Source organism: Phasianus colchicus, chromosome 3, assembly GCF_987193195.1.
Source record: "Phasianus colchicus chromosome 3, bPhaCol1.hap1.1, whole genome shotgun sequence".
Classification (NCBI taxonomy): Eukaryota; Metazoa; Chordata; class Aves; order Galliformes; family Phasianidae; genus Phasianus; species Phasianus colchicus.
In genome coordinates this window covers 55,934,863-56,071,433 of record NC_143438.1, presented here as the reverse complement: position 1 = coordinate 56,071,433, position 136,571 = coordinate 55,934,863, and the positions used below count along the sequence as shown (strand labels likewise).

Genomic DNA, 136,571 nt, shown 5'->3' with positions numbered 1-136,571 from the left:
CTTTGTACTTACGCACAGTTGCAGGATTTGTATTCAAGTCTGTAGAAATATCAGATATTAAATATACTACTACTTAATGCATGCGAGTTGGGGAGGGAAATGTGCTGAATAGTTTTAGTCCTTTCATTTATCACTACTCTTCTGTGATAAGAGCTGAGGATTAACTCAATGTTTACTAGAACATGTTACATAAGAGAACAATGCAAAACACTGTATGCAAAACAAGATTTGTAGTGTAGGCGTTTGTGATACAATATCACACAGTTTCCAGTAACAGAGCTACACAGAAAATTAATGAATGCTGATTAATTTTTCATTTTCTAACATCATTCTCCAAACACCAGTTTTGGCTTCCCAAGTAAATAATAACAGCTGTTAGTCTGTCTGGGAGCCCAGTTGGCTTGGATGGGATTGTTAGATGCCAAAATAAAGAGTACGTTTTGTTCCCAGTGATCTTGGGTCTTTTCTTTGCTCTTTGCCAGTTGCTAATAGGGCAAACGCTGAAAATGTTCAATGATTTGGGATCTAATACAATGCTATGTTTCAATTGTGTTTTTCTAGCAAGAAGAGAGATAATTTCTTCCCTCTGCTCTAAGATCTCTGATAAGTTATTCTCTTAAAATGCAGGAGCAGAGTTTAATTGTAAACAGTTTCATGGAAAAAGAAGCATTTTAGTGGAATTCCTCTGAAAAAAAAATTACATAGATGTTGCAATATATTTACTCAAAATGCGCTTCAAATTAAGGCTATATCAATATTAATCAATTTGACTAAGTCAGCTTTGGTAGTTCACTTACACTGTCTCCCACAAGGTCGATTAGATTCATCTAGCCAAGTATCCAACACAGCTGGCTCCTCAGTGCCATAGTCTTTCCCTCTAGTTGAGCTACAGGATATGATGTGGAATGAAAATAAAGGTAGTTAATATAGGAATTTTCAGTGAAATTGAACTTCCATTTCTTCAGTCACCCATGGATTTCCCTCATCACATTCTGAGAGAGTGAATTGATCAAATTACATAGCTGAATCTCAAGCGGTGAAAAAAATGAGGTGAAAATCAGCAGATTGAAAATAAGGTACCAGAACCGACTCTGTTCTTCCATCTAGGATTTCCCATTCCTCAAAACTTCAGATGCCAAATTGTGCTCTGACTTCTAAGTACAGCAATTTGCTTGTTTCTTTCAATGACAAGGCTAGAGTGAGCTGCTTCCCAACATGATCCTTGCTCCTGTCCTACTGTCTTATTTATATATGGCGAACTGGAAGAGGAAGTTAATGGCTGATAATTAAACCTCTCGTGGAAAAAGAGCTATTTTTAACCCGTCTCTTTTCCCTGTTTAACACACCATTCCACAATCCATTGTAGTTGTGAAGCTGAAGCAGTGATACTGGAGCAGTAGCTGATATGGCTTTTCAAAGCAATGTAAATCTAAACATATGACCTTTTTTTTTTTCCTGTCATGATGATCTGGGTACAAGTGCTTGTGAGGCTGCTTAACCTTTCTGAAACTGTCCTTGAGGGCTGTGAGCTATTTAATAAGATGTTATTGTGAAAGTTACAAGTGCAAATTGCTTCATCATTTCTTATCCCAGTAGAAGCAACCAGCATAAACGATCCCCTCATCTAAGCGTTTGGAAATCACATAAAATGTTCCACATAATTATCAAAAATTTCCCAGGTATCTGTTCCCTTACTCTACTTCTACCCACACTTCTCATACACAACCTTCTTTTCTGGAAAAAAAAAAAAAAAAAAAGGAAAAAGAGAAAAAAAGACATCTCAATAGTTTGCTTTCCATATCTTTAGTAAAACAGATGTTAATATTGTTGACATTGGTTTCTCTACAAAGCAGGTTTTTGGGCAAATATTATGGTTGAATATATATTGTTCCACCCTAAATTTACAGAAACAAATAATAACCCCATGAGATGTTTTTAATGCCCTAGTTTTCTGTTGCTTGATACAATATTTTTCCTTTGCTTAGTTTTGGCAGCTTGTCTGTAGGTTTTGTTTTTCCTACTGTTTGATACAATTATTGAAATGTCTCTAAGACTGCATATTTCAAACCACCAGCAAGATCCTGGCACCAAGTAAAAGATGGAAAAAGAAGCTAAGCTAGTTTTCCTTTCTGCTTCTACTAACTTGAAGATATACAATCCCCACAAGCTCACCGGACATATCAGTAGACACCCAGAAAACATATGAATGTGTCACTAGTTAGCTCATTGTTATGACAACATATTTCTTATTAAAAAATGTAGAAGCTCTTACACAAATAAATGCTGAAGTACTTTTCTGCTATAGAAATTATTTCCGATTAGAAATGGACAAGATACGGTTCTCTCTTCAGCAATCTTATGCAATTCCAAAAGATCTTTCATCTGTTTTTCTGCTGTAAAATTTCAATTTAGAATGTTACAAATTCTGCCATCACCAATACAATCATAACAATTAAAACCTTCATTTGAGAACACTGGAGGGCTGCGGAAGATTTTCATATTTTTTTCTACTTCTTATCAAGAACTATTATACAGGTTACACAGTACTGAAAGAATATTTAATTTCAGACAGCAAATCCTACAGAATGAGCAAAGTAGTTATGTGGTTTTAAAAGTAACCTGGAAATTCAATTTTTAGGAAGCAGGAAGATCACTATTTTTCTAGCCTTCAGTGTGGACAGCTGCAGAGGGTACACTGGTGTAGGGAACTGTTAGGTCATAGCTTGAACTGGTGATTGAGCAACTGGTGAAGGGGTGTGGATGGCCCAGAAGCACAGGCAAATTGTTTGTACCTGTGCTCCCCAGGTGACCAGAAGGGGTGGACACAGGGTGGAGCCACACTGGGCTCACATAAGGGCCAGCCACTGAGGAGAGAGTATTTTTTGAGCCCAGGCTGCTCCCTGAGAGGAGATGCTGTAGGGCCAGAGAGCATCCTTCACCAGGTGGGTGAGTATTACTCTTTATTTTTCTGTATATGATTGGTCCTCTGCTATGGTAACTTTATAGATGAGCTGGAGGGAGAGTGTGTAGATAGGCGTATGTTAAGACTGATGAAAAATTAACTGGATTAGAAGGCTCAAAATATAGTTTTTGGCTTGCAGCCCAGTTGTGGCTTGTGACAAATTCCTTCCCCCAGAATTTTGGAGTAGACAAAGTGGATCTCCATTTATGACCTGAATGATGGGATATATAGAGTGAGCTTGCAGGCAATACCAAATTGGAGGGAGCAGGCAATACACTGGCAGAAGCATCTGCCAGCCAGAGGAACTCTGTCAGTCTTAAGGGACAGGCTAGGAGAAGTCTTGGGAAGGTCAGTAATGTGAAAAGAGAGTTTGAACTTGTGGGATGAAATAATCACATGTGGCAGTAAAAGCTGGGCTCTGGCTGACTGCAGCAGCACTAGAGAAACTACCCTGTGATTCTGGCTGAGAACAAGTTAGGTGAGGTTACAGTGCCCTTGCGTTACTGACATAAGTGCATCAGCAAGAGTCTATTGAAAGGTCAAGAGAAGTGATGATTCCCTTCTAGTAAGCATTTCAGAGTGAGTTTGACCTATCGTGTCCCCTTCTGGGCCCTATTACTTTCCAGTGTGAAAGAAAGATCAAGAAACTGGAGGACATTCAGTAGAAAGGCTCTGAGGTGGTTAGGGGGCTGTAGTATAAAATATGAGGAGAGACTAGAGAAGGTGACTTAGCTCAGCATGGAGAAGAGGAGACTAATAGTGGAGGAAAAAAGCTCTGTAGACCCCTTTCATGTGTAAAAGTAGGCTATGAAAGACTTACTCAAGCTTCTCTGCAAGGTCTATACAATGAGAAACAAAAAGAACAAGCTACAGCAGGGGAAATTTTGGCTGTTTAAAATAAATATCAAAACTAGAATGGTTAAGCTCTGAGGCATACTGACTGAAGATATTTTGAAATCCATTCTTGAAGGCTTCAGGCGTTGACAGGACAAGGCCTTGAGCAATGTTGTATAACACTAAAATGGATCCTGTAAGAGGTAGGCTAGGGGTCCCACTTTTTGGTCTCCTGAAGTCCCCTCTAATCTATGTTATTCTGTAATTCTATGATCAATTTAAGCAGAGACAATTTCTGCTTTATCCCAGGAGAGTAATAAATGGCTACACACAGTCAAACTGATAAGGTCAATGAAAGCAATTAGAGCTTCTTAGAACTACCGAAAATGGATTCAATGCTGCTTTCAGCTAAGGTATGACTTAACTACTTGTTGCCAATCATTGACAAGTGACATGTTTTGGCAGTGTTGATTTATCAGTTAAATATATCAATCACAGAAGTGATACTTGTTCAGTTTGAGTGATACTTGCCTGAGCATCTGTATCATTCCTTTAGGCGTGCCTTACTACTAACCTACATACTATGCTTGTAGCTGGTCTATCTCAGACTTAAGCAGTTTTGTGCATGGGAAATGCACACCAAATGTTTGAAATGGGCTGCTTGTGCATTTCCATATCTTGTGAACCTTCCAGCTTCTGAAAATTTTAATAAGACAGAGAAAAGAGAGGAGTGCAGGAATGTTATCTCAGAATTGATCCTCAGTTCATTTAACTGAAAGGAATCAGCTTTTGTTGTCATACTATGGTAGGAATGTGTTGTCAGACACAAACAGCTCTTTGTACTATAAAGACAACTGATACTGCTATTCTGTCATCAGTAAATTACTCCACTCATTCATATGTTCTTTATTGAGAATCATTTAAGAAATTTAAGGTAGTTACATTGATTTGCATTGGCTGTAGTCCATCCTTCAAATAGAATAATCGCATCTTTAATATGATATAGAACAATTTTTGCATGGTCTCAGATTTTCTTAATACATAAAACCAGAGTTTGATTTCTAGTAATTATTGGCTCATAAATTTCATTATGCTGTATCACAGTAGTAGTACTGCTAATTGGGGTAGTGACTAATATCCTGGGACAAGGAGAGAAATCAAGTCTCTGCTGATACTCTTCGTACTGACCTTACAAAGACTCATCCATTACTTCTGGTAGAGAAAATAAAAGACCAAGAATGGCAGATGAAGTCACTCTAAACAGCTTCAAACATGTGAAACAAACTTGAATTAATCTTGCCCGGTATTCTGAGTTGGTATTTTGTATAGAGTAGAATACAAGTATGACAAATTCTGGCAAAGCAGACTTCATCACTTCTGCACTCATATGAAGACCACAAGGCACAACAGTTTGATGAGGAACAAAGTAGTTTATCACTGCTGTGAAGAACAAACGTATTAAGGATGCTTTTAATACGTTCTGTCCCTTGCCACTACATGAATTCATACTGAATGCAAACTGAGCATTGTGTTAATAAGAAAATCTACCTTAATTCTGCTGTTATCAGCAGAAGAACAAATGTTTGCCGCAGTGAACATACAGTTAAGGAATTTCCTTTTTCCTCTTCCAGTTGCAGAATCATAACACCAAGGTGATAGGAATTACACTTAAAACTCAAGCCCAGAAACAAACATCAGTATTTTTCTGTAGGAATTACTTAAGTAGCATTTACAGCAGAATTTGCCTAACTAAAAAGAGGATATAAATTCTCTAGACAGTGTACTGGGAAGAGATTACTAATCAAGAAAGTCCCCACGGGCAATGTACTGAGCTGAAGGGATGGCTAAACAAGCCAAAAAAAAAAGCAATGTCAAGCAGAAATCCGATCTTATTCTTGATCTAAACATTTACCTGCTTCTCTGAGATCGAATTCACAGCACTATTTTCCTTCTGCACTTAGATGTGTGAAATGTTTCTTTGAATGTCCTCCACTTATTTCTTAAAAACAACATTGTTGGCAAAAAATAAATTAAAAAAAAAGCTAGGCATTTCAATTGTATTTATTTGCCAAAGTTAAGTGTTGAATCTAAGCAGCAAGCAACTTGTGCTTTGTAGTCTTCGGGCATTAGCTCGTCAAGGTAATGACCCACAGAGATGCTGGTGATATTCATTTTGCTGGATTGTGTCTGGGCTGTCCATCAGGGGGAAAAAAGAAACTAACAACAGTGGAAGGGATTCAAGAACAAGCAGTAGAAAATGACAGCAAAAAGATCTTTTATTTTTCTTCCCCATTTTCAGTGAAGTGTTAGTAGAAATCCCTGAAGCATGTAGGCAGACATCTTTGAAACCTTTGGTGTTAAGTGAAAGTTTTAACCATTTCATGAGAGCCCTTTATCTTCTATAGAGTCTCCAAGGATTACCCCTGCTATTATGAAAGTGTAATATGCAGAAAGTGAAGTAGCCCTTCAGAAAAGCTGTGCTGACAGATAAAGCAGATGTCATATTTTGATGTGCTGAAACCTGGTGTGTGTCCTTTTTAGGATGCCCCCTTGAACGTGATGGTGCCCGATGTCAAACAACAGAAGTGGGTTCTGCTTGGTCTAACACCTAGGCTCACAGACCCCACACTGTGGGGTTGGTGCTCCTCACATCCCCTTGCCACCTTTTCTTGGTAAACTTGATTTCAATTTCAGTTTGACATTCCATGTAATTGTTAATGTTTTCAGTTTTTCATTGGTATGAAAGGTTTAGAGGGAACTATTTCATAAGACTAACTGCTAATGAAAAAGCCATGTGTTCATTCACCCAGGTAGAATGTCTACCAGGATGGGCAGGTTGAAAATAAAGAATTTTCATGATTCCAACAAGTTCTCAAGAACTATTTGTATTTTTGTAAAATAGCCCATCTTATTTCCTCCTGAATACTTGAGATCATTTTTGGTTCGAATTCTTTTACTATATCTACTAAAACAGGCTTTATGAATATACCTCATGCTAAAATGTGGTATCCAAATTCTATTTCTGAATCTGAAGATACCAGGATAACCTTTTTACTCATTTCCTTCTAGGAAAGGCAGAATTTTGTTACAGAATTCAAATAATACACAGGAAATACACTTCTACATTTTGACAAACTTTGTCCCTTTTCTGTCTAATGAAGGACTCGAGAAGTCTATAGAAACTTGTTTTTCCTCTTTTTTTTTTTTTTTTCCCCCCCCCATATGGAATGTGCTTTCAGTTTTGTTTTTGCACTACAAAAAATTGTGTCTGTACTGTGAATATGCAAGAATGCTTTGGTCTTTTTTGACTTTTCAGGCTCTGTGAGCTGTACGTGCTCCAAGGGTACTTCCTTTCCTGATAGATTTCTCTATCTGGTGAAAATGAATAAAGAGCACCCACCACACCCATTTTTGTAACTGTTGGAAGTTGTAATTGGTGATTAGTTCTGTTAAGGAAAAGTAAACAAGTATGAGACATCACCAAAAAATGAAGCTTTTAAAAATAATTAAACAAACAGATAAATTTTAAGGAACCCTTGTAAATTTGCAGTATTTTCTATTAAAATTTCAATATTGTTGTGGTATGTTTTGGATGTAAGACTATCACTTTTTGATAAGACCAGAAATCATACCTCCAGTTTCTCCTTTGCAGGCTAAATCCATCATCTGCCTGAATTTCAGAGCAAGTGTTCTGACATTGGACCTGGCCAATTCTCTGCCATCAAACTTCTGAAGTACATTTTGTTTTTTGGTGTCAATTGTATGTTTGCAACAAAGATTGTTAATGAAACATATGCTTCTGAAAACGTATTTTCTCCAGTTGACAGAAGGCATCAAGATTTCTATACTAGGACTGGTAGGCTATTCCAACCATCAAAAATGCAGTGCTCTGGAGTCCATTTCTATGCACTTATGTAACTTCACAATTTTTTTTTGTGAACAGTTTATTTCTTTTCTTCCCTTTGACACATGAATGTTTTGCCACTTTGTTGGCTGCTTTTTTTTAACTACTGACTGGTTTTATTTTGCTCCTCCGCAGAGGCTCACAGGAATCTACTTTTACTCACCTATTATCACTTGCTTTACTGCTGGTAACAGGAATTTGCCAATGGAAATATCTTAAGAGAGAGACTACAGAGATTTGCTGTATGTTAATTCATAAATGAAGTACCTATTTTAATCTAGCTTTCCAAGTCTTTTATGGTGAGACTGTCATTAAGGCAAATATTAAGTTTTCTTTCCTTACATACACAATGGAACATTGATGAAAAACTACAAGACAAGAACTTAAAAGCAGATCTCTTACTAGCATAGGCTCACTCTACTCAAAAGCTGTGTCTTTCATAAATACCCCAGAGTTTAAGCAAAAACTCTACTGTCAGTGTAGAATTCAGACTCAGGATAACATTACACCATATGTGACAGGTGAAGGCTAAGCTTCTGTAGGTTCTGTAATAGAAACATCTGTACTGCAAAGTATCTAACTCATAAATATTATCAGTGGCTTATCAACAGTGATAACACAGTCTTACTGAGTATATTTCCTGCAATGTTCTACTTTAAAAAGAGTTTTGTTGCAATCTTTCGCTGTCATCTAGTGTCCAAAGAAACTTTCTGCAAGCTTTGGGTGTTTACACAGAAGAACGAAATGCTATTTTTTCCTAACTTAATTTTTCCCAAACACAAGCAAGAAAACAAAATCAAACTCCCAATAATCCCCAGATTAATTCCTGAACTTATATCTAAAATTTTAATATATTCTTCTCTCTCTATAGTTAATCAGATAGGAAATAATCTATGCAGCTAAACATGTTTGGCCAGTGAGGAAATAAGAAATGGAGAAGAAACCCACAACTTTGAAAAATGATAGTATTGCAAATAATGGTTGAAGGAACAGATACTGCGGGTCCCATTTGTACCTGAGCTTGAAGGGAAACAGAAGAATGCAGGCTAGAAAAATGCACCATCAGAATGTCTCAATACAATCAAGCAGGAGAAATAAGTGAATGTAGTGGGGAAAAATATTAAGGCATTGCTGAAAATCAAAGGAAAAAATTAATAACAAACAACTGCAAGCTCATATAAAACCCCTGTTTTTACTTTAAATTTAAACTTAAATACTTTGCCACAACCGCGTGATCAAATTCAGGTTTCATTTCACAACACTCATATAGACAGAAGATACTCCGAGAAAAGTGGGGGTTGTGCTTACTTATCCATAAGGAAATAGGATTAAAATAAGCTTCAGTACCCTGAGATGTCATTAATGTATTTAGCTCCTTTGGAATTAGCCTCCAGTTATGGCACCAGACTGTAAAATGACAGACTTAACTCGGGGCATTCAAAAACAGGATATCTATTCTTGAATGTAAGGTTGCTGCCAAATGTATATTGCCTATTTACTTCGTAAATATAGTGAAATATATTATAGTTAAATAACCTCTAGTGACATAAGGGTAATTAATTAACAAAAAACATATTAATAAAAGGCAGATGGAAGAAAAAGTAAGAATTTGCCCTTTAAAAAAAAAAAAACCTTTTATGTATGCAAATATGCAATAATCTTAATTATGCTATTTTATAACCTTGCAAGGATATAAAGTTATTAAAATAAACTTTTGATCTTTACAAATCAGATTCAAGTCACTTCAGAATGCAAAATAAATCAGCATCTTACATTTGATCTAAACTAGAGTGAATAAATGTAGCAATGACTTAAACGTTTATGATGAGCAAATCCATATGAGGACAAGCAGTTGAATAACACGGCTGCAATATTCTCACTTGAGGCAATCTCAGTGTCCATAAAACTTAAAAGTTAAAAAAAAAAAAAAAAAAGTTTCTTAAGGACTTACTTTAAAGTATTTATTTGGAAGTTAGTGCAAGCAAAAATAAACTTGCTGTTCTTGGATAACACAGATACACATCTTCAGCAGGTAAGGGAAATAAAAGCTTCAACCTGCTCAACAGCACTTTTCTCAACCTTTAAGCACTCTTCCTGAATTTATCAAGATGTAAATAACCAGCAGTGTTTTCCAGTTTTTAGTCAGGAAAAAAAAAAAAAAAGTGAGAAAAACTCACTGTCAATCTCTTTTGATATGTGGCTTACAGTAATGAATGATAATGTTTCAATTATAGATTTCTGGCTAATGAATAAGATGAATATAAAAGACTATAAATCTTGCCATGCCCTTCAGAGAGGTCCATATGGTAAATGCAAGCAACATTTGGAAGCTGACAAAATCTGTGTGCCTTATTTATTGCCCTTACTGAGTAACTAGTGAAATTCAAATTGCTTGGAGTTATGAAAGTGTTTTAATGCATTTTCTATAAAGAAAACAAGTAATTCTATAAATCTGAACAGCAATTTATTTGCTCTAAAATACTATGCCAGAGATATCTATCCCATCTAAAATACTGCTTTTAAGAAAAGAAATTGTTCAAAGACTTTTTTCATTATGAAATTGTTATTTTTGATCTTTGAATTTAGTAATTTTGAAGTGGAACACAACCCTGGAACCACGCAATACAGCCTTAGACTTTTGTGAAATTAAGTCTCTGTGTATCTAGATAAATTATAGTAAATTATCTATGTATTGGTAGTAAAACATTTGAGGTAATGCTATATTAGACTTCTGAACTGCTACTTTTTTTTTTGTTAGAATATTAGAAATATTAAAGGATAGGTCCCTTTGCATATAGTAAATGACTTTCTGGCAAGTTTGTACTCACTGGATTGTAAAAGAAACAAAAGATAAAAGTCTTTCCTGAAGCGCTGCCTGAGCAGCATTCTACATGCTAGACACAACTTGGTAGTAATTCCTAATATCTATCTTCAGTGAAAAATACTAAAACAGAAAATAAATCCTTGCTAGATTAGATAGTGGAACAATAACTATGAACCAACTAAGAAATATAAAAAAACATGTAGGGCTAACAAGCAGGTTGTTAGACCACTGTGTTGGTTTTAATGTATACATTCCTTGGGATTGCTGCTCTATTTCCTAAGAATATATATATAATTAAAAAATTCAAAAAAGGAAGCATGAAAGCATACAAAACCATGCATAGAGAGGGAATTTGATTCCCAAATATACTCCACAATTTGTTCGTTTAAAGCTCTCCAGCTCTCAGAGTGAAACCTTGCTTTCAGCTAGAAAAAAAAATATGTGAAGACTAACAATGTCCCCTAGTGTTGCTTTTTCAGAAGTACAGTATAGTGTTGCCACCAATAAACCACAGTATCCATGAAATAGGTAATTCTAGACTGTATTATTCAAGTGAGAGGCTAATGTACTTCATACTGTTGCTGGCTATGCATTCTATAGACCTTCTGTAGGGAAAGGACTGAGCAGCAGTGCTTTAAGACAAACTTCATGCAACGATAATGCTGTTACTATGCCTACACAAATACTCCTGTTGCATATTGTCTTCAACAACCATGAGCCTGAACAGAATAAACTTAGAAACACAGACATGGTTAGAACAAGACGTAAATCAATTGCTCATTTGGGTCTGAGAAGAACGCAACACTTTTCTTTGGTAACACAACAGGTGTACCAAGAATCGCTGGCCTAAGCCCTATAGTTCAGACCCTGCTTTTGGAGCTGTGCACATATTTGATAAGTGTGATCAATTTATTTCTGCTAAATATCGAAAATACCTATCGCTTTAGAGTAATAAGAAAAAAATGTCTGTATGGACAGCAGGATGGCTTAAAAATATGAACATAACCAGTGCATCTCACGAGAGGACTCCAGAGGACTTCATAAATACAGCTAGAGAGTCATCACTAAATAATCTCACCAGGTTCTTCCAGGGTTTGGTGTGGTCAACTGGCACTGAGGAGTGCAGTGTGTCTCTCACACTAATTCCGCTTATGGATCTGGCTTGCTCTTGCTTGTGTCTCACTTTTCTTCTTCTCTCTTTCTAATTACGTTAAGCACACTGCTGAGCTTACTCCTTACATCTGTAAGAGTTTTCTGTGATTTCCTTTAATTGCCTTCATTTAATTGTTACTTCCTGTGTCAACACAGATGTACTTGTTTTTTCAGAGTATGCCTGAGCAATACTCCAGCCACTCTATACCTGCAATTTGAGATTATTTTAATTGTAATGTTATCATTAGGAAAAAAGTAACCATAAAGCTTATGGTTAAAAGTTCTCCCCCTCTGTCTTTCAAAAATACTCTCTTCTAAGCAAGCTGGAAGAAACACCTTCTTCTGCAGACAAATCTAAATTAACTAATTCATGAAGTTAAATTTATGGCTCTTTAGTGACCACCAGCAATGTTTGTCTCACATTCAGAATGGGTGTACTTTGGTCAGATAAGAGGATATATGTAAACCTACTGCATCCTTTCACCTAAGTTTCCAAAGGTAAAACTAATGAGCAGAACTGACCTGAAAAGGTAAGTTCAAAGATAAATGTGAATGAAACAGAGTGTTCTTTCAGTGGGTTTATAAAGCAGAACAGAATCCCCAACTCCATAATCTAGTGAAAGCTAGCATTAAGAACCTATCCAGATTCAATACTTATATGAAATAAAGAGTTAAAAATTAAACAGCTGCAAGAACAAAGATAACCAGTGTCATGTGTCAGCTCAAAAGGAAAGGGAAATAGATAACAGCAAAGTGACCTGGAAGTAACAAAACATCAGAAAGTGGAAAGCTGAAGTGCATAGCCAGTCGAGGCAGACGTCAATTGCTCTTTTTTTCCCCAAATCCACAGATAATACTCAGCTTACAACAAGCTGATGAATATTTAATGACATAAAAGTTCTTTACTAATAATTATGGAAGTTACTACAGCCTTGCTATGGATTAATAATTTGAGTGAGTAAATCCAGGTATCTTGGAGATATGTGCTATGCAAAAAGCAGGAAAACTTCAGAAGACTAAAATGTAGAATTCTAATGCTAAGGCAATGTTTGAAATGACAAATGAATAAAACTAGTTAATCTGTAGGTTGATGTGACACCTACACCACAGTTTTCATCAAAATGCTACAGCTCAGTTCAGTTAAGACATCAGAATCAAACACCACCACTGATCCTTCTCTGAAGGCTTCCGTGAAAATGGTGCCAAACCAGTAAGACTTCATTGACGCAGGTCATGTATTTGATGAAACAACAGACATACTACTTGCAGAAACTTGTACCTTCACAGTTGAATCATGAACATGCAAAACACTGTGCACAAATCTCATTTTGCATGTATGCATAAAAAGAGCAAAAACCCAAACCAGTCTTCAAGAAAAGAATCGTATTCACAATTTTGATGGTGGTTAGATTACACTTTTAGCATATTTTTCTTATTCTCCTACAGAGCAAATTCCAAAGCTGCAAAGCTCTGAAAGAGGATTCTGCCAGAACCCACGCCTGATCTCATCAATGAATATAAAAAACCTCCTAAGAATGAGTAATGAATGCAAGTGCACTTGGAATAGTCAGATTTTTTTAAAGCGATTTAAAACTTAGTTTAAATTAGTGTACTCCTACAGAATAATTTAAATGGGTAATTAAGAACGTTTGATAGGTACAGCCTCTTTTGGAGATGCAGAGAATAATCTTTCCATTAACTGAGGTCAATGACTAATTCATTGAATTGAGACTCTGAGAGCTAGAAGAAAATGATCGTTTTGTTTCCACTTCATTCAGGAATAAAAACGAAGAAAAAGCAGTGAATGCTACAGCTTGCCAGAGCAAGGGAGAAAAGTAAATTCGATATGTTAATATCGAAGTATTTTCTTTTCACAATCTATCTTCATATAGGCACAAAGTGAGTAGTATATATTTAGCTTAAGGATTCTATTAATTTAAATATAATTAATAAAATGTTTTAAAGGAAGAGTTTCTGCATCTTAAATTTCAAGTTTGTGTTAATAGAAAGCTTGTGGGTGGATGGACTTTGTAGACCAATATAAAAGGGGATATGATTTTTTTATTTTTTATTTTTTTTAACAAAAAAGAAAAAAAGAAAGGAAAAAACCCAAGTTCCTAAATTGCTGACTTAGATCATATGTAATTATACTTTTTCTAGCTTTTGAAAAGATAGACCACACATTAAACTCTAAATATGGAAGGAATGGATATAGTCCACAAGTGTACAAGTCTGTCTCAGGGCAGTCTCTGATGACAGATCTTGCTGCAGGTAGTGTGCTGGGAGCTTGGTTGACTTATGGCCTGGGTTCCCAGATGGGTACACCACAAAATTCTGTTTCAGGTCAATTCTGTCTTATGAACCTCCTTTTCTGTGCTGTTCCAGGAGATACAGTGAGAAGTAAGGCTCACTGCAAGGGCTGCGATAGCTACAGCCTCACAGGTAAGCCTACACCCCTTAGCTTACAAATTATTTCTTTATTGTTACTGATCCAGGACAACAACTGATACAAATCATGTAAGGATTTGAACTGAAAGACCATTAAGTCTTTTGAACACTGTTCTGAAATGTGGACAGCATATCCTCAGCCTGTAAAATGAAAAGAGGTGTCTCACACATTAAAAACAACAACAAAAGCAAACAAACAAAACCACCCAGTTTTCTAGGAACATGGGCCAAATGAACTCCTGGTATAATTTCTTCAATCCAAGTATCTGCTTATATAAACTTCCTTGTTAATAGGAATTAGGCAACATTTAAAACTATAAATGTATAATGTAAATGTGACTTAAGCACTTATATATATGTGTGCATAAAGCTGCTACACGTTAAAAAAAAAAAAAAAAAAAAAAGTCAGTTCTATTCACAATAACATGAAATACTTAGTAATGCTAATACAACAGTGTCTTTATATAATTGCATATAGTGTTACTGTTGTTCTTTTAGTGCATTACTTGCTCGGCCTTGCTGAGTTCAGAATCCCCTGTGTGTTGTGAAGAGGTGGTGGGAAAGTTCAGTTGTTACATTACACATAAAATGAACTACATAGTATTTTTATGTGATTATTCGGACAGCCTGTGTACCTTTCAGTGCTACTCTTTTTGACCACTTCTGAAAGTACATCCATTCTGACTATTTCATCTGAGTTTTAAATGTTATTTGCGTATTTCTTCTTGGAATCAAAACCTGATCTCATGACCTAGATGCTAAATTGAAGTTAATTATTCCCTCATGCACAAACCTTGGGCAATAAACTCAAAAAATCAAGTTACTCACTTATGAATTCAAAATGTCTGTAGAGAGAAATAGAGAAACATACTGGGAAGAGTCATATGATGTTCAAATTACTGGTTAGGAATGATCCATAAAAGGGCCAGAGGGAGTGGCATGCTTTCAAAAATGGCATCAGCTGCTCCTGAGTCACTGACCATTCAAAAACAAATTACTGAGAGCTTATGGACCAGTCAGTGCTCTGGTAAAAAGCTAGTGACCAATCTGGATTTGGTCACCAGACCTCCCTCTGGTGCTGTGGTACTGTGCCTCTAGTCCACAGTGACAGAGCTCCCAGCTCACCTGCCCTTGTAGAGCAGCCCATTCATTTTGCTTCCCAACTACAGCTACACAAACACAAGGTTGAGGAAATGGATCCCTTGATATACTCAATGTAGCACCCCAAATTAAAAGCACATAGTGAGAACCTCCTTCAAACTTCTCGTCTATTTTACAGAATGTGAAAAAAAATGCATAGGTGACTGTATATGTTGAAAGAACAATAACCTAAATATGGCACAGCACTTTGAAAAGTGAAGAATTATCTCCTTTCTTTTGATATATCCTGGAGCAAAATAATATTCATAAAATATTTCTTTTCAGGGCAGACGTACTAGATACAATGTTAAACTTTTGTTTGTTTTTGTTCAGACAGGCTCAGAAAAAAGCCCTGTAATTAGTTGCTTGACACAAAGTCTCTTGGATCACTTTAAGAGGAAGCAGCATAATGAAATGTTACAAGACCAAGCCAGATCGACCTGCTCTGCTGGCAGCTCTTTGCTGACTCCTGTTCCTCCTTCAGTCCTTCCTGAACTGTGCTGAAATCAAGCTGTCCTGTACATGCTGCCCAAGACCAAACAGTGCCTCAGAGCCCAGAGCCTTCCTTAATGCAATTGCTGAAAGCCTGAATTGCAGAGGTTTTCATAGAACTACCAGGCCTAGTGGCACTGCAGCCTGTGGTAGAATACCTACTATCATCTTCTCTTACTGATGTGCAACAGGTCACCTCAGCACTATCTCCTTGGCCAGACAACTTTAATGAGGCTCCCTGGTACTTCAACTGCCTGGAAGGAGGTTGTGGCAAGGTGGGGGACAGACTCTTCTTCCAGGTAACAATGACAGAATGAAAGGGAACAGGCTTAAATAGTAAAAGGAGAGGTTCTTAGGAAAAATTTCTTCTCAGAAAGAGTGGTGAGACACACACGGGCTGCCCAGGGCATGGTGGGGTTACTGTCCTTGGAGGTGTTCAGGAAACATGGAGATATGGCACTGAGGGACATGGTTAGTGGGCATGGTGGTGGTGGGTTGATGGTTGAACTAGAAAATCTTGGAGATCTTTTCCAACTTTAATGATTCTATACATTTCAAAGTTGTTTTTTAACTCTGGTTTGTCCCCACTTACAGTATGGACAGTGCTTGTTTTGTGAAGCTTTTCATGTTACAGATCACCCCATTGCACTTAAAGACTTTATGAAGGGGAAGAACATTTTAGGAGATACAGAAAGCAGAAGTTAACATCTGTAGAACTGGAGCTTGACCATTGGAACTAAATTAAATTAAATCTGCCTCGAACTGCTGTTAGAAACTTGTATGGTATTTCCCATTAAAATCGGTCTGCTCCTCTCAGTACCATTGCTTCTCAACTCCATTCACTGCTGTACTCTGAGATGACAACAGCATCTTTCAGAATGTGGGTAACTACACCATGCTTCCCAACAGGATGCAGGAGCCAGAGAGTGCTCATCTATGAAGTGCTCATCTATCTGGTGCCACAAGGCACCTGGTGACACTGAGGCCTTGTTGCTTTCAACATCCCACAGCAGCAATGTTTTCCAAGCACAAACACCTGCCTGCACAGGATGTGGGTGCTCAGAGCTGCCTGTAACAGGACAGGCAGATAGGCAGCTCTTCAAACCAACAGCAGGAACTTCCAAGGGCTTCTGTGAAAGCCAGAAACCTTCCCAGCTTTTGAGAAAGGGTAACTTATAAGCTGAAGAACTAAAAGCAAAAGAAATTAGGTGAAGGGCTATGCGTGTGAGAGAAAATCTCAAGACTAACTTTGTATATAGACAAACTAGTTATTGTACTACATACACTTGTCCTGCAAGTTGAAAATGAGGTGCCATGTGCTCCCCTCTGCATTCCTCTTATTTGTTTGCCTCATAGGCTGGCCGCAGGATTGCACTTTGAATTCTGCTGTGCCATGACCTGCTGCTTATAGTGCATGGAAGAGGTGCCCAACCTTTTGGCTTGCTTGGGCCACGCTGAGTGAACAGAAATTGTCTTGGGACACAAACACAAAGGTTGCTCCAAAAGTAATGCCTCTGTGTTTCCATGGAACTGCAACTGATTCAAAGAGCACAATAGCATTATTTGATAGAGCAAATTCTCAGCTACAAAATGCTTTTTCAACATAGTCACTACCATTAGCTATGCATTTTCACCAGTGAACAGGAGCCTGCATGCTGCACTCATAAAAATCTGCACAGTGGACGCCATTGCTGTCACTCCTGCTGAAACACACCATCCACCATCTCACTGTGCTCACATCCACTGTTTCATCTCCATAAATGTTCACAAGTGTTGATGAATGTCAGAGGCTGCTGTTTTTTCCGCATGGAGGAATTCAGTCCCACACCTTTGCTTCATCTGCCAGTGCTTCTATGTCAGATGCCATTTTGTCAGAGTGCTCCTCCGCTACCATCTGTCACACAGCAACATGTAATGGACTGTTGGTGGGAAGATTCAACCTGTACTGCCATACCACCAGCATCTGCCTCTGACACTGTGGGCCAAGAAAATAAAACAGCAGGCATTACTTTTGCAGCAGCCCTCATAGTCCACTATAGTTCATGTATATAGGTAACAAAACTTATTTTAATCTTTAACATTTTTTATTAAAACAAACAACAACAACAAAAAAGACTAATCTAAACACAGAACTAGTGGGATATGTGACCCTGTTGTTGTGAAACTACCACATCAGTCAAGTTTAATGGCAGTGGCTGCAGTTTTTAGTGAGCTCTCAAGGTGCTTGTCAGAGATTTTAGATGAAATTTTGCTCCTCCTGTACTTCATCCTTGAAAACTTGTTCACAAATGTGTGTGATGACATGAATAACATATGATTGTGAAGCAAGGATTCTTTTTCTCTGGTAAGAGGGCTTATAAACGTAAAGAGACATGGTCAGATTTTTAAGTAGAATATCTGATTGCAACTCTATATGCTACATTAGGAAATTCCATGTAATGTACTTATGTCAACTGAAGTTGCAAATATACCCCCAAAAAGATGATTTTTTGGCAGCCTTGAAACCTGTTCTCAAATTCCTTTATCAAAACTGAAAGCAAGGCTGCACAGCGTTTGCTGTTCACAGGGCTGCGCTTAGCCGATGAATGCGTAAAATTATTAGCTATAACTTGAGCTGGCACTGCACTGTGCCCTCCCTGTGCCCCAGTTCCAGCTCAGACAGCGTTAATAGTGCGCTGACTTTTGGCTGTTGCAGGACTGTGTGTGTGTCTTCCCGGGGCCGGGCCGCATTGCCTGCTGTATGGCAAAGCAGAGGCCGCGGTCTGACCCAGACACGTGTTGCACTTTAAGGAAATACTGTGCCATCCGGAGTTCAGAGCGAACCTTCCTCACACCTCTCTAATCTGCTCTCACGTGGCTAAAACTCTATGAGGAAGCCTAAAGTAAAAGAGAAACCCGAAAGCAACGCGTGCAAAGTTCATTTTCGCTTTCTCAGGACAGGCACGAGAGGCAGAATTACAGAGCAGTCTCACGACCGGCTGCGTCAAAGCCCCTCCGAGCCCCCAGGGGCCTCAGCGCTTCCCTACGACCCCCGCGGGGAGGCAGCGCCAGGTCAGCGAGGTGAGCACAGCCTTCAGCTAGCGAAGAGTTGGTCCGGACGGGACCAACCCGCGATGGAGAGAGCTAAACGCGGACGGGCCGTGGGCACCCCTCACCCTCCCACAGCCCGGGAAACAGCTTTCGCCAGCACCGCGAGGCGCCACGGCCGCCGCTTCCGCCCCACGGTTCCTCCTCCGGGCCGCCCTCTCCCGGCATGCGCCGGGCCGGAAGCTGCTGACGACAATAACAAACATCGGCGGCGGCTGCGCCTGGGCTCCCGGACCCGCTCTCTCCGGCCGGCCCCGCGCCGCCCGCCCCTCCCTGCCCTCGCCGTCCGCCCGAGCGCAGCGCCCGCCGAGGCGGCCCGCGCTCCCGCCGCGCCGCGGGGCCTGGCCGCGCCGGTAGGGGGGCTCCGCCGCCGCAGGATGCGCGGGGCCGCCGCCGGACCCTCGGGTGAGTGGCGCCGGGGGGAGGCGAGGGCCCCTCCGCGGCCCCGCTGCGCCTCCTGCCCGCCCGCCGCGGGCGCGGGGAGTCCGGCGGGGGGCTGCCGGCGGGGCTCCTTTACTGGGGATATCGCGAGGGGCGGCGGTTCAGGGCTTGGCCGCGGGGTGGGCGGCGGAGCGTTGGGGGCCGGGGGTGGAGCGCGGCCCGGCGCTGGTTGCGGCCCCGGGGCGGCGGGGGAACCCGCGGGGCGGCGGCGCCCGGCAGGCTGCGGGCGGGCCGGGGCGCTCCCTGCCCGCGGTCCGCTGCCAGGGGAGGGCTGCGCGGCGAAGTTACTCCGGGGAATGACTCAGCCCGTGCTTTCGGCCGGGCGCAGCGTGCGGCAGCGCCGTGTTGGCCGGTGCGCTGCCGCCGTTTCCAGTGCTTACTTATCGCTGCTCCCGAGGAAGCGTGTGCCGAGCTTTCCCCCGTTGTTTTCTCGTTACTGCTTGTGAGCGCGCTGTCAGGCGGCTCTGCGGGGCTGAGCTGCTGCTCGTCCTCAGTGCCCCCGGAGTTGTGAGTGACTGCTGGCTGAGGGTAAAGGGGCGTGTGGGACAGCTGCAGGGACAGATCCTTGTGACGCCTCATCTTTATCTAGAGATTAAAACGATAAATTGTGCCTAAAACCAAAATACTGAGAAACAACCTCCAAGTGTTAGTTTGTTTTTTTTTTTTTTCCCTCCGTAAGCTGTAATGATCTCTTATTTATTTATTGAGGAAAGACTTTTTGTCTGAAGAAGGATGTTCTATCAATGAGCCATTTGATGAGTTCACATTGAAAGTTTCACCTTTGCCTCATTATGGGAGGGAAGGAGGAGGTCACGTGTTGTTTCTGCCCCTATGTAAATGTGTGAAGTAGTTGGCATGGCAGCCTTCAGGGAAGATGCTCTTGAAATTGGTTGGTTCACTGCGCAGGAGAAGATATCTCACCTCTGTTGGAAAGATAATGCAGGGGCAGCTCCCAGTTGAGGTTCATGTTGTTGGGCAGTATTTTTAGGATGCTAGGTACAAAAAGTACTTCAATAAAGGAAACATTGATATGTTTAAGTTGTAAACTTCTTAAAAAAAAAAAAGAGCAAAAGCCTAAAACAGTCTAGCACCTTGGATGCTTTTAGAAGATAAAGCAAATGAACAAAGAACTGTGTTATCTATTTCCACATAAGCTATAGTGCCAAGGAAAGCATACAAGAAAGAAATGAGACATGTTACTCACTAAGTTTAGTTTAAATAAAACTCTGCAGAGGCCATCTAAAGCTCAGAATGGTTTTATTTTATTATACTGGGAGTAGTGAAGAAAAAAATAACTTACAAATGTGGGGTAAGGGCCTTCAGCTATGCCAGTTATAGATCCAAAAATACAAGCAGGAACTTCGGGATAATGCATTAGTAAGTGTAGTGTAATGCATTAGTGTAAGGTAGACTTAACTGCAATTTGGACGTGTATTACCATTGTGCAGTTTGTGTACTTTTTTGGTTTTCTGTTTTTTTTTTTTTTCTTTGTAAGCAAAACCAAGTTGTGCTGTAGTCTGTTGACCCAGCCTTCTGCTTGACACAGATTTGGGTTAGTAGTCTCTGGGATCCTACTCATGGGGCTGGCTCTGTCCCCATGTCATGTTACTACATTTATAATTAGAAGCATACGAGGCAGACTTGCATTTACTGGAGAAAAGGACATTGATTATTTTGTGGTCTTTTGTGGTGTCTGGTTAGACGTTGCTTGTCTCTGCGTGAGATCTGAATGCAGCTAAGATTATGTACAGTTCCAGGAGACTTAAGGTGAAAAATATAGTTTCTAAACCATGCGTAAACCTGCAGTTTCAATTATTGTGATTAAATAGGGTAGGTCTATATGGAAGGAGAGGAATAGCGTGTGTATTCTTCTGCTCCTTTTGATAAGACGGTGACAGAGTGGGATTGTTTAACAGAAATCTTCACTATCTTAAACTGTAGTGTTGGTGGTTGTCAGTGTGATCCTTAGACCCTTGTTTTTAATCTAGCAGGTAGTTTGAGTAGAAGGCTGACTTAGAACAGTGTGAAGATCTAGAGATTTTTTTGTTGCACGGAGTGGATTTGCTTGTATATTACAGTCAAGTGAAACAAGTCAAAATGAAAAACTGTTGTCTGAGGTGGGTGCTGTGAGCCATAGCATGCATACCCGGCTGTCATCTGAGCTACTCCAGAGCCATTTGGACACTGTCCCAGCTGTCATGCCTCTCCTACATGTGTATTGCACAAGAGCAGTTGTGCTCCTGATGCTGGGTTCACAGCTACGTGATATTACTTGAGGAATTTCTGAAGAGGAAAGTGAAATGGTAGAAAGGTGAAATTCTTCAAAAAATTGCCAACTTTGCTCTAGACCATAAACTATTGATATTCTCAGCAGTAGTGATCAGTGAAGTAGCAAACACTTGGCTATAAGAAGCATGCTTATAATAATATTGTGTACCACCTGATTGAATGCACTGATACCAAACAGGCAAAAAAAGTATCACTAATATGGAAATTACTAACCTAGCTGCTAGAGTTAGTGTGCATTTTGTAGCTGATTTGTCAGAGTAATGGTTTGGGTAAACATTTTGAAAGACTCTCATGTGGTCTCTTAGTCATAAAAATGATTGATGATTGAGAAGTCACTGACAGTAACTTATTTTATGAACTAGTAAAGGATTCTGTGGCTATTGTGAAAGTCACTTGTCTATGAATTAACTTCTATTTCAGATATACTTTTAATTTAGTTTTGAGTTCAGTTGAAAGGAAAGTTGGAAGACGTTGGGTGTTTCCCTCTGTGAGAAGAACTGGTCGTAGATTCAGCAATGCTTTATAAAGCCAGTGGTATTTTAATGCATCTAAGTTGTTAATAATAAATAATATCTAAATCTGAATTCTTGGCGGTTGTTGATAGAAATATCAAAACAGATTTATTGATTTAAAATTTTCACTCAGATTCAGATGGGGCTGATCGCTGTTGACTGACCAGGAGAACTACCGGCTGTCAGGAAAATTCTTGCTTATCTTCTGTCTGCCTACAGGTGTGTATTTTCCAGTAGGGTTCTGAGCTCAAACTGTGTACTCAGGCAGTGGTGATTGCTAGTGCAGCTTTTTATGTGCGTCCAAGATGTTGACATTTTCTTCTGGGAACTGATTTTGCAGCCAGGCCTGCTGCCTTTGTCACATCAAGGTGAAGCGATTACTGTGTTCTATATATAATCTATAGTAGTTGCTGTATCTAGAAAATCAGCTGTTGAAGAAAGGGGTAGCCTGCTTTCTGTATGAAATGATTTGCTGCTCTGCGATTGGCATTTTTCTCCAATCTTCATTGGTTACCTGTTGATCGAAAAAATAAAATGCCAAACCACTTAGGGTTTGACTTGGGTTTCAGATGTTCCTGATTTGTTTTGCTGTGTTATACTGTGTTCTGACTACAGGGCTCTTTTTTTTATTTCCTTGCTATGAAATAACTCATATTTTCTTACCTCCAAAGGGTTTTTTTTTCCCAATGGTATTTTTACATTTTTAGGATATTAAGAAAGTTTTGTTAGCGTTTGGGAAATAGTATGTTCAGCATTAAAATTGCCTGATTTTTTTTTTTTATTTGAACAGAGTGTCTGTATGATAGTCACAGTATAGCAATCTTCATTATTACGCTTGGTGATGTGCTTGAAAGGCTAGCATTGTGCTTCAGTTTGAACAGGTTGAAGGCAATCACAGAATCAGAGAGTCATAGATGTATATGCAGTGTGTATTTTTGAGGTAGAACGTGGCACTGGAGAAGTAATTGAAAGGCAAGTTTTACTTCCATTGCAAATTCAAAAAATCATACCTCTCAGCAAAACAGTCAGTTCTAAATGGCACTTTTGAGATCTGATGTCTGTGAACATTTGAGTTAGCTGCTCAAATTTGGATTGTGCACATGTTCTCTTTCGTATATGATGGAACTTATCTGCCATGTTTTTTGTATGAAAGAGTATGTTTGCACTACGTTCTGTCAAATAAGCTCTTATGTCTGTTATGGATGTTGCAGATATGGCTGCAGCAATTTCCATTCTTTTAACATCTTCTGATACTTCAGGGATTACAAATGTCAGTACTTTATCTCACATTCTGTTTTGGCTTCATTCATGCCTACTATTTATGCTGATATGTCAAAAGTGTAGGTATTTGAATCCTTATTTGGTGTAGTTGTGTCTGGACTAGGCAGTTTATACTGATAAAATGGTGCTTTTAGTGATAGTTTTAGTTCTATCCTCCAGAATGTATATTTCTATTAAATTCAGATGAAATGGAGGTTCTTATGTAAGAATATATTGTGTAACTGGACTAGCAGCTCTTTTCAAATATATTTTGCTTATGTTAGATTGCAGGCATTCTGCTTGTAAACTCCAGATGACTTATTTGTCTATTCTAATTTAAAATACTTTGTATAGATACTTGTATTGCCTACTGATTGGGTTTGCACTAAGTTCCTTTCAGTAACATTTCTTTAAACAAAAAATAAGAATATCATTTAAAAATTCTCACATCCCAGTCAGAGCAAAAGAGGGGGTGGAGTGTGTAAATTTGCCTTTACTTATGTCATGTGAAAGACTCGAAGGCAAAATACCAATAAGCTGAACAAAGCATGTGTAATACAACAAAGCAATTTCACATGAATGTTCTGACTGCAAAGACCACAATTGGGGTTAAATAAGGTAGAGGTGTAATTGTAGTGTATAAACCTTGTGGGTGGGGGGGTTGGTTTTTCTTTTTTAATCTCTGAGATTGTCTATTTCTTAAGTTGGTAATGTTCCACAGAGGGATTTATTAATGTGCTTTGTTAGCTGCTTTAAACTGTCAAAGATTTATGCAGGAAAAGCAAAGAAGGCCTGTTGAAAGCTACTAAACACTTTCTAGAGGTATTATGTTTTTCATGCCCATCTTGCAGTTTTTGTCATTTCTCAATACATTGCTATTATCTTTTAGATTTGTCAGTAGAGGCCTGAAGGTTATTTTTAATTTTGTAAAATGCAAATAGCTGATGTGCCAAAATTCTAGTTGTGATTTTTTTTTTGAATGTGTTTGTAGGGAAGATGAGATTTATGTCAGTTCTGCACGTAACTGGTTCTTTGCTTGTCTGTTTCATGTAGTTGTACTTTTATAAAGAATTTGATAAATAGGAGGAGGTTTATAGGTGAAACACTAACTATGAGGAAAAAGGTTTGAAACAAGTTTGGAAACTGCTGATTATTTGAACACTTTACCAAGACTGTGGTTGATTCCTTTACTGCTGAAAACTTTAATGTTATTCTAAACATTTACCATCTATAAGAATTTAATTCATGCCTGATGTTGGCATGTGTAGTTAGGAATTTGAGTGATGCCTTTTGAAAATTTTCACTTCTCTTCTTGAGTGATAATGCTGACTTGGTTGGTTACCTCCTGTATCCATCAGCTTTTTTCCTGCCCTTAGCTCTGGAATAATAGTTTGAAGGGCTGTGTGGCAGACAGCAGTCCTAGAAAGAGTTCTAAGTAGTTCCAGCAAAGTAATTCAGTTTACAGCATATAACTGGAAAGTTGTGCAGCTGGAAACTGGTGCAGGGAGAGGATCAGGACAACTGACTGAGGAAGGGAATTCATAAGGCTGGTGCTCAGGCTGTCATCAGTGTTTTCAATCGTGGTCTTGGTTAGCCAGAGAGAGAGTTAGTGAAGGAGAAGCATCAATGCTGACTTGTCTGATCTTGATCTAAGAAGGAAAGGAATGCTTGCTGACTGTTTCTTGCAGAATTGTTTGCAAACACGGTAAGATTTTACATGCTAATTATTTTTCAAAAGTTCATTTCTATAGGGGAAACCTTCCCGCTCGTATGAAGTTAGTAACTTGAATAAAACCACCTGAAGCTCTACGTACTGAAGAGCACCATTTTTCTTGAAGTGCTAATGACCATAATGTGAGAGAGATAGGTAGTCTGCATTTGCTTTTGAAATGGCAAAATTATACATTTAAAAAAAGAAAAAAACTGACTCAACCTTCAGTTAATTTTTGTCCAATACACGGTTTTAAACAGCTATAGAAAGACATTCCACCAGTTAACAAACTACTACAAAAAAAAGTGCGCCTACAAACTGTAAGCTAGTTCCTAGCAATAAAGATGTCAGAAAACCTTGGCTTGTTTTCTGACTTGTACTTGTTAACCAAGATGCAGAAACTTCACTTTCTGACAGATAAGAGATGTGAGGTTTGGGGTTTTGCAAAAACTAGTAAACTCCTCTCCCCTCCCCCCTCTTTTTAAAAAAAAAAAACTGTTGGAGGGGAAAAAATTGTCTGATTCATATGTGGATTGTATTTTGGCAGTACCTCAAATACTGTGAACAGAATAATATAAATAGATGCTAACTCTCAGAACTGAAGTTTTATAATTATAAATGTATGGAGTCATGACATAATGTCTAATAATATGCTTGTTACCTCATAAACTTGTTTGGAACTATTTATTTCCTAGAATTCATAAGTTCTGTCTGAACTTGCAAGAAGCTACACTGTTTTGGACTACATCAGTTTTAAAGCTGTTCCTTAATACAGCGTTTTCATACCTGCCCAAATGTTGCTTTTAATCTTTTGCTCTTCCACCATTGATGCTGAGGATCTGTGAAGGTATCACTCCACCTATACTGCTGAATAGGGAGAACGTAGCTTCCACGTAATTCAGAGTTGCTCCCGCATTCATGTGGTGTAAATTACATTTCCTGAGAAGTTAAGGATGAAGTTGATGTTTTGCAAAATGCCTAATACAAAACAAAAAAACAAAAACCCCAACAACAAAAAAAACCCCAACTCTCGAAAACCAAAAAGAAAAAGAAGGAAACCTGTGTCATAATTTTGAGTTTTGAAATTCCTCTTTAGTGAATTGGGAAGTAGGGACTTTGGCACATTTCCTGATTGCTGTGCAGAATTGCAGTGTCTTTCCTGTTTTAAGAGCATAAGAGACTTGCTTGACTGACCAGTTGGTGAGTTTGAGAACAGCTAACAATGCAGTGACTGCTGGAGATGCTTTATTTAACTGCTTCTGTGCCTGTGTACATCTCAGTGCTGTATAAATAAAGCTACAGGTGACACCTTGCAGATACTGGGGTTTGGCAGCCTTACATGAAGATGGCACTGAGCAAGGTTTTAATGCTTGTAAGGTGGTGATGGGAGATAGGATTGTCTCTTACAGTAAAGTGCATTTTGTCCATTAGATATGGCTTGCTTAAAAGTTTTTGGAGGGATGAACAATGAATTTTTTTTCTGAATCCTGTTCAGAACAGGCTCTGCTGGTGTTCACCACGTAGCTCAATGAACCTTATCCTGGGCTATATCAAAATAATGTAACAAGCAGGTTGAGGGAGGTGGTTGTCCTCTTCTACTCAGCTCTTATAAGGCTCCACCCTGCAGTACTGTGCTCAACTCTGGGTACCCTAGCACAGGAGGGTCATGAAACTGTTGTCACCTCTGGACTTGAACTAACAAGAATGATCAGATGTCTATAGCACATCCTTAAAGAGAAGCTGAGGTAGATGAGCTTCTTCAGCCTGGAGAAGGACTAGGCTCCAGGGAGACCTCAGTGTGGCCTTTCAGGACCCAAAAGGGGCCTAGAAGAAACCTGAAGGAGGGAATCTGTGTGAGGGAATGTAGTGATGGGACAAGGGATAATGGCTTTAAATGGAAATAGAGTTGATTTAGTTTAGATCTTAGAAGTAAAATCTTCTCTATGAGGGTGGTGAGGCATTGGCACAGGCTGTCAGGAAGCTGTGGATGCCCTATACCTAAAAGTGTTCAGGGCCAGATTGGATGAGGCTGTGGGCCCTGATTTAGTGGGTAGAAACCTTGCTTATAATAGGGGCATTGAAACTGAGTGGTTTTTAAGGTCCTTTCCAACCCAAAGCATTCTATGATATGTTAATCTAAGTATGTTTTAAGGAGTGTTTTCTTTGACCAGTCAGTTGTCCAGATAAGGGTATGCATTTTCATTGTGTTGTGGGTTTTTTTTTAAATTAATTAATTTATTTATTGAAACTAAGCTGTTTGCGCTACTAAAAGCAGCGGTAGAGAATGTGTGCTGTCACTGTGAGGATGTCTTGTCTGTTCTAGGTGATCATAGTGGCCCTTTGCAAAATGAAGATGCTTCTGATTAGAAGCATTAGTAGCAGTATTGAATAAAGCTCCTTGGAGTCTGCTTTTAAATATCACTTTACATGCAGTTGTTTATTTCCTCAAGTTCAGTCTTAGTCTCTATTCCTTTTCCTTTGCTATTAGGAAGAGTGCTGTAAAATCCTTTACTTGAGAAGTGAGGTGTGGAAGTTAGACAAAGAGATCATTTTTAGAAGGGCACCTGAAAAAGCAAAGGAAGTAGAGACAGAATACAGATTTGCTGAAGAAGGTAGATTCAACTGGAAGGAACATCATGTGCTAGTCAAGTTCGTTGGTCTATTACAGAGTTGCCTAAGTTGAAGTGAAATAGGAAGTCCTGCTTAGAGGAAAGGAAAAAAGAAATCACAGGAATTGCAGTGGTTCAAAGGCAAAAATAAAGTTTTGCTGCATGGAAATAAAAGGCAGCTTGATAAAACAATAATGTGTCCCAAGGTTGTTTTTTTTTCGTCTGTAAAAGTAGTAAAGGCCTGCTCTCCTTGAGGGGAGGTGTATTCCAAATGAGATAACTCGGTGAGTGAGAAATAGCACACAAGGTTTTTTTGTTGTTGTCTTTATAGCATGTGATGGACTTGCCAGACTTTGCCTTGGATGAATTACCCTTTTGGCAGGTAGGATTTCTATCTACATTCATCTACTGTGAGAAATTGGACTCATGTAATCGCAGGTAATATTTCTGATTCATATTGGAAGCAATATCTATTATTACTGGCAATGTAGCCTTAGCAGGTCCTCAGTAAGAGAACTTTCCCTTATTAGCATTGTGCAGGTGATGTTCCTAAACAGCTATGTGAATGCCTGCTAATTAATGATGTGGAATTGTGAGCTTCTGAATGAATAGTGTGGTACTGCCTTGCTTGACTACTTAAGCTAGTTCTGTCTGTATTTAGAACTGTATTTCTTTCAACCTGGAGATATGTGGGGGTGGTGTGGGAAGGAAGGAGTTCGGACTTCTTGGTCTTCTCTGATCTCAGAGATGAAGCACTGATGAGTACAGCACTTTGCAGATATGAAGTAATGCTTCCCCAGGCACTAAAAACAAGGTACCCTTTACTGCTGATGTGTTTCTGTAAAAGGAATGCAAAACCCTTGGGATTAAAGAGAAGCAATGACTTTGTCATAGTTTAGTTTAAATTCTAGTTAAATTAAAATGTTTTGATAACTCAGGTTGTTAAAATTTGGTTCATAACGCCCCTTTAAGCACAAGCAGTGTAGATAAACATTGATTTTTGTCTTTGTCCTGCCCTGAATGTAGATTTTATTGTTTTGAGTTTGTAAAGTTGGAAAGAATTGTACTGTGAAGCAGTGGAACAGTCAGAATTGGGTATTAGAGTAGGGATTCTGCACTTAATGGCATAAATGGATGGCTAATGTAGCTATAGGATTGTTTATGGAGTGCTGTGAAACTCATGACGTCTGTGGTGTTTTTGCAAAAAGGAAAGGTCTGTAAACAGACGTTCATTTCCTTTTACAGATGTAGGAACAATGAATGTTTTCTGAACTAAATAAGCTGCATTTCAAAATTTCTGAACAACGTGCATTGAAAGTATTGATCAACACAGACTTAAAAAGTTGCCAGTTGTTTCAGAGTTTATATTGTGTAGGACAGTCTTGTAAGGTGAAGCAGATGTAGTTCTATTGCAATGTAAACACAATGTAGAGCAATGAAATAAATGTTACGTTGTCAGCATAACATATTCGTGGCTGTTTTTGGTATTAGATAATACAACAAAATACACATTTGAATTAGTTCTTGAAGGTTTTACTACCACCTTTGCTTTTGTCACCTCATTCTTTTTCTTATATTCATTTCTACCATCTTTTGTCTGTTCTGGGAGTTGCTACAGCAATTTCTGTTTCTAAATTTTCAACATTTAGTGATGTTGCTGATAATTACTGGCTGTTAATCATATAGCTCTCTATAATTTGAAAGATAACGTATGCTATAGACATAATGTTGCAGGACAGTTTCCAATTATGCAGTTAGCCTCTTTGTCTTTGGTAGTTAAGTTCTTTACTATGAGAGTGGTGAGGTGTTGGAACAGGTGTTGGAACAATCTCTCTGCCCAGAGAGATTGTGAATGCCCCATCCCTAGAGATGTTCAAGGCCAGATTGGATGGGGCCCTGGGCAGCCTGGTCTAGTATTAAATGTGGAGGTTGGTGGCCCTGCATGTGGCATGGGAGTTGGAGTTTCATGATCCTTGAGGTCCCTTCCAACCCAGGCCGTTCTGTGATTCTGTGGTTGTCAAATGTTGTAATTTTTCGACTTCTATTAAAAAAGATGTAAATAATTTCAGCAGTGAAGCACTAAAAAGCTTGAAACTTGTTATACTGTGTCACAGTATTACAGAAAAGATTGTGGAATTCTCTTAACTGCCTATTGAAATAATGCAAAGAGTAATAAAATGTGTTTGTGGATATATATTCTGTTGAAACTTGAGGTTGTTGACTTTCACCCTAGGCTTAAGTGAAAAACTTTTGCTACTGCTGAATTATATTCTTGAATTCTGGGAGTAAACTCAAAAAGCAGTGGGATGTATAGCTGACGGCTTGAATTGGTCTACTTTAACCTGACTTCTCAAAGAAAAGAGACTTAGACAACTGTGAATGAATTGAATGCATCTCCTCCATTAAGTAATCTTGGGTTTTGTTGGACATGGTCAGCCAGGCATTGTCCAGAAGAAAGAAGGGTAGCAGGAGCTCTCAACATTAGTTTTCTTAAAGAGCTCTGAAAGCAGGCAGCTGAGCTTAGTAGTGTCCTCAGCAGGATGGTTCCTGCTGGAGGGAGGACTACAGCCTGCCTTCAGTAGGCAACAGGGAATGTGCAGGGGAACTCAGCTTTCAAAGCATATGTTCTTTAAAACTTTGCTTTACCTCTGATTCTGGAAAGTACTTAGTGAAATTTGTAACAGCCTTCTGAGTGGGTAAGCTCTATTTTATTTATTTTTTCTTTTCTAAATAGTAACCTAACAGTGACAGCGTGGGGAAGATTTAGGTTAGGTGATAGGTGGAAATTCTTTACTTGAAGGGCAGTAAGGTGCTGGCACAGCTGCCTGGAGAAGCTGTGGGTGCCTTATCTCTGGGGGTACTCAAGGCCAAGTTGGATGGGGCCCAGGGCAGCCCTATCCATAGCAGCGGATTTTAACTGGATGATCTTTAAGGTCCCTTCCAAACCTATGCCGTTCTGTTCTTTGAGTGCACAGATTTGTCCTGCCAGTCAGTGTAGCCCAGTTCCCCAGTACTGATTGCTAACTTGTTTGTTGAGTGATAGAAGCAATGCTTGATTTCTAACTTTTCAGTTGTCTCAAAGGAATTAGAACGATAGCAATTATAGTACTGGGGGCCACCTTTGTGGTAGTAGTTTCTTACAATTTGTGGTAATGTCCATTACTTCAATCTAAAGCAAATATTGGTAGATATACTTTGTCCAGATACAATTACTGCCAATGGCCAAAACAGGGACACTTCAATTAGTAGTTTTCCAATAGTGATTCTTAAACATGCTGTTTTTCCTTTTTATTGCGCCTTTGCTTCTGAGTAGGTGATGTACGTGTCTTTTGAATAGATGGAAAGAAGGATGCTCAGGAGGGAGGAAGATAACTTGAAAGCTCAGATAACTAGCTGCTGACAAAGTGCCATCTGTTCCATGCGTGTAAAATACAGTTGTGTATTTTTCTCCTTGTTCATAATGTTTGCAAATTTGGGACGAAGAGAGTTTATTTTTGATTTACCCTTAGTCATGGGTTGTGTAAAATGAGTTACATGTTCTAATGTTTTTTTGGGCTTCAGCAATCCTATTTTTAGTGATGGATTATCACCCTTTATAGCGCCCGATCATCTTCTCAGAAAGCTTTCTAGGGCATTAGTGGGGTAGAAATAGTATTTGTTGCAATTCAGAATTTGAACGTGCAGTTTGCTGACTGCTGTTGTGGCAGTTGCACTCAGTGGGTTACTGAGCCCAATTGCCTGCCGCTGCTTTCCCTGCCAAGGGCTCCTTCTCCTTCAGTGCTGTTATCTGACTGATAACAGTTAAAATGAGCTAACTTAGCTTTAAAAGACTGCTGATCTCGCTCAGTTTGGTTGTAGTTGTAACAGCAGTTCTGGGAGAGAGAGCCTCTGGTGAGGATGCCACTGACAAGCAACCGCATCTGGTAACATCTTCAGTTTATAAGAATAACAACAAAAAGAAAAATAAATAATGAATGTTTTGCAAATAGGTGACTGGCTTAACAAGGTTACCTAAAGAAAAGGAGTGTTTATTCCTGAAGGTGCCTGTCTGTAAGGTAGAACTGTTGATTACACAGCATAGCATGCATGCCATTTTACTCTGATTTCCCTTAGATCAATTGTGTTTGTGGCTTTCTGTTTTACTGTTAGCTTCATGTAAGAATTCTGCGCTGGTTCTGAAAAAGTAATTTCAGCCAATGGAAAGTCAGGCAACTCTTTTCAGTGAACTAACTCTCTTGTATGCACTTTAAAATGTTATAGCTATTTTAAATGCAATTTATGTGGGAAAAGACTCGTGTGTAGCAGTTCTGAGTGGACTTGTGACTAGAAGGCATTGTTAATAAATTAAAAGAATACCACTTTTTTTTTTTTTAAGCATTGTCATACATATATTTCAGTGTTAGTTGCAGCAGTAGCCATAAAATCCTGATATTTTAATGATACCTGTAGTTACATTCTGTATATTTTCTTTATAGATCTTCTCTGGTTTTGAACAGCCATGCTACTCGGTTGCCAAAATCAAGTACAGCAAATGCACATTTATTCTCTTGTATTTGAAGAAGGTGATAGCTTCGTGTAGCGCCTGAAGGTAACTTTTGCTTTACTTAAAGTTGGAAAGTCTGGGACTGCTGATGCACACATGACAGATGCTGCCATAAAATATTTGATCTTCTTTCAGTGCTTTAAATGGTTAGCTGTGGTGTTAAAAATGGGATGGATTGATGAAAATTTCTTTCTGTACATGAACGGAATGAGGTTTCTGGACAGATTATCTATTAAATACCACTGGATTTTGCAAAGTATTTCTTATATGTAAACTGAATATAATGCAGTTATTTGACTAAGTGGGAAAGAGGTGTTCCCTGCTGCTTGTTTTAACATTCTATTTAACGTGTCTGTTTCTAATTTTACATGGAACATAGTCACAAATAATGCCTGGGTGAAAATAAGTTTCTCTGTACTTTTAAGTCTCATTTATTATATAGCTTAGAGCATAAAATTAATAATGAATTACTGCTGGTTTGTTCTTGAGGTTTGGGAGTTTTTGTCTGTTCAGTAAATTTCTCTATGGAGGTAATTTTTTTTATTTGACATGGTTCTCCTTCCAATATGATGTTCTTTCTTGATAATATGCATGTCTCTGCTGGGTTATGTGCTACAATTAATGCTTGAAAAATGTGAGTATTCATGGAGGAAAACTAAGGACTTTCTGGAATTGTTCATCTGATAGAACTACCTTCCTAGCCCTGCACATGTCAATAGTGGTTTTGTTATTTTCCTTTATGGTTTATGAGGCTTTTTATTCTGTAGACAAAGATAAATGTGAATTCAAGCTCATCTTAGAATAATACAATTAGCTGTGTAGATCTTGTACATGTTCTTTTCTTATTTCAGGGAAAGGGGCATCTTGTACTTCCTGTGAAGTAATTTAATGCAAAAAGTCATTTCTATAATGGTAGAGAAATATAGCTGAGGCTAAAACTTCTACCTTAGCGTTTCATAACTCTTTTACATTAAAAAAAAAAAAAAAAGGCAGTGCATTAGTGATTGCAGTGATACTGTACTTTTGCAGCCACTCCATTAGCGCATAAGAAATTATTCACAAATTTAAGAGTTTCTGTAGAGTAGAAGAGAAGAAGGTGCAGAAGTATGAAGCCTTTCAAAGACAAAATAACATACCTAACAAAGCAATTAAATGTTTTCTTCTGATGTGTACACTGGAAAAAGTGCTTATAGTCATTCATGTAGAAATTTGTGGGGCACAGGAATAAAAATATTCTGAGATGCACTGTCTTTTTTGATCACTGCATAGTGGCTAGTAGTAACTAAAGCTATAGAGTTAACTAGTGCTGAAAACAGAAAAATCAGTAGATTTATTGATTGCATCTGTCTGTAGTTAACTAATCGTTTTTAAAAACTACTTTTCTGGGGGTTTGATGTTTCCTTTTATATGAGTGGAAAAACAACACCTGGGATAATAACCAGTAACAAGGCTTTGTTGCTGTACATTGGGGAATGAGTACTTAGAGCATAGCCATTTTGCTATTTGTAAAGAGCAGAAAAGGTAACTAGAAATAACTTTATCAGGGGATTTAAAAATGTATTTTATAACTAGAAAAAGCCAGATAATGATCTGGGATGTTGCCCCTCTTCAGCTGAAAGTTGTCCTCCTCTCCCCTCTTTGTCCATCCCCACTGTAACTTTCCATGTGTTCCTCTAGCCCATTCACAAATCAGAAGGCTTCCTGTGCCCATGGTTCTTGTAGGAGAAGCATCTGTGTGTTTAGTAACAAAGAACTGGAATATGAAAGGCACCGTATTCACCCTCTATATAGCTAAAAGCTGTATAGTACATACTTCTTATAACTCCTATGTGAAACTGATGCTTTTTTTTTTTTTACAGTTCCTAAATGATTTTAGCAGTGGAAGTGATAAACTTCAGAAACCTAAAGAAATCATCATGAAGCTATATGTATTTCTGGTCAACACTGGAACTACCCTTACCTTCGACACAGAGCTTGCTGTACAAAAGTAAGAAAGTAGAGCGATTACTTTTTTTCGGAAAATCTGTCAGAATTACATCTGGTCTTCTGTGATCTTTTGCTGAGTAGCATTTTTGTTTTACTAATTGACATCATAAAATTACACATTGTTTTTCTACTCACAGTATTTTTCATGTTCTGAATAAAATGTGTGTTCTGTATAGATTGTGTAGACTGAATGCTGAAAAACAAGCATGTAGGTTTCTGTCTTATGCTCAAGGTGGTAAAACTTGGTTCTGTCATATAAGACTCTAATGTGTTTTACATTCTGTATGTAAAACATGATCTTCCTAACTGCCAACTGCTTGAAACAGGAGCAGTAGTTTAGATTCCCAGTGAAGTCCCAACAACTTGACAATTACTGTTTTTTTTCCACTGCACAGTGAAAGCATCTTGCAATCTTAATAATGTTTTATAAAGACCTAAATGTACTAGGTTTACTGAAAAATGTTCCCCTGTTTCAGAATACTGGTCTAGTACAGTAAATCTTGTATAACATCATAACTCATATACTTGGTGCCAACCTTCCATGCTGTTTTCCTATTCTGTCAGTGGTGAATGACTAGCAGGTAACGGATGTGTATGCTGAGATGCTGCCTAGACAGTGCTGCTTAAAAGGTTTCCATGGAAGTGCTAAGGTCCACTGTTTCCTTACTCCTGAATTTCTGTTTGTGATTTTCATGACTCAGCAATTGAATTGGGATTTTAAAACTTTGGAGTAGAAGGGCCTTAACAGTATACGTAGAGTGATTTATGTTTGTTTGTTTGTTCTGATAGCCTGCTGAGGATATTACTGAGAATGAGATAAAATATTTCACCTTAGCCATTTTGGATCTACTGGGTCATGAAACTTGTGAAGGGACTAGAATATAAGACGTGATGAGTGTCTGAGGGAATTGGGGTTGCTTAGCCTGCAGGAAAAGAAACTGAGGGGAGACATCATTACTCTCTACAACTACTTTTAAGGAGACTGCAGTGGGGAAGGTATCAGTCCATTTTCTCATGTTGCAAGCAATAGGATATAAGGAAATCACCTCAAGTTGCACCAGGGGAAGTTTAAATTGGAAACCAGGAGAGGGTAGATAGGCTTTGGAATGGGCTGTCCAGAGTGGTGATGGTAGATTTGCCATCCTTGGAGATATTGAAGAGATGTGTGATTTTTCCAATTGATTTTATGATTTACAGATATGTCAGTACTTCTGTGTGTTCTCTGGTATGTTGAGACGTTCTGTCCTAAATTACAGTAAGGTACAGCATCTGAACTGCCAGACAGGGTATCTAATGGCATGACATGAGCTGACTTTTCACTCAATCTAATAGTTTTTTGAAGAAAAATGGATGGACGAGACAAAATAAAGTCTGTTCAGTTGATCAGTTTAACTTCTTGTTCTCTTTGCCTATAGAGAATTGCTTTTTTTTAGCAAGGCTACCTTTTTCTTGGATTCTTTGACTATCTCTGTATGTGGATATGTTAAGCAATTTTCCTAAGGAACATGGAAATGATATGTGGGTGTTTGTTTTAGCTCGTGTGGTGTTTGTAGTGAATTAACTTTGTCATATTAAATCATAATCATATTAAATCATAATAATTTTGGATAACTCATCTTAATTTTTCAAATACAACATAGCCAGTAACATTTTTATGCTACCTGATAGCATTATGTCAAAATCCCTGATGCTTATGTTGGTGGTTTACTCGATACTCTTAAGCTTTTCAGTACCTTTACACAGTGTTACAGTTTTGGTCAGCTACTGTATCATATTAGTAATTTCTTTGTTATTTTTCTGTTTACCTGTATAAACACAATCTAGAATTGCCTAAAGCAGCAGTGTCATAAAGGTGTCATTACCTGAAATTAAAGCTGCTACGGGAGTGAAAGAAAGCAGGGATGACGGTTTATTGATCTACTATTTGCACAGTAAAAGAATCTTTAATGTTTATATGTGTTTGTTGTATATATACTGACTATTGAACTCCTTGTCGTTTGAGCATTATACTGTGCTTCATGCACAGTAAATCAGAGTTGATGAGATGAAATTTTGCCTACGCAATGCATAACAAAGTATTAAGTACTCTTGTAATTTCTTTAGAGTTTGAGTAAGGCAGCTGTGCATTTGTAAGGTAGACATTAAGAGAACATAATATGATTTTAAAGGTGTTATTCTAAATGTTTGATTTAATTCAGAATTTCAGCATGCAGTCAGGTCTTATTGGAAGAAGGTTGCTGATGATATACCAGTACTGTACAGGCTCTATTGCTTTAGCTGATAGCTTATTAGATGGATATCTAGAATGCAGCACATTACAGCCCTTATAAAACGTAAAGATATTTCATTGTGCAGAATAAAAATGTAAGGGTTTTTTGGAAAGTCCTCCCTTGAAACAGAAGTTGCCTTCTTTATATTACAGGAATCTGTGAAATTAAGAGACACGTGTTGATGTTATCTTCTTGCCCCTGTTTTTTCTAGCGTGGCTGATCTGAAACATGCAATACAAGCAAAGTATAAGATTGCCATTCAGCACCAGGTATTGGTTGTCAATGGAGGAGAATGTATGGCTCCAGACAGAAGAGTGTGTAGTTACAGTGCTGGAACAGTAAGTGCACACTGCATTCATAATCTAAACAGTCCTTTAAAGAAGAAGGAAAAAAGTATTCTACTAAAGGATTTTCAAGTATTTTTTCTTCAGTTTACTGCATTCCTTTACTTTGAGAAACTTTTTTTTTAATGTGTACAGCTTATAAATGTAGAATGTTCTGAAAACATGTTACTCGTATGATGGAATAATTGGTGATTGAACAGTGTATTGCCTTTACTTAATACTTGGTTTCACTTTCTTTCTGAGTGTAGGACACCAACCCAATTTTCTTATTCAACAAAGAAATGATTTTGTGCGAGCGTCCACCAGCCATCCCCAAAACCACGTTTTCAGCAGAGAATGAGATGGAATTGAAAGTGGAAGAATCTCTCATGATGCCTGCAGTTTTTCATACAGTGGCATCACGAACACAGCTTGCTGTGGTAAGTAAACTCTTAGTGTACTTGAACAACAAAGAACAATAACCTTTTTGTATATCAGATTGGTAGCTTGATACAAACTCTGAAATAGTTTGTTCAGACAGCAGTGAAAATAGCATGGTGTATTCTTCAAAGCCTTTGTCTTTAAGATTCAAGGTAGGTACTAAAACATGCTAGCTTCTTCAGCATCTTCAAAGCTTCTTTCAAAAGCAAATGTAATACAGCTTAATGGATGCGTGTGTTTTCAGTGCTTGCAAAATAAAAGCAATCTGGTTTTTCTTGGGCTCCTGCCCTAACGCTTTGCCTTATTTTCAGTGTCTTTAGTCTGCTTCAATCTGAAAGAAGAGAAGTTAGTTTGGAAATGCTGTTAATCCAGGTAGAAAATTTGTGGTGTAAGTTTTCAAACTGCCTTTCTAACCTTCTGTTTCATTTTATGCATCTAAAAACTGGTGAGGAATTCATAAAACTAAACTTCCTTTTTCCAAAATGCGTTCAGATCTTTTCTTACTGAGTAGTCACTTCTAGTTGCATAGAAAGTAAACCCAGAATTCCGTGTTTATTATTGCCATATAACTCTGATAAGGAGAGACTGATGCCCTGATACAAGGGCAGTAAGGTACTGTGTATGCACTACGAACAGCTGCATGTTCAAGAATGTGGCAAAACATATTCAGTAGCTGAATTGATTGATTTTTGCTGATAGTATCCTTACTTTTCAAATTTGGCATTCCAAATTTACTGTTTCTGCTAAGTCTAAGGATTATTTAAACTTCCAGCTGCTGGGACTGGGGGAATGATTATGTTAGCGCAAACTGAATAGTTGTATATGGTTTTAGCATATTGGTTTGGTAATAGTTTCAGTAGCAACTTCAATGTAGTCCAAAAGAATATCAAACTTGAAGTCACTGTTCTTTTTTTTCTGATTTCATACAGCTGAATTCAGAGGAAAGTGTCAAGTCATGCACATAGTACAAAAGTTTTGTGTTTTTTTCTTTTTTTTTTTGCCTTGGCCTGTCAGGAATGGAGGAAGGGGAAAGTCAACCTAAATAATCTAACACTGACTTTTTGTCTGATTTAAGGCAAGGATTGAGTCCCGTAAACACTCTCTTCTCTGTTACCTGTTGACAATTCTTGCTGACTTAGTAAATAGGACCTTGAGTAATTAGGATTCTATGAATCATATGACTCTCATACTGAGAAGAGTAGTAATGTGAATTCATCTAGGAGTAGGAGGATTTACATCTGCACTACTTACTTGAGGAGTGTGAGAATTGTGTTTTTTTTTCCAGCAGCTGAGACTGAAAATGTTCTAAAACTGTTTTTTTTGTGAGGTGTTAATTACTTTTATAAAGTCGTCTTAAGACAAGTATCTGTTAAATGTTTAACATATTGATGGATTTGATAGAAAAAAGTGTTACATTCTTCACAAATGTGCTTTACTTGGTGTAATGGAAGTGAAAGGTGATGTTACCATCTCTCATTTCTCACTGTTGATATTTTCTCTACTTCTTTTACTCCATCTCTGAAGGGGAAAAACTAAAGTGGCAGTTACGTAATCTGGAAAATTTTTAACTTCAATTTTGGCCCACTGAAGTTAGTGTACACTGGTAAATTGATTTAATTATTTTGGATTAAACTTTTTGTATTCCAGGAATTGATTTTTAGTTTTGGTTTTTTTTTTTTCATAAGGGCACTTCTACTTAAAGTTGAAAAGAATTATTAATGCTTCTTTCTCTTCTGCTTCAATTATGAAGGTTATATTAATATGCAGAACAAGCAAGTTCACTGCGGTATTTCTGTGTTCAAGTAGTTCTTCATATCTTAACTTGTTCTAGTGGCATGCCTTCTGTAAGGGAAGCACGTATTTCAGAAATAATCTCCAAGCCTATGTGTGAAGTATAGATTTTATTGGCTAACTGAAGCTATAGCATTTAGCTTAAGACAATAAAATTTATCTGGTGATTGATCGTGAGCTGATTTCCACAAAGTAAAGAAATCTTTCCATGCTTGGTGGCATCTATTAATTTTTTTTTGATGAGGGGGATAATGATAATATTTGGAAGGTTCTTAGTTCTATTGTAGTAGAATTGAGTTATTCTAGCATGCACATTAATTTTCTGAAAAATTGTCTTCTGTCCTATTCTTTTGAAGAAAAAAAAAAAAGAAGACTGAATAGATAGTTTTATTCTTAAATCTGTTGTGCCTTTATACTGTCAGTTAATTTTATCTAGTATTTGAAATATTTCAAAATCATAGGCTCTGTATTTGGCTGTGAAAGTGCACTGGGTACGGTACTTTTCTAGGAGTTCAGGGGAATAAGAAAGCCATTCTGCCTGACAGAAGATGAGAAAATAGGCTCTTCTAACTTAAGATGTACTGGAGTGTGAAAATGCCATAAAGGAGTATTGCAGTGTTATACTCCACTGATCTGTCTTGTTGCCTGCTTGAAACATATTGAGCAGTAATTCAGAAGAAACTGAGAGAAGGCTATGAATGTGATGAGGAAATTGATCTTCTTTAAAGTTCTTTGTAAGTGTGTGATTTGGGAGAAAGAGGAAACATGGGAATTCTTCTCACAATTGATTAAGATAAAGGGAGAGAAGGGAGGCTCTGAACCATCATAGTTGTGAGAATGATGTGTACAGTATACTTAGAGTGGTTTTGGATGCTAGACTTAAAATAAAATGAAAAATCTGTGGTATAAAGATTCAAGGTTTGCCTTATTGTAGAGAGAGGGATTTTCTATGTTACCAGAAAAGCAGAATTGCAGTAGTAAATAGTGTTTTTGCCTGTTGTAATTATTCAGGGAATCTAACTAATGATAATTTACTTATAGTAGTTATTAATTACACTGATATTTTGCATAAGGAAAATAGACGTTCCAATCTAAATTATTCCTTGTAATACAAAATCTTATTTTGTCAAGAATGAGACATTGATTTAAAAGTAGTGGAGAATATTTTATAGCTGCCAATTTAATTTTTATTTGGAATATGTTCTGTTCATAAGACAAGCAGTAACATTTTAAAATCAGACTTGATAAGTAAATGTAGTAGTAAAAACTGCTTAGAAGTTGGCTTTCGACTTACTTTCCAGAACTTCCTTTAGCTTGTGGCCTACTTCTAATTTAATAATAGGCAAAACTTGTTTTCCTGTATGGAAGGTTGTGTTTGTTTTGGAGTGATGGCTTTTGTTTTCATTTTGGTTCTCCCTCATTTTAAATCTATTTGAAAACTATTGAAATCATTTTTTCAGCATCTGCGAGTTGTACTGTGCTGTAAAACTATGTCAGAGGGTTTTTTCATCCTTACTTTGAGCTTTATTTATACTGTAGAGAATATACACAGATTTACATTCTGTTCTTTACTATGTATATACTGGTAAGTAGTCTTTTACAATTTTAATTTGCAAAACCAAGTAGTTCCACTTTCTCTTTTAACAAAGTATTTTTCATAATTTTTTTTGTTCACATCATTTATTGCCTAAAATCTTATTTTATATCTTTCCTTCGTTATATGGGCAACTATAACTGACCAGCATGGATTTTAGATTTTGCTGTAGCTAACTGTGCATTTTTTGTTGCGAGTTTCTGATATCCTTAGTTAATGTTTCAGCTTAAACAAAAGTTGTCTTCTAGGTAACAGGGGAGGCACAGTTCTTCTCCTGTCTTACAGGAAGTTAAATCTTTTGAGTTGTGTGATTAGTCATTCTCTGTGGATTACTTTAGGAACATAGGTACAACAAAATAGTTATAGTTGGAATTATTGATGAAAAAAGAGTCTTTTAAGATACCAAAGTAAATTTTGCTACTTCGTGGGTTTTTTTCTTCCATTTCATCAATTCAGAAGCATGGGGATTTAAAAAAAAAAAAAAAGGCAAAACTGTATCAGTTTTCAGTAATTTTTCAGTAATATCCATGGAAGATTTTTGTTTGCATTTTTCTTTCTTTTTCCTACATGTGTAAGGCATTGTCAGCTAAATAGCTTGACTGCTTTTATGGTTTGAACGAACCAAATTAATTCCACTTACAAGTATAGTTTTTTTTCATGAGCAGGGAACCTAAAATGTCTTTGTGAAATGCTTGCATTTTCATATCTTTTTTTCCCATATGGTATAGAGATACATTAAAGCAGCTATTATTTTTCCTTTATTTTCTTTGTTTAATAACCAATTTTTTTTTAACTTCTATGTAGCTTATTTTAGATCTTTATATCTCTCAAACAATACCTCCCAATCTTCCACTTTGCTTAAATCAAGTTTATTATCACCTGTTTCTTTTTCCACTGTTTTCCGTGATTATCATACCAATTACGATATAATAAATTATTTTATTTTTGCTTTTGTTAATTTGATACTTATACAGATGTCTAGGTTCTTGTGTTGTCTCTTTTTTTTTTTTTCATGGTTATCTGACTCTGTGGAATTCATAGTATAAAAGAAGCTTTAGAGAAGCTGCATCAGTTACCATAATTTGTTCCTTTACCGTTTAAACTGCCATTCTTTTGTCCAATATGGCAGCGCATTGGCTTATTAACCTTTTAAATTTTTTTTGTCAGATAATCTTAGTGTTTTTAACATCTACTGTTTGGCATTTAAATCACAGTTAAAGCAGGTATTCCCATTTCCTGCACAAGCATCTTACTCATAGGACAAGTTAGAATGGTTTTAAACTAAGAGAAGGAAGATTTAGGTTAATTACTAGGAGGCAGTTTTTCACACAGAGGGTGGTGACACACTGGAACAGGTTGCCCAAGGAGGTTGTGGATGCCCCATCCCTGGAGGCATTCAAGGCCAGGCTGGATGTGGCTCTGGGCAGCCTGGTCTTGGTGACCCTGCACATAGAAGGGGGGTTGAAACTAGGTGATCTTTGAGGTCCATTTCAACCCAGGCTATTCTATGATGTTGGTTTCTCTTTGGCTAAAAAAATTGCTGGACAGCATGTCTTTCTTGCAGCTAGTCTAGTTTCTCACTTCCAGTTCAGCAGTTTTGGCCTTGAGCTCTGTAGTATGTGGACAATGAGATGCACAGAGTTCTTTCAGAGGTTACAAACTCAGAAGCGCAGGAGATGACAACTTGTTCTCTATGCAGTGCTTTGTGCAATAAACTGTGCTCTATGAATGTTTTCTAATCTTTCGATCTTTTAACACCAGTGCTAAAAACTTTGTAGCTCAGCTTTTACAACGTTATTTAATTTAGTTCTTTTTAAGTAATTTAACTGAAATTTCCACGTTATTTGTCCAAGACAAAGGTTATTGGAAACTTGAACTTTCTGCTAGGAGATACGTTTCACATCTGATCTGACACTGTTGCTGTCGTCATCAAACTGTCAATTCCAGTCAGTTTTTTATCTTACAGATGAGAGTGAGAAACTGTGTGGTTGTTTCATTTTGTTACCTAAAACTGTGACTGTAGTCATAGCACCTACATCATTCTTGGTTCAGTTCCAAATGCTTTGTAACTCTTACTGAAGAAATACAAGTGTGCTTGAAAGCTATGTAGCTCTATTTAAATAAATACTCTCTTGTCTTGACTAGGAAGCTACTGTGACATCCAATGGAAAAGAATTACTTTAAAATTTTGTTCTGGAAGGTATTGTAAAGGTTGTAACATCTGTGTGATTTAATTGTTCTTATTCCTTCCTTTTGGCTAAAAGGTCTAATAGCCACAAATATTTCTAGCTCCTCCACAGAGGTCCAGACTTATTGTAACTTAGATTATTGATCAGTCTGACCATCTTTTAATATAATTGAGCTGGGTGTGGTTAAAATAAAAGAGCTTTTATGGATTAGATGAGTTTTGGTTGGCCTTTGTGACCAAGCTGTTTGATAAATCACCAGTAAGGAGGAAAAAAAAAAAAAAAGAAGGCTTGAGTAACTTGGAATCAAGCTGGTAGAAGTTACTGCTTGCCTTGTACCCTGCTTTATTTCACTGGCTGTGTGTGTTACATCAGCTTGTCGTATCCTTTTCAGTGCTAAATGGTCACTTGACTTCTTGCAGCCTGCTTTTAGGATTACTGCCAAGAGCTAGTGAAAAAAGGACTAAGAAAAAGTCACTAAGCTATGAATAGCTTGGTTCTGTATTGTGCTGATGGAAAAAATACCTTATGAATGTGTAATTAGCCATGAACTGTATGGACAAATGTCCAAAGGACACTGTTGCTGAAATTGACAGGTTTTAAAAGGGGATGGAATATCAGCTGCCTAATGAAAGAAATCACCATGAGATCTCAAGTCTCCCTCACAAATCAGCTGTTGCAATTACAAGTTATGAAATTGAGAAGTGATCAGTCTAGTAGCATTACTGTTTTTGGATGAGGTGAGTGAAGAGAGATATTGGCAATCAAGATATTGGTTACCTTTGGTTACCTTTTCTGGAAGCACTTATCCTCTACTTTATTGTGTGAATGTGTGTAATTACACTTTGAGGGATCCTTTGTGGTGACCTGAGGTTGATTTTTGTTGCTGTTGTCCACTTTTTTTCTTGTTGCTGATGACTTAAACCTCTAAGGAGTCCTTCTTACAGAATTCCAGACAGATGGCAATAGAGGACTTTGATGACTTGTTTCCTTTTATCACAGGGTTGTAGAGAATGGAAAGAACCCTGCATTTCCTGAGAACTTTTGTTCTGTAGAGGTAAGTCCAAAGAGCACTTAAGACAACTGGACCTTCCCAAGATTTACTTTTTTCCACTCAGTTGAGCAAAATTAGGATGGCAAGATGCAAAGTCTTGTAATTAATGAGAAATTCACTTTATAAATTTATTGTTTTCACTGAAGTCATGGGAGGAAATAATAAAGTAAAAATTCTGTTAAAAACATCCAGACAAAGTTTAAGAAATCTTTCTAGTGGGCTTGTGAGTTTCTTGACACATACAAAAGTGAAGATGCCTTTATTTATTTTTCAACGTAAATTGCTAGGTTGGGTTTGTCTAGTCTTGTCTTACTAGTGGTGCATTTTTGAGGTCCACATTCCAGCAGTATGCTGAAACTGTCAGTATTGTAGGTGTGCCTGTGTATCTGAGTAAAATGGACATAGCTGTGCAAGTCAATTAGTTTTGATTTTTTATTCATTGTGAATCCTTGGGTGTCTCTAAATTACTTCTGAGCTGATCTGTGAAAAATCAGTGACAGAGCATGCCAGTTGTTAGGCAGGCTTCACTTTTCTGTGCTGGAGCTGGCGATTTTGCTGAGAAGTGTTTAGACATTAGTTTATATGCCTGACATAATTCAGTTTTAAAATGTTATTAATTTAGGAAGGAACTATTTCTATGCGCAGATATACTGATTGAGAAGTAGACTGTTCTCCTAATGTAGCTTGAGGATGTCTCCCCTTAAAAACAGTACATGGAAAAGTTGGGGAAAATAGGCCTCATCAGTTGTAGCTGCATTCAGTAGTGATGACGTGATAACAAAGATACACCTATGCAGGTTTCATTTTTTAACTACTTCTGAGCTACTGTGGAAACATTAATTATCTCGGAATCATACTTGATGAGATTAATCCAGTCTTTATTTTCCAAATCATGCTGTGGTAGTCATTTGAAGGTACTGCTGCATATAAGAAGACTTTATGGTCAGTGCAGATTTTGCAGATTGTTTTTGTCTTCAAACTAATGTTTGGTTCTGCATGTGCTCTTGCCTTTGGGATTCTTGCCAATAGCTTGGTTGAATTTAAGAAGGGAATAGTTTGTGGGTTTGAAAGTAGAATGCTCACTTATATTCACAAGGCAGACATTAGAACACAATGGGTAAATATAGTTGTCTTTTCAGCTTCTTGTTTTTGGTATATCTTCAACTATACCTTTTGGCAAAATAATCTATTCTTCTGGTTCTCAATATGATAAGTAAGAAAACATTTTTTTTCATCTGCTGCAGAAATTGCATTTGAGAAATGTGTTCAAGGATTTTTTTTTAATTCTTCAAGTTGTCAGTATCACACTAGTTTGCATGTATGTGTTTAAATTGTATAGAGGACTGGCTACAGCATTGACATCTACAAGTCATTATCTAGAGACTATCTGGATGCTGTTCAAGTTGTGTGAAGTTCCTAAGTTTGACTTAAGAAGTGAGAGCTATGCTGCAAATAAAATAAATGTTCTTCTCAAGCTTGAAATCCTTCCTGTTACATGTGCTGGAGGTGAACAGAGTTCAGAAAACAAGACATAGCATCTTGCTGAAGTAACAAAGATTCGTAATAAATTTTGATTTCCTTGGAGTTTCACGTATAAATGGTTGTATATGTGTTGTTTACCTGCTGATTACTGATACCGGTAATTTAAGAACAATGGAATCTTGTGATGCCACTGGAGAAAAGGCTTGGATTTTCAAATTTGTTTTTAGAGGCTTCATAACTTAGGTATTGTTCATATTCTGAAATATTCAGATAAAGAACTTTTGCTGTCTTGAGATTTGTTTTGGGAAGACAAGTGTTATTGTTGGATTTGAAATTACTGTATGTTATGCATATGTGCTATTAACCATGTGTTCATAAGCAAACATATTCTGTAATAGAGTCATAGGTTTGGTTTTCGTACTGCTTTTTTACTGTACTTAACTTGTTTCTCCATGCATAGTTTCTCACGTGTACTGTAACAAAGGAAAGATACACATTCAGTTTAGTTCAGCAACATGAACAAGTTGCAAAAAATTGTAGCATTTCCTTTCTTAGAAGGTAAGATGAGAAGAATATTTCCAAACATGTTGTTGATAAAGTGTTGAGCTGAAGGATTTATTGTGATATCTGTTTTGTTTTCTCATTTGGTGTTTGGGAAGTAGCACTAGCAGATGAGAGTGGCCGTCTGTTTTCTTAGTAAACTTTAAATAGATTTTCTACTAATAGTTTGAAATCTGGAGTTGAACACAATAAAGCATTGCTATTACTACACTTTCAAGAGGATTTAATACATGCCATATCTAGGACTGTGTTGAATTACTACCTAACTTATCAGCATCTCTCTCTGCATCTGATGCACTGCTTCTGCTGGCTGATGCTGCAATTCTTTGTCTTGTTCTGAGTTTCTGTTTGGCTCATTAGTTGTTTTCTCCTTAATCGACCTTGTTTACTGACTGTTGGATTACTACAAATGTAATTATGAATTGTGTGCACTGAGTAACTTATATTGGCAGCATTTAATTAATTTCATGAAGTTTGATGTCATGGTGGTGTTGTTTTTTTTTTTTGCAACTGCAGCTTTAATCTGCTTGTTCATAAGAAAAATCTCAGTAAATGATCAATAATTATCTTCTGATTTTTTTTATCTTTTTTTTCTTAAAGAGTAAGGAAAGTTTTGTTGTTCTTGGTTGAAACTTACAGGTCACGTTTTATCACTTTTTATCTTAATATTTTCTTGGCCTCTTACTTTTCAATGATAGCAATATAAAACATCACAAATCAATCTAGAGTGACTTGCTTTTTTTTTTTTTTGTTGAATTTTTTTTTTGGCAGGAAATGTACGAAGTTGCCAAGAAGCTTTGCTCATTTTGTGAAGGTCTTGTACACGATGAACATCTTCAACATCAAGGCTGGGCTGCCATAATGGCCAACTTGGAAGACTGTACATATTCTTATCAAAAGCTGCTTTTCAAGTTTGAAAATGTATATTCAAGCTATTTGCAGTCCATAGAAGATATTAAGTTGAAACTTACACAGTAGGTTTGCTGTTAAACTTCAGTCTGTCTCCAAAGCTACTTTTTTGTGTGTTGTATATCTCTTGCTGGTTCCAGTTAATCAGGCGTGTGTTTGATTATGTTTCTGAAAATATTCTTTCTGTTGTATACTAGTCATTGTTAATGGCCTTTTTTTGTTGCTTTCATCAATAATCAGAAACCACTACTGAGTTATTGGAAAAATGATGTTCATTAATGAACAGCTGTTTAAGAGCTGGAGTCCTTCCAAATGTACACTAGAAATGTCTAGATAATTTAGACATTAAACAGTATTTTGACTACGTAGTTGTACTTCTGAATTAATTCTGAATGCACTTAAATCATCATTCTTAATGTATGCTTATGTTGCAAATTTGAAGCTATTTTTAATGCAAAATTTTGTTATATACGCTTTGAATGTATGTGTATATACGTATATTCTGCAAATTCTAGATGTTACTTGAACAAAAATATTTGAGATCTTTCTTGACATTATAGTATTATGGTATTTCTCTGAGTGAAGTACCTAATAGAATGCCAGGTACTTAAAGAAATAAAACATAAATCCAGTTTACTTTTTTAAGGGGGGGGAAAAAAAAGATGAACTCTGTAGCTTTTAACAAATACATAGAAACTATTCAAACTCTGCAGATGTATTCAGCCAGAGGGCACTTGTCTTTGCTGGTAAGCATTAGTATGTACCCATGCAGAATGCAAACACGAGTCCCAGGTGCATGTTTAAAATGTGAGCACGCATCTCTTTATCAAATGTTGTGGTTTTTTTCTTGTTTTTGTCATTGCATTGTACTCTGAAGTTTATATTCTGCAGTGGAAGAGAGCAGAAATTGCAACTTCTTATGAAGTTGATATTAAACGTGGTACTTTGAAAGGATAGTCAGCATATTCATATTGAATATAAATAACACTTATAATTATAAGCGGCTTGTGTCAGTTTTTGTAATTGGATACTGACAGCTTTTTGTTTTCACCCTTTTTAAAAAAGCTTGGGTTCTGCTGTCTCTGTCATGGCCAAGATACCACTGCTGGAGTGCCTAACACGACATAGTTACAGGGAGTGCTTAGGAAGACTGGATTCATCAGCAGAGCATGGAGTGGTGGAAAGTGAAGAAACTGAGAATGGGAAATCTTCTGAACTGGTGCTTTATTCTGATGTATCTAAAGTGAACAATAAATCAATGTTAGCATCGTTTTGCAAGTCAGTTGAACATGCAGCTTTAGAAGACACAAATCCTGAAAATGTAAAAGACGATAAGGAGTCTGGTCAAAATACTACTGTCCAGGACAATGAAACATCAGTAGAACTGAAAGATGATGATCAGCCTTCCTTCAATGTGTCTTTATTAGACTGGATAAATGTTCAAGACAGACCTAATGATGTTGAATCACTGGTCAGAAAATGTTTTGATTCTATGAGCAGGGTAAGTTAATAATTTTGTTTACACTCAACTTATATTGGGAATTTGCTGTGAATTTTTTTGTTTATTTTTCACATGCCAGTTCTTTTGAAGTGATTCAGCTGTCTGTACCTTATTGTTTCTCAAATAACTTTCTGATGGAGACCAAAAAAGAGTGAGAGTGGGGGAAGTACTTTGAATGAGTTCTTAAATTTTAGGAATTTGACCTTTAAAAAAATTTGTAATTTTGCAGTGAATTCTTATTATCTTAGTATGCTTTTTGTTTGCTTTTGGCCAAAAGGATAAGCCAGTGGCTTCTTGGAGCTTTGAAACAAAGCATCTTCAGATCTTAGCTGATTGTGTTCTTATGCTTTCAGTGAAGTATTTATGGACCAAACTCAATATTATTCTAATAAATACTGAAGTATTGATTAAAATATAGTCAAATTCATGTGCTTAATTGTGATTTTGTTTGAGTAGTATATATATGTGTGTGTGTGTGTGTATATGCATATGTATTATTCATCAGTCAATACAGATGTGCTCACAAAAGCATAGTCTGTTATGTTGTATTTCTGTGGATAAAAGACAAAAAAATTATTCATATTCTTTCCAAGTGTCTTTTAATCATGTAACCTTTTACTTTGAAATTCCCTCTCATGCTTGTTCCTTTCATTATGGCTTATATGTCTTAAATAGTTTAACTTTGTTTGCATATGTATAATATTATTGCAACTCAGTATAGCTATAAAAAAAATAAATTTTATTGTCTTGGACACTTTGTTTTTTAAGGTAAGTCTGGAAGACTGTCTCAGTTATGTCTAAGCCCCATCTGTTATAATGAACATTATCATGTAATTGGTTTTACACATTGATTTTGATGAGTTCTACTTTAAAAGTCATGATCTATCTCTTAAAAATCAGTGTTTTGAGAGAGGCATTAAACAGTCCTTCAGAATAAATTATATTAGTGATACTGAAATAACAAAGATAACAGCAAAAATAATCATTGTACGTTATTTGGATCAGCTTCTAGTCTCATCTGTCATGTGCCACCTAAAGAAGAGATTATCTTGCCAACTGTGTGCTTTCCTGTCCTTGATTTTCTTATCCAGGACTAGGTAGAAACCCTTTGTTTCAATTATTACAATTGTTCTATAAGCTGCTATTTTTGGAGGGGAGGGGGCAGGAAGGGGATTGTTCCTCCTCCTTTGTTTTCTTGTCATAATTAAAATTGGAAGGCAGAAATGATATTCAGAGTGTTCGGACTATGATCACAATAATCACAAATCACAAATAATGGTGATTGATCAGTCTTGAACTGTTTTGGTTCACAAGAATCCAAAAGCTTCAAAGACATGTGACAGTTGCTAGTGTTCCTTAGGAAAGCATTAATATCGTTTTTTGATGGTAGCACAAAGGATTCAGTCTTTATCTGCCATTGATTTGGAATTAGTTAAAAAACAGAATTGGGCTATTTAGCTGAAAAGGAAAAGAAAAATTTACAAAATAAATATCTGAAATACAGTTGTTCTCTTTGCGTTTACTTGAAATGACTCTTTGAAGTAGGAAATGAGACTATACAGCCAGTAATTCTGTTTTTTCTTGTTCTCTACCTGCCCTTCTTTGAAAAATGAACTGTACTAATGGCATATGATTACAATTGATGACCTGAACTCAGTTTCAAATAATATTTTTATTAAAGTGTAGGGCATCAGAGTGTGAAGCTTATGTCTTTGACAGTAGCAGTCTTGATAGAGTTGGATGCAGAGCACTGTTAGGTATGTGATTCTTCTAGCCTCTAGGCATTTTAACAGTGATGCTTCTGATTGCAGAAACAGAGGCTGCAATAAAAGCAGAGGGTAAGTAGGAGCTAACCAGATGTTTCTGTTAAGTGCTGTCATAACTATTTAAGTAGAAAGAGAGAAGACTTAAAGATGAGGAGAACAATATTATCTTTTTAGTAGTGAAAGTAGAGCAGAATGCTACATATGCAATTAGGTTAAAGGTGGAAAAAAAAATGGATGGGAGAAATAAATTATAGGGTGGAATAAAAGGAACAGATTTTCTTTGTGAAGGAAATAAATTGGATAAACCATGCTTTTATGGTGATTTAAAGGGAAAGAAAAACGAAAAACAACATGGTCTTCAGTATTTTTTTTCTTGACTAAGAAACTGTTCAGGTAGCTGTAGTTCATACTTGGGAAAAACCAAAATTCATAATATGATGGAAAGAAACTTCAGAAGTTTTGAGAAAAAATCGGGGATTTTGTAAATTAAAATTATTTCTTATGAAAAACTCTGGAATTACCAGGCTTTAGTATTTTCTCTAGTAGTATTTTAATGTAGTCATGTTAATATTGATACCATGTAAGTGACCTCTTTTCTAAGAGTTACTGGGCTCTCGTGGTGTGGGTTGACATAAAAACTTCATGCTGATGCAAAAAGCTAGTGTTAAGACTGTATGGATGACCTCAGAATATTGTATCCTTTCCATTAGATTCTCATGTAATAAGGTCTTTATTTCACTACTTTTGTAGTGAAAGATGAAGAATTACTCCTACTGTCTGTGTAGCTTCTTATGCCAGTTTTTTTTCCATGGATAATGGATCACGAAGGAATATGATGAAATAATTTTCCAAAATGTGTTTTTATTAACAAAAATATCAGTAAAAATATTACAAATGTGCTTTTTCTGTAGTTTGTGTTCCAGCTACTAGTACTGGTCTCTTACCTATGAAGCTGTCAAAAATATTTGTTCAGTAAGGAAATAGCAGTGGGTCTTGCAATTCTTTTGTTCTGCCCTTCCTATTAGACTTCCCACTGAGTCATGTTTATCTTTCTTTTTAACTGTGGCTGTATGGATTCTTTTCCACTGTAAACTGTTCAGTGGTTTTAATCGCCCCATCCACTCCTCGTCCCTTCTCCTTGCCAGAACTGGATTTCTATGCTAGTCTATGTTTGTATGTTATTTGTATCCTAAGTCTAGTTGGAATACTTCAAATAAATTGATGTGACTTGGGATATTCTATGATACCACTCAGACTTACTGCTTCTGAAACAAATGAAAGATGTAGGCACATGTTTGATTCAAACAAAAATCCTGGTTAAAATAGTATTGATAACTAATAATAGTGAAGGTAAAAACAATAAAGGTATAAAAATTAATGTAGTTATTTAGTATTATCTTTCAGTACAACAAGTGCACTTATTTATTTATTTATTTTCCCCAGCTTGATCCAAGGATCATCCAGCCCTTTTTGGCAGAATGTCGACAAACTATTGCCAAACTAGATAATCAGAACATGAAGGCTATTAAAGGCCTTGAGGATAGGCTCTATGCATTGGACCAGATGATAGCAAGTTGCAGCAGACTGGTAAATGAACAAAAAGAACTTGCTCAGGTAATGTATACATATGTGCGTATGAGACACTGGAAGATGTTAACTTTTGATATATGCATGCTGATAAAAATTATAATGAAACAAGCACATATTGTTGTGCAGGATGACTTTCATTATTCATAATAATTAGCAGTTTAGATATTGGTAATTTTTAATCTGATATTTTCTGTATGATTCTCATATTCTTTTAAATACTTCAAAGTATTGTTCTGTTCGTTTTTTTTTTTTCTGAACAGTTGAGAACCACTGTTATACACTAGTAGTTAGAGAAGGAGTGGTAACCTTCAGTTGTCATTTGTGGAGGGATTCATTGTTATCCTTGTGGCTTAGAACTAGAAAAAACAACTAGAAAATCAGAACTTGAGAGATGGATAGATTCCCTTCCCCTTCTGAATGAAACACTGCACTGTTTAACAGTGGAGCCTGTTTTCTTGTAATTTCAATGACTGGAATCTAGGAGTATGTTAGTGTTAAATTTCAGCCTTGCGTAAGTGCTTATGTTGTAGCCAGCTTCTAAATATAAAGGAGATTTCACATAATGGAAAAGATAGTATTCCATCTTTCTACTTGGTTGTCCAGTGTTATTGATTGTGGTCTTAGCTGGATTTCAGTTGTCACTTGAATGAGAAGTCTGTCTTAAGTTTACCAATTTGTCTTGAGTGAGATGCCTAAAAATTGGTTGAAAAGATTTATAAATACTTCTACGTATTGCAGTTGTTTAGATACTGTTTGAAACAAACTTAGGCACATTTAAGATACCAGGGCTAGTATCATGTTAATCATGAAAGTAATAGTTGGCATAGAAATCTAAAAAGAGTGGCTAAGTGCAGTGGTTTACTTTTCTTCAAAAATATACGTGAAAATGTGAGTGTTCTTTAAAGTAACGTTAACAATTTTTATAGTAGCTGTTAATATTAGTGGTACTGGAAAAAAAATTTCCTTTGCATCATACCTTTAAACAGTGAACCATTTCTGTTCATAAAGGAACAGCAAGTAGATATACTTGATGGAACAAGGATAAGAAACATCTAAATGGTAATCCTAGTGGCAGTGTGTGTATTGGAAGCTGCAGGCTTGTTTTTCCGAGTTTGAGTTGACTTTTTACTCCAACTTCAAGTTTATTACTGAAATTCAAAACAAATTTAGAACACAGAACAGCCCATGCGCTGCTAGAAGGCTTCACTGCTTAGATAATTTGCTCATCCCTGGACATGCCTTAAGGATTGTTTTTTCTTTTTTTCTTTTTTTCATCTGATTTTCAATGAACTGACAATTAAACAACTTTCATATGAAAAATTACTTGGTGATTAAATGTTAGAGGCCCCCTAACGTTTACTGGAGAAGTCTATTTTGTTCAATTCAAAACATATTTTTTACGAAATCTGGAATTTCTGTCGTTATCATATTTAATTATGATCATTAGGGGGCATTACTTACAAAAGTACTTTTCTAGAAAATTTGGAGTTCCTTCAATCTTTGTCTGATTTGACTCAGTAGCTTGACCTTTACATTTTCTTGCATGTACTTTTGTGTTGTATTTTTTTTCAAATTTTCCCTACTGATAGTCAGCTTTTAAAAACATTATTACATCAAAATTTACTTCCATGAACTAGGTTCATAGAAGTTCTATCCTATTAGAACTGTTAGCCATAGTCAACACACTGATTTGCATATGACTTTCTTGATTCTGGGATAGTTCTATTGCAATTCAAGTCAGTCGAAAATGTTAAGTATTCTTGTTTCTTCTTTGATTTTGAAGTAGTAACTGAGTAAATCAAGAAAAGCATTATCATATCTGTTTTTCAGCACCTTTCTTAGTTTACTTGTGACAGTCACGTCATGAACCCTTTCATCTTCTCAGGGCCAGAAAGGCAAGAACTTGTGAGAACAATTGATTACTTGCATCTTAGTTTTCTCCCACATTTATTTTCCCTATTTTTTTTTGTCATTTTACATTTTTGGCTACTAGCATGTAATAGGAATTTGAATTTAAAACATACTTCAAGCATGGATCCATAGGGACAGAATATCTTCTGCAGTTTCAAATTTACAAATAGTCTTTTGGCACTAAGAGTAAAGCTGTACCTGACTTTACTGCCTCTTCTATGCATATCTATCTATATATGTTGTGTAATCAGCATTCTAAAACATATTTAGATACGTGTTAGGTGGTGCATCTTCCCTATTCTGCCCCTCTTTCCCCTTTTTTGGATTGTCTGTACAATATATATATAGAACGAACAACAGGTAATTCCTTACCCTGCTCAGCACAAAGTTACAAAAAACATCTGGCTGTACTTGTTGTCTACTGTAAAGTTTATTCTTCACCCTCCTACATTTTCATGTTTTCTGCTGGTTCACCAAAAACAAGGAACATTCAGAGCAAATGTTGAAGATTTGAGAGTCTTATTAGCCTTTGTCACTACGAATAGGACTTCCTAGGAGATCATTTTGCCTTATTACAGGTTTTTCCCAGCCTTAGCTGTCTGACCTTTCTCCTTCAGCTTTTTAGCTCACATCCTCTGCTTGTTCTCCATAAATGTTCAGCAAATGTCAATGAAGGTAAATGGGTAACATTTTTTTTCTGCATGGAGGAATTGAATTCAGCACCTTTGCTTCATATGCACTTCTGTGTCAGATGCTATTCTGTCAGACTGCCCCTCTACTGCCATCTGTTGCACAGCAACAAAGTGTAATGAGATATTAATTGCATGGTTCAACCGCTACTGCTATACTAGCAACATTTGCCTCTGATACAGTAGGCCAACATAATAGGAGGCATTACTTTTGGAGCAGTCTTCATATTACCAATACAGTTTACACCATTGTAATTCTTTGTACTCAGCTGGACAACTGGAGCTAGACAGTGGTTTCAGAGAATCTGTATTGCTGTCTGGGTTCCAAAGAAAATAATGGTTGTAATGGTCTTTTGTCTTTTCTTACATCATAGGTACCCAAGGTGAATTTCTCATTCACATAACATGAGTACTTCTGAGTAAAAAAAAAAAAAAAAAAAAAAAGACATCTAGAAAAAGCACTTAATGTTTCTGAGGCTGATATATATATATTTTTTTAATGTTTCAGTAATTATTACACTCAGACTTTTTCTGAAACGTATATCCGATAGAATATGGGGGAGCTAATGCCAGATAATTACTTTTTGAAGAGATTAAGGACAAGTTTTAAGTCGGTTCTTCTGATGTTTCAATATTGGGCATCCTTAATTGTCACTGTGTGTATTTGTTTCTCTGTTCTTATGGTTGTACATTTGATGATGCATAAAGAAATTCAGTAATTTGTCTTAAGTGGGATTTACCTGGCTGAAAATGTAGTAACAATTATGATGCACTGCTAATCAATCCAGGAGGTAATAATTGAAGTTAATGTCTGAGTTTGTATGTGTGTTCATAGGGAGGAGAGAGGAAAACAGGTTTCGTAGAAGAATTTTGATATTCAGAAGGTAGATAATTTAGCCCGCAGTAATACTGAACGTGTTATAATGCTAAGTCTTCAGTATGCTTGAATTTACCAAGCTGGCTATTGAAATCAGACTGATGGTTCATTGCCTCAGTATTGGTATCTATTTCTTTCTGCTGCATTAAGTTTATAATCTTTCACTGATGTCAGTTTGTTGTATTAAGGTCTCACAAGGTTGTGATGGTAATGTTAGGAGAAGAAAATCTCAGATCATATGTATTTGAATTGGATTATAGAATGAAAGGAATGCATGTTGGACAGTGACTTCACAATGTATGATTCTGTTAGCTACCAAATATTTTCAGGAAGTTCTAATAAACTCTTGCATTCTTACAGAGAAAATGATCGCTTCAGTGACTTTTTATTGTCACAAAACTTTTTTAACATTATGTCTTTTCTTCTCCAGGGATTTTTGGCTAATCAGAAGAGAGCTGAGAACTTGAAAGATCCTTCTGTGCTGCCTGATTTGTGTTTGAGTCATGCAAATCAGTTGATGATTATGTTAACTAATCACAGAAAGCTGTTAGATATTAAACAGAAATGTACCACTGCCAAACAGGAGCTTGCAAATAACCTACAAGTCAGACTAAAGTAAGTTACAACTTTTCAACCTGATATTGTGAATTCTATTTATATTGAGGATTTTAAAAGTATTTTGTAAGGAGATTTTCGGTAATGCATAGAACTTTTTCTAAATGAAAGAGAAAATAAAAGTTGGATAAACTTCTAACTTTGTTAGTCTAAACTTTGAAACTTGCATTTGCTTATCAAATCATTTCTAAGTGTGAAATAAAATATTAAGAGAAAATTTTCTTAGGCGTTTATATGACCTTCATATCAGTAAAACAGTATCCTCAAACCTGTTTCCTACCATCAACCTCAGAAGCCATCAATGTCTTATTTAAAATTTAACTGATAATTCTATTGATGTTTTCATAGGGCAGTAGCAAGTTTACGAGAAACACTTGTCAGTAGCTTGTGATCGTATCAAAGCAAAAAAGGCATGCTGTTAGTTTGTGATTTACTAGCAGTTGATGAAAAATAATTATATTAATTAAAAAAAAGTAGTATTTTTCATGTGAGCATCATTGCTGTGTGACACAGGCGGTAAGTATTATATATTGCTCAGTGATAAAGTTTTTCACACTGCTAAAGTGTTTCAAGCTATTTAACTCGAATTTTAATGTTATGTCAGATGTATAGGGAACATACACAGTTTAATAATTTTGTTTAAATAGTTTTATTTGTGTCAGCAATTAATAATTAAGCAATATTAGTGAAAGGTCTGGAGGGCAAAGTGCATGAGAAGAGGGTGAGATCCCTTGTTCAGAGCAGAGGAGATGAGGGGGAGCCCTCATGGCGGCTGCAGCTCCTCACAGGGATGTTGATCACAGCCCCAAGCTACCATAATTCAAGGAGTGTTTGGACAGTGCTCTCACATGTTGGGTTTGGTTTCTGGGTGGTCCTGTGTGGAGGATTTGGACTCTGTAGCAGTATTCACAGAACCATAGACTTGCACACTGGATTAGATATCTATCAAGGAGATTTTTTTCTTTATGGCAAGATTACAGTTTGTATAGAAGAGGCAGTTTCAAGGTACAGGAAAAAGTAAAGTAAATTAGCAATGCATTATTGACAAAGATCCTGTTATGTCTGTATTACTAAGAATTACTTATTGGTAGATCAGAATAGGAGTTTGTCTATACAACAGCCTTTAACTTACTGAAAAGATTACTTTTCTTCTTTTGGCACCATTTTTCACAAGTAATGAGAGTTAGTACCTAGAAGCTAGCTTGCCATAAATATCATTTTAATTTCCTGTATGTTAAAGTATTTATGTAGTTATGCACCGAACTAGTGAGTTATTAGAGGAAAAGGCTGGCATCCCCTAGGGAGGAAAAAGCTAATGAGGCAAGGAGGGTGAATGCAAGAAAAATAGATTTGAAGAGAGTAGCAAAGATTTTCAAAAAGAAAAGCAAAATATTGTATTCTGGGTCAAGCCAAATATTCTTCTAGCTCGTCTGTCTTCAGTAGCAGTATATAGCAGATGAGGGAATCTAGTGAGAAGGAATCTTTTTGTCTAAGAGTATTTACTTACAGAAATAGTTCATTTGTATTTAATTGCTGGTGGAGATTGCTTCCATTAATTCTTCTTTGAATTCACAAGCTCCTGGCTTTTGCAAGGAGCACTGTAACAGTTGTATGGAGAAAATACTTCATTTTTGTGCTTGAACTGGATGCTTGTTGGATTCATATAATGCCTTCTCTTTCTTTCTTGCTACTCATTGCTGTGAGAAAATTAACAGTTAAAAGTGACTTCTTTGGTGGAAAAAAAATTACTGTAATGTTTCCCTTCAGTCTCTCCATTTTATCACTGTTTCAGTAGTTAAACTGTGATTTAATTATTTTGCTGGCTGATTAAAAATTGTGTGTTGACCGAGGAATAAATGTTCATATTTTCAATATAGGAATTTGTATCTTAGAGTTGCTGTTATTTGTAATGAGTGAGTAGGTGGCAGCCTTTCTATCTGATCTATTAGACAGTATCACACATTCAATATTTCTTACTAATGCTTTTCTGAAAATATTTTTAAGAGTTAGACTAGTCTCTTCTGGGCATAGCAGGTTCTTTTTAAGTTCATCTGGATAAAACTTCATTATCATTTATTATAAAGTTACATATGCTCAGACTTACTTACCAAAGCAGTACCTTAACTCAGATGCTACTGAGCATTAATTATGGAGCACATTTGAGGCTTTCTTATTTGAGAAATTAATGGAGAAGACAATTAGTGAATTCTAAATTATTTGGTACTTCCAGATAGACTGTTGTTGTCCCATGTAAGATGATGTAGTTGTTCACTTGATTTAAAGATGCTGCTAATTTCAGTGAAATTAAAATGCATAAGAGATGACTAAGTTGTTATCTTCTAACGTATAACCTACTTTTGTAGGTGGTGTTGTTTTGTAATGCTTCATGCTGACCAAGATGGAGAGAAACTGCAAGCATTGCTTCGTCTTGTGACAGAACTCCTAGAGAGGGTCAAGGTTGTAGAGGCTCTCAGTACTGTTCCTCAGATGTACTGTCTAGCTGTCGTTGAGGTTGTGAGGAGAAAAATGTTCATAAAACACTACAGGGAGGTAAGTTAACAAGAGGTCAGGTTCAACCCTTTGTGTCAGTGCATAAATTAACAATTAACTATGTATTTCTCTTTTCACAGTGGGCAGGTGCTTTAATAAATGATGGGAAACACCTATATGAAGCTGAAAGGGCAAAAAGAGAATCTTTTGGTAAACTGTTCAGTAAGTACTTCCTGTTCTGTGATATGTGGCTTAGTATGACATTTCTCTTCAGAAGAAGATAAAATACTTCCAGTATATTTTGTTTAAATATGTGTATGATTATGTTTTTCCATGTAGTTTTATCAAAAATACTATGAATGTTCTCATTAGTTTAATGCTTCTGAAAGAAAAATTGTTATTACACTTGAATGCAGTTTCTGCTTGAATGTGTTCTGCAAGCTTTATGATTCCTTTAAAGGAATCCTTTTGAAATCCTTATTGAGTATTTGAGCATTGGTACAGCATTGTCTGTAATTCATTAAAAAATAAATAAAAAGCTGAAATTGCCCACTCAGAACAGTTGACCAGAGGTTTTTTTTCTTTAAATAAGAAAATTGAGTAAAAGGTTATCAAATGTTTGGAAAGGAAGTTAGCAAGATTACAAAGAAGAAACTTTGAACAATTAGCTGAGGCTTTTGAAAAGGTGAACAGTAAGCAAATAGAATTCATCACGCCATTCAGGCCTCTGCTTTTATGGTGGATTTTACGTGAGGTTCTGTCACCACTTTTTGTTAAGAAAAGGTATGTTTGGAATAACTTCAAATTTAGTTCAGCTGTTGAACTACAATAGCTCAATTGTTTTTTGTTGAGGCATTGTTTGTATGTTGCATTTATTCCTTTTAAATAACCATTTTTTTCTTTGTGCAGGGAAGTCTTTTCTTAGGAATCGCTTGTTCAGAGGACTTGATTCCTGGCCTCCATCCTTTTGTGTATGTACTTAGTATCTTTTTGTTGTTTCTTTCATTTTTGTGAACAGCAGTTAGTAATTTAAATGAGGCGTAATTCATGTTGTGTACCTGTCACATTGCCCTGACAGATGAGATAGCTAGACAATGTACTTCTTGCTATTTAAAGGGACCTATATTAACACTGTTAACCAACTTGTATTGTGGTGGGAAAGTATGTGTCAGCTTGTTATTCCTTTTTAAGAAGTTGTCTGTAGAATTGATTTAAAAAATTGTTTATTAATGCTCAGAAAACAAAGGCCAGGAGAAATAATTGTTTATTTAATCCAATATTCTGAATAATATAAACATAAAATTAATTGTGGTTAAATCAAGCGTTTTCCTTTTTTCCTGTGATTACTTGATGAGTAGAACAGAATTTTTGTCTGTAATCGAGCATTGCCTATTTAATTTCTCACAGATTAGAATCAGAATGTTTTACTTTAATTAACTAATATTACTGGCTTTTTTTTTTTTAGTATTTTAAATAGTGGATTTATTTGTGTATTAAGTTAGTCTTAAGTTTTGGAGTCATCTCTTATCCCTTAACATTAGTGATTTAATAACTTTAGTAACCTTGGTGATAGGGAGGAAGAGGTGCTATGGATAATAACTATAAATTTGAATTTATGTATTTAATCTTTAGGGTTTTGAGAATATGGCCAGATGTGCTTGTTTAAAAGGGGAATTAAATCTTTGATAAGAGAAATCATAGTTTAACTTATCACTTATGAATTAGATTCCTTTTGAATCTTTTAGTTATCTTATTATCATCATCAACAATGTATAAATTAATTTCTTCTTGATACAGACAAGAAAACCTCGCAGATTTGACAGTGAGCTTCCAGATATCTCATTAAGTGACTTGCAATTTTTGCAGTCTTTTTGTCCTTCAGAAGTTCAGCCATTACTCAGGTAAATCACCTTTTTAACCTCTCTGTAATAATCGAATTGGCTTCCCTTTCTGTCCTGCTCACTCCTCATTCACACCCTCTTTCCCCTCCTAATATCTTTAATGTAAGGGACAGACAGATATTTTTTAAACTGGTGTCATTCTTAAGCGATGCTTTTAGCTGACATACTACAGATATGTTCCTTTTATGCTTCATGTACTCAAGTTCAAATGACCTGAACACCTGTGTCCTATGTATTATATATTGAGGTGTAATGAATGTTGGGCATTGCTATGATGGTTAATAAGCTTTCAAATGCATGCATTTTAAACCTGTGGAAATAAGATAATGTTAAGCAAGTTCGTGAGCAAGAAATAGGCAAGAAAAAGTCTGGTTTGTAAGGTCCTGTGTCAGAAGAGATCTTTCTCTGTATCACCACAATGAGATGCTGTATGTATGGGTTATCCTTTTGTTAGAACAGAGCTGTAGTTCCATTTCCCAATGGAGATGCTCTGTTGTCATTTGTTAGGTTCACCATCAGCCTGAAACCTGTTACTGGCATGCAGCGTTGAAATTCACTGCATTTTTCATCTTTATGTTGTATTGGTATTATTTTTGATTCTGAAGTCCTGCTGATCTTCCTGGTGCTATGTCTGCTGGTGTTAACAATAAGGGTAGTGAGCTTAGACTACTTGACAGTGAATTTGCTATCAATCATGATTCTGCTGATAAACCCTTTTAATTTCTCTCGTTAGACTTGCTTCTCAGGGATCCTAAAGATAAAATGTAAACTATAATTTTATGTATTGCTGATATTAGTGTCATGATTTTGGGGTTTGTGAGAACTTTATGACCATCCTAGGAAGCTCTCTGACTGAGTCCAGTAAGAATTTTGTCTTGCTATTAGAAAATATTCAGTAAAGCTATTCATGGCTGATGTAGTGACACAGCTTTCCACTTGATGGCAATAGAGGTGGGATTATGTTGTGTTCACCTTGGCTTCTGGGTTCAGACTTGCATTTGATGGCAGTGTTGATGAAGGTGGCGGACTTATAACTTGAGCCTAGCTTTCACACACGTTTATAGACACTGAGTTTCAGAACGAACTTTAGAGCAGTGATCTCTTCAGTGCTTTAATTGAACATCCCAAAGAAAACAATTGGCAAGCTAGCAAGCTAGCCAGCTGAGGGTGAGCAGTGGGATTCTTCTCTGTAACTGCTGATCCCCGGAGCTTCAAGATTAAAATTATGCCTCCATTTTCATACAGTGTTTCAGTCTTCTGGGCTTCAAAGTTTAAGTAGTTACTGAAATCTTAATTCCATAAAAAATAATACTCCATAGCACATCCATATATTTTGACTAGAGAATGCAAAGTACATTGAAACATTATGTGCTTTTATTGTATTGTTAGTCTAAATGAACTGCTGTTTCATTAATTCAGTGGAGCAATTCCAGACAAATTAAATATTCTAGAAGTACAAGCTCTCAAGAAAAATGAAATGTTACTTTTTCAAAGGTTTAGGAAACCTGTAACTTTTCAACACAGGCAATGTGATCACAATGTGTTGTTCACTCTTTTCAGTGATAGGTGACCTAAAATAAGTAGAATAATATAGAATTAATTGCTGCTTCAAAATAGGAGCTGGATTGGAGAGGATCCAACTGAAGAAAATAATTGAGCCATTTGCAATAATAAGTGCTTCAGTTACAGATTTTGATCACCATCAGTTCTCTTCTGTTATGTCTTGAAAGAAAAGACCTCGATGCAGTACTTCCCCATTATTTTTATCATTGTGGTCCTTAAGTTCTTAATTTAAAGCACAAATAAAAGGTACTTTTGTGGATTTTCCATGCTAAATATTTGAAATGAAAAAAATAAAAACTTTATACAGAGGGAAGCTTTATCTCGCTGGAATGTCTACATAAAAATTTAATCATTTGAATATTAGATGTAACAATGTGCCAAAAAGATATAATCCTGTATTGTTTTTAAGGGTTCCAATACTTTGTGACTTTGAACCTCTTCACCAGCATGTACGTGCTTTACATAACCTGGTAAAAGCAGCACAGAGTTTGGATGAAATGTCACAAACCATTACTGACCTGCTGAATGAACAAAAGGTACGTTTTTTATTTTTCTTAACCAAGAAAATAGAATATTCTATTCAAAAAGAGCTGTGCATTTTCATAATGTTGTTTTATCTGCTTCAAGAAGGTACTTTGTTTTTCCAGATGTGAAGATATGAAGATCATACAACTTAGTAGTAGTAATTTACTTCATAATAAGTAAAGTAAGTCTATTTAGAAAATAGTCTGAAGATACGAAATGCCTTCAACAAATCAGATGCTTGTATTCCACAGAATTTGTAAAATTAATAGAATAAATTATAGTCTAGTGGAATTATTTTGATCATATTTTTCTGCTATTTTTATGATCCTCTTTGAATGTGTGTATTTTGTCTCATTGTTTGTATTTTTCAAACATAAATATAAAAATATTCAGTTTTGGGTGCTTAAGTACAGGAGGGATATTGAGGTGCTGGACACTGGACAGGTCCAAAAAAGGGCAACAACACTTGTGAAGGGCTTGGAGAATATGTCCTATGAAAAGAAACTAAAGGATCTGGGGATGTTCAGTCTGGGGAGAAAGAGGCTGAGGGAGACCTTATTGCTCTCTTCCAATATCTGAAAGGTGCTTACAGTGAGAGCGGGCTTGGTCTTTTCTCATTGGTGACAGGTGACAGGACAAGGGGAAATGGTTTTAAGTTGCATCAGGGTAAATTTAGATTGGATATCAGGTAAAACTTCTTTACAGAAAGTGTTGTTAAGCACTGGAATAGGCTTTCCAGGGAGGTGGTTGAGTCACCATTCTAGGATGTGTTTAAAAACCATTTGGATGTGGTGCTCAGGGACATGATTTAGAGGAGGGCTGTTAAGGTAGTGTGCTTAGGTTGTGGTTGGACTCAATGATCTTTGAGGTCTTTTCCAACCTGAGTGATTCTATGATTCTGTGATTCTATGATTCTGTTTAAATAAGCTTGTTTAATTCTTTAGATGTTTTCACTGTTTAAGTCTTTCTGCCCCAGGAAGATAAAGGAGAATTCAGGGACCCCATGACTGGTTGTAGCCATTAATATGAAAACTGATGTGTCAGCTACTCCTGTGGTTGCAGTCGTGCTTTTTGGGGAAGTGTTACATGCAGTCCTTCTTTGAGTATATAGGAAACAAATAGCTTAAAAAAACAAAACAAACAAAACAAAAAACAACAACAACAAAAAAAAACAAAACAACTTTTCCTCCTTTTACTTCACCTGTCAAGTAGATTCTTCCCCTAGAAAGAGTAGCCTGTCAGTCACTTTAGGTTGCTTCTACACATTCTGCGTCTAACTTTTGTTATACACCAAATGGGATCCTTTTAGCTTCTGATTGTAACCTGTCCTGGGGACTTCAGCAGGGTTTAACACTTTACATAAAGTTTACTGCTTCAGATTGGGCTTCTCTTGCAGTTGAATATTTTGCAGGATTCCACGTTATAATCTACAATATAAGTGTTCGGATTTTGACGCTGTCTAGTACTAACCTCGTGCAGATCACTTCACGATGCCATTCATAATGCCATGGTCCTAGTTAAATTCAATGTATACACATTGACTGGGCTGTTACTGTTTTTATTTTTATTTTGTACTCAAAGTCATATGCATGTGAAATTTGGAATGAGAAAATTCCTGCTTAAAGCAGATATGTGAAGTCCTCTATCTTTTTACCCCTCTGAAACTTGAACATGAGATTTACTGGAAGTCTTTGATACATTCTTTGGGTAAGGAACTGGCAGAAGGGCTGTGCCCAATGGGTAGTGGTTAATGGAGTTAAGTACCACTGGTGACCTGTTTCAAGTGATGTCCTCCAGGGGTCAGTACTGGGGCCCATCTTGTTTAATATCTTTTTTGCTGACCCAGATGAGGGGATTGAGTGAGTAACCCTCATTAAGTTTGCAGATGACACCAAGATGGGAGGTGGTGTTGATCTGCCTGAGGGTAGGGAGGCCCTTCAGAGGGACTTAAATAAGCTGGATCACTGGGCTATGGTGAATGGGATGAGGTTCAACAAGGCCAAGTGCTGGGTCCTGCACTTTGGCCACAATAACCCCTGCAATGCTACAGGCTTGGGGATGAGTGGCTGGATGACTGTGAAGAGGAAAGGGACCTGGGGGTGTTGGTTGATGCTCTGCTGAACATGAGCCGACGGTGTGCCCAGGTGGCCAAGAGGGCCAACGGCATCCTGGCCTGCATTAGAAATAGTGTGGCCAGCAGGAGCTGGGAGGTGATCATCCCCCTGTACTCAGCACTGGTGAGGCCGCACCTTGAGTATTTAGTTTTGTGCCCCTTGCTTCAAGAAAGACATGGAGGCCCTGGAACGTGTCCAGAGACGGGCAGTGAAATTGGTGAGGGGTCTGGAGCACAAGTCTTATGAGGAGTGGCTGAGGGAGCTGGGATTGTTCAGTCTGGAGAAGAGGAGGCTCAGAGGAGACCGCATTGCACTCTACAACTTCCTGAAAGGAAGTTGTAATGAGGAGGGGTTTGGCTTCTTCTCCCAGGCAACAAACAGGACGCGAGGAAATGGCCGCAAGTTGCACCAGGGGAGGTTTAGATTAGACATGAGGAAAAGCTGCTGCTTTCAGAGAGTGGTCAGACACTGGAATGGCCTGCCAGGGAGGTGGTGGAGTCGTCCCTGACAGTGTTCATGAGGTGTCTGGATGAGGAGCTTAAAAGATAAGGTTTAGTAGCTTGTGGTAGCAGTGGTAATGGGAGGACAGTTGGACTAGATGATGTTGTGGGTCCTTTCCAACCTTGTGATTCTATGATTCTATGTAGAATATGAGATTTGGGCTTCTTTTTGATCTGAAGTTTGAGAGTGTATCACTTCTTTCTTAATAAAGATTGATTTCTTTATGAGCAGCTGTTATGAATAAGTATTTTAGGGCTTTTTCGCTGTATTAGACAATGAAATGGCTAAGAATGGTGGCAGCTGTGAGTTTTCTGAACATATTAATTCAGCAGATCACACTATGATATGTAAATGTCCACTCCAAGCTGAAAACATCTTGACTTATTCTTTGTTCACCTGGCTGCAATCACAGCTTTTGTCTCTTGCCTAAAGCAAATGCATGAAGACCATCCTCCTGCATCAGCAAGAAGAGCTAAACTCTCCGAATCAGACAACTCAACTGCTGCATTAACAACAAGCATGGGAAAAACTTCTGTAGTCCAACTTGATGAACCAGGCTTCAGTAAGGAAAAAGTGAAATCAAAACAATAACTTTAATTCAAAATACATAACAATGGAACAAGAAAAAGAAAAGTTGCCTTACTTATTCCACCTTAATCATTTCTAATATTCTGAAAATCCATCTAGAAATTGGTTCAGACTTGTTTATCTGAGACATTTTTATTAGTTTGTGGCTGCACAAAAAAGATGCTTGCTAAGTCAGGAGAATCTGTTCTTTTCACACTTCTCTTTTGCTGTGCTTTGACCATTTTGGATTCTTGGCTGACTCAGAAATGTCAAATGCCTAGACAGATTTGGGTAATTGTCTTTTTCCATAGAGTAAATTACATTGCACAATCAGAGCTGGAACACTCATGATGTCATCTTGAAAGTGCCTATTTCTGTCTGTGATTTCAGTGATTCATTTGAACGCTTTTTTTTGTACTGAAGCAAATAGGCCTGTTGAAATGATTTTCTTTGTGTTGTTATCACCTGATGAAAGACACTAGGTCTCTTCTCTGTATTGCTTTGGTTTGCAAACAGTCTAGAAGTGTCTTTTATTTATATATATATATATATATATATATATATATATATATATATATATACGCACACACACACACACATAATAGACATACTACTTTTGCATATCTTCTGTGCTTTTGCTTAGAATTACTGAAAGAATATGAAGTATCCTTTTCTTATCCCTGCTGGGAATTTACACTACATAACTAACAAGATGAATAAACATTTAATAATAGTCCTGAAAATGACTTCATCTTCACACTCCTACAAGTTGTTTGTGAACTGTAAGATCTTCCCAGCTTGCTGATGACTCTGCGGGGATTGAATTTTGCCTGTATAGCCTACAGTATTTGCCCGGGGAGGCAACTATCCCAGGGGATAGGAACTAGTTGATTTTTAAGGTGACTTCCAACCGAAGTCATTCTGTGGTTCTGTGACTTCAGCTTTCTATTCAGAACAGGTGGTAATAGAAGCCTGGTTCATCAAGTTGGACTACAGAAGTTTTTCCCATGCTTGTTGTTAATGCAGCAGTTGAGTTGTCTGATTCGGAGAGTTTAGCTCTTCTTGCTGATGTAGGAGGATGGTCTTTGTGCGTTTGCTTTAGGCAGGAGAGAAAAGCTGTGATTGCAGCCAGGTGAACAAAGAGTAAGTCAGAGAGGGGTTCCAATACCATTTTGGGGATGTTAGTAATGTGTGGTTTGTGTCTGCTTAAATCTTATTATGACAGCTTTTAAGTTCATGGAAGGATAATGATGAAATGCGTCTTTGAGTTTCTTCTAGTATTACATCAGAGTAAACAGAAAGGAACAACATTCTTCTTTAAATAATTTGTTAATTTTGAAATGTTTTTAGTGCTTTCTGCGTATTCTGTTTAATGGCCTCACATCAAAGAGATTGCTGTGCCCTTTCATTTTTCTGATACAGAGTTTAATTGGATCAGCGATTAGGTTAAAGATATCTAGGAGAAAGTTAAGGTGCCTGTATGAGTGAGGTAAGATGATTAAGGTGTCATCATCATAGGTAGCAGGTAATTAACATGTGCAATCCTGTGGTATTAAAAGTTGCTCTTGTAAGAGAAGCTGCCTTTTCAAATGAGATTATGAATCTACAGCTTGTTCTAGTTGAGTTCAAAATTCAATGCTGTTTGTAATCCTTAAAAGAATTGCCCAATTCCTTGTCCATGAGTTTTCCTAGTAATATAACCAGGGCAATATATGTAACCTAGCAATACTGCAGAACCTAAAAGTTAGCTCTGCTATTCTCTCTGCTTCCTAGTTTTCTTTACTTGCTCTGAACTCCTTTTCCTTCATTATCATGGGAATAACAGCGTATGACATACGCATTGATTGCTGCCTATAGGCTGTAAATAGAGCACGTGGCAGACATCAGGTTCTCATGGGAATAGGCAACAGTCGACTAGTCTTCCATCTAGTTTCAGTTCCTCAAAATGTGAGGTTTTATTCTTCATGAGGCCTTAATCTAGTAATGCAACTAGAGGCACAGCTCACAACAGCCATTGCAGAGTATGGAATTTTTTACAACCACTAATTTTGAGGAAAACAAGCTCCCTACAGAGTATGCTCCATACATACGTGAAGAGTTGTGGTTTTTACTCTTCATGCTGTATAGTTACTCTCTACCTTCTTGGTACTCCTGCAGGACCACACTAGAATTGGTACCATCTTTGCTTTGCATGTACTACCTTAGAATATTCACTCCCTGAAGTGTTTTTAGTTTGTGACATCTCTGATGCTAGCTTTTATTACAATTGAAACTCTGGTTTATCAGTATTAAATGCTTGTTGCTTAAAGCATATGATTTGAGTCCATTTATCATCATGTACCTTATCTTTCAACGTGTTCTTCTGTAAATTTCTGTAGCTAAAAAGCAAGTTGATCTCAAGGCAGGTTTTGAAATATGGACTAATAATACCTTTAACAAAAGGAACGTTGCTCTTCAAGTTGTCTCTTATGACTTGTATTCATTTGTGATGACTAAAGACAGCATGAGAGACAGCACGTGTTCTTTGGAAAAGAGACATGAGTAAGATTATTATTACTGTAGCTGGAGGAAGTGTTGGCTCTTTGAAAGACAGCACCGTTCTGAATGATGTCCAGTATTTGAGACTGAACACATGTGAATCATCTACTGTAAACTTTCTCATGAGTCTTGACAACATCTTTTGTTTTTATCATGGTCTCATTTCTCAAACTAATAAGATCAAATAAGTCCTTCAGGGGTGAAGAATGGAAGAACATGGTTGGGCTATACTGTTAGAGACAGTGCACCTGAGATCTTTTAGAAAACTTATCCACTCTAAAATCTTAATATCTCCTTTGATTTGCAATCCTGATGGTCCTGCTCCTGTTTTTCTGTCCTGCACATCACAAATATTCTTCTTAAGTATTTTAACCATGTGTATTTTACTGTAACTTTCTTGAGGAAAACTGCTTTCTCTTCCATGCTGTTATATGCTGTTATATCCTTTATGGATACAGAGGCTGAATATTGCTTTTTGGCTTCCATGGTGATTGTATAGCCTACAGCTGCTGTAGCTATAAATCAAACTTGAACTGAATTCACTTAAAGTATGTGTTCCATAACAGTATAGAAAAGCATCTACACTTCTGAAATGTTCTGGATTACTAGGATTTATTTTCAAAGACTGTACATGAACTTAGACTTCTCAGTAGTGTATGCAGAGCTTGAAATCTTGCTTCATAATTCATAATTCAACAGTATTGAATAAGAATTAAAGATGATGATTTAAACATATTATCTAATACCAATGAATTGGAAGATAGGCGTGAGGGAAGTTTTTAGCCTTTAAAATATCAAAACCATTGGGATTGGTCAGTTTTACTTGGGAATAGCACCGTGAAGGTTAAAAAGTATAACCTTTTTTGCTAAATTACAAACTACTGTTGCTCAGGAATGATTATGGATAGTTATTCTAAACCCTACAGTTTCATTTGAAGACTGAATGATCTGGAGCTCCAGAATCAGACCTGGTGATGTTCCAGTGTCTCTAGGCAAAATGACAGAAATTGGTAGTGTCAGAAGCAACATGGAAGAATAAATCTACACAAAGTGTGATGTCCTTAGTTCTGAAAAGTGAGAATGTTATGTTTACTTAGAATGTGCACTTTGTTGTATTAACCTTCTTTTACATTCTTTTCACTCACTGATCTCAGAAGCAGACATTCTCATTAAATATTTTTTATAACCATGTTAGAAGGCAACAATTTTGTATATTTTATACTAAAATTTTTGGTAAACCTTCTTAATTTAATATTCATTATCAGTGACTGAATTAGCCTGGTTTATAAAGCTGTATTAGCAAAAAATAAGTAATTTAACTAACAAAATCATTAGGAAAAACAAATTTAATAGGTTGTCAATAAACAAAGAATGTCTATTTCTGACTACTTCAGTTTTTTTGTTATCATCTAAACTTACGTTTTGACTACTTTCAAAATATTGTAGAATTTTTATATAAATGGACTCTTGATAGTTAGGTATGTGAGGAATTTTCTAATAATTTTCAGAAAAGTACCATTTGCAATTTCTGCTATTTTTAGTTGAATTTTTAAGTTAGTTATTTTGACATCCTTACAGATAAGACTGACTTCTTCATTTTACTTTTGCCTGGTAATTTTTAATCAGTTTCAAACATTTGCCAAGACTTTTACATATCATCTTAAATATTTGCTTTGCATTTTTTAACTTGCAGGCCTCCAATAGTCAAACATCACCACAATCTGCTACTACACCAAGGATGGAAAGTACAACAGGAACCACAATTGCTACCTCTTCAAGAACTCCTCCATCACTCAGTCTTCAGGGTCCCCTGTGTCCTCCTGTGTGTCCCCCTGCTCCACTAGAGGAACTGTCACCAGACAGCATTGATGCTCATACATTTGATTTTGAAACTATTGCCCACCCAAACCTGGAGCAAGCTCTCAAGCAAGGATCATTGGACTTGGATTCATTAGCAGAAAGTCCAGAATCTGACTTTATGTCAGCAGTAAATGAATTTGTAATAGAAGAAAATCCAGTCTCTCCTAATGTTATAAGTGATCCACAGAGTCCTGAAATGATGGTGGAATCTCTTTACTCTTCAGTTATCAATGCAATAGACAGTAGACGTATGCAAGACACAAGTTCTTGCGTAAAGGACATTTCAGTAGAAAATGCTTCTCGTAGTGTTTGCGTGGAGAAGTGTAGGGTAATTGCTCAAGATTCAAAAGTACATCTAAGAGGTATAAAAGAAGATCTTTGTCACTTTAGAACACTTGTACAAAAAGAACAGTGTGACTTTTCTAATTCTTTAAAATGCACTTCTATAGAAATAGTAAATACTATTGAAAAGGTAAAACTTTCACTTGAAAAAACACTAAAAGATAAACATCAAAAAGAACTGCAGTCTTTGAAAAGTGAATATGAAACCAAAATTAATAAATTACTGGAGGATGATGAGGAAAGCAAAAAAAAGATTGTAAAGTTAAAAGGTGACTTGTTAGGCCTTGAAGAAGTACTTCAGAATAAGAACGATGAATTTGCAATGGTGAAAAATGAAAAGGAAGCTGTAGTTTCCCTTCAGAATGAAAAAGATCAGAAGCTACATGAATTGGAATGCCAAATGGAGACACAGAATTCTGAAATTAAGAAACTGAGACAGTCACGAGAGATAGTACTCGAAGACTTGAAAAAACTTCATGTTGAAAATGATGAAAAACTACAACTCCTGAGGGCAGAACTCCAGAGTTTAGAACAAAGCCATTTAAAAGAACTGGAAAACAACCTTCAGGCCAGGCATTTACAGGAATTTGAGAAGATGCTTGCTGAGCACAAGGACAGTTTAGATCAATTAAAAAAAGAGAACCAGCATAGACTTGAACAAATGCAGGAATCTCATGCAGCAATTGTGCAGGAGAAACAACAACAGGTAGAAGAGTTAAAACTCAAAGTTTCAGATCTGTCTGATTTGAGGTGCAAATTAGAAGTTGAACTTGCCCTGAAAGAAGCAGAAACTGATGAAATGAAGCTTCTCTTGGAAGAAAGCCGAAACCAGCAACAAGAGACCTTAAAATCTCAAATTGATAAGGAAACTGAAAGCTTAAAAAAAGAGATAGAGAAATTAAACAGTAAGATACAAGTTAGCAGTGATGAATATCAAGTGGGCTTATCAGAACTAAGAACTTTAATGACAATTGAGAAAGATCAATGCATTTCCGAGCTAGTTGACAGATATGAAGAAGAATCCAATTTGCTTAGAACTGAACTAAACAAAGTAACGGTTCTGCATCAAAAAACTTCTGAAGCAGAAAAAAGACTTTCGGATCAAATAACAGAACTGCAGTGTAAGTTAGAGTTGGAAAAGGATGCCCTAGAAAAGGAAAAAACAGAAAAAATGGCACTCTGTGAGCAGCAGGAAAAATATGAAGCTATCATCCATAGACTTAAGGAAGAGAAAGATCTGTTAGTATCTAACCAAGAACAAGACAAGCAGTTGCTGATTCAGAAACTCAATTCTGAAAAAGAAGATGCTGTACAAACTGCTTGTAAAGAATTCGAATTACAAAAGGAAGCTGCTGAAAAAGGGCTTTTGGAAAAAATACAACAACTTGAGATGCAAGTAAATCAGAGGTACTGTAAGGATTAAGTTGCTGTGCTATCTTTGTATTCTAAAGTAATTACTGCATATTGCAGCATAAATACACCAGATTAAGTAAAACTTCTACATATTTGTAATAGCATCTTTTTTATTCAAGTTACTTTCATTTTGTAGGTAGTGATATTCCTGTGTGTAGTTAGTCACAGTTTGTCAGATGCCTTTTAAGTATTATTTTCAGACAACAACTAAGCTTTTATATTTCAGTTTTGTAATGCTATGCTGAAAGAATATTATTACAATTGCCTGAAATTCAATTTTTGATGCTCTTAGCCCTTTTCTCCTGTTCTATCCTTTGCTCTGGCACTAGTACTGTGACACCATGTGGTGCCTAACTTTTAGGTTGATAATGTTCTCATACTGATTGACTATACCGTTATGGATATGCCAATGTTGCCATGAAAAACTGCAGGAGAATATATGAGCAGCTGAGGGCAGTCCCACAGCCACCTGAACTTCAACTGACTTTAACTGCTATAGTTACATATTTCAGGGTCTTCAGTTTGAGCTTTATAATGAAACACATTTGGGCAATATCATTTTAAAGAGCATCATAGGATGACTGTTCTTCATTGTTAATTTCTGCAATATTTTTCCAATCTGGGGAAAAAAATTCCTTCCCATAAAAGCCAAGTTATGCCTCCTGACTTCCTGTTTCTAATCTGTCTGCTAGTTCATAATGCTGTCTGCAGAGTAAATTGTGATATTGTGTAATGGAAATATTAGAATTTTTCTCTGTGACCGTGGCCTAAAACAATATTCTATTTTGAAATGCTCAAATTTGTCTTTAATGTTCTTGGATTGTCTTAGAACTCCAAGGTTAAATCTTGTTAGTACAATATCTAAGGTTTTTTTTGTTCTGGTACAGTACAATATTATCAAGTATTTGAAATAGAAAAAATGATAGAATGGATAGAAAAAGAACAGTGAAAACATGAACACAAATTTAAGTTAACATTTAATATTTAAATGTCAACGTAATGGTGTTTTTTTCTAAGTTGAATGGAGGGAGGGGTTATAAAAAGAATCCTGTGATCCAGTGTACACACAACTCACTTCTGTGGTGGAAAGAGAAATATAAGCATCCACTTCACTTGAAATATCCAGATCATCTCCATTACCTCAGGATTTTGCTATGCTAACATATCTGTCATTGACGTTGTATCAGTGTCGACATTTTATGTATCTCTGTGCAGAAATGGTTGAAATAGTGATACACTTCTTGATTTAAGATTCAGTGATTGAATTACAGTTAAGACCTCTTTCTTAAAATATTTTCTAAATTTAATAAAATATGGTGGAATGAGGAGGGGAAAGCATCAAATGCTGTATTCAAAGCTTGTCTTTGTATTAGTATTTGTAGAAGATTAAAAATGTGACTCAGTAGGGAAGAGATGTAGCAGACTTAAACAAAAAACACACAGCAACAAGAAAACCACCATCTGCATTTAAATTTTAACAACTGAGCAGAGCTCTGTGTATTTCTATTCAAACTGAATAAAACTGATACCTATGTATTTCAAAGAAATGTTGTCTGCTTCAGTCTGATGAAGCATTAGTAATTACGAGTTCTGTCAAGTAGTTTTTATTTTTGAAGTGCGATGTTAAAATATGTATTGCCTCCTTAGGCTTCGCTTTGTGCCTTTTATCTGCTGTTATGTTGCTTTTTTTCTAGGATGTGTTTCATCTCCAGAAGGCATATGTTATGTAGATCTGTCTTACTATTTCAAAGTCACTGTCTAGCTGTTTGGTTTTTTTTGAGTTCCTAAAAGCTTAAGTTACGTCAGTAACTGCAGTTGACTTGTTATCCTCTCTGAATTGTTGCTTAGAAGTTAATTTGTAATGTTAGAAAGAAACTTTTGTTCGTCACATAAATGTCCTTTTCTGCAAGATCACTGTTACGTTAACATTCCAGAAGGCACTGGCAATGACTTAAGTTGTTAAATTTGACCTGAATATTTTGCTGGTATCAGGAGTTTCATTTTTGAACTTGTATGTTACCTGTGCATTACCAATATATGAAAATGTGTGTTTTGGTTATTAAGTGCCTGGAAGTTATCAGGATTAGGAAAGGTAATAGAACTATAACCCATTTGTAACTCTTCTACGTGATCTTACATACATAGTGTGTACTGTGCTGAACTGGGATTAATGGAGATTAGTTGAACGATGCAATTTTTGTAATGATTGTCATTAAGCAGTTTGGTTAACTTGATTTATAATACTTGGGGGAAACAAACAAACAAACAAAGAGTATGATAGGACTGCTTTGTGAACTAAGTTAGAAGTTGGTATCTTCCAGCCTTGGTATTTTCCAGCCAGTTCATAAGACTACAATTAGTGGTGAAGCTTCTCCATATAGAGAAACTTTATTGCATTGGGTCATAATGCTCATCACGCACACACTCTCATGGCTAGACTTTATTTATAAATAAATTGAAGTTCAATCCAGCACAAAATAGAAGAATGAGAATTTCAAATAGTGCAGGTTTTAACAAAAGTTGCTCAATGAAGGGATTTGTCTGTTCCAGTACTTTATAAAGGGATGCTTTATGATAATTCATGCCAGACCATGGAAAAGGATAGGTAGTGCTTTGAAATCAATGATTAGAAAATATTTTATCCATGTAAGATCATCTGCTTCAAAAGCCACTTAAGGTTCTTATTCTTCATGCTTGAGTGACAATTAATGCTTTTCTTTCTGATCATTACTGCTGATCTCTAGATTCTGCAACCCACAGTATTCTTTTACATCTGGATTTCTTATTGTTGAATTGCTTACTTTTTTTAAGTGTTCTGGAGGCATTACCCTTTGACACAGTAAAAATCTTCAGGGATTTGGCCTGTCATTGTTTCTTGTTCTTCTGCTTTGCATTCCATCTATTCAAATAGTAAAAACATGTCTTCCCCCCTCAAGCAGATTTTAACAGTATAGACATGCTAATGGTCACGAGAAAACAGAATGGCCAAGAATAAGAATTTGGTGAGGTGCATGTGTTTAAAAATAAAATTGAAGAGTAGGAATGACTTAATTTGAATACAATATTCACTAAATATTTCTGAAAAAATGTCCCAAAACTAACTTCTGACTTGTGTGTTTACTTATTTCATATAGTCTGGGACTTATATATACAATGAATTTAAAGCCTAAACATTTTCTTTTAAGTCCTCCCACTGAATCATCTGCTGAATCAAGCTTGGTTGCTGAACTTCAAGAAAAGCTTCAGGAAGAAAAAATGAAATTCTTGGAGCAGCTTGAAGAACAAGAAAGAAGAAAGAATGAAGAAATGCAGAACATTAGAACATCTCTAACTGCAGAACAGCAGGTAAAGCTGATTCTTCATTACTCTTCTTCCCCTGAGAAGGATGTGTTTGTTCTTTTCCTGTTTGTAAGTTATGGACTTTTTTTGCCGTGTAACACTTGTGCATTCTGAATTTGCGTTATCTAGAGTCAGGATATGGTATGCCAATGGAATTCAACATGCTTATGACTTTTCTTTTTGCTTAACTGTTTGTGAAGTAAGCAATCCACATTCATTTTTTATTTTGATAGTTTTACTTGTGTTGTTATGTTAGTGCTCTAAGTTCTAGCTGTTAATCTTATGAACTCCAGAAAGATGTTGCTTAAGTATAGTTTAAGTTAATGGTATTATTTTTGGGCAATGCAAATTTAATGCTTAGAAATACTAATTGATTTGGCATCCTTCTTAGTGCCTTTTAGACTTTATTAGCCTGGGCAGATGGGTCTTTAGGTTCAGTGCAAATGTGATGTTTTTCTTCTTTCTAACTCAGATTAAACATTTCTCTGTACTCCTCACCTCGATACAAACTCACACTACACTGGATGAATTATTGCTGCACTGAATTACTTACTGCAGTATCTTTGCTGGCTCATTTTTTCTTTAAACATTGAATCTCAAATTTTGTAGGTGAACATTCACTTCTAAAGTTAAATCTCTAAGTAACAGCTATTATCTACAGCTTTGTTGTATTTAAATACTAAGAAAGGATTTTCTGTTCTAAGTACCTCTACTTTAGCTATAGCAGGATCAAATAAGGACAGAGAGACAGTGAGTAATCAACCAGCTTGGTGAAATGAATGCTGCAATTTACTTGGTGCAGAGAGCAGAATATCATAGGCAGTTATAAATATAGAAGTAGTTCTGAAAGTTCTGGAGTGCAGACATGAATACTGAAGAGAGCCTTCTGTAGTTAATCTAATAGGAATATTTTATAGATTACATAGACAACCGTAATATTTATTTTTCTATCAGAATTGGTCTTGGTATGCCATTTTTTTTTCATCCAGTAATCTTCATTCGTGGTATAGAGTACACTAGGGAAGGTTCAGAAGCATTGACAGCAGATTCTGATGGAGTACAGAATCTATTAAAAAGCAAACATTCCTGAATCAGTCAGTGCTAAAGATTTACAGAACTGTTGCTGCTGATTGCTGAATATTCTGGGTATTTAACACACTTGTAATTTTTGTCCCTTTGAGATGTTACTTGTGCTTTTGGCATATTGTGTTGGTTTTCTTATGCACACATTTACCAGAGTCTGCTATGCACTATATAGAGTTTATAACTGTCCAAGTAGCTTGTGGTTTAAGACAGAAGAATAGGCATGTTTATAGGCGTAGAGAATCTAAAGCTAGCCGAGATCATGCCTGGCTCTTAAATTCCCTGAAGAAGTGAAATTGTAGCTTAAAATGTCCTCTTCATAGGCGGTTGTTCATAGATTTTTGCCTGTTTCATCGCCATAACCTCAAAAGTTGTAATGGTGAGTGCATAATACTTCTAGAAGGATTCAAGAAGTAGAAAGATCTGTCAGGCTGACACAGAAGCATGTAGTGTTCTTTATATTCAATAATTCAAGATAATTCACCATGATTCCTGTATAACTTCTGCATTAATGAATTCTTCAGTGAGGAATAACTGCATAACTTGAAAGCTATTTTAATGCAGATTTTAGTATATTGTTCTATTAATAATTACATTTGTCTTCCATATTATATATCTTGATGCAGTGTAGCTTTGTCGTAATAACTCATTTAATCCCAAAAAGAGCATTTTAATTTAAAAGAACATGCAACTAATACATGAATTGGAATATAAAACGTGTTAAAAAGTCAATATTCTTTTAATGACTGTTTAGAATTGTATGGCATGTTATGGACATGGGAATGATGGGATGTGAGAGAAAATTTGAGAGGAAAATAGAGGCTGGTTCAGAGAATCCTCAAAAGGAACTATCCAACAACGTGTTCAAAAGAGTTTGCAAACAAGCTTATTTCCTTGTTTAATTATAATCTAAAAAAACACATGTAATATTTTTGTACTTCCTTTGTTTTAGTGATATTGTTTGCATTCTGTTTATAATGTACACTTCATATTTCAGTAGTACTTCTTTCTGTTTTCAGACCAACTTTAACACTGTTCTAGCAAGAGAAAAAATGAAGAAAGAAAATATAATTAATGATCTTAGTGACAAATTAAAAATGCTAACAGAACAGCAAGAAAAAGATAAGGGTAAGCTAACTTCTGCAGAAATTTGTCTTTTCTAATAGGATAATTCCATTTGCTTCTTTGGCTTTATTCCTTAGTACTGCTATTATTACAGGAATTTTTATTTACTTGTGTCACAGATTTGATTGAAACACTTTCTGAAGATCGAGCTCGTTTACTTGAAGAAAAGAAAAAGCTTGAAGAAGAAGTCAGTAAGCTGAGAAGTAGTAATCTTTCTCCGTCAACCTACTTAGCAGCAACTTCAGAAGCTTGTGGAGCCTGTGCAGATGATGTTCCCACTGATACAGAGAGATTGGCTTCTGACATTGCACCTGAAGGGAGGATGGACTCTACCATGGAAACCAGTATGATGGCTGTGCAGTAAGTATGGGGCATTGTAGTAGAAATAGACAGATCGTACTCTTTTAGATGCTGCTGGACATTCTGGAGTACAGATGAGTTTATTTAACACTCCCTCTGCCTTTTGACATTCTTGCTAAAATTATTCCTTCTATAATACACACACAATTGTGGCATCACAATTATCAGAAATGCTTGGTTTTCATAACTTAGATGTAGGCAGCTTCAAGGTGAAACTTGATTAAAAGGTGAAGAAATATGTTTACGTATGTGAAAAATAAGAAAAGTGGAACAAGAGCAATTATAACAGGGTCCTGGGGTGAGTTAGGTGGTTATGTTATTAGCATAGCTTTTGAACAGTGGCTGATTCTCATATAAAACAGAAAAATTTGTGATTGCTTGTTTATGTGACTGCTGTAGATAGTGTAATTATGCTTCTTAGTAAGTGGGAAGTGCTTAATAAAATTAGGCTAAATACTCCAAATTAAGAAAAAGAAAAGAATGAGACTGAGTAGCCTTCATGGGTTGATGTTTTGTTTTATTGGAGAGGAGGACAGATATTCAGCATCTTTTTATTTTTATAACCTCTGAATCATCAGTATTAGGACACTTATTTGTAGGTAGTAATAGGACTAGGAAAGAACAACTCTGCAATATTTTAAATCCATACTTAAGGGGAAATACCAAGGGCAAGCAACTTGCATGAAAGGTTTACTTTTAAGTACATAAAATTGATTCTGTGATGTCTGGTTCTGTTGTACACTGGTATTACAACATTGAAATAGCTTTTAGTAAATATTGCTCACATTTCACTGTTTATCACAATTTTCAGAGGCTAGTCAATAGCTAGCCATGGCTATGTTTGAAATACTGAATTAAGACATTAAAGGGAACTCCATGAAGTTCTATTGCAGTGATCAGCTTCACTATATTCTGTACTTATTTGTCCTGTATATTCTGTACTTACTGGTACTGTACCAGTGGTCTGGAGGGCTTTATTTTTGCCCTCCAAACCATTCCCCATCTTGCAGTCCTCCTTTAGATGCTCTGTAATAGTTTTATGTCCTTCTTATATTATGGCAACCAAACTGCTCACAGAAATTGAGGTGAGGCTATGCAAAGCAGAGGTGACAATCTCTCCCCTCACCTGGCTGGCAGTGCTGTGCCTGGTATCCCAGGGTACAGTTGGTCCTCTTGGCTGCCAGGGAGCACTGCTGACAACTTGCAGTCAACTTGCTGCCAACCAGTACCCCAGATCCCTTTTCTGGGGCTGCTCACCAGAACCTTGTCTGTAGTTTGCCCCATCCCAGGTGCAGAATCCAGCACTTGGTCATCATGCAAATGGTGACCACCTTCAGATTTATCAAGATCTTTGTGCAAGGCCTCTCCACTCAAGGGAGTCAACACTCTTTCCAATTTATCATTGTCCACAAATGTACTTAATATAACTTCCAGATCTTTGTTGGAGTCATTCATGGAAAACATTACAGACAACTAGTTCAAAAATGGGGCCCTGCAGGATCCTGCTAGTGGCAGCCAGGGCAACTCTCAGGCCTTCCCTTGCCCAGCCCAGTCATGTTTTTGTTGTCACGGAACATTCTTAGAATCACACCACCATGGCTTTATGATGCCACGAGCCACCTCCCTCACAACTGCTATAAATGTGGGACTCTGACAGCAGAGCACCACTTGCTAACTGACTTGCATCCTGATTACCTTTTCCTAAGAAGCAATTGAGAGAGAGCATTTTCACTCAGGGTGGGAACTTTTGTGGGGGAGGATGGATTGTCTTCCACTGAAGAAGCTTCAGGGAACAGCATTCCAGAAGGAGAACCAATGGAGGTAGATCCACCTCTACCAGGGCAAGACAATTGCTATAACATCAGGCTTGCCTGGAGACATCACCACATCTATTGGTGGTGCACCGGGGGTTCTGTCTTTCCATCTCTGCATTGAAATGTCAACATCTGCCAGAGAGCCCTTGTGCTAGTTGCTGCTCACTGTCACCCTTCCTTGCCTGTCCACCATCCTCATACTTCCCCAAGACTTCTTACCTCTTCTTTCCCAAGCTCTGTGGAAAATGGAAGGACTGGGACTGGTGTCCTCTGAGCTGCTATGCTGGAACAACAGGGGGAGTCCAGTAGATGGTCCTGAGCTCCCTGTGACCTCCAGCTGAGCCCTGAGGAAGAAGGCAGCAGGACTGGGACTGGCATTCTCTGTGCTGCTGCACTGAGATGACAGGAGTCCAGTGGGTGAGCTTCAGCTCCCTGCAGCCTCCAGGGAAAGCCCTGAGGAAGGAAGATGGCAGGTTTGGGACTGTTGTCCTCTGAGCTGCTCTGTGGACAGTCCTGAGCTCCCTGTGTCCTCCAAACTGTGTTAGAGAAGCTACAGAGGCAGCAGTTCCTCTGGAGGGTCAGAACACTTTGGTATGAATAGGAAGAAGGGCTGAAATTCAACATGAAGGTCTGTTCCAGTTGATCCATTAGGACTTTTTTTCAAGTGAGGACAATAAACAGTTTAAAAGCACAATACAAAATAATAACAAAAATGTCTCTTGATCTTTTAGTTCTACTTGGTATTTTGCTTGGTTTTATAGCATGTCTTGTCAGACTAGATGAATGTACTATCAGTTCAAAAATGTGTCTGTTTTCCTTTCCCAACCAAATCAAGTTGGGCTTCACAAGGTAGGTTCCTAGTAATCTGCCTTTCAAAATACAATTTAAAAGTAAAAGGAATTACTCTGTGTTCTTAGGGAACTTCTAATTAAGTTGTTAGGTTATCTTGTGTCCAACTGCTTTTTATCTCACAGATGGACACAGATATGCACAGTTGGCAACACAGTATTCATATTGGTCTTTCTCTACCTGGAATTTCCAAAACACAGAGCATTTAAACTGACAAGATTAGGGAAATAGAGCATTGTGAAGCTGAACTGCAATATCAAAGGTTAGCAGCCGAAGGCCTTAGATCTGTAGTTTTCATGCTAACATTTTGAAAATAACGCAAAATACGCAGAAATGACTCTATGCAACTTTGTAAGTTATTTATCAATGGCTGAAAATTCACTGGGTTGAAAAAGAAAGCTATTTTGGAATACATAAATAAGATTCTGTCAGTCCTGATTCCTAAGGTACCTTTCTGCACTGCATTTTTATTTTTTTCCTCCCTCTTATTTGCTACTTTCCTGATCCTTTCTTTTCCTGAATATATGCCTTGTCTACATAAGATAGAATGCTAGGGTCCAAAGTATTCCGTGAATTCCATTCTGCTAGCAGAATGATGGCATTCATCTGTGAGTGAGTGAGAAGGGGAAAGAAAAAGAAACGTTTTTGTAGGGGATTAGTTTTAACATACCTGTTGTCTTCTTTCTATTTTAGTGAAAACATCCACATGTCTGAAGAAAAACAGAGGATCATGTTGTTAGAAAGAGTGAGTAGATTGTCAGATTAAATGTTGCAGCTAATTATTGTAAATATATTGGTTATGTACTCTAGTGCAATATAGCATATTTGTTTTTTTGTTGTACTAATTTCAGTGTAACTGAAGCCATTCAAAATGGGTATTAGTGCACTCTATTTATACTAGGGCTAGCTTAATTCACCTTATTCATGTGAACTTCCGTACAAATGCATCAGGTGTAATACTTTTATAAGTGACAGGTCATTAATCTAGGGAATTCTTCACCGGGTGGGGAAAAAAGAACCACAACTTTTTCAAATCAAAGCATCTGAACTAATTTGTCAGGAACAAAGATTGATTTACTTGTATCTTTGAGAAACAGATATCTTAGACTTCGGTCATTTTAGTTCTGACTGAGATGCATTATAGCCTTGACAATTTTGCTTTTTTAAGAAGCAAAATAACAACTGTTTTAAAAGTGTTATGTTATAAATATTCTGAAGTTATTGTTGTGCTCTTACATTAAGTATTTAACTAATGTGGAGGCTGGGATTTTAAGTTTATACTTAATGCCCCTGCTTCCACCTCTCCCACCCCCTAAGTTTCAGTTCTTAGCTTTCAGGTTTATAGGTTCTCTTGAAGTCTGAGATTAGCAGGAGAAATTGAATATTGAACCATATAATGACTGGATGTTTCTAACTATTAGCACTTGCATGTTTGATTCTGTCATCTGTTTGTAAGTGATTTGTCGTGGTTTGTATCTGGCAGCTACAAATAGTAATAAATTAATTTTCTGTTGCTCTTCTATCAGCGAAATATTTTTCAAGTTAAGGAGAAAAACTGTGCAGATGAACATAATTTAGCACTTGGTGTAGCAGTGGATATTACTGTCCTTCAAACTTTGTATAGGTCTTTGAATTATATTTTGATTCTATTTTATAACTATGGTATGTGTATTGTACAAGAATTCTGTCTTTGGTCATATTAACACTATTTAAGATGTTTATACTGTATAAGTTGTATTAATTAACTAATCAGGTAAGTTTTTCTCTCAGACTTTGCAGTTGAAAGAAGAGGAGAATAAGAGATTAAATCAAAGATTGGTAAGTGTACAACACATGTTTTAACTGCCTTAAAAATTTTAAAAAAATCACAAATATTAAACTTCTTAAAATGTATGAATGTGTTTTTAATGCAATGGCAAACTGATGATCTGATAATCTTTCAGAGTTAACTCAATTTAACAGTTTTCTTATGTAAACAATGAATAAGATTGGAGAGACCTCTTCCAAAAGAGAACAGACTATCCGTACTAGATGTGGGAGGAGTAAATTCCAGTGGCACTGTGGCTCAGGTTTTTCAAGTAGAGTAGATCAAAAGTCAGTTTACAAGACTGTATAAATGACTGTATATAAGGAGTGCTAGCTAACTTAGAGATTATTTTTGGGAAATTGTTTCTTGAAGTTAGCATTTTGGAGGTTTCTTCAATTTTAAGAATATGGATGCAGCATGTTAAAATCAATGCTATTGTCTGTCACCTTTCTGATAAAAGTATTTCTAAGTTACAAGCCAAAAATGTAATTATCCTAATAAAGCATTCAGAATATTCTGAGGCCCTTTGACTTGCAGTTGTATTTTTGTCAAGTGTGAAACTTCAATTCTGCTTAGCTACTGAAAATACTCAAGTAATCATTTTTAACGCTGAAGTCAGTGCCTAAGGAAGAATAGTGAGTATGCTGACAGTTATTTTAATTCATGAGCTATGAATCCTTCTCTATTTATTTACCCACAACTTAGCTTTGATAACAGGTCTCAACCTTAAGCTTCAAAAAAATAAATTACTTTGCATATGGGGAAACAGATGTTTTTCTTAGCAGTGTACTGGTTGGACTGGCCACGGATATCTCCCATTTCCTTAAAGTGACAAATGGTATCTAGTAATTTACTAGGAACTGGTACCTTAGTTCTTGGGTGAAGTTGCATTTCATAGTAAGAATATTTTTTTTCCAGTTAAGTTGGAGACCCTGACAGTCTTCTGTTTGGGATAAGATTGAAATTTGCTTTAGAACTTATTTCTGTTACATATTCAAGTATGAAATTGCTTTTTTTTTTTTCCAAAATCTTTCCATTCCATGTTAAAACCTGTCCTTAATCACATTGCTAGCAAAGGTCATAAAAGATTGCAACACCTTTTACAGCATACTTCATATTCTGAAACACGGTGAACAGTCTGCCAAGCCTCCGTGTAGATATTCTGAATTAAATTCTGGAGCTCTTCTCTTACCAGAATAAAATTAAATTGAAGGTGTTATTGTTACTGTAATTAATAACAAGCTGTGGGGGGGAAATTAGCAACTTACTGATGTATAAAACAATTCAGAATCATTTTCAAAATCAAATGGACATGAAAACATATACTTTCAATTCCTTATATGTAACTCAGCTGTTTTGTAAATAAAGTATTTTATAGTCTCCTCTTCCTCTTTTTTCCTACCCGCTTTACCATACACTTTTGAAGTTTAGATAAGCATTAACTTATAAATATTTATATTTATCTACTTCAAATAAGGAACCCAGACAATTTTCTACAGAAAAAAACCCTTTTTAACCTGTTAGATTTTGTAGAAAAATGTGCGAGTCATCTTTGTAAGCAATAAAGAAGAAAATGGAGCTTTTAATGACAGGGATGTGGTTAAAGCATTTCTTTTGAGTACTGAGAAAAGGAACTTTTTGTTTATTAGGCTATATTAGTACACTAGGCATAGAATATTCTCAAGTTGTAACAAGTTCTAATGGAGATAATGTTCTGTGTTTCTTAGAAATGAATAAAAAACAGAAATCGAGCTGGCTTGTGTTTTAAATTACATTTAATGCTTAGTCCAATTTTTTTTAAATAAAAACTTCAGATGTTAAGAGTAAAAAGAACTCTGCAGTAATGTATATAGCAAGGAAGTAAGCAGGATGAGATGGAAACTGGTGCAGTTAAAATGAATGATTATAATAAAAGAGGGGAAATATAGGTTAGATGTTAGGAAAAAAAAATCTGTACTTAGAGGGGTGGTGAGGCACAGGCTGCCCAGAAAAGCTCTGGGTGCCCCATCTCTGGAGGTGTTCAGGGACAAGCTGGATGGGGCCGGTCCTGGGCAGCCTGAGTCTTTTGGGGGCAGCCCTGCCCACGAATGGGGGTTGGAACTGGATGGACTTTAAGGACCCTTCCAGCCCAAGCTATTCCACGAAGTCTAAAGCAAGTCTATGAACAAGTTATATGTAGTTGCTAACTTCCATGTTAGCTACGGTGTTTCTTAATAATTAAAAAAAAAAGTACGATATGAATGAGTAAAATATCTAAAAAAGAAAATCTGGAGTTGGAATGCGTAAAGAAAACTTCTGAAAGGGTCATTAAAAGTCAAGAGCTTTTTATGTGGGGCTGTGTTCAGTCTGAACTAATAGTCTTAAAGTTAAAAAGGGTATTTTGAAATGAAGAAAGTAATCTGTGAATAGGCTTCAAGATGATATCAAGACTTATTGTATATATAGGAGATGAGAATTACATGCAAAAAACTTGCAGATTTTTGCTTTTGCTTTGTTTTAGTACATTTGACCACAGTCTTTTTCCGGGGATGCTCACTTAATTTAGCGCAGTAAACTTCAGATTGTGTGACAGCCCTCAGTAAAACAAAGACCGCATATTGAGTTCAATGTCTGGAGTTTATTTGCAGTAAAGTAGTTTAAATTTCAGTGTATCACCTTCTGATTCCTTAGAATGCCAAAGGCATCTATGTTAGAGTGCATAGCTACACTTCTGTATACTCAGAAAATATCTTTAGTAACACTGTTCTGGAAAGCTCTTCTCCTTGTTAAATAATAAAGGAAATATCAGCTGTTCTGTAATCAAAGGTAGTTATTAACAAAAAAAAAATCTGCTACAGAACAAAACAGCAGAAATGTATGCAGATTTTTTAGGTGAACTGATCTGCAAGAACAAACAGGCTTTGAAACCTATAATGAGTAATTTGTCTTAACCATATAGTTACCTTAAATTTATGCTTCATCACAGCTTGCCAGTTCTTTATGGCTTTTCTTTTTTGTTTTTTTGTAATACAGATGTCCCAGAGCATGTCATCAGTATCCTCAAGACATTCTGAAAAAATAGCAATTAGAGAGTAAGTACTTGTTTAACAATTTCCCTATGAACGGACGACTGTGCTTTCAGTAATAACTATGTAATTAAAGAGCGTCACAGTTCTTTAGCTCTTTCTTTGTAATGAAAAGATGTATAGATCATCTCAATAGTTCACATGTTAGTTATTGAACAATCCTAGTTCAGCATAAATAAAACATCAATCATTTATCTTTTCTTTTAAAAAAAGAAAAAGCATTTTCAATTTGGTGAACTTGGCTTTCTTGATATTTTTTTTTAACTTTTATTTTTTTAATTGCTATATTTTTTTCCCTCTGCTGTTCTTTACATTATTTCTAAGGCAAGTACTTCATGGGATTCCTAGAATGCACCCAATGTTTTCTTTTAGGTTCCTTTTTGTTTAGCTGTTATTTTGCAAAAACAGAGGGTGTGCGTTCACTCTGAACGTGCAGTGCTACCTTGTTTCAGTATACATCCTACTTTGCCAAAATCTTAAAAATTTTTGTCTTGAGATAATGAAATGAACTCAAATATTTCATTAGATATGGTTGAACTAATAACGTAGAGTTAATAGTTGTTACTGGGGGCTGAGGGGAGAACTGTTAATTATTGCAAAATACGAAAGCCATAGATGGGTGCTTAAGTAATGTTTCAATCAAAATTGCTTTTACAAAAGAAAACAAATGATTATTATTTCAATGTTTTCTGATTTGCACAAAGTTGCATTTTTATTATAATAATGGTAGTATGTGCAGAATTAGCCTTTCCTTTGAGCAGAGAATATTGTAGCAGCTCTCTTGGAAGTAGCCAGGGAGAAAAATAATATGAAAGAATACACCTGTCCAAGCGAGATGTCTTTGAGTCTTTAAAGTCTGTCATCATAATCAGCACAGGGAGAAAAGCTTGTAGTATTGCTTATTTAATCTGAATCTTATTTAAACTTTTTATGTAAAGCCAGTCACCAAAGTTTCTTTTTTTTTTAACCTTTTGATGAAATCTGACAAATTTCCGTCCCTCCCTTATGCTTGAAATTTTAGAATTAGGTACCTACATAAATGCTTTGCTGTATTTTTGTGATCAAATCTGCTACTGCTGTAGAATGACAGTTATAATACTGTGGTACTATTATTATCATCATTAGTATTGGTGAATAAAAATCAGTATAAATAGACCTTAGTATTCTTTTAGATATTCCTGTTCGTGTTTTAAAGCAAAGTTGTGAGTTTTTTTGGGGAAAAAATGGGGTATGGATGTAGGAAAACATTTCCAAAACATACTCAGTTACTTTTTTTTTTTCTGGTGATCTCACAAAATACAAAATGTGAACGAGTTGACAAGCAGAAAATTATGTACAGAAGTCTCATCTTGGGCAATATGTAGAACTATGTTTTGTGTAATTTATGTTGTCTTTAACTTTCATGCTGTTTTAGCTAAATTCCTTAATTTCTTCAGTTTTCAGGTTGGCGATTTGGTTCTCATAATTTTAGATGAAAGACATGACAACTACGTATTATTTACTGTTAGTCCAACCTTGTATTTCTTGCACTCTGAATCTCTTGCTGCACTGGACCTCAAACCAGGTGAGTGTGGTAAGTGTCAGATTGTTTTCAATTATTATGTCATCTTCCAAGTTAACACTCTTAAATGATATTCTGATAGTAAATGATTGCTATTTGCTATTAAATGATATTCAGTACAGAACATTTTAGATCTAGCTGTGAAAAATAGGAGAAAATATCTGCATCTTTAAAGTAAGCTGTAATAAATGCCAATTTTATCCACAGCTGGTATACATAAACATAAAATCTTAGAACAGCACAAGTTAGAATGAACCTCAGAAAATCACCAGGTCCTACAACCTTTTGTAGGAAAACAGAACCTAGGTAAGATTATCTAGCACCCTGTCCAATTGCATCTTGAAAATCTCCAGTGATAGGGAAGTATTCAACATCCCTGAGTATTTGACCCTTCTCACTGTAAAAAGAAGTTCCAAAAGCTTCAAAGCATCTCTAAGTGCAGTTAGTACCTATTGCACATTGTCTTCCCTATGTAGCTGCTTTAGAAGAGATCCTCTGTCCTCTTTACAACTGCCCCTTTAGTACTAGAATGCTGAGATGAGATTCTTCCAAACCTTTTGTTTTCAGGATGAAAAGACCTGACTGCTTTAACCTTTCCTCATAGAGCAGGTTCTCCAACTTTTTGATTATCTATGGAAAACCTTCCTATTGTGAATAGGTGCTTAACTATTCAGAATCAGCAACAATGATGTACAACTGTATATGTCTCTGGCTTATTTTTATGTAGATTTAAATTTTAAATGACTTCTTTGACAAAAGCAAACACAAAACTCATTGTAACACTTCTTTCCAGACTATGCATGTTCAGTTCTTTTTTTTTTAATACCTGTCTTTATGATATTCTTTGAAGATTGTCTTTGGATAAAATTTGTTCACTTTGTATTTAAATTTCTAAATTCCATATGCGTCTGAAATTAAATTCTATCTCTAGTATAGAGGGATTTGCAAGCAATGTTTTTGCTGATAAAATTTTTCCATCATATCCAGTTGTGTTTATCAGGACCCATTATTCTTCAGAGAATAGTTTTTGTATGTTTTCCTTATGCTGCCGCTGAAATTGGTGGTGCATTTATTTCCCCTCTTTAATATTTACATTATTTGTCAGCTGTTTTTGGCAGCTATGTAAACTTTACGAAACTGAGGCATTAATCTCTTTGAAATGAGGAAAAGTAGCAGAATGTTTAGTGTGTTGTACTAAAAGAAATAGATTCATATAAATGTTTTTAAACTATCGTACCTTATGTATGTCTTGCAAACCTTCCCAGCCCACCGTGCTCCATATTTTTGTTGCAAAAATGTGATAAGAGCATATAGCAAAAGGAACTTTTGTACTAATTCTGACTTCTCAGTGAAAACTTCTATATGTTGCTTGTGAGAAGCTGTCAACTTGCTCTCAGTCAACAGACCTTGTAGTTTTCAATCCCAGTGAAAGAGAAAGCCACCAAGCTCTAACTGATTTCAGAACTGCTGATGAATCTATGCTGTGTTTTCTGTGACATGTAAGAGAAGAAGTGCTACAATACTTACAGACAGATAACAATGGAATTGGTATTGAATACATCTGTGAAATATGATTGTATTGTTTTTCATGCATAAGGTAACCTCTGTGTCAGTTTCTGTACTATTCTGTAGTTGTGATTCACTGAACTCTTCTAGTTGGTTTAGTTTGTTTCATTTTTTACCACTTGTTAACTGGAGATAGTGTTCAAATTTGAGAAAACTGCAAGAAGAACAACCATGAGGACTTACCATTTGCTTTTGGAACGTGTTTGTTTATAGCTCAGTACTTTAGAAAACAGTGTCTTGGTTTTATCCTCACATCAGTACAGTGGAGAAAATGGAAAAAAAAAAAATCACTATAATTTGTGATAAGTTAGAATTGGTGTAGGGCTAGGCACTGCAGATTATTATTTTCAGAGCTGCCAGAAACATTCTGAGTCTGACCAACATGTATTGTATTAATAATTCTATACAGATCTAACTGTAGTATTAGGTGTTAAATATTTAGGTTGTCATTAGTTTTCTCTGCCTTGAATGACACTGAAATTGGCTGAAGGCTGCAAGGTTTCTGTGTTGTTGCACATCATCCGAATATGGAAGTTTTCATTTGCAAATTTCAGGGATAAATGGCATCTTTCTCATTTTTGTGAAATAAGTGAAGTCCATTGCTCAAGCAAATTCAGGAAAACTGCGTCTTCTGATTTAAATGTTAGTTGTAGAGGTTTCAGGTCAGGTATGAATATGAATACTTCACATACTTCACACAGATCTGTAGAATTTTGAAGCAAAATGGAATCTCCTTCAATATTGTTGTGGTTTAACCTGGCAGGTAGCTAAGCACCACACAGTTGTTCACTCACTTCCCCCTCTCACTTCCAATTTAATGGGAAAAAAAAAAAATGAAGTAGAACTCATGGATTGAGATAAAAACTCTTTACTAATGTAGAGAAAAGGATAATTGTTATGACAAGTGTATGTGTGCGTATAAGAAATGATGCACAAGCAGTTGCTCACCATCCTCTGACCAATGCCCAGCAAGCCCCCTGAGTAGCTGAAGGGCATGATGAACTCACACCCCTTTCAAAACTCTCCTATCGCGTGATGTCATATGGTAGGGAATATCCCTTTGGCAAGTTTAAGTCAGCTGTCCTGATTCTGTTTCCTCTCAACCCTTAGTGTGAGCTGAGAAACTGAACAGCCTTGGCTCTGTACAACACTGCTTAGCAATGACTATAAACAACGATTTGTTATCAACATTGTTTTTCTCCTAGAACCAAAACATAGCATCATACCATGCTCTGAAAAAAACAGTTCTGTCTCTGTCAAAACTAAGACAATCATTAATAACCAAATTAATTTTTAAGAGTAAGAATAAAATTTCAGACAATGATTCAAGTGACTTATGTTATTAGCACTAGATATAGTTGGTCATAGTCACGCTTAGAGGAGCACTGATGACGCACTGCATATTTGAGCTGTTCCTTCAGTCTGTTTTTGATGCTGTATCCATGCCATTGATCATTGATACTTTGAGAAGAGCAAAACAATTAGATAATGTTTTGTAGAATAGAAGAGAAATAAACATTTCCTTACTGTTAAAGAAATTTATACAAGCTGAAAGTTTTGTGTGGAGATTTTCACTCCGTTGAAATACATCAAGAAATAACCATCTTAAATCAGGCCCAAAGATGAGGCTGGGTTGACTAGAATAATTTTCAGCCCTTAAATGAAGCTATAGAGTTTTGACTTGCTTTTGTTTTTTCTAATTTTCAAATGAAATCTAAACAGCAAGCATTTTTTCATTTGAAAATTCTAGTGACCCTGTTTTTTTACATCTTTGAACTTGTTTAATTTTTGTGACTCTGTTTAAAATATAAGACAAAACTTGTTCTTGGTTCAACTTATGCTTTCAAGATATAGTCTTTAACCGTAGTTACTGTAATATTCTGTTACTTGCAGTTGAGTATCCATAATAATAAATATATTGTCTCTTTAGCTTCAGGTGCATCTAGGAGACCTTGGGTGCTGGGGAAAGTGATGGAAAAGGAATATTGCCAGGCAAAAAAGGTAAGGAAATGGAAGTAGAAACATCATCTGATTAAATTAATAGAGAAGAAAATCAAATTCTCTTTGTAAAAATATTAAAGTAATGAATGAGAGTTCTTCAGGACAAAAATTGTCCGGAGTTCTGCCATTCCTGCTCTATTTTTCAAGTCATTGAATAGCAAGAGAAGGGGAACTAGAAAAAAGGGAAAGTGAGCAAGTGTAGGTAGGATTGCCCCTGGAAAAGCTGCCTGTCTGAGGAAACTTTGCTTTATATGGATCCTCCTGAACATTTCTGATTACCCCGTGCAAGCATATTTCAGTGACTGCAATTACTAAAGTTAGCTTTGATTCCTAGAAAAATGTTGGTACCTTTAAGCATCAGGAGAAATAATGAGCTTCATCAAAGGCCCAGATATAGAAATCATTTAGTGTGAGGAAGTATGGAGGAACTTTGCCAACTCTCTCAAGTCTGCCAACCTTGGAAGGATGGGAGTCTATTTTTGCTTAAAAATATATTAATCAGAGGAGTGGGCTTCCGATTACATTTCTAATGTGATTTGTTTTGTTTTTCTTTTTGGTTTTTGTAGGCTCAAAACAGATTTAAAGTTCCTCTGGGTACAAAATTCTACAGAGTGAAAGCAGTACCGTGGAACAAGAAAGTATAACACAACAGAATTTCAGTCCGTTCTGTTTCCATTCTTTTTTGACTTGTCCTTCAGTGCTCATTCGTCGCTCCAAATACCAGGCCATGTTTTTATACTGAGTTCACGTGACAAAATACTTCACTGATGTACTGCTTTTACTTTTTAACAGGTCACATTTTAGAAACAAGAGTTGCATCAAAGTCTCTGGCCCTAACTGTTCCAATTTTTTACCCTGATAACTTTAGGAGTGTGGACCAAATGCGTTCATTTTCTCAAAGGGCAACCACATGCAACATGGTTTGTCAGCCATGTTAATTGCCTGTTAAATATACATTAGCTTGTATTTAGGTGTTATGTGTTAGTTACCATTATTACCAGCATATGTCCTTTTGTGAAATCATTATCAAAGTACTTGCACTCTTTAACAGATTCTTTATATGTGTAAAATTCATCAACTATTTAAAGAGGAGTGTTCATTGCATGCAGATAATCATATAATTTTTCAACATGAGTTTGCCTCAGTAGATGAATAAAAATAACTACTGCAACTTGTTTCATTACATGAAAATGCTCTTTAATGTTATTAAAAAAAAAAAAGAAACAAAAAAAAACCAACAAAAAACCCTTGTAATTTGATGGACTGATTTTGGAAATCAGTCACAGTTAGATCTGCAATCTTCAAAAGCACTTTCAATGGATTGATCACAGATTCTGAAGGGAAGACACATGTGCTGTTAGTTCAAAGTGAAGCACTTGTTCTTCCTGACAAACCAGAAATCTTGTATTAATCTATTTAGAAAAATCATATTGATGAAATTGTATTTCATGGTTGAGTTTCAGGAAAAAACTCATTGTACATTAACCATATGAGAGTCATTTAAGTAACAAATTATTGTAATTGTAAAAGACATGTAGAATTTTAAAACAATAAAGATTTGAAACTGTATGTGTTTGAAGCATTTGTGTGCCTTTTAAATATTAACTTTCTATAATGTTTATTTTATATTAATCTGTTGTAGCTTTTCTCTGCTTACTTGAGCAAAGTTTCGTTATATAGAAATAACTGTTTTCTCCAGTTCATGTTCAATAACATTCAGTAATTACAAGAATTACCTTGTAATAATAAAAAGAATTTCAGAAATAATTTTTTTCAGCAATTCAAACTGATAGGTGACATTTTTTGAAATGTAGTTATTTATTTATTTCATTTTATTTTTAATAACACTATGAAAAGATATACCATGAGTAACTAGTTGAAAGTGAAATTCTTGGTTCAGTAATAAGCTTATGTCTAGAACTTAGTGGATAAAATCATGTAACTGGTTTATCTTCAGGAGGTGTACAGAGGAGGAAGGGAAAGGTAAAGAAATTATCAAAATGAAAATGTTGATCCTTTTGCCCATATGTTGAAAATAATATTCCTATAGACTAACCTGTTAACTTGAGTACCCTGAAACTCCTGTATATGCTTTACTTAAAAGAAAAAAAAGAGTTATTTCAAGTTACTTCAGATGTTTTAAGTTGTGAAATGCATAGACTTGGAATTGTATCTCATCTCTGATTAAAATAAAACTGAGACAGTTGATCTCTGGAAAATAGGATGTTATTTTGTCAAGTTGCATTCTTATCTGTTTCTTAAATTTGTTAGCTGATGTATTGACTTTAAAAAAGTTACTTAGCAGAAAGTGTCTTGTACTTCAGGAACAATATTGCCATTGTTATTCAGTGTCAGCTATGTAAATAACATCTATCTATAAAACAAAGCAAAAAACAAACAAAAAACAACCTATGATACATCATCTTCACTGAATACTTTAGTTTCGAATTCATAGGAATTCAGTTCTGTTTGGAATTTGTATGCAGCCTCATTCCTTTAGTCAGTTGAGTTTAAGAAAGTCATGTGTAGCACTATTCATTCTTTTTTTCCTCATATGCTACATGTTCGTTTGCACAAATATATTTTACATCAGTGACAAAAATTTTTCTACCTGAGGCAGTCTCCCTACTGCTTTGAGCATATCTGTCTACCAGGTACCCAAAAGCCACCAGGACCACGAAGGCCTTCCATTCCTGGGAGGACAGTTACTCCTGGAGTAGCAGCAATGGATCTGCACAGCTGTATGCAATCCTGCACTGCAACCTAAAGCCCCGTGCTGCCATCATTGAATATCATACTTCAAAGTTAACTCCTCGGGTTCCTTCTTCATGGACAAGAGGATGTCTCTGTAAAGTTGTAGGTTGGAGAAAACTGCTGCTTTGATTATGGCCCTACAGAACTATGTATCTACAAGCAGTACTCCTTTTAGAGCATATAAATTGTGTTTCTGGTAGTTTAATCTCAAAAATCTTCTGTGTCTTGCTACTCTGCGTCATGAAGAGGGTCACTGTAGGTTTGGGATCATCTTCGTGAGTGCAGAAGTGAGGTCAGTGCAGAACTCCATGCTGAGAATTTAAAATATGAAATAAAACGTTGTTTGCTGCCTGGATTAAAATATATGTACATATTTAAACTTTTATATGGACAGTAGCAGCAGTGATATATGATGCTTTGAAAATTGGCTTGATTCCCTTCTGATTTCTGTCTTAACATAGACAAAAACATGACTGACATTTATATAACAAACACACAAGCAGTTTATGAATGTGAACTTGTGAGGCAGCTGAATACCTTGATTAAAATAAAGTGCTATAATGCAAACCTTGAGGGAAGAGAAAGTCCTTTCCTTCTGATATATGCCACTTAAGAGAATACCAGGATATATCTGTTATTCTTTCATGACATCATACTTACAAATTATAAATAACCAAAAAACCAAGCAATGGCATTGGTTTTGAGGAATATTTGTCATGTGTTTCATCTTATAATCTTTATGTATATTCAAAATGGAAATTCTGTCAAACAAACTCCTAACATATTCAGTAATGATTCTGAACAGTCATTGAAAAAAATTTAGTTTACATATTTTTTGTATGTCACAGCCTTACTGGTTCTTGAAACTATGCTTGTTATGCACCACCTATGTGTCTCGTCTTGCTCCGTAATAAAACTTTGTATATAGCTATATAACTTGGAGGAACAGCGTATTCACAAGGTTGGGGAAATTCTGAGAACAAGTTAGATCATCAGAGATTTTTCTAATTCTATTTTGTTGAAAATGTATCGGTTTAAAAAAAAAAAAAAAAAAAAAGAGAAGAGGTTTCTTTTTTTGTGCTTTGATATATTTATTCTGTAAGTCCCATTTCAGACAACAGCAATATTTTGAAGTGCAAAATAACATGGGTGGTGGAGAAAGCTGATTGAAAGCAAACCTTATGCTTTAGACCTAAACAAAAAGGGTCTAAAGGGTGTGATGATTTAAAAGGGCTCTTTTTATTGTTCTTGAAGTTACTCTGAAAAGTATGTGGCCTTTTGTTCAGCTTTGCTGCAGCAGGTCTCAGTCTGGTGCTTGTGCTGTTAAGAATTCAGTTATGGTTCTTTTGAATCTTGTTATGGTCTGTGAGTAAGACTGGTTTAGTATATGCTGAAGTATATGTGTTTGTGTTTCCCTAAATATAGCTGCCGCTACATATGTTGTGTAGCAAGACTGGGAAATCAGCCCTTTGCAAAACTATTCAGTTCTGCAGTATGAGATCTTCTTTGTGACCCAGTATTCTACTCCTTGTTTTGTGGAGTTTTATCTGGAAATCCCATTGGCTGTAAACAGTAAAAATTGAAAAACAGTTTATAGTTCGTACTCATTCCTGTCAGTTTTTTATTGATAAGTTATAGTTCAGAAAATTATTTTTCCCTGGAGTAAAATGATCAATGTTTGAAATAGAGCATTCATCGCTCAGCGATTGTTGCCTTTTCAAGCTACATTTGACTATTAGACTTTAGTAAGCTGCCTCAGTGCTGTGTTTTAAGGTCACGGTGTCTTAAATATCACTTTACAAGCCATTCTGCAGTCCTAAAGCGATGATAAATTATAAATGTTAAACAGTTACTTCCTTTAGCACTCACTGTAATTAAATCACTTGTATTAACAACATCCATATATAATACTGAGGAGTACTGGAAAGTCTGGTCCTGTGTTCCAAGTAGCTACTGGCGAAGAATTCAGTTCAATGTTGACATGCTTAAGTGGTCTCAGAATCACTGAACAGTTGATGTTGGAAGTGATGTCTCAAGATCAGCTTGTCCGGGTGCCTGCTCAGGCACAACTGTAAGGACTTTTTCACTAACGATTGGAGATTACAACTAAATTACTGTTATTTCTATGGCTGTCCCCAGTAAATACACTGTATTTTTGTTTTATATATTAATTTATATTCCTTTTCATAGTTGTAATAGAATGCTTCTAGCCTTGAATTTATGGCTTATTGCTGCACTGCTGAACAGTTTCTCCGTATTTTTATCTTAATTCTGTGAAATTGACCATGGACTGCAGCCTTGCTTTCCTTTTCTCAACTTATTCTTTTTTGGATTTAAATTTGTCTTCTATGTATTTATCCTCAGACTTTTCCCAGTGGACCACTTTAATTGTCTCTTGTACTAAAAAGAACATTTAGACTAAATTCCTGTCTTGAACTGAACTTGTGAAGTTCACCAAGATGTTAGTGGAGATGCTTTGTCAAGTTGTTCATGTAAAGTAAGAAATTCTGTTCCTGCTCCCACACTTCTACATGCGATTTATCTGATCTAAGCACGTTTGCAGTTTTGGCAAGCAACTGTGAATATTTTGGTCCAGTTTACCTGTGTGGGAAGTATTAGAAGTCTAGAAAAATTCAAAAAAAAAAAAAAAAAAAAAAACAAGATTTTTGTACTATGATTGGGTGGAGAAGTAGAACCTATGTGTTTCTACTACCAGAAAATTTATGTTCTGTTGGAGTTTAGCACTTAGGAGTTTATCTATTCAATAACCACCACAGAAAAAAATGTCAGGGATGATCGTAGATGATCTAGAGATCCTGGAAGCTAGAAGCTGTTCTCCTGGAGACAGAGTATATTGTGGATAACTTTCTGGTCCAGGTATTAGACAAACCAACAAGAGGTGAAGCACTACTGTTGTACCTGGTACTCACCAGTGTAGAGGAGATCATTAAAGAGGTTAAGTTTGGAAAAGTTTGGAAGCAGGCTGGCAAAGAGCAGAGTTAGGACCTGGAACTTCAGAAGAGTGAACTTATAGCTCAGGAATTATTGGATGAGGTCCCCTAGAAAACTGTCCTTAGGGACAAAGGAACAGAGCAGAACTGGGAGCTCTTTAAGAATACCTTGTAGCACAAGAACTCTCCATCCATTAGTGCATGAAATCAGGCAGAGGTAGTAGGAAACTAGCATGGTTGAACAAGGACCTGCTGATCAGAGATAGGAAGGAAATGTATAGGTAATTTGTTTGATATGTCTTCAGAGAAGGTTATTAGTCTGATTCTGAAGGTGCCTGCTTCATTCTGAAATTATCGTATTGCTTCCAGTAGTACTGTGTTGAATTGAATGGTTGGTTCTGTCAAAATGCTTCATTCCACGTGATTCTTTAAATCTCTGACAAGCTTACAAAATCCTGCTTAATTTCTTCTGGAATTTAGTTTGTTTCAGTACTGCCAACTCCAACCCTGTCATCGTAAGCTCTTTGAAATGACTGAGGCAATTGAAAGGAACATAGGAGGGAGCAGTATTTGAGTACCAGCTGTGAACAGCAGGCCATCCTGGAAGCTGAGTTCTGTTGCTGGCCTTGACCATGCTCATGATGCAGGATCTACAGGTGGGACCTTTGGAACGATGCCATTTGCCTCAGACTGTTGTACGAAATATTTTAGTTCGTTGGCCTATAGTGGAGGGGAAAAAGTAATAATTTATTAAACTTTCTTCAAATTTAATCCTTTAACTGAGTGCAGCAAGTGGCTCAGGGTGGTAGTCTGTAGAATAGGTGGTGAAGTTGTTCTTGCACACATTCTCCAATAAAAGTTGAGGACAGTGTTTAAAGCTTATGTCTTTGTAAGAAAAGTGTGGTGCTGCAAGAGAATAATGATTCATGAACCTGAAAGAAAAAAAATGTTGTTCTTCCAACTGTCAAGAGTCCCAACCACCTGTAGTTGTGGCATTCATCTATCTTTAATACACCTCCAGAAATGAGTGTTCACGCTTTTAGCTTCTTACAATGAATTAACAGTTCCCACAGGACACTGTCTGTCTCTGTTGCGTTACCTTCTTTGGGTTCTTTCTGAGAGAGTATTTTTGTTAAGAACATGGTTGTTAGGTAAATGAAAGAGCAATAGTAGCACTTATTTCTCCGTGCATAGTTGATCCTTTTAAAACAAGCATATGATTATAATATGAAAGGCAGAATAGTTGGTTAGATGCATATGTTCACATCCAGAATGGAAAATAATAATGTGCTGGAATTTAAGTGCAAAGGAGGACTATTATTAAGTTTTTGAAAGCATAAAATGGCTCTCAATAAGTTACTATTTCAAGTGTGTCCTGGCAATCCAGGAGTCTTTTTATAACATAAAATCCGTGGGTTATTTCAATGGAAAGAGACAAAGCAAGGTATTAGTCTCATACAATTTTTTTTTTTTACATAAGTTATGTTTAAATCTATTTTTAAAAAAAGAGAATTAGATGCTTTTTATTTTAAAAACCAGAGTTAAAAAAAAAGATGATTATCTCTTATTAAACTGAATACAATTATGTATTCAGGATAATTCCTTCTCTGCTTCTTAAGACACTTTTTGTGTCTTGGCGAACAATAAAAGCACACAATAAACAATATGTTAACAGCTACAGTGAAATTAATTGCTTTCTTTCTGCTGTGTTTCATCCTTTAGAAAATGACTGGGCATAAGGCAGTAAGTCCAAGTTTTTTTCATGCCCTGCTTCTAACCTGTGTTTCTATAGAGGTTACGTAGCACAAAAACAGCAATACGGTTTTGCTGTGTGGGTAGCTCTATGTGTGTGATGTTTCTGGATGGCTGTGATGTGAAGCTGGTGATTCCTGCCGCCTGCTTCTGTCTAAGAATAGACTTTTCTATTGACATCCTCCAGTCCTGCTTTTTAAAAGCTGCATGTGTCGAAGTAAGACGTAAAAAAAAAAAAAAAAAAAAAAAAAAAAACCACCAAAAACACCTAATTTCATACAAGGCAGTACTTCAAATAGTTGGTATTTCCTGTCTATTAAGTTCTACTTTTGACTTGTGAATGAACATGTCTCCTGCTTATATATATACACATTTCACTGATGTTTAGCATTAATGGTTACCCGTAATTCCACTCTCTTTTCTGTATAACTTCTTGATAGGTAGGAAGAAGGATCTTGGCTGAGATGTTTCTCCAGGTCCATGTTTCGCACAGGCTGAGCCTTACAACCTGTGGCTGTTCTGCATCTTTTTTCTTTCCTCCCATTTGTGAGGGGAGGGAAGGAAAATTTCCTCCATTTTCCTTTGTATGTTTAACCCTAATTCCTTTCCTTGTTGATAATGAAAATGAGAAATATATAGAAATGAAATGAGAATACATAGATTTTTTTGTATTGTTATTTTTTTCCTTAAGAAGATTTTATCATCTGCTTCCCAAAATACTGAACTATGAAAGAACAGAAGGGAGCAGGGTGTTGCCAGATAGCATGTGATCCAAGACAGCCAGCACGGCTTCACCAGGGGAAGGTCATGCTTGACCAATCTGGTGGCCATCTACGATGGAGTGACAGCATCAGTGGACAAGGGAAAGGCAACCGATGTCATTTACCTGGACTTGAGCAAGGCCTTTGACATGGTCCCCCACCGCATCCTTATCTCCAAATTGAGTGATGTGGATTTGATGAGTGGACCACTCGATGGATAAAAACTGGTTGAAAGGCCGCAGACAGAGGGTGGTCATCAATGGTTCTATGTCCTGGTAGAGGCCGGTAATGAACAGAGTCCCCCAGGGACCTGTCTTGGGACTGGTGCTCTTTAACATCTTTACCAATGACATCAATGACGGAATCGAATACACCCTCAGCAAGTTTGCTGATGATACCAAGCTGAGTGGTGCAGTTGACAAGGTTGAAGGAAGGGATGCCATTCAGAGGGACCTCAAGAGGCTTTGAAAGGTGGGCCCGGGTGAACATAATGAGGTTCAGCACAGCAAAGTGCAAGGTTTTGCACTTGGGCTGAAGGAATTCCAGGTGTCTATACAGACTGGAAGGAGCGGTCCTTGAGAGCAGCCCTGCAGAGAAGGACCTGGGGATCTTGATGGATGAAAAGCTTAACATGAGCCAGCAGTGTGCTCTTGCAGCTTGGAAAGCAAATAGTATCCTGGGCTCCATCAAAAGAGGGATGACCAGCAGGGACAAGGAGGTGATTGTCCCCCTCTACTCTGCTCTTGTGAGGCCCCATCTGGAGTACTGTGTCCAGGTCTGGAGCCCCCAGTACAAGAAAGAAAGAGTTGTTGGGGAGGGTCCAGAGGAGAGCCATGAAGATGATCAGGGACTGGAGCAGCTCCCCTACAAAGACAGGCTGAGGGACTGTCTCGCTCCAATTTATAGGAGGGAGATGAGGTTCTTTTAATATCTGTATACCCGGCGTGAGATTAATAGCGGTTCATATGTTAGTCCAACCGATTTATTACAAATCCTAATCAGGGAGACGGGGAAGGGAAGGAAGGCGATAGAAAAGATGGGAAAGAACCAAGAATGCTATAAAGCGGGGATAGTCACCACCAGGATCCAGCAGCGGTCCCGTTGCACGCTGTTTCGAAGGTCCGAGGCAGAAGCAGCAGGCGGGAGAGCAGCAGCGTGGCCGGCCTTGGGCAGCAAGCAGGCAGCAGGAGGCAGTCGCAGAGCCAGTCCGGGGGAAAGCAGCAGCAGGACTCAGGTAACGGGCCCAGGAGAGTCCGTCAGCATTCCGTAGTGAGGAATCTGATGGCAGACACCTTTGCTCTTCTTCAGCATCGTGGCAGAGCACAGAGCAAGTCCAGGAGGGAGAGAGTGCAGAGCAAGTCTGGGAGGGAGAAAGACAGGTTGTGAGGCTTCTTCATAGCAGAAACCTCTTCTTCTTAACGAGGAATCTGTTGCCAGAAAACCTCCGTTCTTCATGAGGAATCCGTTGCCAGAAAACCTCAGGTTCTTCACAGTTGTAAGTTCCCGTTTTATCCTTCTTCTTTTCCTGCCTACATGACCTCCCTGGGTACTTGAGCAAGAGTCATGTGAGTACTCCCTGAGATATCTCAAGGAAGATGGCTAAGTCCACACAAAAGACCACTTCACAGCTATTAAACTGGAGCTTATCTCTCTCGTTGCCCCTGGCCTTGTCCATCTGTGTCCCTCAGACAAAGGATTTCTCAACCCCTGCCCAGGACTTGTCTGAACTTGTTCATCTGTGTCCTCATCAAGCTTTGAGACAATGATGCAAAAGAATAATCTCTTACAGGGAGCTGGGCTTGTTCAACCTGGAGAAAAGAAGGCTGTAGGGTGACCTCATTGCAGCCTTTCAATACCTAAAGGGAGCCTACAAACAAGAGAGGACTCAACTCTTTGAAAGGGTAGATAACTGCAGGACGAGGGGAAATGGTTTTAAGCTGAGGGAGGGAAGATTTAGGTTGGATGTCAGGGGGAAGTTCTTTACCATGAGAGTGGTGAGGTGCTGGAACAGGCTGCCTGGAGAGGCTGTGGATGCCCCATTCTTAGAGGTGTTCAAGGCCAGATTGGATGGGGCCTTGGGCAGCCTGGTCTAATATTGAATGTGGAGGTTGGTGGTCCTGCATGTGGCAGGGGGGTTGGAGCTTGATGATCCTTGAGGTCCCTTCCAACCCTGGCCATTCTGTGATTCTGTGATAGCTAAACTAATTTGTCTGTTCTCAGTTGATCTTTCAATAGTTCACATCTAATCTGACGACTTCACACCTCCTGAGTGCCTCTTTTATGGCAATTTTAAGGAGGAAATGGCTGCTTCCATTTCAGGAAGATATTAAAACTATGAAGAAGCAAGAAAAATTTTGCTGTCTTGAGAGTAAGAATGAAAATTGATTACTCGTTATTAGCTACTACAAAAAGCTTCAGTGCATGTAAGTAATATCTGAGTGGAAATGATGTAATTCAATTGTGAGGTGGAAAATAGCTATGTGACATAGTTTTGAGAATAATACTGAAAGTTCACAGTCTCATAATAGAAATAGCTGTCAGCTTTGAAGGAGGGAAGGAAAATTCTAGCTATTGCCAATAGGATGAGCAGCTGGAGGACTGCTGGCTGCATACCACTGGAGGAACAAGCTTGGCAGTGGAGTAGTAACTTTGACACAGGAAAGCCAGTGGGATTCTGGGGAGCAAGTCCTGCTGGGGTGACATCATTAGAGAGGTATCTGCTAACGTGCCTTTGAGACTCGTGAGAGAATTATGTGCAAGTACTGTCAACTGCATACACAGACATAGCGTGGCTCAGTGTAAGTTCATTGAATAACTATCAGAGGTAGGAGTCAATCAGGTCTTACTCCTGCTCCAGCAAGGGCATCAGAGCAGGGGGGCCCAGGCCCATGTCTGGGCGGCGGCTGCTGAAGACCCCACACACAGCCTCTGGACAGCCTGTGTCAATGTTCCATCACCCTTACATCTCAGAAGTGGTGTCTGGCATTCTGAGGCAGCCTCCTGTGTTTCATGTTCCATTATGCTGCTTGATTTCTGCAGTAAATAATGGATATTTTTGAATATGCTTCATCAAATATTCATATGGATTCTGTTTTTCCCAATATCTCTAGTTTTCTAGCATAGGTCTTTGAGATCATTTCAAGAATTAGAGAAGGCCTTTTCAAAGCTGCTTTGACTAGATGTGGTCCAGCCAAGAAATGTTCAGGATTTTGCAGTATATGCTAAAAACTAAGATAAGCAAAAGAGACCAAGGTGCTGGCTAAGGACAGACCGAAGTTGTTATGTGTTGCACTGGGGAAAAATAAATGCCTGCCTTACACCTTTATTCGTAAGTTCTTGTGATGTTTTCCTTGCTGAGGCTTTGCTGTAACACGTGCTACAGAGAAACAGCTCAGCGGCTTCAGCTGAAAATACCTAGTGTGGTATGTGTGATGTTTGTAATGAGCCACTGTTTCAGTGAGGAATGCAGTGCCTGCAGAGAAGTTTGGGCTTAGGGACACAATTCCAACTGCTCGCTTCCCTCTCCCCAAAGCACTGGGGGAAAGATGATGCTCAAGGTCAGTAAGTGGTCACTAAAAGTGAAACTGGGATCTATACTCTCAAGTAAAATGCATCAGAAAATGGCTTTAACAGAAAACCCCGAATAGCTACATTAGAAAGCAGCATTAGAGGAACTACAGACAGAAGTATCAAAACATGCAATGGTTAAAAAAATCTGTGGTTATTTCAGATGCCAGTGGCTGGCATCTGAAGTTTAGGAGTAAGATAACCTTTTAAAAAAATGAAGTTATCTTCAATGATAGGCAATTAGAGAAGTGTGTGACTTCAACACACAAAGCAGTGAATTAAAAACACCAGATCTTATGTCTTGGTGGAGAAAAGCAACTTTCCTTTCTGAAGCCTTGTGATGCCAGATGAAAGGAATGTGATGTCTCCTAATACCAGAGCACCCCAGCACCCCTATTTAAGGAAAGACCCCTAAAACTCCAGGCAACAACAAATCACTCATAAACTTTATTCAGTGGACTGGCTTTAATGATTTTGAATTTGGAACTGGTTTTGTCAGTTTTTGGGAGGCAAGGTTTTGATTGTTTCATTTTTTTCCTGTAGTAGAAGACCATGGTGGAATTTTTAGCTGAATTTCTTTGTTGGTGAGAGAAGAAAGTAGAGATTTTTGTTTTTTTTTTTTTTTTTCTGCTTGTGGAAGCAGTGGTAACTGGGTGAATATCAGCAAAGAAAGCAGGTCTTTTCCAGTACTTTGAATCCTTGAATATCACAGCCATAAGGGTGGTAAATTCCTATGAAGTTATCAAACTAATCAAAAACCTACTGTTGCTTTGAATATTTTTTTTCTTTAAGAAAAAGTCATCTGTGACCAATATGAACCAAAAGACAACTGATGAAATGTCCTTTGATATTTTTTCACTATTCATTAGAAGACTTATATTTAGTAAGAATGTTTTTTATTAGTTTCTTGCTGAGAATGAACCTTTGACTCCTCTAACAAACACAATGCCATGGATGGGATATTCTGTTAACTGATATGGAGTCTTCTGCAAGAATTTAATCAGCTCTAGATATTAAACACACTGTGGGAGATGTTGCATGACCATGCAGTGGCAGAAAAATATTGTTGTAGCCTCTCACCAGCATATTTCTTTAAAATAAGATGAGCCAACAACTATATCTACAAGGAAAGACGTGCTAAAATAAAATTGCATTTCAGGTGAAAGGCTGCCTTGTGGGATTTTATTAGAGGTAAATCAGTTTAAAGGTGTATATATATATATTTTAGCTATGTATGAGCTGATGCTCTCAATATCTGTTTTAATTTAATGTTTGGAGTTTATTTCCAACATTTTTTTCCAGTTAAAAAAAACCAAAAACACAGCAACCTAATCTCCTGCCCGAGGAGATTGTGGAGATGTGGTTGGTGACCCTGCACATAGAAGGGGGAGTTGAACCTAAATGGTCTTTGTGGTTCTTTTCAACCCAGGCCCTTCTATGTTTCTGTGATTCTATGATACGATTCTCATCTAAAACAGGTTTTCACAGGTTTATGTTAAATGTTTACACCTCTAATGATTAAGGAAAATGCAGCTTTTTTTTGAAGAAAGGAAGAAAAAATGTAAGCTGTTTCTAACTTATCTTTGTAATGCTAAAATGGCTGCATTAAAAATCTCTTTGTATTGCATCATGAGACTAAACAAATGTATGTTAATAACAAGCTTAATCATCTGGGTAAGTATTCTGGGAGTTACTCCTTTAGAGTGGTCTTCCATTCCAAACTAATTAGCTTGAAGTTCCCTTAAGAGTAATTTGCATGGAGATAAAGTAATTCATTTATGGATAAATATGAATTTATTTACATAATTAATTAGATTATATTATTAAAAAAATTGTTTTGATTAGACTGTCTGATCTATTTTTTATGCTAAGTAATGTCTTTTAAATGACTGTACATTCAGCCAGTATCAATTCTTCCATCTGCAGGAATGCTGGTAATGATATTTTGTGCTGTTGTCCAAGTGAGTGTTTTCATATTTTTCTATTTATTAATTTTATTTTTGAAATATTTTTGTAATTGTGTAGACTTTAAGTCGGAAAGCTGATTAGGTTACTTAGTTTGACCTCAGTTTGACATTCTAAGCACTTAATATTTTTCTCCATTAGGACTGAACTCATAGAATCATAGAATAGTTTGGGTTGAAAGAGACCTTTAAGATCATCTAGATCCTCCCCCCCCTGCTATAGGCAGGAACACCTCCCTCTATACCAGGTTGCCCAGAGCCTCATTGAACACAGTAACCTGCCTAAATCAAAATAACAGGTGTGAGCCAGTTTTTCATGAGGTACTGGATCTTAGTGTCAAGACTCTCAGCAGCACCTAGCAATTTGTTACAGCAATTAAAATTGCTTTCTAAAAATGCAAACAATAAGTGTGGGCTTGACTTCTAAATCTAATGGACATGGCTCTTGGTCTCATTCTGGTGATCTTGTTGCCCTGGGCATGTTAGATAGAGTAAAGTGTGAGTTATAACTTGTACAAATGCTTTAGTGACCCTGTATCTACTGGACTGTGGAGGAAGCAGGAAAGCATGTTCCCTTCCTGAAGATACTTGCATCTTATTTTTCTTTTTGATTGACTTCATAGATTGATCTCTAGATTGATCAAGAGAGATCCTTCTTCAATCTGGAGAGCAGCAGAGGATCAGAGGTACCTTCATGAACGCCCGCCACCCACATCCATGCTGACCTAATCATGTTCACAACCAAGGGCAACGACTTCACAGTGCTTATGAGAGAGCATGAGCTCCTCTTCCTTCATCTGCTGTGTGTATCTGTACGTATACTCGTTGGTATTGGTCCAGTCTCCAGCTCTGTGGCTAGAAATCCCAGAGCAGATTGCCAACCTGAGGATGACAATTGTTAAATTGTCTCTAGGATGTCTTTGCATTGGCTGAGTACAAGGGGACACAGTGTTGAAAATTGGCCCTTTATCCATATAAAATCACCAACCAAAACTGGTTGTGCACATTAAATACGAATAAAAAATGACTGTTAACAGCAGCTAGGGATGTTTTCTAAGATATTTTAAATGATATTAGATAAGATATTTAGATATAAAACAATATTTAGATATTCTCACCGTATGTGATAGTGTCTGTGTTGCTGCTCTGATTGGGAAAAAAAAATAAATAAATTGAGATTAATGGTTGGGGACACATTTCAGAAGACTGATGGACAGCTCTGATAATTATGATAATACCTGTCCTATGCAGATAATCTTTTCCCAGCTTTGATAATATAAGGTAATGTGGATCGTACAGGAAATTACTTAGTTTTTGGTATGAAACACATTTGTGATCTGTTAAGCAAGGAAGAAAATCCAATCCTGATGTCTGTATCAGGCACTTCTGGTCTCTGATGAGTGTTCTTTGTTACTGTAAATGCTGCTATGAAAACAGCTAATTGCAAACTAACAAGATTTTAGCCTTGTTACTTCTCTGTGGAACAAATTTCCCCTTGAGGACTGCAAGTTTCAACATGAATAGATATTTAAACTGTTTCCTCTTCTGTACTTTATAAAAGTACTTTATAAAAGGCAATAAGGAGGTTTTGTATTTTTTAAACAAAAATTGTGCAGACCTGGTACCAGGGACAAGATTTCATTAAGATCTGCCGCTTAATGTAGCAGCATGTTTGATGAGAAAGGTGATATTTAACATCCAAGTGAAGTGCTGTAGGCATCAGTACACATAGAGATGCAACAAAGATTCCAGGAAATCATTCCCTTGGCATCCTGCTAGACATGACAGCAAAATGTGCTCTAAAAGATGGTGGTAGAGGTGGATTCAAGTGCCCCGAAGCAGGAGCAGCAATTCAGCTTTTCCTTTTTGTTTAGGAGTTTAATGACTAAAGTATTATAAGACAAGACTTTTATATAGATTTTTTAATATGAATTTTTTATTTTCCCTAGCCAAAATTGGTCAAAAACTTGATTAATCTTCAGGCTTTTTCATGACCAAAGAGAGTCTGTTTTCTGTCAGCTGCTGGCCAATGATGACCTTCCTTATAAAAGAATGCTAGGTAATTTTCACGAAATAAATAATTTATCAAAAGTATTGCTCAGATTTCCTCAGGACCACAAAGGAGTTGCTTCATGCATCCTGTTACCTAGGCCTGTGATTTAAACCTCAGCACACAAGGAAGGAAGGTTGTGTGCTAAACTTCCTCTCAGAGTTGTTTAGTGAACAGTTGTTTGTTTTAGATATCCTGAGCCCCATAGAAATAGGACTATATGGTTGATGTGAGTCCTTAGGAGGGATCCCAGGTTTGCTCTACCAGCTCTTAGTGCTGTCTAAAGCAAATCATCTTCCCCGAGATTCTTCGTGCTTTTCATCTGCTTCTGGATGTGTTTGGAACTCAACTCTATGAGTTGGCCTCTGTGAATTTATTTTAACTTATCCATATCTCCTTAGCATCTTTTAGGTTGCCAGATGATTAGTGTGCAATAAAATCATTTTGAGTATTTAGTTCTGACAAATCTTTCTTCTGTGTCCCTTTCTGAAGATCAGGTCTCTACTAAGTGGATGGACTGACTACAGCTATTCAAAAATTGCAAGGACCAAAGGTAGGCTTTTTTTAGGAGAATGAAGTTCTGTCTTGATCCTGTTGAACAAGAGAGCAATCCAATTTTAAAAATCATAAAAAAAAGCAATTCATGCAGGTTCTCATGGCCTTAGGGAGGATAAACAAAGCACTAACAATTAAAAAAAGTATCACTTAATTTTCACTGTTCAAGTAGACACAATAGGCCTTCAAAAGCACTTGTTGGTTCAGCAAACCAAAATCTGATTTGATTTCCTCTTTCCAGGATTTCCTTCAAATCAATATTTAATAGTCTCTTCAGCTAGCCTGAAATTAGATATACTCAGTAGAGGGTGGAGTTTTTATTGCTGTTTTGTGGGTTTGATTTTTTTCTTGTTTTCCCCAGCTTGGTCTGAAGCCACTTCTACAATCTCTGTGCTGTACACTTACTAAAACAAAATGGTTACCTAAGCAGTTTGATGGTTTGGCAGTATAAAAGTTCACACACAGATTGCATATTTCCGACAGCTACTGCAGAAGGCAGAGGCACCTTGATAGCAAGTAAAGAGCAGGGCTTCCCATTCCTTGGGATTTGTGTCTAAGCAGGACACAATGTCAAGTCTGAGAACAAGCAGCTGAGGGGAGGTACTCTTCAGTGTGCATCTCTGCAGCTGTTTCAGCTGCCGAGCACAGGGAGATCTGCAGGCAGGTTACCTGTCCTGACACAGTCTCCCTGTGGGAGATGGGAAATATGCAGCACAGCCTAAAGGACTCATGAGAAATAATAAAAATATAGACTTTATTTTTAAATTGCTTTCTTAGATATTCATTCAGTGAGAATTTATCACTGAGGTAGCAACCACCCTATTTAGCAAGGTATAAGCTTCCCTTTTTCCGAAACATCCAAGGTGTTAGGGAATTTGCAGCTTAAACAGCTGAGAGGAGCGCAGCTGACGTATCTGAGGAACTGCATTGCATAGACAAGTAGGGTCATAACTTATTAAAGCATTTGCAAAACACATTCCAGTGAGATGAAGTTAAACAGCTAGAGCATCTTTTCATAGATAGAAAGGCATCAGGGAGCATAATCATGAAAATCAGCTGCCCAGGTGCATTCCTCAGATGGCTGAATTCACTTTTAATGACTCTGAACCCCCCAGCACTGGCTCATAAGGCAAATTCAATTTGTATTGTGATGTAAGTGATTCTGGAGCTCATGTAAGAGTTTTTTCCCTTCCTACACCCCACTGTATATCTATCTGTACACTATTGTAGGCTGCTTTTCAACATATGCTTGGATCAGAAATAGATTGGTGTGTTATATACTTTTTCCTAAAAAAAAACTTTGAATATAAGTTTACAGTTGGGAAAGATAAACCCAGCTGTCTTCCAGTTTAATGTTGGTCTGAAAACTGGGTTGTCTGTCCTTGTGGAATGATGTAATATTGGCAAGGGTAAGCAGGAACAGAGTCAGGGATTTCAGCTCCACATACACAGATCCTAGGCTGCTTCTCTGTGCCCATGCAATTAGTACAGCTGCATGGTCATAACTCCTTCCCCTCACAACCCTGGTAGCCTCCTGCATTTTGAGGGAACATAGCACTAGCTGGGATATCCTGTGAAGAAGAGATAAGCTAGATAGAACCTACTCCTCTTCCACAGAAGGTGTGCAGCTACATACAATGAAGGTGCTTGTTTTAAAGCATGAGCATCCAACCTTTTGGTTTGCCTGGGCCTCAATGAGTGCAGAGGAATTGTCTTGGGCTGCACATAAAATATTTCATATAACTTATAGCTTATTTCCTTTTTTATTATGTATTTTTATATTAAAGCATTAAAAATAGTGGGCAACAAAACTATAAAACTAGTGGGATGTCTGACCTTCTGTTTGTGAAACTAATGCATCAGTCTGGTTTGATGGCAGTGGTTGCAATACGTAGTGAGGTCTCAAGGTGTTTGTCAGAGATATTTTCATTTAATTTTACTCTTCCTGTGCTACATCCTTGAAAAGAGTTTTTCAAAAATTTAACTACAGCCAAAAAGTGATGACATGAATAAAGTGTGTTTGTGAAACAACAGATATCTTTCTCTGATAAAATAGGACTTATAAAAGCCTGATACAGACATGATCACATTTTTTTTAGTTGAATATCTGATAGCAGCTTTATATATTCAATATATAAATATATATTTGAAAATTCACGGATAATATGTTGATTGAAAACGGAGTTGCAAGTATACAAAAAAGACAATTCATGACATTCAGAAATCTTTAAACCTACTCTCAAATTGCCCCAATGTGTTCAGAATAGGAGAAACACTAATCAAATACATATTGCAAAACTAATTAAAAGCATATTTCAACTCATATTTCAATTAAAAACATAATTCAACTCTTTGAAAGGGTAGATAAGAGCAGGACAAGGGGAAATGGTTTTAAGTGGAAGGAGGGAAGATTTAGGTTGGATGTCAGGGGGAAGTTCTTTACTATGAGAGTGATAAGGTGCTGGAATAGGCTGCCAGAGAGGCTGTGGATGCCCCATTCTTAGAGGTGTTCAAGGCCAGGCTGGATGGGCCCTGCAACTTTATACCTCTGTGTGGTGCCAAGCAGTACAGAATTAACCCAGGCTTATTCAGGTACCTATGTTAGCCCTGTCCCACCCATGCCATCATGGTGGTGGCTCTGCCACTGGGTTGCTTGGCCTGGGTGTTCTCCCATTGCTCAGCCATGACCAACACATTGATACTAGTCAAGTTCTCTTCATTCAGTGTGGTCCAGGCAAACCAAAAGATTGGACACTCATGTTCTACAGTCTTCCCCATCAACCTTTTAACAGTGCACAGAAAACCACCAGCCACGGTAACTGGAGGACTCAATATATTTGTGTATCAAGTCTTGAAAGTTTCTTTGACTAATTCTTGCAAGCAAGAATCTATAGAGAAATCAATTAATACTATAACTGAAAATGAACAATAATATGGAGATTCTGTCATTGGTCAGTTACTTTAATAAGTCATTTAAATGTAGGATTAGTAATTCTTAAATCTTCTGCAAGGCTGAGGGCTGACTACCATCACACACCATTGTATTAACTGAAAAAAATGTATTCTTTTTCAGACTTCTAGACTAAATAGCAATTAGCCCAAAGGAGATGTCAAGGTGATATGATAAAGGCCCTGTTGTGTATTTAACTTAATTCTGTATAAATAGTAATGTACCTCTTGTTCTACAAAGAACATGAGGGAAAATATGACTAATACATAACAGTAAAGATTAGTTTACTTGCTGGTTCATGATCATGATATAGATGGAATTTCCCTTCATAAAAATAGCATGACAAAGAATTCAAGAATATTTTCATCAGTAGCTAATGTTTCCATTCCCAGAAGAGAGCTCTTAGCCCACAAACAAGAAAGACTGATGCATTTAAGATTCTAGAGGATGTTACAAATTGTAAACTGTAAGGAACTTTCAGCTTTGATAATTTTATCACATTAGAGGCAAGTGCATCACAACTGTGAAGTGCATCATAGCACAGATGTGACCTATATTCACAAAAATATGTGACTAATGTAACACTTTTTTTGCATTAGAAATCTGTGCTGTACTGTAACTGAGTGCAAACCTAGGCTCCGCTGAGAGCAATGAGAGTTTGGAGATGGAGGGCAGTATCGTGTTTCTGTTGTGTTACCATTTTAAGGAGAAAGATGCAGCTTTTCCACTGCTACAGGCATGTGAATGCATTTTCAGAGGATGGCATAATGAATTTTTATGCATTCACCATGACATTCTGAACTTTTCAAAAAATGTAATAGATTAACTTAAAAATTAGTGAGTAAGATATGGATGCAGCATTGTTTAAATATATATTTTGAGTGACTATATTATGAAAATTATTGGCCTTGCTTAAACCAAATTCTTTCCTAGAATAATGATAGTTCCTCATAAGTGAATACAAAATAGATATAATCTGACTTCGAGGGATTGTGTAGATAGTTTATGAACTAAACAGATTTAAAAGAGCAGTACTGATTATTTGTACCTAACTTACTTTCTGCAGAGAACTATTATGCATCAATTTAGTCGTTCTCTTGTATTTTTCCCAAACTTTTTATCCCTTTCTGAAGTTGGAGGGGACAGGTGAATGACATTGGAAGGAACATTACCCAGATGTGGATAGTAATAATAATAATAATAATAAAAATAAAAATAAAACATGGGGAAAAAAACTAGTAACATTCAAACAAAACAAGAAACTGATGATACAGCAGAACTGTAGGAATTAACATACAGAAAAAAGTAAGCTTAATGATAAATAAAAAACAAGGCTAGGGTGAAGTTGGAACAATAGTCTTAAAAATGTGTAGTTGGTCTAATGAATTAGAGAAGACATGGGTGGGAGGAGTATCTTGCAAAATGTGTTGTGGGAAGTGACTTGCAGCCTGCAAAATGTGGTAGATTAGAAAATCAGCAAGTCTCTATAAAGGGAAAAAATCCACAAATATCTGAAAATACATATATTTTTTAGTTGAGTGCTGTGACACCTTTTCCACATAAGAAGAACAGAAATGCAGGAAGTTTTTCTTAGAGCTGTGGCACACACCCAAGCGGTCAAACAGATTTTTCCAAGTGCACATGAGTTCTAGTGGCAAACTCGTTTAAGAAAATAAGAAAATTAAGCTAAAGGATTACTCATATTTACTTCTTAAACACCTCCACTGAACTCAACTGAAGAGATGGTTGGCCTTTGTCTGTGGGCCATGTAATAAAATCTTCAGTTTAATGTGCAGAGCAGTCCAAGAAGAAGCTGGGGCATACTTGGAGCAGGAGGATGAATGATGTCTTCCATCAGCTGAAAGCAACCTGGGAAGAGCAAGGATTTGGTGCCATCTTGATGCTCTGTGCTTAGCACCCGCATGAAGGCAGATACTTTGCTGCATTACAGACTGAATCCTTGACACCAGGTTTGGTACCACTGCACTATGGAGTGCTGCTGCATGGGCAGCCCCAATCCACAGAGCCTGAATATCAGGAAATGCTACTTGGTGGTCACTATGAGGAATATCATTTCTCTTTCCAAGCAATAAATTTCCCATTATTTTGCCATCAATTTTTATAAAAGGTGCTGGTAAGGAACTATTCGGACAAACAGAAGTTTATTCTACTTTTCCATGGACTTCAAGGACAGTTCCACATAATGTGAGAATAATCAAGGGAGGAAAAGATGTTAGGATTTTTAAGGGAGAACAACAAGAAGAAAATAAGAAAGATCAGCGCTGCTCAAAAGGAACAGATGTTACAGCAGAAACTAAACCATATATGAGTCAGCACTGATCACTCATCCAGTGGTAAAGTAAGCTCTATTCTGTGTTTACTTGGTGCTGTTGAGGCTGTTGCAACATACCCTCTTTTGAGTCCTCCAAGAGAGTCAGATATGTCTCCAGATGTGTTATTTATCAGATACTTGTTTTCAAATGTCAGAAGAAGACTACTCACTAGCCACATCAAAATGCCTATTCCAGCTTCCAACATGACCATGTCACTTTAGAAGGACTTTGGAATATGAGCAGGACTAACTTGTAGTTTCGCTGACGAAAAAGATGTGGATTATGTTACTATGATATTAGAATCTCAGGAAAGGAAACGTCGATCTAATACATGAGATGTTAATAGTTATGAAGGGAAATAGTGACTATGACCAGAATGGTGCTTCTGGTAGGGTTGCTATAAGTCTATTAAACCTTTCTCTGATCTGAAATATTTTGTTGCTAATAATGCAATGGGCTAGTGAGCAGCAAGACCTCAAACCACAGCATATAAGAACACAGCAAAATTGCATTAATGCAATTAGTATGTTGATGCATTTTATACTAGTATTTTGTTCAAGTAATTCAAATAGTCAATAAATAATCAAATAGTCGAATTAATTGATAACTTGAGGACTATCACATTAATTTATTTATTTAATATGAGAAAAATGCTGCCTTTTGCTGTGTTGAGTAGCAAAATCAACCTAGGTTCACTGCAGTTCCGTGTCCTTTGTAAACCCTGAATACATGCATTGAAAATATATTTTATTTAGGGAATCAGTGTTGTTGAGGCATCTCCTGAGAAAAAGCAGGAACTCTAGCTGCTGTTTCTGTACTTATTAGCCTAAGCAGACAGACTGTTGTCTTCATGGAGCAATGATATATGTTATTGCAGAAAATCAAGCGTGAAGTATACTAGCAGTCAAGAAATATCAAAGGCACCAAGATGTGTCTTCAGTAGCTCCAGAGGCAGCAAGGAAATTGGAAGAGGCGACAATTGCCATTTGTGCTTGCAAACCGTGTGCAAAACAGAAAGGGAAAAAAAAAAGGTATCACATAGTTGTTTAATTTGGAACAATAAAGAAAACCTTCAGGAAGAAAAATACAATATTGTATGCATGCTTTTGTTCTCTTTAATCACATTCTTTATTTATAACAGAGCTGGTGAGTTAGGGGTTCCCTAGGAATCCTGTCATAGATCTGTGTGCTGATTTACACTGGATCTCACAGGTTTGCTATCAAGGGGATGTTGAATTAGTTGAACTATAGCTGGGTATAATTCTTGGCTGTGTTATAGCAATTCATAAGATGAAAGTCTGGCTCCAGGAGATCAAATAGGAGTTTTTTATTTGATATCAAGGCTTTACCCTGTATTTTCATTTTTTTTTCACAGCTTGATCAGAGTCAAGGGAAAGAAAGAAAATACAACTGGTATGCTGGCTGTTTTGTAGTGGCATTAGAAATGAGAACTCTCAGTCTTTTTAATCCTATGTTGGTTTTGTTATTTTTTTTAAGCTTTGAACCATGGAATTCAAAGCTTTGTATGTGTGAACTTGGAAAAGCAGCTCAACTAAGTGTTCTAATTTCAGAAGAGAAACTGCTTGAGTGTTGATTATTAAAAAAAAAAAAAATCATAAATCTTTCTAAGCCTGTCATGTGATGCTTTGGGATCTGACCCATAGTACTGTAATGCTTGGAATACCCAGTTGTGGATCTCCCTAGGTTTCTTGAATTCCAGTGTATTTCAGACTGAGCTTGTAAACTTTTCAAAAATTGGATAGAGGTCTTCACCCTTTCCTTCCAAATCCAGAAGAAGGTGGGGCTGAGAAACGATTAAAGAGGAAATGCAGTTTAGCCAGCATAGCAGGCACATCAGTTCTGTGTTTTCCCTAAATGTTGGCTTCTCCCTTTGCGTTTCTCAAAGTTATGGAAACCGGGAAGCCTTTTAATAGAATGCTCATTCTCAGAGAGAAGGATTTATTTCCTCATCCTTATACAATGTACTGCATCTATGATGGGGGGTCTTGTGAGAACTTCGTTCTGAGATTGCAAGTGCAGGCAGTGTGGAAAAGTTGCTTTTCTTCTGGGCACCTTAAGGGAGTTAGTGGAAAAGCTAAAAGTAGCACTGAGCTGGCATATAGAAAATACCATCCTGGATTAGGCTCCAAACACACCTAATCCCATACCACGTCTTCAGTAATGATTACTTCAGAAGAAAATGGGATTATGTGGCCTTTGCTCCTCCACAGATATTTGCAGACTTATTCTGAGTTGCAGTCATTTAAAATTGGCTTAAATCCTGAGGACTGTGACTTCATGTCTCAGACAGCTGTATTCAATCACGATCCTATGGATGTTCTTGTCATTCAGAAAATGACCACTTTTTCCACGAACTGCAGATTTTCTGAGCTTCAGTGCTTTTTGTGGCAGTACATTCATACCCCATGCTTTAATTGCACACAGACTGAAAACTGCTCTGGAAGTCTAGTTTCTTCCTGTGTTAACAGGGGGGAAGCAGAAATTCCTTGTCTATGTTCTCTGAAGCACTGGTTATTTCCAAAACATTTTGTATGCTTTCACTGCAACATTAATTTTTTAACTCCTTTTAAGGTCACTTTTTGCAATCTCACTTAATATGACCAAGTTTTATTTTCAAGTTTGATCTTTCTCAGCGTTTCTCCAAGGCTGTCAGTGCCATTTCAGGACTGCTTATGGTAGGAGGAATGTGTTAAGAAATGTGCTGTAAATTTGGAAAAACTTCTAAAGCAAAGTTAAGGTCATTGTCTTTGATTGGGATTAAGAGCAGCAAATGAAGTATTGATTAAAGCGGAGACTATGAGGAAATTTTCATTTAATCATTGACAAAAGCAGCAAGACGGTCTCAGCAAAAGGACATGCCAGACATTAGGAAGGACAGAGCAAGCAAGAGAGTTTGCAGGCCCCATTCTAAATGAAAATGTTGTTTAAAAAAAAAAAAAAAAAAAAAGTGATCCATATTTTTTCCATATTTTTTACTTTCTTCATCCTGTTTTCAATTTTGTAAGGAAAATTTGCTCCCATTTTGCGAAGAGTTGGTAAACACTGTAAATAGTGTAGCACTTTATATTATCAACTTAGTGTTAAATGACTATAGATCACCAGTTACAGAAAAACCTGTTATAAAACCGTTGCATGAACTTTCCTTCCATAGTTGTTAAATGTGGTATTGAGAGGTTGCAATGACCATCTGTTGGTTCTGAAGTCCCAATAGCCTGAATGTCCATGCAAGACAGAGGCATAAAATGCCAGGGATCCATCTCAGTTGTGCCAAATTTGACTATTTTTGTATGTGGGCCCAATCTAATGCGTCCTGGAGTTTGGGATTAGAGAGACCTCTCATGCCAGTTGACATTTCCTGCTTCCTCCTCCTTCTCCGGTCACCAAAGAACTAGATGTTCATTGGTGGTCAGTAGATTAATTATCTCTGCTTCACCCCAGTGCAAAAACAGTTCCATTTCTGTGTCACTGCACAGCCACAGGCTTGCCGTGCTGCTAGTTGGTGACAAGATGATTTTTTCATTTGAGTGTATTAAAAATAAAACCTCTTTCAGAGTAAAATCCACAGCGATTACAGATTCCTGGTCTAGCCTGCAGCCTTACTGCAGCTGCGTATTAATTCATGATTTTCTACATTTTATTCCAGTGAGTTAACTCAGAAATTATTCCTAAGGTTCTAATGCTCACCATGGTGAGCCAGGGGAGGACCTGGCCTGGGGAAGAGAGGTTTAGAGACAAGATTTGCAGTGCCAATCACAACTTTGGACTCAAGAAGAATGAAGCAGACCTGGGAAATGAATGAAGAAGTTGGAGAAGTGGATGTAACCTTTTCTCAAATGAAGCTGCAGTGTAAGACCAGGGGCTCAGGTACAGCAGAAGGAAGAGCTGGTTGAGTCTGATATGACACCTGGCAAGCTGATGTGACATCAGCTCACTTGTTGATACTTCCTGTTATGATCTCAAGTCAGCTGATGTGAAGGCTAGATACGGTCCCAGCTGGGATGGACAGAGGTCATATCACTCTGTCACAGCTGCACACAATGTTTCACTCCAAGACTGATGTCTACTTACAACCACAGCTCAGCCTATACTTCTTTTTGTTTAATAGTTGCAGCAGAGAGGCCAGGTATATGTCTGGCAGTATTTTCCCAGCTCTTTTGAAGGATTGCATATAGGTTCTGGGATATCTGATATGAGCTTTCAGAACATGCCAGATTGTTTTAAATTATTATTATTATTATTATTATTATTATTATTATTATTATTATTATTATTATTATTATTATTATTATTATTATTATTATTTACAGTATGAGAAACCTGTTCTCACAATCCACGTTCTGACCACGTCAAATAAGAGGAACTGCTTTTCAGCCTGGTTGCCATGTAATCCATTCATCTATCCCTAGCCAGGTATGGGACTTCCCATTGCCCAGCTTTGCAATCTGCAGCATGCTCAACTGTGGGCACACTGTAAATCTATTTCAAAGGATATGATAGAGTAATATACAGGGAATAATTATTCAGTGTTTCTCTTGATTGATGTAGAAAGAGCAACCAAGTAGAATAACTAGTAATATTAAAAAAAAAATAAAGCAAATGATGGTACTATTTTTTTTGAAAAGAAAAAAAAAAACACAAAAAAACCTAATAAAATTTGTTACTTACTGTTATAAGATCTTTACTTAAAGGTACAAATACAACATCTGGACCAGAAACTCCTCAAACTTTGGAGTGCTGGAAACTGCACGCAGATACTATTCATGCTTAAACTCCTTCCCTTTGCTTTTGTTACTGGCCACTGCAAGGATTAGTCAGAGCAGAGGATATCCAACTCTCTGGCTTGCCTGGGCCATAATTAGAGAAAAAGAATTGTCTTTGGCTGCAAATAAAATGCATTATATATATTTAATGTATGTAAGTAACAAACTTCTTTTTAACTTCTTTTATTTCTTTATATTTGTTATGAATACATAAAAAGAAAGAAAGAAAGAATGGAACAAAACTAAAACTAGTGGGTTGGACACATGCGGCAGAACATTGAGATGAGGTCCTCTGACTGGACCATGTGGCCATTTGCACTTTCTAAGATTGAGGAGCTAGAAGTTTGCAGGAGTTTAATTGTCTGTCATGAAGGGATTGGAACAATCAACAATCAACAAAAAACTAAACAACTCTTGATTATTCCAAATTTCCACAAGTTCCAAATTCCAAAATTCCATCAGCTGTGCACCTGTGGTTCTGTATATTAAAAAAAAAGGACTCAGACCACAGGGAAATTTTTTTTCATGTTTGCAAGTGACTGTTTACTTCATTCAGTGTGACGAATTCATTACATTTGAGCAGAATTAATTTTTGTCTTAGTTAAAATTTTCATGCTTTGTTTATAAGTTGGACCAACAGAGAACTGAAGAAACAGGCTTGAGCAAGCAGAAGGAAACTGATCTGTAACTTCTGTGGAGAGATGGCCCCTGTTCATTCAGATAATATGTACTTCAAAATGTTGTTATGTAGGATTGCACAACTGAGTATTCTTTCCTCCTGGCTAAGTTACAGGTGATGTCTCCCATTGACACAGGCTACTACAGAGATGCCACCAGCACTGGTAAGATGTGGGTATGTGTTAGTGATATTCTGATTTCTCTGTGGATTCTACTAAAATGTAGTTCAGACCATGAGGGAAAACATTTGAATGTTTCTTTTCTATTTTTTTTTTTTTTCCATGTAAGTGTAATTTTGTCTCGATTTTGGGTAAGTTTATACAAATAAAATAATTTGGGAAATCCATATGGACTAGAGACTATTAAAGGCTGAAGAGCTTAGAGATATTTGTTAAATGCTGAAATTACTGTACTGCATTCCCAGTATTAGAGACCTAAAAGTTATGAGGTCACTCAGAGAAAAAAAAAAGGAAAACAAAGAAATAAAAAAAAACTATTTTAAGCTGCCACCACACTTTAACATGGAACAAAACTATTCTAAGTCCAGCTTTTTAGAAAAAGCAGCACAAGTGAAAGTAATTGTGTAATTGTTTGAGACCCAAGGCATAGCCTATACTGCTGTTTAATATCCTTTTTTAGCTGTTTGCCTGTTTTGTTGCTGTGAACACAGCCATGTCTTTGGGACTGTTCAAGCTCTCCTGTACATGTGGTGCGGATCTGATGCTGAAGCCTTATGATTTACAAATGGAGTAACCAAATAGCAAGGAGAAAAAAATATTGCCCTCTGGGCACTGTATACGGTTTAGGAGAAGCTTGTAAGTTTGTCTCTCACTTTTGAATAGACAGATTATAAAATAGATTTAAGACACCTTATTTCTATACAAAGGCTAGTATAAAATCCTGATTAATTCTAACTGAAATGTTTTTCAGCTCCAGTAGTAGCAGATAGATCAGGTTAAAATTCAGCTATGTGTGTTTAATTGAATTAAAATCTCTTTACCAATTTTATTGGATTTTTGGTTGCTGTTGGAAACATGCTCCTCCCCTCCTAACCACCTTAAGCTGTTCTTTCAGGGAAATTAGAGTAATGGTGATGCAATCCAGAATTGTTAAGGCTACACTGGGGCCTTGAGTGAACCTTCAGAAATAGTGGCTGGTTTTTATGTGCAAGTGATAAAAGAAAAACAAACAAACAAACAGAAATGCATATTTTAGAGAAAAAAAAATTAAAAAATGTGGATTATTAAAGGAAGTTTAGGAGTGACTTCAGCTGAGCTCTGTGTACCTTCACTTGATTGAAAAGAGAGCCTTTTCCAGGCAATCCTTTAGAATTTAAATTTCTTTAACTCCTCTGCAAGTCATAATAACCACGTAATTTCCTGCCAAAGCTTTGGTTGGTAGAAGCTTCTGAGTTCTCTGGCTGTTAACTGAAGCAATTACACACTACAGATTAATGGCTGAACTGTCTAAATTGACATCTAAAAAATGTTTCCTTCCATATAGAGGCTTTCTAATATTTATCATTAAGAAATCCTGAAAGCTGTGTTTCTTTGAAGACCCTCCTTATCCTAAGTGCTAGAATAAGAAGAAAGAGATCAGAAATATGCCAAAAAACTGCATTTTAAAGTTATTTTTTTCTCAAAGAAGTTTTAAAATCTAAACTCTTGCTGTTTTCCATTCAACTGAAGAAGTTTTGATTGCTGGAGGTCACCAGTACATTCAGTGCAGGCAGCAGGACTGCAACTTTTTAGTACATTTTGTGCTGTGAAATCCCGAGCATTTTATCATCACTAATGCACATAAATGCATTTGACTTCCATTTGACTGGTGAAGTAGTAAAAGTTTAGAGTTTGTAATTATTTTTTTTTCCTTTCATTACAATTGTGTTGATTTCTTTTCCCCAGAATAAATTCCTACTTCATAATGGCTGGTTGTAAATTTATGGAGCAGGTCTGAACTGCTTCTACTTCTATGTGTGTGTGTGTGTGTAGCAATTGTCTCCCTTCCGAAGTCAAACCCAGCTGGACTGGTCCCACTCAGACAAAACCTTCCTCTGGACTATAGCACAGTCCCCAACAGCAAGTATCCATGGGTAATGCCAGAGATGAAAAATAATCATCGGCATTCTCATTGCACACTGTTCAGCCTGCTGCAGTGGCAGATGAAAGTGCCAGCCTCCACAAATGGCATTAAAAAATAGAATCAATTATTTTATTTCAGAGGATATCATACTTAAAATTGGTGAGGGACAATGTGGCTTATAATGCAGATAGCTTATTCGTGGTAAGTTAAAGCTTTATTCTTGGAATTTAGTTATTGCTTGTACGTTGTTACTCCATACAAACTCTGCTCTGATCTTATTCTGTGTTAGATGTATACAAAGCAAGCCAGAGGTTCTGAGAAAGATAAATCCTTCATAAAAATTATCTTCCTGACCATTTTTGTCTATTCAAAAGACAAAAACAAATACAAATGTATTAGGAGTTCTCTGTAAGAGCCATCATCATAATGTATCAGAAAGTCCTGGTATATTTTACCTTCTTGTTGCTGCAAAAACTGAATTAGAGCAGAGTATTATCCCCTCTGCTGCCTCTTAGAGACTCCTCTGCTGATATGGAGCCTTGTACTGAAGATGTGAAAAGGGACTGGTTGTCAGTCCAGAAGAAACTGTTTGGACTTCTGGATATGATTAACTGAGCCTTGCTTTCAGGGCTCTCCTGGGAGTATGTCTTTGAACTGTCCCTCCTAGTGGAGTTAGGAGAACCCAGCAGGATGATTTTTTTAATGGAGACAGGCCAATTTGTTTGTTTAGTTAGATTATGTAAGATTATATTTAGTAAAATTAATGTTATTAACCTAATGTGGCAACAGAATATAAACCAAAACATAGTAAAACAGATTGTTGCATATGAGAAATATTTGATTTTTTTTATCTATGACAAGTCTATGAAAATTCTACAGTGTCTGACAAAATCAAATTTATAGTTGTTACATTTGTACAGTTGTTATAATGTATACTTTTGATCATCCGCTATATTTTAATGGGCAGACAAATAGAAAATGCATAGTTACATTTGGTAGAGGAAAATTAATCAAGAAGCCAGAGCCATGAGTGCATCACAGAATTGTTTGCCAAGAGTAGCGGGCGGTAATGAGGTTTAAGGTTAATCATTAAATGCTTTACACTGATTCATTTGATACCTGGAAGATGTGGACTCATCCTAAACTATATGCAACCTTCCAGTTGTTCTCTGACTGCAATCATTTAAAGAAGGAAATCCATCTGAACAGTGTTCCTAGTGAACTATATCAAATGTACAACAATAAAAGTAGGGAAAAGAAGTTCCAAAAAAGTGGATAACTGTTAATCTCTGGCATGGCACATGTTGAAGGATACATTTACTAGCTACATTTTAATGGCAAATCTGAAACGAATCTTCATTGAGAATTTGGGTATTGAAAATTTGAATGAGGGTAGATCTATAGCAGAGTCTGGGGAGGTACTTTTATAAGGGCATATAGTTACGTGACAAGGGGAAATGGCTTTAAACTGGAAGAGGGTAGACTTAAAGTAGATATTAGGAAGAAATTCTTTACTGTGAGGCTGGTGAGAAACTGGAACAGGTTGCCCAGAGAGCCTGTGGATGATCCCTCCCTGGAAGCACTCAAGGCCAAGCTGGATGTGTCTTTAAGCAACCTGGTCCAGAGGGAGGTGTCTGTCCTATAGTACAGGGGTTGGAACTACATGATCTTAAAGGTCCCTTCCAACCCAACCCATTCTATGATTCTATTATTTTGGCCAATTTATTTTTATTTGTTGTTGTTGTTTTTCCCATTGAGATAAATGTTGTTTTTGCCACTGAGATAAATGATTCATGATTTAATACTTAATAATAATTTTCTTTGTAAATTTTTAGCTTATTGGTATCTGTGGCTAAAGATACATGTAGATTTCAAAGTTGCCCGGTCACTCTCATGTGATTTAGGAAATACTTTTCTATATGTCTTAAGTATTGAAACCATCTGTCTTCTGGCAGTTAGGGAATCTCTGTTGTGGGGGATCTTTGCATGCACCAGCAACTAAGGGAGCAAAGTTTGTATATTCCTGCTGAGCCACTTAATAACATGCAGTGAACTGATATGTGACTGAATATTTCTTGTGTTTAAAGTTCTTGGATCCACCGTGAAAAAATAAAGATGGGTTTGGGGGTTTACCAATATCTCAGCGAGGCATAGTGTTACATTTCCAGACAGATCATGAAAAATGAGTATGCATCTGGCAGATTCCATGGAGAGCATGCAGAAGGGAGGAGATGAGTAGCAATTTCTTATTCCACTTTGACCCATTACCTACCTCTGAAAGAAAGAGGATAATTCGGATAATTCAGAGTATTCAGTTAGAGGACAAGTGTACCAGCACGAACAGATCAGCAGTAACAAATGCTTTGAAATTACATGCTGACAGTTGCAGGAGTTAAACAGCAGTGGCCTAGAGCTTTCAGAACTTTGCCATCATAAATCAAGGCAAACAGAAATGCAAAAGAATAGTCTGTGAAACATCATTCAGTGTGTCAACAGGCACACTTTTGGGAGTAATGCCACAAGGGAATGAGGAGTATTGTAAAGAAAAAAGGCTTTATGCATATGAAATCAATGCTTCACCCTGAAAAAAATAAGGTTTTTATTTAATTTTAACTGTTTATGCTATTTGATTCTTCTGAAGTATTTAGCTGATATCTGTGTGCTGTTGACAAAACAAACTGAATTTATGCTGCTAGAATAATCACTATGAGTCATTAAAATAATTAAAATGAGTAAATGAAATGAAATGAGTCATCCAATGAGAGAGAGTTACACCTGCAACCAATTCTTGTCCCTACGTTACACAATGGGCTTGTTGGTGATGGGTTTAAAACTCCTGGCTGTCACGTTTAAGTGTTTTTTTCGGGCTCATACTGTGATCTGATTGTAGTATTTTGTTCTTTTGAATGAGCCTTTGTAATTGAATTAACTTGTTAGTCACAGAAAACAGAATCTGAAAATAGAAACAGAAGGGAAACATTGCTACTTAAAAAGAAGTTTCCTTTCAGAAAGTTTTTATAAGTGTATGTTTGAGAAGATAATATCAGGTTTAGCCTTCAAAAGCAGTAGGTATTATGAAGATATATCCTGCATTTCAGATCTGGGTTTATTTTCATCTTGGTTCTTGTGCTGGTCAATTTTTCATTTATAAGAATGAAAATGGCTTGGTATTTTGGAAAGTGATATTTCACTGTGTAAATAAAGCGTGTGAACTATTTAAGGAGGGGGATTACATACTGTGGGTATCTGCTTAACATCTGCTAGGCTTATTTCTCTCTGTTGGAGTTGCTAAGTTTATGATTTAAACAAAAAAATGTAACTAGTCTCCATTTTCCTTAGGTATAGAATGTTATTTATGACGTACCAACGATCAGAAAATGTTTTATAACTCTCAGTGATTGAAAATACTATTTTGAGGATAAATTTGTTAAGTGCATTCATATTTTTAACTGACTGTAAGGTGTAATTATCATAGCCTGAAATACTGACTTCAATTCTTCTTCCCTTTCCAGATCTGTTGAACTTTCAGCTTGATTTCAGGTGCCGAACAGTAAATTTGGCTGGCCACCTATACAAAAAAACCTGTGAAAACTTTGATCCTAGATATTGATATCAGGCTTTAGGCAGGTTAGACTAGAGGGGAGAATTTGGCTTGTTTTGACCATCCTTTTATGCTTCTAGTTGCTACTTTCTGACTTTTTTCCAGACAGTACATGGTGATATATATAAGCTTGTAAGAAAGCACAGTTGCAGTTCTTACCTGATTAAGAAGAGTTTTGGAATGTTTTTCACAAAGTACTGGTATTAATAGATCCATAATTAATTAATAACTTACTGATTCAATACAAATCCATGAAGAATATTTCAGAGTAAATTTATTCATCTCATTAAAAATGGCATGGTGAGCAGGCATATTGTTATATTTTATTCCATCCTTTCATTTTATATCTTTTCACTTTCATTTCTGGACTAACTATTTTTGGCTGACAGGGCAACTGAATATCATACCGAAGCTGAAGGTGCCTGTTGTAGCAGGTATCTACAGGCAGTAGGGGTATGTGTGCTGAGCATGCTGCTATGCTGACTGTTCCATCTTGAAAAGGAAGGCATGCAAATGCCTGGTTCTGCTTTCCACCAGGGCTTAGAATGACCGTGGCTCCCAGTAACTTCAGCACTTGGTCTCAGAAAGAAAGATGAACATGACTGGTGGATTGACATGTTTCTTTTTCAAGAGTTTAAGCTGTTTCATAAGCAGTGTAAGATGATGGAGGAGGAAAGTCACACCTCTTTCCTGCCTGGCCAGTGCTTTTCCTTAAGTAGGCTTAAGAATTTCACTGAGGAATGAAGAGGTTTTATCCCTTCTTACGGGTAATCTGGTGTAAATTTATACCATGCAACAAACTGCCTTTCACAGACAGATTACACAAATTTGTTCCTTGAGTCTATTTCATAATCCGTCAGTTTGCACAGAGGTACCAAAGGGGAACTGCCTTTATGTCTGTGTTATGCTTTTATTTTAAAAGTGAATTATAATTCCCAGGCAGCAAATCAGAGTAAAAGAACTGTATAATTTATTATCACCTTTCTATGTGGACTTCTGAGTCTTTAGTAAGCAAAAGAGAGAAAGTCCATCTTCTGTGGGTGGTACATCATCTACACAGTCTTGGTAATCCTTCATTTTAACTTTGGCTTGCATGGACTGGGAGATGCCAATTCCATTGAAAATCTTCAATCCCTTTCCTCTTACAATGATAAATTGTCTTATACTGAGCTCTCTCTGGAGAGTCCTTTGGTCTTTATTTTTTCAGGATATGGAAGAATGCATTTTTGGCCAGTGATCAGACTCTTTCTCTCTCTCTCTCTCTTTTATTTTTTATTTTTAATTTGATTGTTTGCTATTCAAGTGTGTTGTTTGTAGATGGGCATTTACGGAATGCATCATATTTGGGAGTGACATCTAGTACAGTCTGGGAAGAGAAGAGAAGGAAAAAGAACTTAATTTTGAGAAACCTAGTTTTCAGATAGAACATTTCAGCTTCTTGAAGCTAGACTAAGATGTGCTGAAGTAAGGCAAAACAACACCAAGAGCCTTAGGTGTGTGAAAATGCTGACGCTTTTATAGTATAATTCCTTTCTGCGCTCCCCCACTCCTAAATGTTGTTGTTGGAATATTTCAAGTAAATACATTCTCCAAAAAATAATGCCTCTAGCTGAACTCACTGCCTTGCTTTATCTTTACTTTCAAGTTAAATAGCAGAGGATGAAAATCAAGAGCAGTTTTCTATTACTTTCTCAGTTTTAATGTTTCAAAAGTCTTAAGGGAAATTCTCCAAGGACTCTAATAGGCAATTTCAGTAATGCAGCAATGTTATAGATTCTTGGCTTTTCTGTAAGTTGGACTATGATTTAAGAGGCAGATCTTTTTTTTTTTTTTTTATTGGCCTTAGTCTTCTATTAAGGAGTTCTCTGTCTTCCTGGAAAAATGCTTATTTCTATTTTTGATTGATATCTTCGGTGAACCACAGTTTAAAACCTAGTTCAAGGGTTAGGTAATTCTTGGTGATTTGATTTAATATTTTCAGACAATAACTTTTACCTTTAAAATTTAAAAAAACAATATATTTGAGTTGCAGGCTGTGCCATTCCCAGAATGAAGATTGTACGATGATTAGAAAAATTATTTTGCAGGAGGAAACAGTAAGAAGGCAAAAGGCTTCTCCAAGGCTGCTTCTGCTATTGACCCTCAGAAAACAAATGACCAGTACAGTCACTAGTCTTCCCCAAAGACCTGTGTTACTTCAGAAGAATGAAGTTTTGACGGACATTTTATGATAGTCTTCAATTATGTTTAAAGGTAGACATGAAAGAATTATTACACTTTGCCCATTTTAAGTAGAACTAGGAATAATGGATTTAAGTTATAATGTGACAAAGAAGTATATTGGAAGAAAACTTTCTTACAGCATTGAAGTAGTGACTGTACTGAGATGGCAGAGTCTCCCACCACTGTAAGCTCCTCAGAAGATATTTGACAAGCATCAGTCAGAAATATCAGTGGTGTGTTCTGAAAAAAGGTGAGAGACTGGATGTCTTGTGATCATCACTTCCAGCTCTATGTCCCTGTGAGAAGAGAGAACTTAAGAGCTTCATGCAGAAAAAGCAATATTGATCTCTTCTAAAAACAGACACTGTAGACTGTGCATCCCATGGTGCAAATGCTGGACGATCAAGCTGCATAATGCAAGCAGGAGAACAGCACTATAACCAATAATGGAAGAATTGATGACAAAGGCAGAGCCATTTATCTGCTGTTCCTGCAAGGCTTGTACTCACTCTGCTTTCATCTTTTCTAATGGAAAAGGAAGCATTTACTAGCTGGATGTTAACTCCAGAGCAGACACTGGCGTAATTTCCTTTTACATTGTGTGATTCCTACAGGCTCCAGACTCTTAAGAGCTCAGTTATTTCTCTGCTTTCAGCAGTTACTACTTTCCTGGAGCATTCAAGAATTGCACTTATGTAATGTCTCTCAGCTGAGGATCTCAGGATTCTGCTCTATTTTACAGATGAACAAAATGGGTCACAGAGTGGGTGAGTGGCAGTCCAAGATCACACAAAACTGGTCAGGTACTCAGAGCTCCCTGTCAACCTTAGATAGCGCACAGAATTTTGCTCAGTTGTTCTTGGCTAAATGGAGCATGCAGTCATCCTTACTATTGAATGGACAGGCACCATATTCCCAGGAGAGAAAAAGTAGAGCAAAAGTTTTTGATAGAGCAAAAGTAGCTAAGCAAAACTTTACACATTCTTTCAAGGATAATTACAGCAGTAACTATTTCTGGTTGCAATCCCAAGTTAGTAGTAAGCTAGCAGTTTCTGACACTGCATTCAGTCACAGAAAGTGAAAAATGTCTGTTGAGTTATGAGACTGAATTTTCTTTCTTTCTAAAATTTACCACACATTACATGTACAGATGCGTTCCAGTTCCTCTAATTACATCTTTATACTCTTCCTTGGTCAGTATTGGTGTTTTTATCTTGGCTTACATTTGTCCATGACAAGTGTATTTTGTTCAACACAACAGTTACATTTCTTGACTGACCAAAGTGACTCTGGTCTAGAAAAGAGGGATGAAGGAAGGCAGTTGTAGTTGTGTGTATGTATTTACATATGTATATATAATATATATTTGAAATCTGTACTTAGCAAAGGATGAAGAACTAAACAAATTAAATTAGTATCTTCATGGGGCTGAGTTCAGCAATGCTGTGAAGTAATCAAACCTGTAGGAGTTATAAAAAACTTTAATTTGAAGAGGAGCCTATTGATATTCATGACAACAGGTTAAAAAGTGTTCATGATTCTGTTCTGATTTTTATTTCCTTAATGAGTGAAACATAGCAGATGCATGTATTTTTTTCAAAGATAAATTGAAGCTTTGTCTTCAGAGATAAAGAAATTAAAGACAAATTCTGAAGACTGCCTAGCTGTTTAAATAATTTCCTTCTCCTTTTGACCAGCTGGACATCTTTTTTTTCACTTGCAGATCAGTGCAAGCCCATTTTTCAACCCTGCAAAATGTATTCACCCCTTATGCCATGCCAAGGATCCTGCTGGCTATCATGTTATTTGGGTTAATACAGACAGACACACTGTCCAAAATGAATCATATTACTAAATAAAATACTGATCTCATAGGATTCTATCAACATATTTACACTTGCAGTGGAACCAAAATATAATCAAAGACAATTGGTGTTTTACTTTAATAAGTATGTAGAGTGATGAGTTTAATTTTGTGTGCATGTGTTTTGCAACCAGATTCCTCCCTTCTGTAATACATTGGTCCCTCAATGCCTCATTTCATACAAAGAAGGAGTAATTTAGTAATTTAGCTATGGACTTCATCCAGTAAAAGATGTGTAAATTAGGATTAATGTCACCTTTAAGGTACAGTTGTATCAACATTGAAAATAAGGCGTTTACCAAAAAGCTTGCTGTGTGAATCCAACCTGAAATTAAATGTTTGATTGATTGGCACAAATTCCACTTTTTTCCTTGGGTGTTACAAAGGATCAAACCTTTGTTTCGTTGTTATTAACTGTTTTTTGCTATATCTGTGCCTCGTAGTCAGTGCAAAAGTTAGTCAAATGAGTGGAAAACATTTCCTGCTCTTGTATTTTTGTCTTTATGGACTATAATAAATAGCTGCTGAAAAGAACTGCTACAGATCCATTTGAAAGAAAAGAATGTGGAACGAGAAGTGACTTGGAGGGAATGAGAGAGCTGTGAATATTATTTTTCCAGCACGTTCTCGTGAAAAGGGGATCATCTGACTTGACGGTCCTCTTGATCAGATTGAGACAGACTTCAAAAGGAAGTGAATCAGGGATGTTGTGTCTTGAAGGGAATACACATATTGCCTACTAGGGAACGACATTTTCACCCAGAGTCCTATTTAGGGCATTTGGATTCCCAAGTGACTGCTGGTATGTGAGCGATGTAAACGTTTCTTTTTCACCATCAAGTTGTATATCTCTAAAGTCTATGTAAGTAACATTACTATTTTGGCCACCTTTTATCTCTTTGCAACAGCTCATAATTTTAATGCCTTCATTAAGTCCAGCTATAGTCATTTCAAAATTTAGTTAGAACTGACAATTAATTATTTTTCTTTTGCTCTGTTTCTTTTTGTTTTGTTTTGTTTTGTTTCATTTTATTATACATCTCTCTCCTAAATCTTGAAGGTTGGAGCTGCGAACAATGTTTTAATAGAAAGTAGTTGAATTTGTAACCCTGGTTTATAAGTTGAACAGCAAGTTTATTGAGAGATTGGATTGTATTTTAGTTCTTCTGTGCTAATATGAAATGTTTAGGTTTTGCAAATGAGATTTTTCTAACCAACCAAGTTAGCCAGAATCTGGGAGAGTATTATGTTTCTGTGATGATTAAACACATTTATGTTACTACTAAACTAATTATTCCAAAACCTGCAAATGGTGTGTGGAATATGATTTTTGACTTTAACATAGCCTTTTTGCCTTTGAAATGAGTAGTTTTATACCTATCCCTAAAATCTTCAGCTATCTTTTTTCAGTTGTGTCAGTGATGAGAGAGATCTTAATAAAGCTATCAGAGGACAAAAGCCACGTGCAGTTATCAAGGCCAGCAGCTACTGTAGCTTCTCTAAGGGATTTGGAAAAGATCCCAACTGGTGAACACTGGTTGAAACATGGTTCTGACAGTGATGATTTGTGTTTCTAAAGGTCTGTACATTATGCATGGGTCCTTACAAATTAGGAGACTATTTCTAATCCAAATGTATATTATATTAATATTGAACTGATCTTGTGTTCTCTCTGTAGTTCTCTCACTGAATTAAGAAAAGCATTTTTTGACACCTAAGCTTAACAAATAATCTTTGCTTACTGTCATTTATTATGCACTGATTGATCCAAATGTATCACTTGCATTACTGAATATGCTTGTTATAGATTTTAGTCTGGAATGAAACATCTAATACCATTTTCTTGCTTTTCTAGGAATTCAGAATTAACAAGTGTACTTTTGGCCTCTTAATGACATCTATTTGTTTCATACTTTTGTTTAAGGACAGCAGTGAACTGGCATCGTGACCTAGAAGTCATTATAACCATAAAAATTCCTCTCAGGCCAATTACACGAGAAGCTTAAATGTTTTAGAGCTTCTGTAACAGGTGAGAAAAGAGGTACTTACGTTTTTGAGATGTAAAACTTATGCAGACTTCAGGTAAGTGGTAATGGCTCTGGATTTATTTAGAAGTGAATGAAACATCAACAAATCTTACAAATAAACAGCAGTTTATTAAACTAAGCTCTCTTCTGGCACTTACTGGAGTCTCATCATCAAGGCATTCTGTAGCTGCAGTTTGAGAGTGATAAGTCTGAGCTTCTTTCTAAAAAGGTCAAAGCGATATTATTAATACTTATCAAGGCTCACATGAAAAAAAGATGTTCTGACCTGGGAAAACTTCCTGCTTTCCTATCTTAGTGGTATTAAGTTCTGTGTCATAAATCACATTATTTATGAATGTCATGCACTGAGTCAGCTGTGGAAGTGTGGGCCACAGCCAAGTTAAAATTTTACACTGGAGCAAAATCTAGTTAAATACATGTCAAAAAAGATGATCTATCCCTCTGGAGTCTTGGGTGATTCTTCAGACTCGAAGCAGAAAACAGACCTAATGACAAATTGAACACAAATTTATATATGAAAAGAAAGAGGACAATACATATGTACACTGATTTTTAAAAGCTTTCTGGCTGATTAATTTTTTAAGATAGATCAGGAGGGAAGAGACATTTCAACTTGTTTTCTTTTTCTCTTCTCTTTCACTTGTCTACCCTTTCTTTTCCATCCTTTTCTCCTTTTGCGTGATATTGAATAATGTTGAATGGGATGTGATATTGGTACCAACTACCAAACAGGAACACTTGGCTGCAAGTTCTGTGTTTTGCTTCAGGTTTTGGCCACTTAAGCTGTGTGTCTGATGTTGAAAGTATCCCTGAGAAGAGAAATATAACAGATTATCTGCTTTTTTTTTTTTTTTTAATCATATATGGGGTTTTCTGTACCATGGTAATTATTAGTTCTGCTGAGCACTTGCTTACATGGAAAGTGATTTGAAAAAAAAAATGCGTATTTAGTATCTAAGTGGATTGTGTAAGCAAAAAGTTGCACCCAAACCAGCACAATATTTCAAAGTCAAACTTGATGCTTCGTATTGTTAAGACTAGGATTTATTCCTTCTTGAAAGTTACAATTTCAAGCTCCTCTAAAAACTGTCAGAATTGATTCAAGAGCTCTTGTTTCTTGGAGGATAGTGACAACAGATATAAGCTGATTGTTTCGCCTATAAATAATTACAGACTTCTTTAAAGACGATGGACATGAGAGCAGGAGTTCTGTTCTCCTTCCTCCTCATCCATCCTTCTACTATCTATTAAATATTCCCTGACATCTTGACCAAACATGGTGTTTACAGGCTATTGTTTTATATGCAGATTGATAAACAAAGCAAATCACATTATTAAAGCCTCACCTTGTACAACGTGTGGGCATTCTTTTGGTAGCTCTCTTTTCTCCACTACTATGATCCATATTCCCAGCCAAAAAAGCTGTTTTCGATGTACCTTCTGCTAAGAGACCACCCCATTGCTTTATGTGGAGGCTACCTTTCTTTTTGTTTTATACTGAGATATCAAGTGTGTCAGTGAAGACAGCTGATTATATCTGTTTCTTCTTAAAAGCAACTTATGGAAGTTTTGAAGTTCTTTTTGATCTTCAGACTTAAATCATTTCATGTTGTGAGTAAAAGGTTAAAATGGGATTTATCATAGTTTCTATAAGCTAAGGAGATCCTGTGAATAGATTTTAACTTTGCTGTGTTTTATGACTTGTCATAAAATGTGAGCATTTATCAGAAAACAATAAATTTAGATATATTCCCTGTTGAAACAAGTTCTGTTGTCAGCCAAAGTCTGCCTGCCTGTTTCCTAGCATCTCTAAAGCTATAAGTTTTAGAAGATGACCCAGAACATCTCTTTCAAACAGGCAGTGCTTGGCTTGGGTAAGACCGAAGTAAAAGGACTTGTAAGCATATTTTCCCATCTTTTTTCCTATCCTTTACGGAGGCAACTACCTCTAGTCAAACTGCTTTTCCTGTACCACAAAACTCTCTTAATCAACAAGTTCTGAGTACTAAATAGAGTTTAATTACTCTGTTCCAAATGGCACTATACAAGGCCATATGACAACTAGCCCAGTATATTGTACTGTTGGCTGTATAGATGGCGTTAGTTAGATGTATTTTACAAGGGTTGACCCAAACCATCAGGGTAAAGATAGACAGACATTTCTCTGAATGCTCTGATTTATTTTTTTTTTTTTAAGTCTCACTTTTTTTTCCCTTTTCAAGATTAGAAAGTTATTTTTTGGTAGCATTTCCTCCATACTTTTGATTGGCCTGGCGTTGACCTCTAACTATTCATGTTATTCGTGTTTACTTTGTCATTTTTGAGATGGGAGAACCAGAATACAGACAGTGCAGGCAGGTTGAAGATTTGTAGATAGCAGAATGATGCTTTGACCACTATAGGTTTCTACTCTATTCCTTTCCTTGTAATTCCTAACATTTGGTTTGAAATTTTTTATTGCTTTCATGCTCTGAACTGCTATTTCATTAAGCTATTATTCACTACCCCAAAATCTTGATCCCAGTGCTAGTGATCAACTCAGAGCTTAATTTTAATGTAAATTTAGACTTATTTTTCCCTATGTGAATCAAGATCCATTTATTTACACTGAACTTCCTCTGCTGTTTTTTTGTCTACTCATATGATACTTCTGCATTTCTTCAGAGATAGCTCTTATCTTTGCCATCTTAGATAACTTGGTGTCAATTCACTCAAATATCCAGCTTACCTGTAACAGGAAAAATAATTTTGCTTCTCTTTTCATGAAGAAATGTGATTGTAATGGGGGAAGGAACGATGTTAAAGCTTTGTATACAACATACATGCTAGTTGACCAATGCTATCTATAGTCTACATACTTACAGCCTCTGCCAATCACAAGGTAACTCAGCGGTCTGACATCACTCAGAAATATTTACTTGTTGGTGGGCATCTCTTGTCATGCCATCTTCACCTTTAAAAAAAAAGATTAATTTTCTTGTCCTTAAGGAGGTGATGTAATTTCAGAGACCTTTGATCAATTTCTTTTGCTGCTACAGGCCTAAAGTGAACAAGGCATTTAATTTGTTTATACCTCGGTGTCTCATTTGTAAAACACTTACACACTGTTTTTGTGCTGTCTTGTCTATGCTGAGAATCTCTTCAGGCAGAGTTTTGTTACCTGTAAGAGTGCCTAGAATAAAAGAGATCCTGTCTCACAAGGGGAGTTCTTAATGCTGCTAGGAGAAATCATAACCCTTACTGGAAAACACACTTTTCTTGTATATGAAAATTAGGGAAAGGAAATATTCAGACCTCTCAACAAAATGAGCCAGGCATGTTTTCCTTTATGCAACACTTTTGGCTCCTAGGTGAATGCAGATTGGAAACCCCAAATTAGCATAAGCAGGTGTTTTTGTGGTTTTTCTAACCTGAATGAAAAACACAGTCTCTCAACAGACTTATTACTGGGCCACTTAGAGAAGATTACCACCTAAGTGTAATAATGCAGGAGAAGCTTGGTAAGTGAGGAATGACTATTTGTTCCTACTGTGATCTGTCTTAAAAATCTAAAATAATTCCAATTTAAGATACTGTAACCAAAATGAACAAAGAATTTTCATCCTTACATATTTCTTAGTCTATACTAATTAATGTGTTGCAGCTGAGATATGGACAACCCGGTCCATTTAGTAGCATAGACTTTTGCTTCCCGGGAAAATATACTGGACACAAATACAGTCAGCAATGACAATGAAGTAGAAATTTGGTTAGTACTAGCAGCAGTACAGGGACACATCTCTCGTCATTCTGTGAGGCTTTGCCATGGATCCACAGCAATCTCTTTTTCCTCTGGGGAGTTAGGAGCTTATCTTGAGGGTAAGAAAGAGGCTTCCTTATGGTGTTCATAACTGTAGCACTTATCTTGTAGTTAGGAAAACCTACACACAGCCCAGACTGTGGTAGGAAAGAGAAGGGGGACATGGAAGTTAAAAGTGATTTAATGGCTTCAGATGTCTTGAGGGAAGAGGAGGAGTGGGATCAGCCTCTATTCCTGTGAATTTTCAGCTATAAAGAAAGGAGCAGCTGGAAAATTTCAAAACACCTTTTATCTTGGAGTTAGGGTATTGTCATCAGAGCTATGATCTGAAAGGTCTTTAGGTGGAAAATAAAATTAACCTTGCTTTTCTCCTTTCCATGTATGTTTGTAACCACAAAGCTAATGAGGACAAATTTGCTGGTGCTATTAGTTCTGCTTTGATTGTAAATAAGTGTTCTGAGAAAGAGGTCAGCGAGAGAAGTCTTCATTTGTGAGTCTTGCTGGAGCTTTGATGTAGTGTTAAAGTTTATCTGACCGTCAAATATTCAGAAACAGAATTGCTTTCAAACTATAGATGTGGTCATGATTAGGTGATAGATCTGTGTGGTATTTTGAGGATCTACAGTTTGGACTTAGGTATTTAAAGCAGGAGTTAAACTCCTAAGCCCTTTAATGGATCTATGGTGATTAGCCAATTCAAAGACTCCAGAAGACTCAAGAAACGTTTGGGAAAGGCTCATTTTCCTTTACAACAGCAACTTTTGTAAATACATGAGAGTGGCCAATAGAAGTAATAAAGACAAGGAACATAGGTAATTAATTCGTTCATCAAAGCTATGAGATGGTTAGAGTTACCTTGTATCTCAGTAAGCTGTGCAAGTAATAGAAGAGAAAATTTTGTGTGTTAAATATTTCACCATCTAGATACTCAGGCCTTCCAGGAGTTGGATGATTTCTCCCAGGAGTAACTGGGAGTTACTCCATGACTGTTTAGCTGTTCTTATTCACTGAAAAGACACATACCCATTGTCAAGAACTATGGAAGATTCAAGCCCAGTGAGAAGCATCTGGATCAGAAAGAGAACAACAGAGAGTCCAGATTTGCTTTTCTCTTATGTTGTTTTCATACTGACAGCACATACTGACAGAAATTTTGAACTTATATACCAGTTGAGAGGACTTGTTTATCACCAGTGACACAAAACCGTTTTTTCAGAAAATTCCTCATTCTCGTCCCCAAAATGTATTATTCATCAACTCTGTTTCTGAGTGCGCTTTTCCAAAGATAGTGTTGACTGCCTACTGAGTCACCCTTGGTAGCTGCCCATTAAGCATGTGAGACATGGTGGAAAGCAGAAAGGGAAGGCTGCTGAGAAGAGATGTCTACAAACCATGAGACATTTGTTAGCAAAGGAAGTACACTCATCCACTTGCCTCCTGAGGAGGGATGAATAAGTCAATGAGAAGGCTTAAATCCAGCAGGCTGTTACTAAGACATGGATTTGGTATCACAGTAGGCATTAAAAGAAGTTTCCTTAATCCAAGGATTACCTGAACATATGTGTGTAATAAGCAGAATAATAAGAACAATACTCCAACATTTACAGATGGATCTACTTGAACACTGACCCACTTCCCGACACCTGACTTTTGATCCACATTTTTTACTCTCACAGGAAACTGAGCGATCACTGCCATCTATTGGTAACAAATAAACTAACATTATTGTCCCATTAAGATAATGCACTAGAAATCACATAATTTACCTGAAATCAGACACACTATGTAGTTAAACATGATCATATATCTTCTCAGTCTACCACAACTCATGGTGATGTTTTAAAGTGAGACCTTCAGCACATGAAATGTGCTCCATTTATGCTAGCTTTTCTTTGTATTACTTGGCTGGTTTTGTCTGTTAAAATGCAGCTCTCCATGATTAATGAGACTGTACTCATGTTTTCAGAAGAAAACACCTACTTGGTATTAAGGAGATTTTAGGATTCCCAAGACTGAGATAACGTGGTTGCCAGTGGAAGATATTTCATGCTTTTGGGAGAAATCTCCTAAGAAGTACCATGAGATCTTGTAGATGAATGGTTCTGATTGCCACAGTTTGATTCATCATTATCACATTATCCTTGATAGAAAAAACAAACAAACAAACAAGGAAATATTTGTTGCATGAGTGCTCTACACTTCAAATATGTAAAGGAGAATTGTCCTGACCAATACCTATGAAATTAATCAAAGTTAAATAAGTAATTAACCTCTTATTAATATTTAAAACATTTATCTCTATATCTGAATAATACTTAATGAGGGTAGTAAGTACACACACAACTAAAAATGGAATAATGAGCTAAGTAATTTTCTTCAACATCTTATTTAAACTGTTCATAAGATCTCCACACTTATGAATAAATCAGTCAAAACTAATTTTAAGCAAGACTTCAGTGGTTCAATGCCACTAACTGTATTAGAAGTTCTAGTGTTCCATGAGTAATTCCATAATTGCAGATGTGTTATAAATGACACAAAAGTAAAGTCTCTTAACTTTTATACTTCCATTCTATTATTTGAACTTTAAATTAGAGAATTAGACATAACATAAATTTAGAAGAAATAAATTATTCTTGTATTTTTAAATGTTTTACAGACCTTTCTATATACACTGAGATGTTAGATGCTTTGACATATTAGCTAAGGATTTATTCTTTTAGAAGCCACAAATTTCATCCATGTGTTCCAATTATAGATTGAGATTTGAAATGTTTCAACTGACATCTTTTTTTCTATAAATGTTCACCATGTAAGATGTGTATAGATTCACCAAATAAGATGAAAACTGATCTATACAAAAGCAGAATATTGATTCATATATGTATCTTAAAATTTGATTATTTTTTCATTAAAATGAATATTTCCCAGGTCCCTGGAGCAGTGAACAAAAATTTGAAAACTTGAACCAAAAGGTAAGATGAATAATGATAAATGATACGTGTTGATTACAGTTTAAAACAACTAAATGAATGAAAAAAAAACCAAAAAAACACAATGTTCCCAGTGTTAATGAGGAGCTATGTATTGAAATATCTTATGAAAAACCAGTGAGGAATATTTATTTTATTCTTTTTTATAAGGGAAAATTTCTTCTAAAAATGAACGGTTATTTCGATGTACTTAGGACATATTTAACTTTATATATATATATATATATATATGTTTAATATTTAGTAGCAAGTGATGCTTTCTGGTGATGAAAAAAAAAAAAAAGTAATGTGAATTCTGATAGGATTAAATGAGCTGCTTTGCCCTGCCATCACCAAGAAGACCAGAGCATAAGCCCATCTGTGTGGAAGTGCACTAAGCTCTTACCCCAGCCATTGGGAGTGTGGCAGCCTCAGGGAAGGGACTGTCCCCAAGGAGGCACCAGGGCTGCTCAGTCATTAGAGCTATAGGCTGAGCAGGACGTGAGTGCACTTTTCACACTGTGTTTGTGCAAAACAAGCACGGGGAGTGATGTCATACCCATAGTTTAGTAACGAGTTTTTGGCATTGTTTTGCAATGAATCGTTAACGTACCCAAACAGCACTAACTGCTCAGCATAGACCGAGGGCTTCAGTAGTGTGCTCTGGAAGTACAAGGCAAGCAAAGCTGTTTGACAAGTTTTATGAATGTTTGAGTTTTGTAAGAGAATATTTTAATAGAGTTGTAAT

General features: G+C 36.7%; 1 protein-coding gene and 1 long non-coding RNA gene across 10 annotated transcripts; both read left to right on the top strand.

The window, feature by feature from the left end:
• Positions 1-2,889: 2,889 nt before the first annotated feature.
• Positions 2,890-7,819, top strand: LOC116242270 (uncharacterized). Of its 2 annotated transcripts, none has more exons than XR_004169705.2 (3): positions 2,890-2,942; positions 6,338-6,468; positions 7,449-7,819. It is a non-coding gene; the product is annotated as an uncharacterized LOC116242270 (long non-coding RNA). The 2 variants fall into 2 exon arrangements; XR_004169704.2 differs by having other exon boundaries at positions 2,896-2,946.
• Positions 7,820-18,566: 10,747 nt separating this feature from the next.
• Positions 18,567-91,707, top strand: RB1CC1 (RB1 inducible coiled-coil 1). 8 transcript variants are annotated; one of them, XM_090137583.1, is made up of 25 exons: positions 19,083-19,248; positions 22,219-22,304; positions 32,141-32,253; positions 34,068-34,195; positions 36,676-36,802; positions 37,057-37,227; positions 46,668-46,870; positions 47,871-48,306; positions 51,516-51,686; positions 55,570-55,754; positions 58,118-58,304; positions 58,385-58,466; positions 59,154-59,215; positions 60,042-60,145; positions 62,118-62,244; positions 69,647-71,562; positions 74,754-74,913; positions 77,010-77,118; positions 77,235-77,475; positions 80,832-80,883; positions 81,909-81,956; positions 84,958-85,016; positions 86,447-86,583; positions 90,068-90,138; positions 90,705-91,707. In XM_090137583.1, the coding sequence occupies exons 4-25, from the start codon at positions 34,125-34,127 to the stop codon at positions 90,780-90,782; spliced, it is 4,797 nt and encodes a 1,598-aa protein (XP_089993709.1). In that variant the 5' UTR covers positions 19,083-19,248; positions 22,219-22,304; positions 32,141-32,253; positions 34,068-34,124; the 3' UTR covers positions 90,783-91,707. The 8 variants fall into 8 exon arrangements, with proteins under 8 accessions (XP_089993711.1, XP_089993709.1, XP_031468788.2 ...); XM_090137585.1 differs by lacking the exons at positions 19,083-19,248; positions 22,219-22,304 and adding an exon at positions 18,567-18,816; XM_031612928.2 differs by lacking the exon at positions 22,219-22,304 and having other exon boundaries at positions 86,447-86,574.
• Positions 91,708-136,571: the final 44,864 nt, after the last annotated feature.

Excerpts from the sequence above, each read along its gene's own strand:
- RB1CC1 (XM_090137585.1), top strand. The coding sequence starts at position 34,125 with ATGAAGCTATATGTATTTCTGGTCAACACTGGAACTACCCTTACCTTC. Across the intron at positions 36,803-37,056 it reads GTAGTTACAGTGCTGGAACA|GACACCAACCCAATTTTCTT; the intron begins GTAAGTGCACAC and ends TTCTGAGTGTAG. Across the intron at positions 74,914-77,009 it reads CTCTAACTGCAGAACAGCAG|ACCAACTTTAACACTGTTCT; the intron begins GTAAAGCTGATT and ends TTCTGTTTTCAG.